The sequence below is a fragment of the Sylvia atricapilla genome, chromosome 5 (genome assembly GCF_009819655.1).
Source record: "Sylvia atricapilla isolate bSylAtr1 chromosome 5, bSylAtr1.pri, whole genome shotgun sequence".
Taxonomy (NCBI): Eukaryota; Metazoa; Chordata; class Aves; order Passeriformes; family Sylviidae; genus Sylvia; species Sylvia atricapilla.
Window position 1 is genome coordinate 16,695,077 of NC_089144.1, and position 144,179 is coordinate 16,839,255.

A 144,179-nucleotide genomic window follows, 5' to 3' on the forward strand; every position below is an offset into this window, starting at 1 on the left:
AAAACCACACTCACAGTAATTTGCAGGTACAAAAGAAAAAAATATTTTTGAAAAGGAAGAAAAAAGTCAAGGCCCTGGTGCATAACAGAGATCTGTGTCTGTCAGGTTCAAATGCATATTCAGAGTGTGAAAGGGCACAGAAGAGTGAAAGGAGAAGGCATGGGTGAGAAAAGAGAAGTTCCTCTAAGCAATTTAAAGCTGTGTCAGGAAAACAGGAAAGCAAGCTGAGGAGGTAAAAGACATTGTGGAAGGCTGTGTGATATTTAATGAACTCTTTGCCCTTGACATCTGCTACTGACCAAAGAGATGGGCACAAAACATTCCATAGCTGACCCCACAGAAATTAAATCACATTTGCTGCCTTTGTGAGGTTCTTTCATTCTAATAATAAAAGTAGCAAAATTCTACTCATCTGACCACTTTTGATTCATGGCAGTTCTGATGCTGGAATGCCCAGCTCCTGTGTGAGAGCCAAAGAATCTATGTAGTAGTCCAAGTCCATAAGCAGGGATGTGGGATCTGACACAGGTTTCTCAAACCAAAACCAAGGTGGGCCAATCTATGATAGTGTCATAGAATCATAGAATGGCCTGGGAGGCCTGGTGCTGTCATGTCCCCAGGTAGAGCACCTTGGGCAGTAGTGCTTCAGCTCATGGATCCCCCCAAGAAGCAGCTCTTGTGTTGCTGTACTTGTTACAGTATTGAGGGATAACTATGTCCTTTAACCCAGCACTTTCTAAACAGACAGACCTCAGTCATATCCCAACTCAGCTGCCTCTTCTCCAAACTGCAGCTGAGTTTCAGCCTTTTCTGCCTCTCTTTGTGAGGCAGCTGCTCCATCCCTTGACTTCAGCTGTCTTCCTCTGCACCTTCTCCAGCTCCACCAGGTCCCCACTCTGTTTGATACATCAAAGCTGAGATGAATTTTGCTGAGTTTGTCCTGCAGAGCCTTCCAACTCATGTGACAAAGGGACACTGTGCAAATTATGAGTCACACAACCCTGGCTGAAACAATTTGGAGACCAAGAATTATCTCTAACTCATAACATATTCCATAATTATTCCATAATTAATAAACATTTCCTCATTTGTTTGTTTTAATTTCTGCAATCTGTTCATGAATAGTTTGTGAATATAAATAGTACAAAATCCAGGGAACAAATTGTGCATGGAATTATCTGCTGAGCTCCCTTTGTCATGAGCTTCTTGCCCTAGTTTTAGTTAAATTTGCACTCTAACTTCTTGCACATTCCTTGTTTTTAATCACAACCTTGTAAGAATCTCCTGGAAATACCTTGCTTGCCTGTTCCTAACAAAACAGATCAACTTGCAGCTGGATTTAAGTACAGTTGATGAAAAAAGCATTTCATTGTTTCATCTAACTACCCCCTTCTCCTTGTTTCCTTCCACTGTGAACTCTCTAGTTAGCAGATTATTTCCTACAGCAGAAAAAAAGCCATCAGGCCTTTGGGAAGACTCCAGCTCTGCTCGGAAAGCTGTTGTGCTGATGGACCAAATGCTTCCAGCTCCACCCTTTTCCTCTGTCCTTTCTTGCCATCACTTCAGCACATTCCCATGGTCCCAGGCACCCAAGTGAATTTGCAGACCCAAGTCCTGTATCCTGTAGTCAGACACAGAGCTGTACCAGGGGATAACAATATCCAATAATTTAGGAACTGGCTGGAACTGTTGTGTCATATATAAAATATGACAATCTCCTAACCCATATGTACTATTTATTAATGATGGTTGAGATGGGACAAGATAAACTGGTGATATAGATATTCATGCTCTAGAGCTCTGAATGACCTAAAACGTCAGAAGCACAGAAATTTAGCCTAATTCCATAGATCTAAATAGCTCAGGATTCTTTTAATTGGGTTATGTGTTTAGTTTAAATGAGCATGAGATGGCTCTAAGTAGTCCCGGAATAATAAGATTAACAAAGGAGATGGATTGAAACCAGAACCAGAACCATTTGTCTAACACCTCCCAGTCAGGGACTTTTGATTATATCCCCATCATTCCCACTTTGGATTTTGCAAACAAAGATCTGGCATATGCTGTCATATGCAAACAGGGCCTCAGGTTCAGTGCTTGGACTGGTAAAATCATGTTTGTATGGAAGATGTGGCAGGTCCTAGGAGGGCTGGTGACACATGCTAAGCTTCAGCTTGCTCCCTCTGATCCCTTGATCTCAGCAGTCTCTGAAATGAAAAGTGCCACAGGGAACACTTTGGCCAGCCTTTTTCCATTCACTTAATTGCTAACAAAATGTGTGTCTCCACTCTGGATGCTGTGAGACCAGGACAATGACATCAGTGGACAAAACCAAGGGGCCATGAGTAAACACTACTGAGCTTCCTTCTCCAAAGTTCATTCTGTTAACACAGACATAAACTAGAAAAAAACACTGATTTTCCATTCTGTCTCTTTCTGGGAATGAACACATGGAAAAACACCACTCATCACAGGAGATGAATGAAATATCCCCCCACTGCCATTAAGTCCAGCGAATCCAGACAATGAGAGACACACAAGGAAGGACTTGGTGTTACAGGCAATGGAAATGCCATTTATCCAGGCTTTAAAGCATAGGAAGCTTCCATAAGGAAGAACAAACAGAATCACCAACATCACAGGGTCCACCCAGGATCACCCGAAGTCTGACACCAGTTTTGCAAGAAGAATTGGTATTTCCAAAAGATTTCTTTTCCCCCAGAAACAGGTTTTCAGACTAAATGGAAATATTTGTTAAAAGTTTTAAGAAGGCATGTGGGTTGTGGTAAATACATGAACAAATCCCGAAAAAAAAGTTTGATTTTAAACTGAAACAAAATTGTTTTCAATTTTTCGCTTAAGTATTTTGCAAGAAAGCCAGAAATTATGTCTGAACAGCTGTTTTTATCAGATCAGAGTCAGCTTGAGTATTGTATGTGTACCAATAAAGACAAATTTGCAGCTCAGTGTAACTCCTCTCAGAGGAGTTTATATAAACTCCTGCCAAAACTCACCCTGTAACTATGTCCATCTAAGTGGCGCACTTTCCCCTCATGATTTCTCCAGCAGCTCAAGGACATTTAGTCTGAGTAAAGAATAAATGTTTTCTGCAGGGCCATGATGGTGAGTGAATACACTGGGAAAACTCCACTCTTTTCTATAGCCAAGTTGTTCTTTCTCTCACTTCTAAAGCTGTATTTTTCTAAAGATTGATTTCTGATGTTTTCTAACCATTCTTTATTTCCACAGGACACTGAAGTGCATTATTTCACTTCTGTGCTTCCAGGAAAAGCCAGCAGGAAGCCCTTTGTTTCCCTTTCTTCCTCCTTTGTGCTAAGGGGATTTATTTAATACAGCTGGGAGGTCAGGCCCCCAGAGGTCTATTTGTACGTAATTCTACAACTGCCTTGCATTATAAAAGAATGCAAATGCAATATGTATTGACTCTATGGGTCACAGTGGCACATCTTGTTTGGGGAAATATTGAAGTTATCTGTAAGTACATAAATAAGAGAGTGCACTGAAGTATGCTGTATTTACAGGGTGCCTCTGCCTTAGTTAATAACACAGAAGAAACAGATGATCAAAACCAGAATATAAATGGCATAATTTTGAGGGAATTACAAGGAGATAATTCAGATTTAAATCCTTTGATAAAAGGGGACACAATTTAGAAAGATGAGTCCTGTAGCCATGTAAATGACAGCAGAGCTTTTTATTGAACCTATTTGTTTCAGTAATTGTTGTGGGGCAGCCCCCTCACCCCTCAGCCTTTCATCTATCTTTAAAAAACACTCTGTAGCTTTTTTTAAAGTGAAATTATTGTTTTGATGAATCCTGCTAGAAACTAAAGCAGGATTACAAAGCCAGAACTTCAATAAAGGGTACTGGGTACTCAGGGAGAGATGAAACTTCACTTTGACTAAATTGCAATTTAGACTACTTTTTCCAGTCAGCCAGGAATTGTGGACCTAACAAAAATTAACAATCTCTTGCTGATTTTGAGGGGGCTTAGGTTAAACAATACTGCTGAGATCTAACACCAGAGAAGCCTATAGAAGTTTGCCTCTATTGATCACAGGATAATGTTTCTTTGAAGTAGAATTGTACTAAGCAATAGTGATTAGCGTTTGCAAAAAAACTTACTAACTGGCGCACAATGAGATTGGTGAGCTTTGAAATTTCTTGCCCAAAGATACTGCCAGAGTCTCACTTGAATTCAAGGGGAGGCTGGACAGGTCCAAGGGAAAAAAAGATCAGTGGAGGGTTGTATCTAGAAATCTTCATCTATTTGCAGAAATTAGTAGAAATCTGCAGTCAGTTCAGGAGACTGTGAGTGGAGTACCATGTGTGTTTGCCCTTTTTTTGTATCTTGTCTAATACCCCTTGGGAATTTACTTTTGTAAATGGGTTGTGAAAGATTTTTAACCTGAACACTACAGTCACTCTTTACAGACTTTTTATGTCTTTATACTATGATTGATCAGGAGGAAGCACAAGAAAGGTTCCCAAGAGGATCCTGTGAGGCCTGTCCCAGGTCAGGCAGTGTTTCCTTGGGCTGGCAACATAGTCTGAGGAAGGATGATCTGTGTGTAGCCCCATCATGCCCTCAGATGAGCGCACCTCTTTCTGTTGTTTGACATCCCAATCCAGCTCAGCACAAATTAATGATCTAGCAAACAACTCACATAGATGGCAGCAGCAATGAGACAGATTGTTGATTTCCCACCAGAGATGTCAAAATTCACTCTGGATTTGGAGCTGAGTGAACAATAAACTTCTCTTAGACAAAAGGAAATGCTGTGCAATAAACATAATCTGAGATGTTAATGCATAATTAGAATAAGTCATTAATGTAATGTTGAGTCAAACTGCCATGTGTGGTTTGACAAAGGTTTGTAAACCCAAACCTTAGTGTGGGTTTACAGATTCCATTAATTTAATTCCTGAATGCACATTTCCCCTGAATGAAATAAATCCTGTTTCTTCCCATTTATCCTGGTGAAAATATAAAGCTATGAATAAGTCACCCATCTAATACTGTTCAAACATTATTTTTACATTTGCATAAAGTCATCATGCAATGTAAGGCTTTTTCCAGAGAAAGGGTTCTCACAAATGGTTCAAGACAGGCCAGAGCTCAGCCAGGACCTGCAAAGCTGGACTTGGGTGCTGTAGGGTATGTGTAAGACCACAGAAAGTGACAGCAGTTGTCTTAAGTTGCTCCAAGTTACTGGAACTTGGAGCAGATACTGATCCAACAGGAGCACTAACAGGCTCCTTTCCTCACCCTTTATTCAGTATAATAGGATGACTCCACTAATTAGATACTTTTGTTCATGGAGTTGTAAGATGGACTAACTCATCTCCATCAGCACTGATGTGCTGAAACTCATCCAGCAATCCAGAATGCAATTTATCTGCCTGACACAAAAAGATGTTAAGATATGCTTGTCCCTTTTCCATTTGGTCTCTCACATTCCTTGATCTCATAAATTAAATGTGTTTTCTGTATTTTGGCATGGCTGTGAAGTGTCTCCCAAGGACTTCTTGGGAGGCTGGGGACTCTAAAGTCACTTGCCCAAAAGCTTTCCTAGGCTTGTCACCTGAATTGTCATATATGTTGTTCTTGCAGCTAGAAATACTTACAAGTAGTTCTACTGACAGGCAGAACTTTCAAACTGATTTTTAGAACTGATTGTGGTGAGATAACAGTCAACATTAGTAGGAGGGTTGATATGTTTTTCCTTTGGAAACCACATGAAAATCAGGAGACTGACCTAAAAATGCTTAGCTTCACTCTTGAGTAGCCATGTTTACCTTATGTAGGAATAGTTCATTTCATTACATGTTCACTGGGGAAGCCACTTCTTGAATTGTACTCTCCAATAATTGAGGAGACATGCAGGATTAGATCAGGATTTATAATGAGGGGAGAGCAGCCCTGAGCCAGATGCTCTTAAGCAGAGCTATAATTTACTAGCAACCTTATCTAAGATATGGTCAGTCAATAAGAAAGCCTCAGAGGACTTCAGGGTAGCCACAGCGTCAATCAACCTGCTGATTTCTTCATAAGGAATACCAGCTGGTTACTAAGCCACAGGGGGCAGACAATAAAATTGAAGAGTTAGGGACAGAATAATGATTTATTTCAAGTGGGAAACCAGGAAAATAGTTTGAAACCTATTTCAGTTAATTGCTTGCTTTGCTGTCGTTACTCCATTACTATTTGTAGCAGAATTGGTGACAAGAGACTCAGCTGAAATTCTAAACTGATTAAGCTGAAATGGACCTATTGTGCTCACACTGTGCCTTCACTACCCATTGCTGAAGGCTCTGATACAGCATTCCCCATATTTTCTTTCTTGATTTACACAATACACTAATACACAACCCAGCTTCTCAGCCATGGCTGGAAGTGCAGACTATGCCTCTGCTTTCCCCTGGGATCCTATCCCATTTACTTTGTCTCTTCAGTTTCTTCCCACAGTTCTCCCCATGTGTTTAGAGGACCAAGGCAAGCACTCCCATGATGAATGACTCACTGAGAAAGAATCAGATAGGCTTTGAACTTATTTTAGCACAACTTCCCCAGGAAGAATGACCCCAGAAGTCCCAACTGCATGCAGGACTAGAGATAATCCAGGGAGAATTTTATGGTGTGACTGCCTAAGACAGGCCTCAGCCAGTTGGAGATGTGATGTGGTGATCACAGACCCAGTTCTGGGGTGGGTACACACTCCAGTGTGCAACCTGCCTGTTACTGGGACAGTGGGAACCTGGAGTCAGCCAGAACTGGAGTCACTCCTACCACTTCTCTAATTCAGCTGCCATCCTGTGGCTTTTTTTGTATTTATGGAAATTACGGAAAAAACAGAGCAGGTTGGCTATATTGAGGATTTCCAGGTGCTCAGCAACTGTTGTGGTATGATAAATTGGGCTAACCTGCCCACACAAGGGGATTTGCATACACACAAAACTATTTCAGCTTGGACCCACCAGTTCAGCAGAGCCTGCACAAAAGGTCTGAGATGCTGAGCTCACACAAGACTCTGCTTTGCACAGCACAACCCATAATGTTCATGGATTTCTGCATAGCAAATTCCACATAGAAATATAGGAAACTCAACACCTAGAGATTCAACTTTTGCTTTAGATATCAAAGGCCAGCAGGTGGTTTTTTTTTTCTTTTTTTTTACTTTATTTTTAGGAATGGTGATCTCTAATTCTCTTCTTAAGTTAAACTAGGGTTGGAAGTTGAAAATCTAGTTTTTCATTTCTAAATTATACATGCTTATATATTCTGGGCATGAATTTTCTTCCTAGTAGCTGATACTGTAAGAAATCAATAACCATGGTGTTTGCAGCATGCCCGTGGTTATTGATATCTTACAGTATGAGCTACTAGGAGGAAAATTAACTCTACCCCAGCCAAAACAAGGACAAGTCGTTAGGTTTCACCAGCACTTTGAGATCCTGTGATGGAAGATGCTGTAGAGTCTTGATCCATGTGCATGAACCTCTGCAAGTGTGTACATGGCCCACTGAAAGTCCCCAGAGTGCAATCACTGCTGCACAAAAGACAGAAATAAAGCTACTTGTCCCTTGCAATTTGCATGTCATTTATGGTTTAGAGCACAGAGAATATCTGCCCATCTTTCCTTTCATGGAGGAAAGAGCACTTGATTATTTCTTGTAGTGGCAAATGATATGAGATTGTCTGTTCCAATAGCTGTAGGGCCACCCCAAGTACAAGATGCTAACAGCCTGTCATGTTGGGTAAATAAACCAGCTTGGGAATGGAAAAATTTGCCCAGCCTGCACAATTAGTCCAGCTGCGTCCTGGCCAGAGGCAGGGCCAGACCTCCTCAGAGGTTTTGTCTCACGTTTTTCTGGGTCTCCAGCTATTACAGCTGTATTTCCACAGACTTTCCTGTGTCATGCCTGGGAAGACAGCTGGCCATGTCTTTGTAGGCCCAGTAAAAGCAAAATTCCTCATGATCTCTACAGGAGCATGAGCAATTTCCAAGCCTTCACCAGGCTTTGTTGCTCCATCTCATCTAAGAGGCAGGCAGAAGTACAGGCTCAGTCTAAACTAACTTGAGGGCTGTGGCAACTTTGGCAATTGCTTAATTAGCTGAATGAGGCTTTCTGTGTCAGACATGACTCTAGACAAGTCAAATGGGGAGGAATTCTGGTATCATTACTTGCAGCACCTCAAGGTTTTGGCACTACAGACAATGCCAGTGACATGTTGAGTCTGTTAAAATGTTCTGCATTATAACCCTGAGCCCACCTGCAAATGTATGTTTGAGGATCTGATTTCCCCAGAAAAGTGCCATGGAATGCTAGGCACTGTGTATCCATATTTTACATAGGATGTGAATCCTTTCCACAGATCCTGTGTCCTTCAGGATCAAACTGACACGTGGGCTCAGAGATCTTGGTGCCAGCTTACCTGTGCCACTGCCAGGGGTACAGTTTGTGTTACTAGAATGGTGTAAGATCACTATAATGACAGGAGAAGGCAAACAAAGGCACATAAAAATGGCAAGATTAGGGAAGAAGGTGGCCAGAAAACCACAATCCAAGCATATCTATAATTTTCTGACCTAATCTTATGAGACCTTGAGGTTCTAGAGGTCAATATCTAATTTTATCTGAAGATGGACCTCACTTAATGTCTTCTATCTGCAAGTTTAAATGGCGTCAGTAAGGAAGTCACAGTTATTTTCTCTGTTCCACTAGACCAGAACCTGAGGTAAAATGACTTATTTCAGGTTGCCCAGTGAGTCAGCAGTGGAGGCAATATAAGAAGATGGGTCTTAAGTCCTAGCAGAGGGAGTGCAGAACAGCTTTTCAGAGCCCAGACTACAGGCAGGGATAAAATTGGCTTTGAAAAAAGTGATCAAATGAAATTCTTCTTTTGGAAGGTAAATTAAATCCCCTTTTCTTCTGCAGCTTGAGGAATGAGCATGTTTTGGATCCAACCGTGTGATATTAATCACAATACGGAATATTTGAGCCAAAGGTCATCCACAGGGGGCCAACTATTAACATATGGGATTTATCTGTCTACTTCTTCCATAAAGATGCAGTGTGCTGGATAATTAAACTTCTGAGTGCCAGTGTGGAGTGTAGTCTGTTTTTTTCCACTGCTTTTTGTGATTCGATCCAGTACCATTTCCTTTCACTGTATACTCAGAAGGGGAGGAAGCAAAGGTGGCATCCTGATCTTCATTACTAATACACAGGAAAACTTGGAGGAAATCCCTTTTATGCCCCTGGCTTTGTGTAAAGAAAACCCTGCAAGCTCCGAAGTCATATTGTTCAGCTCCTATATATATGTTCATCTATGTGTATAGCAGATGTTTCTTCAAATACGTAACTGATGTTTCTGAAGAATTGTGGTATGGAAAAACATCCATAGCAACCTGCATTCCCATTGATTTACTTCTATTAAATTAAAAATCTAGAAAATAAATTACATTTAAAGTGGCTACAGGGGAATAAAGAAAACCACAGTCTCCCATGATTCAAGTCAGTGTTTGCAAAAGGGAGCAGGCAACAGGGAGGCATTTTGCCACTCTGAGTGAAGGAATTACACAAAGCTAAAGAAATTACGAGGAAGGCATCTAGCTGAAGCTGGTCCGGTGCTGCCTTGTGCAACCAGCAGAAGCACTTCCAAAGCAATTAGTCCAGTTCTAATACAGACATTTAGTGTAGAAGGCACAAATCCCTCTCTGAGGTACCTACCTCTTCCCCAGCCTTCATGCCCTGCTTAGACAAGACGTCTGCTTGCAGACAGCTAAAACTAAGCAAGGGGAATCCCACAGCAGCTGACTCCACTTGTGTCTGCCCCCATAAAATATTCCGCTTTGTTTCTGCTACAGTAAAACTGTTATTACTATTATTTAAGGTTATAATGTGGTAACACTCAAAGGCCAGGTACGGTGCAGGCATGGTGTAAAATGCAATTCCCTGCCTCACTAAGAGGGATTTAAATTAAAGGATGATTTTGCTTTTAATTCTGCAGTTTGACTAAAAAAAAAAAAAAAAAACAGCAACAGGCAATTAAAATACATAATACTTGATTCATGTGATATCAAAATGCCAAAGTACATATTACACATGTCCTGTGATGATCATATGATAGAATGTCTATGCACTTTTGGCTATAATATTACCAAGAAGGGAATTTTTTCATATTATTTCCAGTGAATCATTCTGTCTAAAGTGCAGCCAGTTTATTAATTTTTTTATTCCAATACACTGCTTTTCATTTAAAATAAAATGGTAATGTTTTACATTCATATATTGCTTTTCATCTAGAAAGATCCCTGAGGCCTTTTTGAGTGCTTTCTAGAGTTTCAGTACCCACAGTGCTGGGGGAGAAGGCTTGTCATGAGTAAAACACAGTTTGGGCCAAATTTCCTCATCATGTGAACCATGGACTGTAATTTTCATGTGGGCAAAAGGCATAAGGCACATATAATGTGTCTTAAAGAAGGAACAGGAATTCCAGATATCTGAGTGGCTCACTGATGGGAGACAATGCTGACCACTCATGTGTTCCTCTCTTAGGGGCTGCAGCTGAGCTGGACTGACTCATTCCCCTGCCAGGGGTCTGAGGTACCAGGCAGCTCTTGCACCAAAACCAGGCAATGTGATGAGTCAAGTTATCCCTTAAATTGCTCGTGAGATGTTTGACTCAGACCTATCATTTGACCACTGTCTGTTGTGAGGCACTGAGTGAGGAATTAAGACAATGGGATAACAGATTGATCTCAGCCTTTGCTGGTCTTCAGGTGTGTCCTTGGTGAGTCCTTTCAACTTTCTGCCCCTCACAAATCTTCCCCTTTCTTGCTTCCATCCAGCAATAGCTTTCAGGTCTGGATACAGCCATGGCAGCTTAGGGAATGCACAGCATTACAGTACTTTCACAAAACAGAAGATAATTCTGTATGTTTGTGGACTTTGCTAAATCTGCACCTGCCAACAATGCCCCATAACCACACACTGAAACTGGATGTAACTCTGGAACAAAACACCATGAAAAATGCCCGTGCTCCTTTGACAAGCCATGGCAAGAGACACAGAGGTTTTTTTGTAATTTTGCTTCAGAAAAGTGTTACATTCCATTTAAAGGTGTGGATGTGCAGGATCTGCTGGGAAGACCATACATATCCCAACAAAATAGCTGCCTGGGCCGAGGAAGGGTTGGGAAACACTGATGTAACGTGTCAGATTTCAGAGCAGGGACAACTGCCTGTGCAATGTCTAAGGCAACAGAGATAAAAAACTTGATCAGGGCTACTACAAAGTGTCTTTAGAATACAAATTGATAATGCCTGCATACAGAAATGATATGGAGAGGTCTGTAAGGTCAAGAATGCAAAAGACAGGGAATGCCAGCATTCTGCTGGCCTTGCAGTTAATTTTATTTCGTTGCTGTTTGCAATTTTCTGGCCATAAAGTATTTCCCCCTCCCATGCTTCAGATGGAGGGTTGCTCACAGACCAGGGAACTAATCAATATTTATACTGCCTCATTCATCCAGGCACATCATTTTACCACATTTATTTTAAAATAATCAATTTTTATGAGGTTTTCTCCATACAGTGTCCATGAGCACCACATACAGAACAACTATATCTCACAATTCTCCTGTGAAGGAAAGAATGCTGAGGAATGAGGCTGCCCATTGCCAGGGCTGACACTGGACATGGATTGGACATTGGACAATGATTGTCCAGATTGGCATGTCACAAGGGACTTTTGGAGGAGCATTAAGCATTTTTTTAACAATTCATGTGTTCACAGGACAGCTCCGATTATGTATGCAGGTGCTTAGCAGCGGGCTTGAATGGAACCAGATGTGACAATGGCCACTAGTGCCCAGGATTTCATCTATTTCCTAGGTTTCAACCCGGCTGCCGTTTATTCCTAGTGGAAGAACAGCCGCACACAAAGACCTGAACAGTCTTTTAGTACATACCAGCACTCCCGATTTCAGCCCTGCCTCATAGAAAACGTGTTTCTCCAACTCACATCCTGCCCTTCCCATCCTGGGGTAGAGGGTTATTTAGGATAAATTCGGTGGAAATAGCTCCATCTACTGAGCACCCAACACTCTTCCTGCCGGGACCTCTGGGGCTGGGGGTTTTGCAGGGGAAGGGTCTGTCCCCACAGCCCAAGGGATGCTGAACGCTTAGGTCCTCAAATTCCTGAGCTCCTCAGGTGAGGCTGAAGCTTCCCATCCATCCCTGGGATGACTCCAGCTCGCTGTGCTGTGATTCAAGTCTTCTGTTTTGAAGGAACGCAAAATAATCCCAGGGATAAATATACAAAAGAAATCTATTTAATCCCAGTGTGTACCCCGGTGTGTAAACATACATTTCATCCCCAAACGTCTTTGTTTGGGTTCATTCCCAAGTCTGTGCACGCTATGGCGTGTCCCAGATTCTTTCTCATGTCCCCATCGTGTAAGGCTCACTCGGAGAGACTCTGGGTGCACTGAACACGAGTTGGTGGCTGGCCGTGACCTCTTGGCCTCTATCCTGGATGGGGACCTTAATGCCTACAGAACGAACGGCGAGAACATCCACAGGGACAGGCCTCCGGGATTCGGGAAGGAAGCCCTCGGGAAAGTTAGAGGCAGGCACAGCTGGGAAATTCCTTTCCATGGGAGGAGAGGTGTCTCCCGCAGGTGAGCGGGGCCGCTCCGCGCACCCGCGGCCGCGGCAGGACTTGGGGAACCACCCGCGGCCGCCCCCCGCGCCTTGTCCCTCCCGGGGCGGGCCGGCTCAGGCCGCCACACAGGCCCGGATTTCCCCCCGTTCCCCTCGGGATTTCCCCGCAGCCATCCCCGCCACCCCGGATTTTTCCACGCCTGACAACAAAGGAGGCGGCGGGCGGCCGCGGCGGTGACTCAGCGCCGGGCCCGCCCCCGGCCCGCCCCGCCGCTCCCCTCAGGCGCGGCCGGGCCGGCTCCGCGCGTGTGGCGGGCGGGCGGACACTCCGGCGGCGCCGGGCGGGCAGCGCTGCTCTCCGTCCCTCCTGGGCTCCCCCTGCCCTCGTCCTCCCGCGCTGCCGGGCGGGCAGAGCCGCCCGCCGAGGTAGGTTCTGTGCCTGCTCCGCACACAAAGGCGCTGGCGCGGAGGGACGGGATATCCCAGCCGGGGGGGCTGAGGGACGGCGGCTCCCGGCTGGGGGGGCAGCCGCGCCTTCCTTCGTGAAAGGAAACACGGAGAGTTCGTGGTGCCTTTGCATAAATTCAAGGGGTGCAAGCAGAAGGGTGTGCGGGGCTCCGCCGGTGCTGCCGGTCCCGCCGCCCCCGTGGGTGTCCCCGGCTCGCCGGGGCCGTGGGGCCGGAGGGTGTTCGGCGTGTCTGTGGGGTGTTCGGCGTGTCTGTGGGGTGTTCGGCGTGTTCTTGGGGGCAGCTTTGATCCTTCGGTGGCCTTTGCAGTGGTGGGAGCACCCCCATAGTACAGCGGGGTCCGTGGGTGCAGGCTGGCAGGACTGGGGGAATGGATGGTGGTGGACGGGAAGCGGAGTTGGAAAAGCAAATAAAACCGATAAATATTTTATTTCCTATAGTTCTCTGTAAAATGAGCATTCAGAGCAGCTGAACTTCTGGAGTGGGCAGTGGATGTCTTTTTACAGGTCTTTAAAACAAGTAGAAGCTGGGAGCGGGACAAGCCCCGAGGAAGCTGCTTCTCCTGTGCTCCCACCGCTCCCGCCTGGTTCTGTCAGACTTTCCCTCAAGGAGCCCGGGAATTCACATTGTCCACGTTTTGCTGTGCATTGGGTTGAAAGGCTGCGAGGCTGGCCAGGGAGACTGCCCAGAGAAACGCGTTGTGGGGGTGCACAGGGGGAAGGGATGCGGTACGGGAGCTCTGTGTGCCTGAACTACTTGTTTGCTTCAGCCACTGGATTTTTTCATAGCTTAATGAGTTCTGGCATAAATCGATACTGTGCAAATGCGATGTACGGCCGTGGCTGGCATTGGAGCAGAGTCTGGCCCTGTAAGCCCAGGGCATGGTTGTGGGGAACTCGAGAGAACTGTAGAAACATGTGAACTTGTGGGATGTCGTTGAGAATTCACATGGTCAAACAAAAATGTAACAAAAGGAGGAAAAGATGCTTCTGTGTGAGCATGGTGTGGTCGCAGTGTATAGTTTGTGGTGGGAGTATTGTTGAATAACTCTGGCAGTGAAGCTGCTCAGCGCTGTGGTACATCTGTGTGTGCACTGAGTCCTGTAGCACCACTCAGGACATTCAACTTTCCTTGACTTGGCAGAGGAGTGTGGAAGGATGTTGCTGAAAACGAGGATGACTGCTTGGGGATCTGATAGGCAATTTAGGAGGCATTTAAACTGCCTTTAATTTCCTTGTGATGTTAATTTCCAGGACACTGGGAATCGGTTGCTTTATTGATGGATGTCTTCCTATGGACAGACAGTGTGTGCTCTGAATGTGATGGCTGCTTGTTTGGTGTCAGCGATATTTGCTTAGGGACAATAAACAATTGTTTGCTGAGCTTTATTTTAAAGAACCAGAAATTCCCCATATCTCCTGAAACAAAGCCTTTTTTGTCTTAATGCAACTGTGGGCCAATTTCATGCTTGGTGTAGTTCCACTGATGATGGTGGAGTTTTGCCAGGGATAGTTTTGGCAGGTGAAATGTCACTTCTGTGTCCATAATGCTCAAGAGTAATGCCACTATATTGTCTTCAGCACTTGAGTATTGTTAATTAAAATGGCATGCTGATGCTTCCCAAAACTTAGAAGTGGGAGAATCATCTCATCAGGTCCTCATGATACTTTCCTGCTTGCTTTCTCCTTTCTGCTTCAGGGCTCATATCCCTTAATTTTTTCTCTTCCTTCTTTTTCAGTCTTAGCATCTTTCTTCTCTCTTCAAAATTAGGAAGTTTCTCTGAAGTCCAGTTCACCTCCAAGCATTTAAAGGTTTTGAGCCTGTGTTGAGCCCTGCACGACTGGGTAAGTGAGGAGCTGCGTGGCAGCTGCAGTTGGGAGCTCGTTCTCACAGGAGCTCTCCTCCACAATCTGATTTGTGTGGTGGCTCTGGTCAGTGCATTTGCTGAAGTGGCAGATTGTTTGTCAGAGTCACGCAGTGGAACAGCCTGGCTTGAGAGACAGTGATAGACTGGGCTGGGGGTGGGGGAGCCTCTCAGTTTTTATACACTGCCCATACTCAGGGCATTGAGAAACTGGCCTTGAGAACACTACTTCATGACTTCAGGAAGGACTGGGAAATTACCTAAAAATTGGGGCAGAAGGAAAAATGGAGGAAGAGAGAAGGAAATAATCATGTTTGCTAGCTGTGGGAAGAAGAGTGGAACTGTTTAACCAGTAATTGGCTCTAACAGAACTTTGGCTCTATCAAAGTTTCAAAGAAAATATTTGATTGAATAAAGCTCTGTTATCTTTGTACGTGGTTAACAGTATTAAATACATATGGCCAACTCTTAATCTGTTCTGGGACTGTGGTAGTTGTAAACAGAGCCAGTTTCAGTGCTCAGCTTCTGCTGAACAGTTTTGTATCTGACAGCTCTGTGCTGTACAACTTTGGTCTATTTGCATCTCATAAGAACACAAAGCCAAGAGTGTCTGACACAGCTCAGGGCTGATACTGTTCTGACACAGTATGAAAGAGCAAGATACATGCAGGGTCTCACTGTGAAAGGGAAGAAAATGCTTGATGCTTCTTCCACTCAGTTCTTAGTCTAAAGTTTGTTCTGGTTTGGCCAGACCTGGCACGTTTTTAACTGTCAGTGAAGTATGGTTTGCAGCGCAACAGAATGTTGCAAAGAGCCTGCAACTCTTCTGCGTTTGCTTAAAAGGCATGTAGGTCAGGGTTTTGATGTTTCGTTTTGACACAAGGCAGTGGAAGGATTCAGATGTGGAAAGAGAATTGTTCACATGCTAACCTGAACATAGAGCTGCAGATTTGGTAGGAAAAATGTACTTTTAGAGGAAAGAGAAATTATCTGTTTAGAACTACAGTTATCAGTGGTATTTCAACTTCCCATGTCTTGCATGCTCTTATCAGGCTTATCTCTTTGAATGCTTCATTTTTATTAATCCCTCTAAAACCATGCTGAAGGGGAATACCATGTGTTCCCATTGTGGGGAAGACATATTTCCCTTTGCAGATGGGGAATAAAAGCACAAACAAGAAAATGAGTTGTCTGTGACCACACAGGAACTGTGTAGTGGTGGAAAAACTTGAACTCGTGTGTCCTGAGCTGTTGGCTAGTGTTGAAATGAAAATACTGCCCCTGCCAGCAGGAGTGGGAGAAGAGGCGCTGCCCAAAAGGCACAGTGTGAAAACTGGTTGGGTTACCTGGCTGTGAGGTACTCAGGGGTTGACTGCTCTTCCATCACAGCCATGCTGGTCCTTGTTAGACTGTGGAAAACAGAAGGGTTTTGTAGTGATAAATACTTAAACAAAGAGACTCAGCATACACAGGAAAGAAAAGAAAAATACTTGTCTATACCTGTCTTCAAATAATGAGTGCTGTTTTTACAGATGGGTCTTTGGGGAGGTCCTTCACGTCCCACTGTACAGTTGTGTGTGAGCAGGTGCCAGCAGAAGGGCAAAGGAGACTTTGCAGAGCCTCGTGGGTCATGGCAAGACCAGGACTGCAGCAGCTTTCCTTGACTGCAGCAGCTGAGTGATGTTCTTTGAGTGCAGACCCCCACCCTGAGAGACCAGGCTTGTGCTTTTTTTAAAAGTGTTTTCTGGAGGGGTGACTGCTCTTTGTTGTGATATGCACAGACAGTCACGTAGCTGCTCTTCTCACCTGATTGCTTTTCTGCTTTGCGTTTTTGGTTTGGAGGGCTGTGGGTGTTGCATGACAGCAGGGAGTGGCCCATGGCAGTTCTGTGGCAGAAATCTTGTGGGGCTGTAAGAGCAGGGAGCACTGGTGTATGCAAGAAAAGGAAGGATGTGGTCTTTTCTTCCCTTTTCTGTGTAACTCGAAGCACTGAAGCTTACCTGCTGCCTCTGTGCTCTGTCATTTTAGGAAAACTGAAATAATGTTTTTCCTTTCAGTGCTGTGTTTGGTGCTTGATGGTTATAATTGTGAAGTCAGTCCTGTTTGTAACTTCGGTTTCAAAACAACTTTTGTGCTGACAGGCTACTTCTTGTGCTTAGGCTGGTGCCGTAAGTTTTGTGTAATGAAGGGTGACACTCTGACAGGTGGGAGAACAGTGTTTCCAAGCTGTCTATAAAAGGATAAGTTGCAAAGATTTTGGAGCATTTGTGGACAGTGCTGTCTGCTGGTCTGTGTCACATTTTAAAATAACTTTTGAAATCAGTATTTTCTCCACTAGTTTGGCCTGGGTGTGTAGCTGAAAGGGCACTTTGGTGGTGACTTAGTGCACTTTGCTTGTAGCATAGGTTTAGCCTGCAGTGGAGTTTACCGAGTCTTTAGCAAGTCTTCAGCTTGCTTAGCTGGGACAAGGATCCTAGTTTTATGATGTCAACAGGGAGCACAAATGCAATAACCTTTGCCTTGTTTACCTTTATTTATCCTAGAAGCAAAACTCCTGGATTTGCTTACATTTTTAAAATATTTTTGACAACATGAAGGCAGAAGGTTGCCTTTTGTGCACATACATGCTCCTCATCAAGCAAGTAATAGTGCAGTCATTTAGGCAAATCCCTTTCATTTAGATGAGCTCAATTTCTTTATTTTTACATTTATACTGCATTTTTTGGCAGTATATATTCTTTCAGGACGAACTGTAAAACCTCTGTGCTGTTCTTTAGCAAATCTCAGCCATTTCCATTTACAGCCTCTCTGTGTGAGCTGCATTAGAGTCCTGTAGAGAGTTTGTGATGACAAAGCATGAAAAGTGCTGCTGCTGTGAGGGGTATTTTATTATCCTGAAGAACAATCTTGTTCCTCATTGTGGTAGGATGGATCTTGTGTTCTACCTTACACTGGGGAATTACTTATCTTTTTTGTAAGCTACAGAGCTGAAACACAAGAATGCTTCTGAAGGAGAAACTGCCCTCATGTTTGGCTTCATTTGAAGCAGTTGCTCTACTTTGTAGCATAGTATATTTTAGGCAGGAGAAACTCAGTCTTGAAAGTATTATTCTGTAGAAGGGAACTCACTTTGAGCTTCTTTTTGTTACTTGATTATTTGGAGTTCTCCTGTGCTCCTTGAAAGATGTCCAGTTCACCATGCTTGTGCCCACTGGCGCTAACTACCTCACCAGGTCAGCAGTGTCTGCCCTGACAGGGAGGCAAACTCTGCCCATCAAAGGCAAACTCTGCCCATCAAAGGCATTTCAGTGGTCATGGCATTCAGTGGGTTGGCGACAGGAGGATGATGATGGCAAATAATAGAACAATTCCTTTCATTCCTTGCCTGTTCACTGAGTGGGCATTTGTCAGACCTCATGTACATACACAGGCTTTTTCTTGTTCTGGTGCTAATAATAAACAGAGTTCACAGCTCCGAGTAGCCGGGATGATGTGATGAGAAGTGGGTCAAGACCATTCGTGTGTGCATAACTGCATTCCTAATCTAGGCCAGTGCCTGTGCTGGATGCTTCTAAACAAGCTGAAAAGATTCCAGGGAAGCTGGAGTTTATGCTGTCAGCTGGGTGAAGTGCACCTCTAGCTGACTGAAGCACTTAAGGACGGGGCTCAGAGTGAATAGTCTGGAGTAGCTTTGCGTGTTAGAAGGACCACAGAGGTACCGCTTTACTGTTTAGTACCTCTGAAGAGCAAGGAGTTTCAGTCAAAGTAAACAGTCTTCTTCCTGGCAGGATGACTTGCTGAGCAGCCCTTCGAACATGTGCACCGCTCTATTTCACTGAAATATGTCTCTGCTACCTCAGTTTCCTCTGCAGTGACACTGGGGACAAAGATGACTTGCTGAATGTCATATTGCATTGCTGCTATGTCCTTCATACTTGCTGCAGTGGTTTAGCTCCTTGGTGCCCTTCAAGGAAGAGTGGGTGCCTCACCTCACCCTGAGATGCAGTTTGGGGCTTGGCTGCTGGTAGAAGAAGAGAAAAAAAGCAGATTTTCATCTGAAACCACTGGGATTTGTTGAGTTTAATTTTGGTGAGAATAGGGAGGAGCAGTTTGATGGGTTATGATTTCTTTTATGGTTTATGCTTACGGGGTTTTTTCATCCTAGAGCTTTTGGGGTTACTTGTCCTTGAAGAAGATCTATGACTTACAAGGCAAGCTATAATACACTTGTTTAACTCTCGTAATACCTGGCACATCACTGCTGCTCCCTGAAAACAGCCTGTCAGAAATTAATACACATGTTTGGATGGGAATGAGGAAAAGCATAGGGAAAGAGTCATGGTAGTTTTACTATTTTCATTGTCTGGAAGGTGATGTTTTGGTATCTAAAAGTAAACAGATCTTTTCTTCCAAGCCTCAGGTACATTTGAGGCCATCCCTGTGTAACATGCAGAAGCAGACAAGTGCTGGGGGTTGTACCCAGTGTGTTAATGGTGTGACAGTGGGCTTTGCCACATGACCAGGTGACCTTTGGAAGGTGAGCGTGGTGAATGGTGAATTGTCCCACCATTCTCCTGTGTCCTTTGTCGTTGTGAGCAGTGCAGTGACACAGTACCTGATCAGAAGTGCTCAGGCACTGGTGTGTTTGCTCAGGTCTGGTGTGTTCTGGAACAGAGCCCTGGCTGTGCAAGGCTTGTCCTGTGAGTGGTTTGTTACCACAGATGGCAACTGTGGGAGCTGGTGACTCTCCAAAGGCAATGTTAGTCTGCCCATTTATCTCTATTTATCTGTTTGTTCTTTCAAGTACAGGAAGGCTGAGCAAGTCATAAACTTCTTTCACAAAATATGAGCAAACGTATTCTTCCTTTTTCAGAAAATACCTTGAAAGCAAGCTTTAGAATTCAAGAAAATTAATGTCCCTGAAGTGCAGAAAGCATTTATCTCTTGGTATGAATGTAAATCCTATTGAAAAGATTAAAAAATATATTTTTGTGAAATATAGCATCTAGAAAGCCAGCCTTGAAGCTTTTAATGAAGACTGGAGTTTGTGAATGTCTGTGCCTGTCAGTCTTAGGTGGAGGATTTAATTTTAAAAATCAAAGCAGCGTTACAGGTGCCATTGTATCAAAACTCTCTCTCAGGGAAGCTCCAATATGAGTTCTTGGGCCTGTCTTGCTTTGTCTGCAGTTAATGACTGATTCATCTGGGCAGAAAGAGGGAGAGGTTAGAGGCATCACCTGGCCATTTTATATGCCACATCCTTTTCCTAATTGGGCAAAAGTGCTGTACCTTCAAAGTTTCCCCTATAACTTACTGAGTTGGATTTTGGTTTGTTGGTTGGGTTTTTTTTTTTCCAGTATAGTATGTAAGCAAAATAAAATAAATTTCCTTGCTTGAGGACAAGTTAGCACATGAAGTTAGAAAATAAGTGTGCCAACTATTGTTTTATTTCCCAGTGGCCTAAGGGTCCTTCCCACTTATCACTGTTGTAAAGAGACAGTCTCTGCCCCGAAGAACTTACAGTTTAAGAAAGGAAGAGTATGTGAGTGGGTATTAGAGACACAAAAAGGTGAAGCTGGTTGGTGTGAGGGTTGAAGTGGAAAAATCTTTCTTGCAATGAATACAGCTTCTTTGATTGAGAGACAGATTTTTATGTAAACTTCCACTGTAGCATTATGTATCTGTATAAAGCTGCTACGTTGCTCAGATTTATTGCACTACAGGAAGAAATTGTAGCACTGTGAGCTACCCCAGAAGGGTTCTATATAATTTCCAGTTAGTTAGGGCCTGCTTTTTTCTCCACAGAAGCACTAAAAAAGCATCATCTCAACCTTGGTACCTATTTCCAGGTAACTAAGAGGATCAACAGATCCAAGACAACATGTTCCTTTAGTTAAATGTAATCCATTTGCCAGCTTCAGCCAAAAGTATTGCAGGGAGGAGAGACACAGGCCTATAGAATAAACCTAATTTTCAAACAAAGCAGGGCTTAATACAAGTCAGACTAGTGCTTTTTTTTCCTAGAAAATTTCCAAAACGGTGTCACTTTAATTGTGCAGTTTTAGAGCAGATGACTCTAAAATTGGGAGCCGGCTCAAAATGCAGTCAAGGGTCAGTCAGGTCACTGATACTGGGATACCTTTTTAAGGGAATTGGGAGAAGAACTTCAGAATTGGGGAGTATTTAAGTCCTGGGGAATTTCTTGGGTGCAGTGGCAGTGGTCCATATGGATCCCTAAGCAGCTAAATTTTCTGCTCAAATTGTAATTCCTATGTCTGTCTAGTCTCTTCCTAATCCACTGCCGTGATTTCCTGTGGCTAAGTAGTTCTTCCTTCTCCCAGAGCTGTCCCGGTGTTGCAGGCACGGGATGGCTGCAGGCAGCAGCTGCCAGGGAGAGGCTCTTATTTCTGTGCTGCTGAGGTCAAGGTGGGCTCAGTGTGTGATGTGCAACAGCTTTGCCCCAGAAGGATGCCCGGGTTTATGTTGCTGTGCCAATTAAGATCTTGGTGTCTGGTGTACAAAATTCTTAATTGCTGCAGCGTCCTCATATCAGTTTTCAGTAAAGTTGTTTTCCAAAGCATTTTAGTTTTCATTCCCCACCACACAATTATGAGAGAAAAAGGTGACTGGTCGCTGAAGAACAAGAGATATCACCTGTTTTACTCTCTTGTGGTTTATTTGTTTGGTGTTTTTTTGTTTTGTTTTGTTTTGTTTTTTGGTTTTTGTGTTTGTGGGGGTTTTTTTTGTAATGCCTATTCTGTGCACTGAAAGTCAAGAGTTTAGAAAGAGCTTTAAGTTAGAGGAGTCCTTTCAAAGACTTTACTCCTTCCAACACTGAAATTGAAGTAATGAATCAAATCGGGCATGGCATGCATTGATAAAGTGGTGCTTTGTTAAATGACTGCTCTAAGGGATCGTTTCAACCCCTTCCTCCCGTTTTAGTACTGGATCTTAATCTCTTTACTGCATGTAACATCAGCACTAGTAGAGTTAAGAATTAAAGTTTGAGCCTGTGGTATTTATTCCTGTTTTATCTCTAATGAGGAAGAAGCCTCAGCTGATTTCCTGCTCAGGTATTCACAAGGCATGAGGTTCATCTTTATCTTCAGAATATCATTTGGTTTAGGGTATTTTTCCCCCAATAGGAACCTGATTAATTGACTGGTAAAACAAGCACAGATGCAGTTAATTTATTTTGTAAATGCAGATATTTCATGTGTGAGGAAGTTGGGCAAAGATTGGATTTAGAAAGGCCCAGATTACAGACACCAGTCAACAAAACATTGAATATCACAAAAACTTAGTGCCGTAAATGCAATGACATAAAGAGCTCTTACTCCTCTGTATATTTCCTCATGAAGAGGAGTGGAAAAAATCTTACTGTAATATACAGTCACTCAGATTCCTAAGATTAAATGTCTTTGTAATCAATGCATTCTTTCTTTTAAATTTTTTTTAGACTGTCATAGTTAGGATGCCATGAACTCAGCTTGGGGTAGCATGGTTTCAACATGGGAGACTTTTGAAATGTACTGTAGGAAATGGTCTCCTTAGGAAGGAAAGGACAGGGAGTTCCACAAGCCATTTAAAAAAAATTGCAACCATTCCAGTTAATGTGAGTAAACTGGATAATTTTTTGCATAGAATTGTGTAAAATGATGTATTTGAAAAACTGTGTCAGGGTAAACACATCTTTCCAGTATCTATTTAAAGTACATAAATATTTATTATTGTCCTTCTTTTACAGATTAAGAAACAAAGGCTGAATTGACTTGCCTAAAGCTATAACTAATTAATGCGGGGATAGAATGTGAACTTGGGACTTTGAACCAAGAGAACAACAAACAAGATGAAACACTGCAAATGGAAGCATAATGAAAAGATAATATAAACTTTATATTTCAATCCTAAACTCACTACCCCAATATAGAAATCATCTTTCCATAAATGCCTTTAGGCAAGTAAGCAGCCTAAAAAGCTGCTTCTTTCTGAAAACAGAATCTGTTTAGACCAGATCATTTCTTTACTTGCCAATTTTGTGCATCTAGCATTAACCCCATTAAGTTCGTTGCTTCTGAGAAAATTCCTTAAAACAAACTGGAATTAAAAAAAAAATTCAAATAATTTGAGTTCAAATTAAGAGAACCAGGCAAATTTCCACTTGATCATGAAAAGCTACAGCAAAATCATGCTCGAAATTTCCTTTACTTATCTCCCAGGTCGATGGTTGGTGTGAGTCAGCCAGAGCACTTGTACTAAATGTGGGACTGGAGCTGACTCAGAGACAAGTGATTGGCATCATTTTATGGGATGTCACCAACTGCAGCTTCAATAAATGTCACTTTTTCCTCTGTCTTGGTCAAATGTTAATTTTCATTACAATTTTGACTAAACATAGCAGAATTTTTTGGTGGGTTTTTTTTTTTTAGGCTTTTGGTAAGTTCCCTGGATCACAAAGGCCACCCATGATTGTTATGTTTTTAATGAAAAGAACAGTGGATCTGCAAGGCCAGTTCTTATTTCTCTAAATTGCATTCCCTTGAGGTGGTTACACAGACATGGTCACTGCACCACTCCAGTGTTTGTGCACTTTGGAAGAACAAGATAGTCCTGTAACAGGGTTTGGGATTTCTCTCCTTTTCTGGACATTGTTTTGGCAGGAATTTTGGAAAGAATTCATTGCCGTATCTATTCATTGCAGTGGTTTTGGTTAATGCCTTTGTGTCACTGGTAGACACTGAGAGATGGGTAGTTTGGCACTTCTGTATAACTTTAAGCGATTTCAGACTTTTGTAATGATAATATTTTTTTCTAAACTTGCTGAGTTAAAAGCAGACCGAACATTTCCTAGTTTTCTGGGCTTTTAAATGTCTTGTGTACTGCATGTTATTTGAATTGCATTCCTTTGCCTGAGCTGCCTTGTTTGTTCTGGTGTTTGTGATTCATTTGAATGTGCACCAGCCAGCACTTGAATAATGGAAAACCTAAAGTAAATAAGAGATAGTGGCTGCTAGAGAATCAAAAGCTTCTACAGTGAGTCGTGGTGCTCTTTAGAACAATTTAAATATCTTTCTGTAAACAAACTGTTGAATGAAGAGTGGTTGAATGGAAGCTGAAAAGCTTGAATCATTCAAGTCTGAGACATTGAAAGTCTAGACTAAATTTAAGTGTTAGTACTTTGAAATTCTTAAAAGGGACTATAGGGCATTCTTTAACTTTGGGCTTTCTTTAACTTTGCCTAGGGTTTATAACTGAATGTAAGATTTGCAGGATTAAACTGGGTTTATTCTCTTTGCACCAGTTACAGTTTCCTCCCATATATGGCAGTTTTTTAAAGGTCAGTTGGGTTGGGGGTTTTTCCTTAAAGTGAAAGCTGCTTTAGATTTTAGATGCCAGTTGTGTAATTAACAACAGGAAGTTTGTAAAATGACTGGAAGGGGTTCTTCAAAGATTCTGAAATGTTAATCATGTTCATCACATTGATGGTATGATAGAAGAGGTATTGTATTTTAAACCAGAATAATTTTGGCTTTGGGGGCTTTTTTCGTTTGTGGTGTGGGTTTTTGTTTTGTTTTAGGTTGGATTTTATTTGGAGGGGGGTATTTTTTTTGTGTTGTGTGGTTTGTGTGTGTGTGTGTGTGTGTGTGTGTGTGTGTGTGTGTATGTTTGGTTTTGCTTTTTTTCCTTAAATGTGTCCCAGAAACCACAACTGTCTTACAGGACACCTACTTTCAGAAAAAATGAGGCAGGTAGGTACATTAGAGTTGATCCTTTCATCATGACTGATAAATTTTGAAAGAAAATCAGTCTGACTGTAAAGAACGTGAAATATGAGAAAACTAAAAAAATAAAGTATATCTATTTGTACCATATGTATTTCTGCTACATCCCAAAGCTGTACACTTTCCATCTGAGCTGCATGAGATAAGCCTGTGTGAATCTTCCGCACCATTGTCACAAACTTGACTTCTTCTGTGTTGCTTAACCATTGTCATACAGTTCACATGTGGTCAGTGTGAGGATCCTCCAGTTTTGCTTTCCATAAACCTTGGTTTTGGTTTTTCTGACAATTCATTTCCTGTTATTCAAATTCTTTGTTTGTTTGTTGTTGTTTTTAACATTCTGCCAAAGGCTGTTACTTGCAGTTGTTGTCTGGCAGCGCTGGACTGCAGCCTGTCAGAGCCTGGAGTCCTGGCACCTTTCATTGCTCAGCCACCAATTTGCTGGTGAGACCTCCATGAAGTTTAGGAGAATTTCATGGAGGCTTCAAACCTCTTAAAAATTTGACTGATACTAGCCCAAGTTACAGGGCAGGTTGTGTGTGCACACTTATTTTATCACACAAGAAATCTAAGAAGTTTGTTTAATGTAAATTCCTGACCTGGCCCTATATTTGCTTCTGATTTGTGGAACAATCTCCCTGAATGTGTTTTTGCAGCTTTGCTTGGTACCCAGGGAACTCTCTGTGGTGGCTCTGGTTTTGCTAGAGCCATACTGACTTCATTAAGATGTGGGCATCAGAATAGTATCCTGGAGTTTTCCTACCTCTTGTGGAAATGCTTTGCTACATGGTTGCTACCTCTTTAGAAAGGCTGTTGTGCAAGCAAACCGCACTGATCTCCTTCAGCATTATTTAACAGGCAGTTTGTGGGTAACGAGTGGAGAACAGTAGATAAAGATTTTGTTCTTGCTGACTTTCTGACCAGTGAACCACATGAAATTTGTAGAGCTGGAGGTGGGGAAAAAACCCAGTGCATTTCAGTCCCGTTCTTTGGTTACAGCTGTAAAGGGTAATGTGCATTTATCACTTCCTTCTAGAAGCTTTCTGTAACTATATGAGCTATTCCTGTAATTCAGTGACATGTGCATTACAAAGGCTTGAAAATTGGAATGGATCGGAAACTCCTGTTATTTCAAATTATGTAATTGTAAACTGGCTGCAGGCCTTTGGGTTGAAAGACTAAGCATTGATTTCAACATGCTGCTGGGTTGTATCACAGAGAGATAAAAGTGGATTTTACATGAAGTGGAAACTCAGGCACGCTAGTATGGAAGGCACTAAGCCCATGGTGAATATATGTTGGCTGCTCACAGATCATATCATAAAGCAATTTATTTGTATCAGTGGCCTGTCACATCATGTAGGATCAATCTTTGCTTAAATAGAGAATACTTATTAAGGAAAGCTACTGCAGACCTGAGCTTGCATTCTAGCTGTGATATCTCTGTGTGCCAATAACCACATGTTTTATCTGGTTTTCTTCCCAGTGCATGAACATGCCTAGTGAGTAACACATGAAAACCAAATATAACAAGGGTTGATACATTTGGCCAACTTACAGAGTGTAAGGATCTCATTATTTTTTCCTACTTCCTGCTTTGCTTTTTTATTTGAAATGTATCTATCTAATTTCTCATTAGCAACCTAAACAAGATTCTTTCCCATTTCATCTGCAAATTAGTCTTTCTGTCGGTATGGCTATGTTGAATGATGAATTTGGTTGTTTTTTATTTATTTTTCTGGTAGCTTTTTTAGTTGGCTCTTGAAGGAAGTGACATAGTTATTTTTTCATCCTTTTTTTTGTACATTGAGGAAGGTGAGGGTCACATTCCATAGGGGAGAAAAAATGAAGGATATCAGAAATGCACTAGTTACCACTATCAATAGGACTATCAATAAAACTTTAATTAACTAAATGCTCTGTCTGGCTTCTTGCCCATGTAATATATAAAAATCGGACAGATTCTCCTAAGTCATTATTACTGGTTATTAAAAATACTTATGTTTCCGTTTACAGTGAAGCCTGAAGAAGAATTGGCTGACAAGTCCCAATATGCAAAGAAAACTTGGTTATTCAGGTCATGCATTTCCCTACACTTGCATGTTTGCACTGGTGTGCTGAAGAGTTGCTTTATCAGTCCAATCTATATTTAAAATTGCCTTCATATATTCAAAGTATGAGTCCCATAACAGGATTCCTGTTGACATTCTTGTATGGTCTGCTCAGGGTTTGTAGCATCACAAAAAGGTTTGGGTTAGAAGGGACTTTAAAGATTATTTCATTGTAACCCCCTGCCTTGGGGAGGGACATCTCCCACTAGAGCAGGTTTGATCAGTGCTCCATCCAGTCTGCCCTTGAAACTTCCAGCACTGGCTGGATTTGCTGCAGTATGGTGGATGCCATCTGCAGAGCTCCTGGGAGAGGAGAGCTCCTGTTGAGCAAAGCCTGTGCCTTCCCTCCTCCTGTACCATTAACCTGGTTCCTCTTGATGCAATGTCTTGCTGCAAGTGCTGTTCAGCACTCAGGATTTAAACTGTCTGAGCAGGAATTGGGCAGCTGGGCTGCCATTGCAGGTGGTGACTCATCTTGCCTCCCCTACGAGGAATGAACCTCCCTGCTCCAAACTTCCTTGAGAATTTTAAGAACTCCCAACTTTTTCTGCTGGAGACCAGTAGCAGCCTGCTCACCTGTCCAGGAGGGATTGAACCAGTATCAGTTTTACCTGTGAGTGGATGGATGTCCTTTGGCTGCATTTACAGTCACACATAATGAGGAGGAAAACAACTCTGACTGCCTTGCTTTACTTTTTATTCCTGAATCTTCTGGTTTTTATCTCTAATCTTCAGGCTCAGACAATAAATGAGGTTTAACTGTGGATCCTAACACTGAGCTGATTAGGTGCAGATCTGTGGATCAAACATTAAGCTCTCAGAGGGGAGTCTTGCCATGCTGCCCAAGATGAAGTGATGTCTTGTTAGATCCCCATCATACAAACCACATGTCACTGTGTGTTTCCAGAGCCCAGCGGTCCCCTGGTGCCATCCTGTGTGTACCACAGGAGGGGAGGATGCAGGGTACCACACCATTTAAAGTGGAGCCCTGGCACCAGGTGGGAGGTGGGAGGAGCGCTGCAGATCTGGTGTCTCTCCCCAGTCACCCTTTTGTGGGTTGGTGCTGTGGGATTGTGAGCCCCTCTTTCCAATGAGTCACCTGCATCACCTTCTGCAGGAGCTGGTGGGACTGTGCCCAGGTTGCCCTTGGGCAGTGTAGGTCCTGGCAGACAGGGATGAACTCAGGCAGCATTTCCCACCACTGAGCCGCCCCACGACAGCTCCTTGGCTGCCCATTTCCCATAAATTGCAGGTGCTGTCAGAGAGTCTCCTGGCTCATTTCTTGGCAGTGTTGTTGCAAGAAAGCATTTTTAGTAGCTGCTTTTCACCATCAAAACTATTATTCTGCCATGAATCAGAGCTGACTTAAAAATCAGGTGAAGGATGGCTCCCTCAGCTGGGGTGTCTCTGCCAGACTCCAAAAGCAGTTGAGCTTTCTGCCCATGAGCTGTCCCGAGCTGCCTTACATCCATGTCCCAGAGCAGGGTTTGCCACAGCTGATAGCAGCCTGTCCTGACAGGCTGCAGAGGGTGGGGGAAAGGAAACACCCTCCTGAAATCCCATTCCCTACAAATGGAGAGCTCTGGTAACTATTATTATCTCTTGAGAGCCAGGACTTCCCCAGGGCTGCTCTGTGGGGCACAGGAAAACTCATAGTTTTCTTCCAGCCCATTTTTTTTATTCCCTGGTTCACCATTCACATGAATTTCCTTTTAAGTGGTGTTTACGTTTGCAGCTTTAAAGCTGTGGGAAAGGCTCTGTTGTGGCAGGCTGTAATACAGTGCAAGTAACTCTTTCAGAGCTGGCCTTGCATTGCCTCTTGCCCTCTCATCTGTCATCAGTTCCCTCCTGTGTTTTGTGAAGTTTTCCCTTCACTGCTGAGAGTGGCACAGCAAAAAGTGAGCTCACAGAGAGCTCCAATTACTGCTGAACCAGTTCAGGTCTGTTTAATGGAAACCTTCCTTCTTTCTCCAAAGCCTTTCACACTCCTTTTACTTGAGTCATAAAACTTCTTCTGTTTGAACTTAGTAAAAACAAACCTCAAACCCTTTCTGTTCTAGTTACAAAATACTTTGATTCCTTTCCCTGGTTTGTTTCGCATTATTTTCTGAGCTCCTGCTGGAATAGCGTCTTGGGGTAAAAAGACACTGCTTCTTAGATGAGCAATTTAAATTTTTCATCAAGGGAGATGTATAACCAAACTCTTTGTGAAATGAGTTAGCCATTCATTCTACTCCAGCTCCAAGTAGGAAGGGTGGATCATTTCAAAACCCAGGAGAATTCAGACATGATAGGGTAGGTATGTATACAATAGCACTTTATCAGCTGTGGGCATAAAGAAAATCTTCTGGCTGGTTCCAGCAAAAGTTGCTGTAAATGTATGACTTTGGGGGGCAGTGTGTGCATCTGAACTCCAGAGACCAGGGTGAATTTTTGTGTGTTACTCAGTAGTGGTGTGTATCAGCCCGTATTTACAAAATGGTGGTACATGTCTTTTCCATTTTTAATTTTTTTTTCCCTGAGGCAGAGATGTGCCAGGATCTATTGTTGACCTTAATTAAATTCCATCTCTTCTTCTGTATTCTAGTTTTACTTTTTGAGTTTCTGTGCTATTGGCTAATGTGTTAGTGATGCTTAATTTTAAGGGGATCCGAGTTGCACAGTCAATCATGTGAAGAAAAAATAAATTGTATTCACTTCTGAGTTTTTTCTCTGAACTCCTTAAGTTGCTTTTGGTTTTTTTGAGATGGGTGATACTAAGTTACTGTGGCAGGTGGTGGACAGCTTCTTAAAATTATCAGCTTGCCTTTATGCAGGAAAACCTTTGCTATCTTCTGCAGTCAGAATTTCAGCAAGCCCACTATCACTGCAGAGTCATTTGGGTGTGGGTTCTCTCCACTTGCTGTGTTTGATTTTCACAAGGATCTGTACGTATCTAAAAACATTTAATGAGAACTAGTAAGATATTTTAGCCCTGCAGACTTGTTTCTCTGTAAACATTCAGCCAACATTACTGAGATCAATGGTTTCCTGTGTTTTATTAGCACAGAATTTTCAGCTGGTCCTGTAATCTCATATTTCTTTTTATAACTATTTTATAAGGAGAAGGACCCAGTTACAGGTTTCTCTTTTGCAGTGCTCTAATGCTTGCTCTTATTGTAACGAGTCTGTCTTGGCTGTCCATCTGCTGTGCTTCCCAAGGCTTTGCCGTGTCTCACTGGCAGCTGCATTTGTGCCAAAAGCTCTGCAGTCACTTAGGCAGTGTTATCTTTTTGACCATCTTTGCCTCCTTGTATCCAGATATGTACACAGAAGTGCACAATCCAATGGTTGCTTGGTATTTTTGAGCCAGCGCAGGCTGAGATTACCAAGGTGGTTCCACCTCTCTATGTAGGACTGCTCTAGGCACTGAAACCTCCCAAGCCGGAGCTGTTCCCCTTCACATCCTGGGGACAGAGCAGGGCTGGTGCAGGGACGTGGAAAAGAGAGTGCAGTGGGAGAGTGGGTGGCAGCTGCTGCGGGGTGATTAGGACAGCTTGTGCTATCTGATATAGGGAGCCAGGTGGTTTCTGTTGTTGCCAGTAAGGGTGAGGATAAAAGGTGGGCACAAAAGAGAGGCTGTCCTGTACCTGCATCCATTGCAGGTAGCTCAGCTGTAGCAAGAAGACACTAGCTCTTGGGGTCTTGGGCCTCAAATATTTGTTTTCCGCTTCTCCAGACCAGAAAAATACATGTGAGCAGAGTCTGAAGGCTTTCTTCAAGACCTAAGGCTGAGGTGACTCTGATCCTGCTCTGAGTACCTGGTGAGTGGTAAAGCTGGGCCACTGTGGTCTTCTCTGCTCTGCTGCTGAACTGGTGGTGCCAGGAGGTGTATGAGAGCATCCACTATGTTTGTGCCTTTGTCTCCATGCAGGAATCCTGCCATTATTGTGGTACAGGAGAGAGGTCAGGGAAGGATTCTTTAGATTCTCAGTGGGGGTGATAAGACTTAAATGCTCACTGTGAATTCAGGATTGGCAAAATCTGTTGTGGGGCAGAATGGCTTGTCTTGTCCACGGTATGATAACTTCCAAGTATTTTGCTGAATGTATAAATGGGGTAGGTCTTTAGGATTCTGGAGGTCAAAACATTAATTTTAACTGGACTAGAAATACATAAAAGTAATGGTGAAAAATATTATTTGTAAATTAGTTTTAAATAAACGTGTAGCTTAGCCATAGTGAAATAATTCAGTCTAACAGCCTTCCTTGCCTGCCCTATTCTGAGCAGCTTCAGGCTTCCCTCTTTATTACTTCTTGACATTTACTGGTTAAGAGGTCAGAATCAGGGGGGTTTTTTTAGAAACAAGCAAAATGTCTCTCAGTAATCTTCCAAATTCAGAGGTATTTTCTTGATTTTTATTACAGTCAATGAATTCTGCAACTAGATATTTTCATTCAATAGTTATTCCAAAGCTGAGAAGGTGATGAAAAGTCAGGAATGTGATTAAGATAGAAAAAGACAGTTCTAATAGTTCTCAAATCTGGAATCAGGACCAAAAATAATCAATTTGTGAACTTGAGATAATAATTACTTTCATAAATTTCATCTATAAACAAGATGTCTGTTCCAATTTGTGCCCAGCCTGCTTCAGGGGATTTTAGCTAAGTAAATAAAATCAGTTTCGCTTTGATGCTTTTGCAGACTTACTCTGCCTTCACTTACCTCTCTTAATGCCATGTTGATAGGAATATCAGTTGAAAGTGTTTTCATTTAGAACATTAAAACTGAGTAATTTTCCATGTGTAATGAAGAATTTGGGTAAGTGTGTGTTATATGTGACTAATTAGTGGTGCAGTTTATCTGCTTCTTCAGCAAACAAAAGGCTCATGTTACAGCAACCCTTCTGCAGAGAACAGCAATCAGGATTTCTGCTTAAATGATTTTCATTTTTTAGCATCTGTTCACTTCTAGAATACAAATACAACACCAGTGTATTCTCCTCTGATACGTCCTGCTTGAATCCTTTTCAGCTGAAGAGAAAAATGGAGGCATGGCATTATTTTGAGCGTACATGTGCTTTGCTCTCAATTTAAAACGTGAAACTCACAGACTGCAAGTGCTCTATACGCAGACGTTGCCCCTGGCTGTGCAAGAAGGTATTTAGATGTGCAGATCATGAAGAAAATTTGTGGTCTTTTAAGAAAAGACTACACTGGGTAAAAACAAGTTTGAAAATTGGAGCTTGCTATGATTTTTTTTCTTGAATCTAATAGATGCCTGGGTAAAGGGAATTACTCAAAAGAAGAAAGTCATAAAACTGGTTCAAATTAGATTTCAAAGGTGAGGGTTGTGTTGGTCATTTAAAGCCTTGGATTTCTCACCACCACCAGAGTCAATAAATAGCAATCTAACACAACGTTCTGGCAAAGTACTGTCTCCTATGTAAAAGGCCTTTTGCAAGTTAAAACTGAGTGATTTGGGATCATATTTAGCATCTGTGGCTTGTGCTGGAGTAGTACATGGGAGGAGATGGGTGTTCTCACCAGTGTGGGATGTTTGGAGATCCCGCTGAAACGGAGCCATTATTTTATTTGTGCGTGTTTTGACTTGGCCTTCAACTCCAAGTTGGAGAATGTAGGTCAGCTGCACCAGTGAGGCTCTGGGTTCTGAAAGAAGATTGCCAGTCCTGTCCCAGTGCCTCTTTCCAGTACCCTTTGGGCTTCATTAAGAGTCTGCTTGCTGGCTCCCTTTGGCACAGGGACTATTAGCCATCTGACACTCGCTTGCCCAGGGGCAGCATGTTTGCTCAGTAATGGAGGAAATGGGTAACTGAGTACCTTACATCTTTCCAAAGCTGTTACAATTACCCTGCCACCACCATCGTTACTGTTAATTTCAATATTTGATATCAACAAAGTCATAATAGACTAAATAACGTTTTTCAATTCCAGCGGGATGTGATTGCTTCCAGGATGCCACCAGGCAGTATCTTAGAACATTTCTATCTGAATACAAAACCTGACTGATGGGAGAGGGAAGAAGAGGCTGCTAATGAGATTATGAAGTAAAATATTGGCAAACAACTTTCTCTCTGTTGACGATTAGAGAAGGAGGAGAAAAATTTATGAAAAATAAATAGAGACTTTTTTCATATTAATTATGGATATTTTACATATTAAATAATACAGAAGTTTTACATATTAAAATATGTAGTTTAAGCAAGGGGAATTAATTTCTTTGCTGAATCAGGTTTTATTGTTAAAGTCTGTGGAATAGGCTGCATTTGGGATAAATATTCAAAACATAATTATTGGGGGAATTTAAGCCAGAAGTTGGAAGGGGAAAAGGAGTGGGGTGAAGTAGGAAGCAAGTCTCTGTAAGGCTCTGAGACTAGTACTTGTGTATTCAATGGAGGGGTTTGCTTTGGTTTTGTTGGTTTTTTCAGTCAATAATGCACACCTTCTCTTCTGAGAAGTCAAGGATCTCTGACTGATAACTTAACCAGGGCTACCAAATGAAAACATATCTTCTGTAGCCCCCACCTTCTATTAGTTTGTTTCAACATCAGACGGCTTTCACTGAAGATAAGGGTTTTTTTATATTTTGCATGGTCCACAGTTCATTTTGGTTCTTGAATTCTTCATAGGGCTGTCTGCTGTGAAGCCATTTATTGCCTTGGTAAAGAGTGGGGGCTTTTTGCTTAGAAAACATTTGCATGATGGTGGTGCCTATTAAACATAAAATGCTTCTGAGATATCTACTGGAAAGAATATCCATGAATAAAAAATGAACCACTTAAATCTGTACTGTTACTTTTCATTCTCTGCTTTCTTTATCTTGCCTGTTGCTTTTATTCTCTTTATTAGCTTTTCATGATGGTGAAGTTTTCTTTTGAAAAGAGGCAATGTGGCCCTGTTATTCTCCATTGCTTTGTTTCATCTGCAGCTCACACAGGAATGTGATAGGGACATTGGGAGTTATAATTTCAGAGCTGTGCATGCAGGTAGTTTGTCTTTAAAACATTTTTTTTCTCCCCCTTGCTACTACTTGGGCTTTTTTGTCATATCATCTCTTCTATTTTACTGCTTTTTATTATTTCATTTTATGGTATCTTACATAGTCTGTGAACACAAAGTAAATTGATGGGTTCTGAATCCGAGGTTATTACAGCATTTTCCTGATTAGATGAGGTCCTTGCTCTCACTCATAAATCTTAAATAATCCAAAGCACTTTAGGTGGAAGTATAGTTTTAATAAAATTTACCCTGTGTTAAATTTCTGGAGATTTTTGTCTTTCTAACAGCAGTCCTCACTGGGGTTATTAATGTAGAGTTACTAACTTTCAGATGTTCACTAAGGCAAAGTTTCATTCACTTCTCTTCAATTTTCTTTTAGTATTTTAATAAAATAGCATCATGAGATTTTTGTCACATCTGGATTCGCCTCTTATGTGTGGAGGATAGAGGTGATTTACTGTCTTAATTTCGAAGTCCCAAATGTTATGCTAAGTAGAGTGGGCAGTGTCCATTGCAGCTGATAGACCTTCCCCAGAGGAAGGCAGGTTTGGTAATAACAGGAGTGAAGGTGGTAATGAGAGTCCCTGGGCTGGGGGAATGGGCAGGTGTTAGTGCTGGGCAAAGAACAGCAAAGTGAATAATGGCCACGTAGTGAGAGTGAACCTCCAGCACTGGCTTCTGTTCAGACTGATTTTGTTCCCCTATTCTTTTTGTGATCACAAACCTTGATTCTAATTTAGTGCATTCTCCTCCGTTGTTAGCATGGGGGTGGTCACAGCTGGTGGTGGCAATGAACCCGTGCACTGTACAGTCAGGGGAGGCTGCACTTCATTGCTGCTGTGCCCAGGCCCCTTTAATAAAGTTTGAGGGCATACAGCAGCAGTGTGTGCATTTTATGGTGATGACAGAGCCTCTTAGGCTTTTAATGCACTTTATTTCCAGTACCATGACAGGGTTTTCATGCAGCTTGATGTGTCTACGGTTTACCTCAGCATTTCAGTTGTAAGCCCCTGATTTCCAGGTATGGTGGTGTGCAGCAGCCTGGTTACAGAGGACTTAGTGGGAAAGGATTTTGTAAAGATTAAGAAAGGGAAAATTTTCAACCCCTTCTAAAGTTATGTAGAGTAAAAATATTAAAAGGGAAGAAAGCCTCTGTGTGTGATTAAAATGGTCTTCGATGGAGTTTGAGGTGTTTGGAATATGAGGCATGCCTGTAGTAGAGTGGGAACGTGGAGGGGGTTAAAGGTAGAGCGGGACAGCATTTTGCATTAGGTGAGGACTGTGGAGTTGTTGGCACTGACCTGGAGTAGTAAACACAAATGTTAGCAAGGCTCCTGCAGTGAGCAGGGGCTGGAGTGACTGTGAATACTGTTCTGCTGGAGTTCACCACCCCCATGTGCTGGGAGCTGTTCCAGCCACAGGATCTGCCTGCAGAGCTGTTTCCCTGCATCGCCATTTCCATTAGATGGGATTGCTGATGACCTCTGGCTCACTTTATTTGGCTTGATGGTGTCTTCTGTTTGCTGGGAATTGTCTCTTGTTTGGAAGGGAAACTCTTGGATCTCTACTGGTGGCATATTTGTGACTTGTAATAAACTTTTCTGTGACTGTGAACCATGTGCTTGACTAAGAGGAAATTAGTGGGACATCTGGCCTTTGTAAGGGTCAGACTTTCATTTTTGCTTTCTTGACTAGAGTTTCATGAATTCTAAGTTAATCTGAGTTGAGTGACCTTTTGACTAGGGTAAAGGCCTATCTTGCCTTTCTTTTTCTTTTCCCAGTTTAAAAAGGTTTCATGTCCTGGATCTGTGAAATTGTAATTCTACGTGGTGTGTAAGATGGTCATTCCTTGCTCATACACTCAGATCAAATGCACAATAGCTGGAGGCAGTTTGTGGATTTAATCAGTGGAAAAGGAAGACTTGAGTTAATCAGCTCTTAGTGAATGAAATCTTAATGGTTGTATCGACGGACTTCCAGTGCTGGCCTTGTGGACTGTTGTAGGAATTCAGCAGTGTGCAGTAATAATAATTTCCAAAATGAAAGTCTATTAAAAAACAGGTACTGTCTTTGCATTGCTTAAATTCTAAATCATCTGTGTTAATTTTTAATTTCATATTTTTAATGTAAATTAAATGAATAGTTGATTTAGAACTAATAAAGAAAATGATATGTCAGATTTTTAGAGTGAGAAGGGATTTGTGACACTAATGCTAAACAGGCTTACATGTTACTCAGCCTCCAACTTCAGTCTGCCAATCAGACTGTGTTTTTCACATATTTCCTTAATAGTTTGCACATTCAGGGAATGTTTTTTACAAGAAACACTGTAAAAATATCAAATAGAGGTGATTCATCAAGATCTGTTCTGATTATTTACAAAGGCCATATGTGTGACTATGAATGTGCATATGTATCTGTGTGTTTATGTGTATGTTTTAAACCAGCAGGCCTTACCCACACACAGAATATAATCACATCGTGGGTTTTTGGCCACATTTGTGGCCAAGAAATGGACTGTTAATTCTTCTTTTAAGTCCATTTGTGGACTTAAAAGGAAAACAAAGAGATGTAAGCAAGATAGACGTTTGGGATTATAAGGAATTCTAATACTCTCTGCCAGAGTTTTCATCTTTTTCCAATGATGTAAAATTCATGAGTCTTGTGTCACAGTTTAAGTAGAAAGGATTTGAAATTACTGCACATCTAGATGTGTAAGAATTGGTTAAATGCAGAAGGGCTTATTTTACAGAGCTCACTTGGGACTTTCATGGTCCACGTTGAGTTTCCTGTTCTACCTAATTCCTCAAGTAAGATGATTTCTGATTTGGATTTTGATTTTTTTTTCTTTATCTTCACCTTCTTACAAAATAAGGAAGCTTGATCTCAGCTCTCCAGAGTGCCATGAAGGTAAATTGGACTATGTTAGTGGATGAACACCATGTTTCTGCTTCTGACTTTAGCCCTGGGCTACCATGATAACAGGTCAGGTGGGGAAAAACACTTCCAGAAAGTGACACCTTTTGTGTATATATATATATTTCCATATTGCTACCAGCTATAACAAGGAAGTGTTATAAATTCAATTTATGAACCCCTGTTATGTGTGTGTAGGTTTGCAAGGGGAGCCCTTCTGCCAGCTGACTATCAGCACAGGTGCATGCTCCTATATACACAGTGCAAAGCACTGCAGAAAAGCTCTGGAAACTTGAAAAAACACTGGTGTCTAATGTGAAGTCTTGTGCAGATTTAAACCTATATTTGATTTGAATTTATTTAAATAACTGTGAGAACATGTGCCACCAAAGCCACTTTTCTCAAGACCTAATTGCTTTTAAGTCTTGAAGAACTCATTCTGTGCATACACGTCTGCAATTCTAAACAGCTTTAAGATAAATGTAGATTAATGAAATGTCTTGAGAGTACTTGCCTATACATGCACTTAACCTAAATGGATGAATAACTGATTATATGAATGTTTCATTATAGAGAGACAGAAGAGAGTCTAAAGTTTTTAATTGAAATTAAGAAGGCTGCGATTGACTTTCATATGCGTCCAAATTGTGTTCACGTGTCTCCTTGCTAGGAGTCTGCCACTCATTTACAGTCTGATCTCATCCTTCTCCAACAGGAGCAGATGGGGATTCTTGAACTTGGCCCAAATTCCTAGAAAGTCTCTGCACTGACATTTTGTAAAGGTGTGAGAGGAGCTGGGAATTTGGATGGCAGAGGGTGCAGTAACAGAGAATGGTACGAGGATGAAGCAGCAACACTTCCCTGCACATCATTCAACACTGTTGAATGTGTGTGGCAATGACTGTGAATATAGAATGTCTCAATGTGGCAGAATAAATGCTCCTCTCTTGCCATCTAGGTGACATTTGACATGGATATTCTTTGCTTGATTGTTATGCTCCCCGTCACTCCGCTCTCACTCCCCGCATTTAATTAGCTCAAAATTATTATTCTTAATGACATTCCCAAATTGGAACATCCTGATACTTGAGTCTTTCCCTCCCACCTCTCTTGTTCTTATTTGTATGGGAATTTTGGCTGTTTTGTGGATATTTTGAGGCCCATGCTGAAGATGGGTCTGAAAGCCACATGCAGATATTTCCTATTCCTCTTTCTCTGGCGCATGCCTGTCTATTTCCTTGTGGTCCTGGCGTTGCTGCTCCTCTCTGGGGGAACCTGGGAAGGAGGGCTCAAATCCCAGGGGATTTTAGACAAGAACTGGTTCTGCCACCCATTATTATTATCGAATGGAACAAGAAGAGATGAGTGTGTGTATTATTGGAAATGAAACAGAGGGGGGAAATTTGGGTTGTTATATTTAGTTACAATAACTTTAACATTTTCCACATGGAAATATGATTCTGCCTTTTTTTAACAGGCAATTCTCCCTTGCAAGTCAGGCTGGTAATCCCGTTTGCCCACAACTTTTCCGATTGAGTTCTTGTTTGCTTCTTCAGGGGTTGGAGTTTTTGTGAGCAATCTTACAAGCTGATTTTTCAAAATTTGGAGCGAAACATTTAAGGTAATAGTGAGTGCTTCTGGTGGAGTAACTTCTGAATATAAAATCCTTTTGCTTCTCTCAAAACATTAAATATTCACACCAGGAAAAGTCTGGAAGCGCTTCTTGAAAATGTGTGACTTCAGCCTCTGTGCCAGCAAGATTTGTGTTAGAATGAAATTGCCATATTGTGTCTGACTACAGTTGTCTCTACATTAATTAGGTGTCTACTTGCGTGGTAGGCTTTTCAAAGGAGAGCTGAGCACATCTTTTGTTCATTAGTAACATTTAATTAGTAGCATTATTTTAATACATGGAAAACCTGTGTCCCTGCATGCGTGTAAAATTGCACACTAAGCTGAATTACTGCTTTGCAAATAATTTTCAGTTCCTTAACTTAAATTTACTGCCCTTTTTCTTAAAGTTTCAGTTTTTCAGTTATTTGTTCCACTGTTCCAACACAAAAGTCAGATCCTGTTAATTAATGTATTTTAAGTCTCTGGGACTGGGTGACAGCATGTAACAGAAGATTGAAGCAGGAAAGGAAATTACTGGTGGTGAGTGATGAGATGGATGCTGCTTTTCAGTACCTAGCAAGAGAACTGGCAGATGTGTAGGCTGCAAACCCAGTATGTGTTTAACGCAGACTGTTGGAGTTATTATCTGTCATACCCAGCTCTGACAATCATGGGCCAATCTTCTGTGCATCTCACAGTGTAGGAACCCTTTGCTGTCTATCACTGCTTTCTTCCTTTTTTGTCTTCCACTGTGACAAAACAGCCAGCACTGAGAATGGGTCATGTCAACCACCCTGCTGATATGAAGGTACTGAGCCATCATCCTCAGAAATTCCACAGCAGCTTCCAGGCCCCTCTGGCAGCAGTGCTGTGCTGTGGTCTCCCCTTCAGGGTGCCCCATAAACCATGTGCAGTTTGTACCCAGGCCAAAAGGCACTCTGGTCCCTCAGGAAGCACGATGCCATTTGGCACTGCTGTGCAGCTGAAAGCCACACCAGAGAAAATGCAAGGAATAGTCTGCCTTTCAAGCTAAATATTCAAGCAGCTGCTTTTGAGCAGCAAGCCTGCCAGTTCTCTGGACGTAGTGGATAATAGTATCCCTTGCTGTTCAGTCTCCTCCTGTGCAAGGAACAGACCTCAGCTGACATTTCTCCTCAAGCTTTTTATCTCCATTTTCAGGCCCTGCACATGTGTTTGTGGTGTTGTTTTTAGCTGTATGATACAGTTCCTATAGTGAATCTTAATTTGCTTCTTGTCTGACAAAGGTCCTCTTGTCTGTTGTACAAGAAGCATATGCTGACATCCACTCAATTCATCAACTATTTGGCAGTGTAATTATATACAAAGTGTGGTTCAGACCATTCACCTGCTGAAAGATCTGGCCTATAGTATGTATTTTTCCCTGGGTTTTGATCTACTCAACACTTGGAAGATAATACAAATATGGTTGAGGCATAACCATCAGTATTCAAAATCTGCAATCTTTATTTCAGTCTTAACTATTAGTTTTATATTTAGTTTACTTTATCAAAGAAAAAAAAATTAGAACCCACACTTGCTAATGCACAGATTGTGTAAAGAATTTAGAAAGGCATCAAAAATTTCCAGTGCTAAATAAAACTTGACATTTTGGTGACTTTGAGGACTACTGAAAGCTTTCTGTCCCTCTTGGACGGACTGGGCCTTAAGGGATCTCTGGAATAAAGGAGGCTCCTTGGATCCTTATCTTGTTGCTTTCTTCAATGGTAAATTGAGACCTAATAAGAAGAAATCACCTGGTATTTTCTTGACCTCTCATGGAGCATAGGTTTTAGTAGCAGCTGGTGATTTGTTAGACTTTCCAAACTCAGCCCTGAAAGTCTCAGGGATGGCTGGCCATGAGCATTTTATCCAAGTTTCAGGTAATGTGGCAGCTAACAGTTGTGCAGTTGTTGTACACCCACTGCTGCCTGTGCTCTATGGGATTCAGCTTAAATGGCTTTGTATGCAAAAGTCCTGGATCCCACATGGTTTCACTTGCTTGTTGTGAGCCAGTTCTGCAGCAGGCATTGCTGCTGTCTGTCTATCTGGTTACCTCTAGAGGGAAGAACATTTGTGCTGTCTTTCACAGTGAATACACCTGGAGAGTTTCTCTGATCAGTGACCTGTTTTATTGTTCTCTGAGCTCTGCACATCTGCCAGACTTGGCTTTTTTCTCTCCCCACTAACACAGATGCAGAACAGGCGGATGTTTTTATGAAATGGATGTGACATCTATGTAGGTGGTTGAGAGCTGAGACTGAGTCAGAGTCTTCAGTGCTCTGCATCCATCTTAGCTGTTGTCACAGTCTGTATGTCGCAGCACATGGATTAGCAACAGGCAGCAATGGGAATGGTACTGGGGCAGCCTTCTGACCTCTGAAGGGGTTTGCCAACACACTTTTTATGTGATACAGATATTGAAGAGATCACTGTTACTGCAGCTTCTACATCCTTTTTTTCCCTGCATTGGAACTTTTTAAGGAGTAAGTGTCTGACATGCCAAATAAATCCAATAGATAGGGACGAGCTCTGAAATGAAATTAAAGGGGCAAGACTTCTGTAATCAATATACGGACACGTTGCCATTTTCCCTTTCTGTCAGCTGGGACAGAGCAACTGGATTCTCCCTGTACATGGGGAGCAGTTGTTTTTATAGCAGCTGCCAAAGTGGGACTGGTTGGGTCTTTGGGAGCGCATGAACTGGTGCAGGACACCTCCAGCTTAACTGGGACAAGTGTGCTTGTCGCCTTTCCTCAAACAACACGGGGAAGCGTGTTGGGGGACAGTGGGAAAGTCCTGTGCATGGGCAGCTGTGAGAGTTTAGCTCTGGGATGGAAATCTGCCAGTGCAGCTCCTGACCACAGTGGGTACAATGTGCATTCTGGGTCACTGGAGATACCCTGCCTGTCACTTGTACAGAAAGTGACAGAGCCACTACAGATACTTCTTGTTCAGTCCTTTCACCTTTTCTTGGTGAATATGCAATTTACTGGGGATTTTTACATCCAAATTGTTTAATTTAGTGATTCTCTGGTTTCTAAGAAAATGCTTTGCAGTTCTCCATCTCATTAATGCCTTTATTCAAAGTGGTGATCCAAGCAGCAGACTAATGATAGAATTTAACACTGTTGCTTTTGATTTGAGAACTGCATGAAGAATGGTGTCAAATTAAAATACTTAGTGTTTTGTGTGTTGCTCTTTGTAGTCTGAATCCTTTTTGTGACAAGTGGCATGAATTTTCTACAATTCTGTGACAAATCAAATGGCTATCTATTTCTAATTGCTACGGGTTAGGAATGTGATATGTGTGTAATGCAAGAGAGATTGATTAGACTCATTAATGACATGAAATGAAAATGTCAGAGTATAAAAATAAGCAACATAGTCATTGTGTTTTTTATTACACTTTTGCCTTGGGTTTTGCATGATTAAAAAAGAATCGTACACACAAAAAGGAATCTTACCCTGAAAAACAGAACATCTGAGAAGAAAAAAGCCCTCTCAATTATTGCAATAAACTGAGTCCCAGGAGATTGGGGAGTATTATTTGTTTGAATAATTGCATGAAAAAAATATATAGGGGAAAAATAGAAGCAATATATATTTTGGTTTAGAATCACAGTGAGAAAACTGGGTTGCATCTCAACATGAGCACATGATTATTTTCAGGACTGGCAGCAGCAGTGGAAACACTTCCAAACAGATCCTAGTGATTCCATGCCTGGAAGATGTGGAAGGAAATAAATGTTCTTATTAGTGAGTTATTGTCTTTAAATAAGCTGCAGTGCCTTGTTACAAGAACTGAGGCCTTGCTTTAATAATTTAAAACTTTTTTAAGAGTGGGATCTGATGTCCAGACCCTTCTCCCTTTACCTTACCACTGAAGTGTCATCAGTAGCTGTTAGTCCTGAATCCTTCCATGCTGCTGAGAGCCGTCCAAATACTATTTTTGCAAAATGGCTTATTGAAATGCTTTCCCTGCCAGCCTCTCCTTTCTTCCCCTCCTCAGACTCTTTATCTCTGAATTTGTGGCCCAGGAGGTTTGGAAGGCAGAGGAGCCACGAGCTCCCTGCTCCATGGGATTCCTGAGCCCGTGACTTTCTGGTGGGAAAACAGAGGGAAGGAGATGAGGCAGGGGAAATGCCCCTCTGCCATTGCAAGGGGATTTTATGACCAGCTTGTAAAAGCTGGGGAAGTAAAAACCAGACTTGGTCAGTGCAAGGCAGGAGAGAAGACCTCTCTGGGTGCCTCTCTGGGAACAGAGAGGAAGAGTGGCCTCTTCTGTATGGCAGTGGGAATACCTTCTGCCTCTCAGTGCCTGTACTCTCATGGAGATGATGGCCGCAATGAGAGCATTGCAGGTTTTCTCATGAGCTCTGTGGTCTCCTCCAGATGTGCTAAAATATCTCCTGCAATGGAGATTAAGAAAAGTCTGTTGAACAGATTTTTTAACTTCTGCTACGTTTGATTCCTGCTCGAAAGAAATCGTTCATCTACCTGTTTATGTGTCTGCTTTGTTAGCGAAGGCTCAGCTCTGCTCACATCGGAACTTAACCAGCCAGTTTCATGTTGTGTATATCCATTAGCATTAAATGTCAATGCCTGGGGCTTAAAATCAGATGAACAACTGGGTTTAAATCACATCTTGTTTTGGTTTAAAATCAAGAATGAAAAATTTTGGCACAAAAACTTCTTTGGCAGGAGGAGACTTCAAGGGTGTGTAGGTGTGCTACAGCTCGCCCTGGGGCAGGGAAGAGATGAGGGGCCTCTTGAAATTCCTTCCAGCCCGATTTTCCATGTTTCTACAAAAATGTGATTACAGTGGTTGCTGGCTGTGCAAATTGCTGTAAATAAATTGCTTTTGGCAACTTGAGTGTGTTTTATGGCTGTGTCTATCACTGTAGTTGATGCAGCCTTCCATGGGAGCAGCGTTACAGGTGCATCCGTGCGAGTCCACAGCATCGTGTGAGGCTTCCTGAGGCCATTGCTCTCTTAAGCACTTCTGCATATGTGGCTTTGGGGAGAGCTGCAGTATTAATATTGCCTACATTCCCTCAGGAATCAGATTAGCTGAGGAAGATAAATTGATTTTAGTTCATGCCAGCTGAGAGTAACCTGATGTTATTTGTAGTCGTATTTTGTCTGATTGTGTAAACTCAATGCAAAAATTTGAAATCTTGAATACATGGATCTGCTTTTCCATGTACACCTAATTTCTGAGCTCCTTAGTTCATGGTACACAACCTCAACTGCATGTATAAGGTTGCCTTTATTTAGGACTGTAGATACTTAGGTATTGAAAAGAAACCAAAATAAATAAACCCCAAAACCAATCAAAAATCCCCATGATCCCTCCCCACCCCAAAAAATCACCCAGTAAAGAAACAAAAAAATTGAAATATCAACCACAACAAAACTACCCCCCACAGAACCAGACAGGAAGAAGAATATCAGGTTGATCACCTGAAAACAGAGTATTCTGAAACACTGTCTTGACATTTTCCATCTATTTAATACTGGGAACTCTGTTGCAATTTATTTTTAAACAAGTGCTCTGGGAACACAAACGAAAATGTTTCAAGTATTTCCACACTGATTTATTTTAGTAGAATTTATTCTGAAACTCATTTTTGTTGAAAAACATTACTGGGCCAGATTTATCCCTGGAGTAATTGCCCTTGATTTTTAATAGCATTGCAGGAAGGGTAAATTTGGCTTGTGTTTAATTTATAACACAGGAAATATGTACAGCTACAGAACATCTTTACCCAGGGCATGGTGCACAAGGGGAAAACATGCATGTCTCTCTCAGTACTTTGTTAATTTAATTGTAACAACAGATGCAGCTTTTCATTTATTTGCCTGTCGTTACTGAGTTGCTAATCCAAGCGTACCCCAGCTCTGGGGGCCACAGTGTAAGAAGAACAGGGACCTGTTGGAGTGAACCCAGAGGCCCAAAGATGCTCTGAGGGCTGGAGCACCTCTGCTGTGAAGACAGCTCAGAGAGTTGGGGTTGTTGAGCCTTGAGAAGGGAAGGCTCTGGGGACACCTTAGAGCCCCTTCCAGTATCTCAAGTGGCTACAAGAGAGCTGGAGAGGGATATTAGACAAGATGGAATGGCTTTTAGACTGAAGGACGGCAAGTGTAGATTATGTATTAGGAAGAAATTCTTCACTGTGAGGGTGGTGAATTGCTGGAATAGGTTGCACAGAGAAGTGGTGGCTGTTTCCATCCCTGGAAGTGTTCAAAGTCAGACTAGACAGGGTTTTGAGCCGCCTAGCCTAGTGGAAGGTGTTCCTGCCTATGGCATCTATTTGGAACTAGATGATCTTTTACATTCCCTTCTAGTCCAAACCTCTGTATGACACTCAAAGTGTATGTCTGTTTTCCCCAGCTACAACACTGAGTGAAAAGCCTCAGATCTTGAAATGTTAAGCAGTTTTGCAACTTCCTCTCTGCCTCAATAATCTATTATTTTTGCTGATAGCACTTGGTTTTGAATCTTTGCGATGTCTTCCTTTCTGCTTATACCAACACCTGTTTCTTTCTGTGTTCAGAGAAAGAAAAAAACACAAGAGAGACTTTCTTCCTCTTTTTTCTTTTCCTTTCTTTTTTTTTTTTTTTTTTTTTTTTTTTTTTTTTATTCCTTCCTGTCCTCCCTTTTTAGGTTGCAACATGCTCAGAGTTAATTTAAAAATGGAACTCTCTAGGAGGTGCAGTTTAGGCACAATTATGTTCAGTGGCATTTGGTGTGTGTTCAAGAAAGTGCTTCCATTAAAGGCATTTCTTAAATTGGAAACCAGAGTAGTAAACTAGTGAGTGCTACTTGTGTTTGGTGGTCTGGAAATAACAAAAATATTTCTATGGGTATTTCCAGTGGTGAGGTTGAGATTGCTTTCAAACAGAAATTTGTGCCTCTTGCTTAACCAGGACACACAGAAATGAGATGTTTCCAGCTGTGTTACGGGTATGTGGCCACATCTGTGTCTGGGGAGAGCAGTAATTCTGCTCAAGGGCTTCCTTTACCTGTGTGGATGTCCTGGCTCCAGGAGAGGAGTGGCATCTCTCTCACTGTTGGACTGCTTCTGTGCACCAGTACAACCACCATCAAAACATGTTCATCCCATCCTCAGATAAATGTCATCAGTCAGAGAGTCATGGAAGGCCTTGAGTTGGAGGAGAGTATTAAAGTTAATTTAGTCCAACCACCCTGCAGTGGGTAGGGACGTCTTTCACTTGATTGTGTTGCTCAGAAGTCCTTCCAACCTGACTTTGAACACTTCCAGTGATGGGGCACCCAGAGCTTCTGTGGGCAACCTGTGCCAGTCTCACCACATTCATCATAAAACATTTCTTCCTTGGTGACCCTTCTCTCCATTCCTTCAAACAGTTTAGCTTCCAGGTGTGAAAGCCCTTCTCTCTGATTTTCCCCATCTTTGGGACTTCCCACAGTTGCTTAATGGTTTACTCACCTTCCTGTATAGGGAGGAAAGGTCTTTTTTCACTCCTGTGTAGCAGGTAGGAGGGGGTTGTTCTTCAATTCAGCTCTCCTGCTGTGGATCACAGGAGCTCATTGCTGTCATTATTTAGATCACTACTTCAGACCAACAACATTAACGGCACTTACAGTCATTCTGTTATCTGGATAATTAATCCATAAGGTATTGCACACAATGTGGTGAATAATACAGGAAGTGATTAAACTGAGTATTTTCTGTGGGTTTCCATCATACTGTATGTGAAGCTGGAAATAACATGCTGGAGATCATGTAAAAACCAGTGGCACATTGGATTTATTCATTGTTGCTGTAGTTCATGAAATTTGAGCTGCACTTTCTGACTCTTGATTTTTTGAAGGGACCTTGCCCTTTGCTTTAAAAAAGCAATTTGAGAATCTAAATTCTCTGGAGTTCTCATAACCAGAGGAGGAATGAGAGAGTGTCTGGAAACTGCTTGAGAGTGATGATATTTGACTTTAGTGCTGAACATAGCTACTTTGATTTGCCCTCTGGATAACCATGCTAATGCTATAAGGAGCTTGCTTTCCCATTTTAGCTGCAGCAGTTACCGGCCTAAAGGTAGGTGACATGAATGCTTCTATAAATATGTATGTTTTAATCAAGCCATTGTTTATAATTAGATAATAATCATAATGGTGTAAATAAGGGTTAGAGTGGGGTGTATAAAAGGTCATAGGCAAGCAAGACAAGTGGTTGATGTCTTTAGTTTTTAGCTGAGGTATTGGGTAAGATTTAGAGATGGCAGTTGCAGCTGAACAACGCTGATTCATCTGAATGTAAGGAAGGGTAGAATGAGGTGTGAGATATTGGATGAAATTCTTGTTGCCTTGGCCTTCTGTGTCTACCTTACTGATTTAATATACTGTCTCCTCCTGCTTCTTGAGTCACTTGTGGAAGTAATGAAGCTGTCTCATGGGAGGTTTTTGGAAAGGGATATTTAAAAGACACGTTCAGAGGTTTTTCTACTAAATGGATGTCAGTGCTTTCTAGCAATAGAAAAAAACCCTGGATGGGATAAAAAACTCTGAAATCCGCATAGATATCGTTTCCTGATAAAGAGTCTGTGCTGTAGCCTTTACAAACTTACCACCTTGGCTCTACTATAAAATTACAAATTTGTTACCTCCCTAGTAGTGAGAGTAGTACTTCAGAGGGTGAGCAGGCACATTTGCTGGAATGAATTTTAGTAAAGCTACTGTTACTGTGTGGGAAAGTTCATCCATTGATTTCAAACTTTTAATGTTCTTATTGTAATTTTTTTATCACTGTGTGAATTTAACTAAACATTGTTTTCCTGGAAGCACTGTGTTTTCAATGGTAGTTAATGTTTATGTTGAATGGAAGCCATAGGAAAACACTGAGCACAGTAGGGTGCAGAGCAAAATTAATTTGTAGACATACACTTCCTGAATCAAAACCTGCACCCCTACCCAGCCATGAGGACTTGCTGTTTATTCCACGAGGCCCTGAGGTGTACGTGTAGTTAAGTGTGTTGGTAAGAGGGAAATGGCTCTTGAAATGAGGGTGGTTCACCCAAAACTATGGGGTTGATGGTTTAGCTACAAATGAGTTGGTGCCGTGCTGGTGGGCTCTCATGGGGTGGCTGTCCCCCTGCTCAAAGGCACATAATATACTGTATCTCAGGCAGCCCAATTTGCAGCAAACAGGTTAATAGTGCTGGTAAGGTCAGGTTTGGGGATGAAGGTGGCAACCAACATGTTTTTTATCTGGGAAATCAACTGAACAGTTACTTAAAATGTAAGCGGGATGTTACCTTTTTGTGAAAGATAAGCTGACAGTGTCTCTCTCTAAGGACACAATGTTGGCTGAGCACAGTCAGTAAAATTTGCAAAAGTTCTACTATTTCCAAGTCCCAAAGGCCGTTGGCTTCCAGGAAGATAGAGTATATAAAATTGGAATAATGATTCAGTCGTCTTTGTAGACTTATGGAACACATTGATGTGAACAGTGAGGTTGCTCTAATTTTTGTTCCAATTGCCATTTGTAAAATAAATGCATACCATGGGGTCTAATGAAACTCGAATAGGATTGATATTTTGTCATTTCAGATTTACTGGGATTCTAATCTTTTCATACAAGTTGGTCTGTATGGTTCAAGGGATCCGAGTGTCTTCTCTAGCCAGTTGTTGTTTTGCTGGTACAGCTGTTCCCATTCTGGAGTAACTTTGCTTGATCCTGATGCAGATAGATCCCTGTGCTGCCTTTCACTAGTACATGGCACAGAAGCTGCAATCCCAGCTGACTGTGCCTGTCACTCCTGGGGGTTTTGCTTCCTTGCAGGGCTGTTTGTTCATGCAAGTACAGCACGAGCTGCTGTAGAATTTCTCCAGTATGAGGAGCTGGGACTGGCTGGAGCAGACTGTTGTCTGCTGGAAAGATGCTTAAGACACACACTGGGATGAGCAAACACTGTGTTCAGCCCATATTGACCCTCTTCATTTGCCAGTTGCAGTGTGCTGCCATTGGTGCCTGTGCTGTTGCTGCTCTCAGCAGTGCTGGAAAGGCACAGGCGAGAAAACAAGAAGTATTCATGACGAATCTGTGCAGGGGAAGGCTCCTGGATTACTTCTGATAGCCTAGCTTTCATAAACAAATGCCTTTCTAAACTGGAAGTGGATCGTATTGCTGCCTTTGTTATGTTTCTGTGCAGCTTTTCTGTTCTTTTGTGGAGATCATGGGACAATATCCTCTGTGCAGGCAGGCTGCTGGGTTCAGTGTATATGGTCAGAATCCTGTGTTTAACATCACATATCTCAATATGAAAAAAGTTATGGCTGGTTTGTTAACATTCACATTAAAGGATGACTGTTAACATTCTTAGATGAAATGGGACTTAATTGTAGCAAACATTTGCTTCAGTCTTAAACACTAATGGACGTGTTAAACTCACATTTGGGAAGTGGCTGAAGGTGCAGTATTTACACCCCGCTGAGCACCGAGGCTGTTGAGGAATACATGCTGTTTTAAAGAGGACAGATTTTGACAAATGGGCTCTGTCTTATTACGAACATGCTGAAAAAGAACGTGCTGTATTCACCAGTGGGATAGGAAAGCCCTCAGGCTCCCAGCTCTCATTCCGGCTTTTCAATGTGGATTTTTGTCTTGGAGTCGTTTCTGAGAACATATTTACTAGTGCAGCTTAAAAAAAGCATGTGTTTAATGTGCCTCTTTTTGTCGTTGAGATGATAAATCCACAGACAACAAACAAAAAAAATCACTGGGGACTTTGGTAACAACTTGGGAAGGAAGAAATTCATAAAAATAGGCTTGGGGTGAAAATAGTGTCAATCCGTTAGGCATGAGACTTCTAAATCCCTGGCATTTGTTTTGCAGCACCAAGAAGTTCACAGCCTGTGTTATTAACTCTAACATCTTTCTAAATTTTATTCTGTGTATCTCTCAATCAATAATATTGTACCTTATTTTAAACATCATCAGTTTAATTTTCTAAACTTCTTTCAGCAAATTACCTGTTAGGATTTTGTCTCTTGATTCTAAAGCAAGCATTTATTCAATCCTAAAAAAAGAGTGGTTGACATGAAATGGCTCCAAAATGTCTGACAAAGTGCTGCCTATAATAGAACAAAGCATAGTGTTGTAATTTATGATGTTTCTTATTTATTTGCTCATCCAAAAAAGCCTGTCTTGCTCTCTCTGCATTTGGTATCCAACATGTCCTGCGCTGACAACCACAGCTTGTTTCAGAGTAATTTAAGGCTCAGCAACTTGCTCAGCATCATCCATTTTTTTGGTAGAGCTGAGAATAGAGCCTCTCTCTTCTGTCATGGCTCAGTTCCTCACTGTAATTGTGGGGCAGCTTTCCTACTGACTGAGTGAGCCTCTGATGTGACCAAGTCCATTATAATGAACATTGCTGCTTCAAATTTTGATGAAGTCCCCTCATTCAGTAATTTTTTTGAAGTTATAAAATGAAATTCCTCAGTGAATCGTGGCAAAATATGATTGTCTAATTAAAAAAAGAAGCAGATGTTAATGTTCTACTTTTCAGTCTCCAGTTCTCCACTGCTTATTAAGCAAGCAGGTTGAGAAAGTGATTGTGTTGTTAGATGATAGACAATGTGGTTAATGTAGGAACTTGAGCAACTTGAGTGTTTGAAAGTGTTGTGGCAGTTTGATCTGCTTTACTCAGGTTTATGGGACTAGTAACAGATCCTAAGATTTACAGTAAAGGGGATTCCAACTCCTTTTATTTTTTTAAGAAACCGCTCATATTTGCAGATCACATCTACCACAGTGAGGTCCAAGCGCAGGAATTAGCAGTGCATGAGATGCCTACATAAATATCAATTCACCTTTCACCCTTAGTCATAAAGAAAGTTCTTCTAGTCAGTCCATAACATCTTTGTAGGTTAAGCAGTCACAGAGAAAACTAGTGATTAATTTAGTGATAGGAAGCATGAGAGGCTGTGCTTGTGTGATGTCACATGGCACAATGTGTCCTCTAGAGTGCTGACTATTCACCTGTGACCATTTGTTGGAGTGTTTCTGCTTGGAAAACAGAGGTATGCTTTTGTAAAAGTCTTCGAGGCTACATTGGCTCATTGGAATTTTAATTACAATTTTTTCTCTGTGTGTGTGTGTTTTGTTGTTGTTTTTTAATAGCCCATTTAGTTTTTGAAGGAGATCAGGGAAATGATGGCAGAAACACCTCTTGCCATTTCTTCCTTCCTTCTACAAATGTCTGGGGCAGTGAGATGATACCCTGCTGAGGACACTGCATTGTGACATTTTTAAGGAGTCTTTAAGGAGTCTTTAACATGCAGTTTATTGCCAACATAGAAGGTTTGCTTGCCTGAATTTTCCCCCTCTTTGGCTGCAGGCCTAGCAGGTGCTCCGAGTCCCCCAAGTTGTGTTTTCAGCAGCAGAACAAAGAGCAGGGCTGGCTTCAGGCGTGAAGAGATGCAGCTGGCAGTGGAGGTTATGATTGCCTATCAATAGGTATTCATCCTATTAATTAAGCTGCTGCTGTAAAACCCAGCTAGAGGACAGCTTTTTAGCCTGCCTGTTGTAAAAGTCAGCTGAGTCACCTGTGAAATGATGTTAATCAGAGGGCTGCAAGGCTTATGAGAAGGCTTTTTTTTTTCAAGCCCTCTTCTCTTGGGATTGGCAGCAGCCTTTTTCAGAGCCATGGCTGCCGGGCTGTCCCCTGTGATTGACAAATGGCACTCGATTCTCTGGAAGCTCTGTGCTGTTTTTGTGAACCTTGACTAGCAGGAGCCAAGCTGTGACCTCACACTGCTTTTGTTCCTCAGCTGTAAGCATGTTATGGTAAAGACTTTCAGCCCCTTTCTTGGCTCTACTGAAGTCTTGTTTTGCAGCCCTTAGGTTTCTGTTTTCTTTAAGGTTTTTCTTTTTGGGCATGAAAAAGCAAGAGTATGGACATTTAATTTTTCTTTATGAGACCAGTGTAAACTAGTGAGTGTATGACCTTTTGGGATGCAGGTGGTTTGTTTGATGGAGATCATTGTAGTGTCTCTTAGGACTACTGAGAGGTTTTTTTATTGTTCAAATTACATACTTCAGAGTTCTTGCATTTCAAGTTTAGGTCCAGTTCAGTTCCACTTCTGTTAGGACATAAAGCAAGTGAGCCACCTTCTCTAAAGCCCCGCAGAAGGATGTGAGGAGCAGAGTGGGGGGGTCCTACAAACTCCAGCTCACCCTCTTCACAAGTGCTGCTGAAGGAGGACAGCCTGAGACTTTCCTCCAGGTGGTCTCTCATGCAGAAAGGTAACAATTGCAGGAAATTCTTTTCCTGCCACCAGTTCACAAGCTCAACAAACAATCCCTTTGTTGAGGCATTGGGGTCACCCTTCTGGTTTCTTTCTCTTTTTTGCCAGCTAGTTAGAATTTGTAAAACAGTTCCTTTCTGGAGGGATTAGGGAGTGGTGGTCTGTTTCTCTCTTCCTGAACCTTTCCAAGTTTTTCTAAAAGGACAAAAAAAGAGAAAAAGTTGACAGAAAACTTCCTAGAAACAGTCCCATGTCACCAAACACAACCATCTTCCTTGTGTTTGTGCTGAGCTTGTGTGACTGCCTTTGTTTTAGGTATTGACATTCTGGGTGCTTCATTCCAGGGAGGCTGAGAAGCCAGAGGCAACTCAGTTGTGTGAGTAACACATCAATCCTGTTCAGATGGAGGCTTGTTTCTTTAGAGAGCAACGCCCTTCCGCCGGAGCAGCGAGGCTGCTCTGCTGCCCTTTCATGTGCAGCCTTCTGGCTGATACTCAGCCCGGCCCTGGTGCCACGGCTTCCTGATTTATGAGCTTGCACGAGAAGCTGCTGATTGTATCTGCTCATCAAGACCGGCAGTGAAAAGTCACCAGCTTTGACAGATGCGACTGACTGTCAACATTTTCCTCCATTTTTTTCTTCTGTAAGTTTCTGGGTTTCAGACCTCTCGTTCTTCCCATCAGACAGTGAGCAGATGATGTTCCTCTGCGTGCCCTGTGGCATGTTGTGTCCTTTGCAGGGCGCCTGTTGATCACTGTTGCATTTTAATAGTCATGTGTATCAGGCTTGGCTGTCCTGAGCCCACTTGTAGCTTCCAGGAGGCTTGTGCTGGCTGCCATACATTCCTACACCCACTCAATCCTTTTAAACCATTAGAGCATCGTGCTTTTGTTTAAGGTCATGAGTAGGGTGTGGAACGGCCTTTTAAAAAAAAAAATATTTACCTCACTCTTGGAAGATTTGTCATCAGTTTTAGTGGTGTCCTCATTTTTGCTTTTTCCTGCAGGTCTTATTTTCCTTCCTTTGTAGTGGTTTCTTTTTCCACGGAGTTGCAGTGCAGAGCCTCACACTGCAATTTATCTGTGCCAGCTGAGAGTGGATAAAACAGGTCTGGGCAAGGAAGGGTTTCTCTTTGTGGACACAGTGCAGGCTGGAATGTGGATGTAGTTGGCTGAGCCAAGACTAACTCCTTGAGGTGAAGGTTTTATTTCTTTCCTGTGATTAAGCTGGGAGTGTGTTAGTTTGGAGTAGCAACAGGTTTAAGGAAATGATTTCTTTTTGTTTCCTTTTGTCTGTTTCTAGGAAATCTCCCTGTGTTAAGAAATCAAAACAAGAGGATGGATTCTTGCTCTGAGCCATTTGTCACCAAAGAGAAGGAAAAAAAGCCAATTTTTGCTAGTGCTGATATTTTTTTTTCTTTCCTCCTAGGAAAAGGGTTTGTTCCTAGAAAATAAAAAGAACTTGAGTTGGCAGGTAATTGATACATATCTGCCCAATCTGAAGAAGTACTTAACTTTTACATAACTACCTATGAGTCTGTGTAGGAAGCTGCCAAGCTGCAGTGGACTGTGTGGTTTTCATTATGTCAGTGTATTTAAACTTGTTGCAAATGGCCTTCTTTTATGGGTGGTTAGAATTCCTTTTAAGTTGTCATTCAGAAAGCCCCGGAGGGGAGGGGAGCTGTGACAGCTCAGCAGATCGTGCTGTGCCCTGACTCCAGGCAGGATGCTGCTGTGCCCTGAGGAACAGCACGTGGCACTGAGCAAAATCTGCTTCAGCACCCCCACTGTGCTCCTTTGGCAAGACTTGGGAATTTACAGCGCTGGAGTAACTGAGGCAGCATGAGAAATATTTGGCTTTCTTGGTCTCATTTTTGATGCTGAAGCTACTGAATGCATAACTACCTGATTAATGCAGAGATTTTAATCTTCTGACCCCCCTTGCAAACACTTATTAATTGCACTCATAGATTTTAAATTTGTAGAAGTAGAAGGGATAATTATGATCCTGTAATTTGGTTTCTCCGTGCAGCTGAACACAAATCTTTTACTAAATCGATGGCTTTATCCCCCTCACTTTAAAAAAGTGTGCTCCTTATTTAAGGAATTTGTTTTCTAGCCTGTCAGACTTGTTGCTTATATGATTATTGGGCTGGTATTAATCTTCACTTCTTAAAAATCAAATGAACAGAGCTGTTAGAACAGCCTCAATACGTTCTCCCATTTACAGATGTTCCTCTTCCATTTGCTTTTTAACTTCCAAATTTCTTTTTAACAAAGAAAACTTTGTTCACTGTGCAGTTTGTTTGCTGTTGTATGTCATGTTTACAGGGTTGCCAAGTAACCTGCCTCTTCTCTTGCTCCAATTTTTTTCACATGTATCAAAGGTAATTTTAACCTTTTTAGCTTGTATCTGATATAAACTTCTGCCTGGTTGGATATTTGCTAGGACTCTTCATCATCATCATCATCATCATCATAGTCATCACAGCATCCAAAAGAGGATTCTTGTTCCAGGAGAATGACCTACACCCTTTGGTCCCGGACATTGTTTGGCCTCACTGGGACACACATTAGTCTCTAATCTTTCTCTCTAGATCATGTGAAGAAAATACAGAAAAACTGGAAAAGCAGCCACTATCAACATGTTTGTCTCTTCCCTAGAGGAGTCTTGCTGAAGTCCTGTGAATTAGATTTTAAGAGCATTCAAGCTTCACCAGTCTCCTTTTAGGTATCTCAAGTCAGATGCTTGGAATGTTTGCAGTCTCCCAGTTGATAAGGAGCTGCCAGCTGCTCTGGATTTCCTCCTCTCCCTCAGAAATACCTGTTTAATGTTCAACCTTTTCTATTTGAAGAATCACTATTCTCTAATGCTGATGTTTGCAGAAATGGAATGACTTAGGAGTAAGACTTCCTGCTGAAATTGTGGGGGATTTAGTATGTTTGCTCTTTCAGTTCAGCAGTTCTGTATATAAACATGGATTTGGGTCAGTCTTCCCCCTTCTCCTTCCCTGTTTTTCTGTCATGTTCCTATTTGCAGGAAGTCCTTTACCACTGGGTGCCACTGTTTGATAGTTCTTCACATTTGCTTCAGTGAAGCCCTGAAGAAACTCTCCTCTCACTCTTTGGACTTCTGAATTTAAATCAAGGCTCAGTTCTTATGCAGCATCCCATGTTTCAATGTAGTAAAATTTGATTCAAACAAAGTTGCCCTGATTTTTAATTTAGTGACCCACACTGATGGGTCTACAACACTGATGGTGCACTGTAGCTGCAGAGAGCATAAACTGATCTTATTTGCTTTTCTGCTCTTAAAATCTCTTTAAAAAATGTGTAATTCCAGAATGGCATATGAATCACTGTTGACCCGTGTATAAATAAATTGCTTGTTACCTTTGAGGATTAATCTAGCTGCAAACTGTGCTGCTGAGTGCCTTTCGTAAGAGGCATAATTTGAATTATCATCTCCTGAAAATCATGTTACTGCACTGTTATAATTACCCATGTAGTGTTTTGGTGAAAGTTATGTGTATATTCAGTTGTGTGACTTTGTCAGTCGTGATTTATTCCTCTCAAAGGACTGACATAGATGTGAGGACAGCGGGGGTGTGCACGACATGCTGTTTTTCTGCAGGGCAAAAGCACAATAAGTCACTTAGGGCCTTTTGGATGAGAGGTGTTCAAAACACTGAGTCTTCTCCTTGTCATCAGAATGGCTTTCCAAACCCTCAGCCCTGTCTTGGGATTTAGATGATCACAGAATCCTGAGCAAAATAAGTATGGAGAATATAAAGTCCTTAAGAAATATGTAGGGAATTTAGGAAAGACAAGTGATGTAAGATGCACAATGTGTGTTATCTGCTGTTAGTCCCAGACTGCACCGTAGTGTTACAGTGGGTGGATCACAAACCAGGATTTAGGGAATATGAGTGCCCTTCAAGTGTGCTGCTCTTCATCCTGTCTTTTCTACTGCCTGTATTAAAAATTAATGCTAAGTAGTTTGTTGCAGTAAAAGTGAAAATATGAGTTTTGCCTGTGTCTGACAAAGGGGTCCTTTCAGAAGGTCTCCATCTTTTCCTCTCTCAGTATTCTTAAAGCACCTTGTGTGCACACCTCTTCCTGCAGCAGGAGGGGAGAGGCACTTTCTCTCTTCTGCCTCTCATTGCACAGCTGCATTGACACCTCTTCAGCATTTCAACCCAACAAGAGAAGAAAGAAATGCAACTATTTAGAGCTGATCCTTTCAGCTGGTTTGAAAGCCAGTGGCAGAGAACTTCTTGTAGCTCTTGCAGACTGAGGAAAATTTCTTTAGGATTAATGCAGATTCCTGTCTTCTGGGTTTTTTAGTGGAAGATGTGAGGCCATTCTCAAGGCTGTTTGTGTCTTCTTGCATCTCTTTTCCAAGTAAACTACAGACCAAGAGGAAGGAGCCGTTCTGTCCTCACCAGCATTGCACTCCAGGCCTTTCCCTCTCTGGGGGTCAAGGCTGTTCCCTCCACACCCAAGACTTGACTGAACTTCAAAGCCCTGCAACAGAGACTGCCTGGTGCTGTTTAAATTGAATGGGAGCCATGAGCAGCTCTTTGCATTTGAATTGTAACCGTGTGGAGCACTGCCCCAGATCTTGCACGCTCTGCCTTCCTTTAGGTGTCAGTGCCAATGCAAACATCTTTAACATGACCCTCTTTCTTCTGGTTTCTCATTTAGTGGAAGTTTTATCTGTGCTTTGTTGATGTTACTCTCAGCAGTACTTAAGGGAAGAAAATGAGTGATAACTGCAGTTCCTTCAGATTTTGAGCGGGTTAGGTCATTTTAATATCATCTAAAGTGACAACAGGAACAAGCTTCAGAAGCCAGCAAGCTCTGCCTCTTTCCATATCCTTGACATCACTGAGATTGCTTTGGGCTGCCCAAATCAAGTGAGCCCTTGTTCCTGAGAGAATTCTCTGTCAGTCAGTCTTTGGCAGCCGTGGAACCAATGAAGACATGATACCTTGTGTCAGGGGTGTGCTGTGAGTTAAACTGTCCTGGCATGGGATGGACAGAACTTTGTCAGCCTTGGGATTGGATGTGAGATTTTGAAGTGCATGACAAGAAGCAGCGAGATTTGCCTTGCGGAGGCCATGGTGATTTCTAAGATGTTCTTCTCTTTTATGTGTGGAGCTGTAAACAAAATCTAGATGCCTGCTAAAGGGTTTAAAAGCTCCATGATGGTAATTATGAGGAACAGTAACGTAGTTAGTGACCTGGTGGCAAGATAGTACTCAGCGTGCAATCTCAGGTTCATGCTGCCCTGAACATATTTGATTTTGAGGCAGGTGAAGAGTAGTGACTCTTCTGATCTAAAAGCAAAGCTCTTGTCATGGGGAAGTGGCAGCCCTTTGGAACAAAGAACGAGGGGATGGGAGGAATTGCAGCCACCAGGACCTCTCTGGTCCTCCCCTCTCCCTCCACAGGCAGTCTAGCTGTGTTTTGCCATGGCCCAAACTCCATCCTTTCTTCAGCCACAAAAAACAGTGTAAGAGTCAAATTCCTTTGTTGGTGTCTGGCTTGAACATTGTGGTTGGGAAGAGTATTTTGTATTCTGTTTTCAGGAACTCTTACTTTGAATTAAAGGGTGAACTGTGGGAAGTTATTAATGATATCTATAATCAAGGATTAATCAAGTAAATCTCTCTAGTCGAGTGCCTTTTACTGCACTGAGAGCATACAGATAAAGACGATAGCTGTGTGAGCTTTCATGTGCAAACAGTGCTGAGGTGGTGCCTGCAAAGCACACTCTGCATTTAAGTAGCTCTTTTGCTTTCTTCCCAAGCTGGCTGATGTGAGGTGGTGCTTGGTCGTGTAACATCTGAGCAGAGACATGCTGAAGAATTTTTATTTCAATTCCTCTTGAAATTGGAAGGGAGAAAGTAAAACAAGTTGTTGTTTTTTGTTTTGGTTTTTTTTTCTCATGAAGAATGCCTTTGGGTTACTTGTAGCAAACTGCAAGTCTGCGCGGTACTTAAAAAAGCTAAAAATGTAAGTCTTAAAACAAAATGTTTGATGGTTTACAGTACAGCTTAGAACAGAAGTTGAAGCTTCTTCGAGAATAAAATCTTCAGGAGGTATTCAGTGTTTGAGCTAGTGCTCCTGTGGAAGATATTAGTTCAAGAATTTATTAAGGTAAAAAGGAAATCATGTGAATTTACTTTTAATGTAACTTTTGAATCTAGTATACTCTATTATTTTCATGTCCATTGGTATTTTTAGGCATTTATTTATCTGCTTTTTAAGAGGCCTCTACCTCTGCTTTCACAGGTGGAAATAATTGTGGGAATCATTTGAAGGGTGAAAATGCCATATATATGTGTAATAATATAAATATATGGGGTCTCACAGGAATTTTTATATTCAGATTCCATATGTAGAGGGAGATTTCTGGTATGAAGAATATCAGATAAAAAATAAATGGAATTCGCTGAATGCCTTATAAACATGAGAGGGTTTGAGGAGGTTTTTTTGTGACTGTCTTTCTCCTGTGGAAGCCGTGGGAGTCCTTTTGTACCAAAAACTCTGGCAGCTGCTAAATCCTTAACCTGGCATTGTGAAGATATCTGTTAAAAACACCGGTGTCTGTCTGTAGTTCTCTTTGTACACGTGTTTCCAGTGTTACTACCATTAAGGGACTTTTGGTGGAAAAAACCCTCTGTAGATTGAGTAAAGAATAAATAACATTGGAAGCAAAGGTATCTGCTGGACACATTCCCCCAAATGTGACTCATGCTTCTGGTATACTCTGGTTTGGTTGTATCTCTTCAGCAGGACCAACTTTTGAAGGGTCTTTTCTGTTTCCCCTTAATTTACTTGTGCTCCAAGGAAATTAAGTGAGAGTTGCAAGTGTGTGACCGCTTGGTCTTGGCTCTTCAAGACTGAGCTACTTTTTGATTACTCCAAGAGCATCTTTTTGTCTGGAAACATTAAACTTCTGTCTGGGACGATACTTGAAGTAATTTTTCTACAGAGGCATTTTGTCTAGTGAGATGTTGAAATTGCTTTGCAGTTGTTTGAGGAGTTAAAATTCCTCTTCCATGGAGGATCCCCAGTTTATTCTTTCTCTCTGTGGATCAAAATCCAGGTATACTGGAGTTGTGGACAAAGACTGTGTGAGTTATTCAGGCACTACAAGGTAGATAAATGCTTTTGTGCTGCTTGTGCAGCAGCAGCTAATTCAGCAAATGCACTGGGAAAGCACCTGCCAAATTAGTGGGTGTATTAAACTTGAGCCAAGCTCAGCTAAAACATCCCCTGAATCTAAATCTCCTTTATTTGGAGCAAGGTAGTGAGGAACCACAGCAATGGGATGTGCATTCTCAGTCGATCATGTAACAGCAGATGGTTAAAAGGAGCCTCTCGGATGCTCTTCAGGCAGCATATTCCTGCTAAGTGATTATTTGGATTATTAATGTCCCACTGTAGCACCTAGTGATGATCTGAAAGCAGCTTTATGGGCTGTGACTTTTGTGGTGATGAGCACTAGAGACTCATGGAATTAATAATGTTTTAATTGTTATTGCTTGAACATTGATTAAACTTGTTTAAGGACTTTTAAGGGATTCTGTCATCAAGCTTGACTGGTTTAATGGTGTGAGCCTGAACCTCAGAAGGAAACTCGGGATAAACTGCTCTGTTCCTGTCTGCCCTTTGTGTGGTGAATCATTTGTGCCTCAGTTTCCTTTTCATGTGACACTTGCTTTTGTAAATGTTAGCTTTGACAGGGTGTGGGGAGAGATCACCTTATCTTAATTGTTTGCATATAATATGACACAGTGGCTGTGCAGGACTTTGTTGGTGGCCACCAGCCAGGCTGAGGTTTGCAGAGGGTGTGAGAGAATTCACTGAGTGGGAACTGGGCGCCCTGTGTCGCTGGCTCTGTTTGGAAATTCTAGTTGAAGTCATTTGCAGCTTAATCATACATGGAAAGACTCTTTTCTTCCCAGGGGAGTTTTTATTCATTCATGTTTGCTGCTAGTAGAGTTCATGTTACAGTAGGAAACCACAATTCCTGACCTCTGAGTTGAATACATGTTTTAAAAATAGTGATGGGACAGAAGAAAGAAGAATAAATAAACTTCACTTTAAGGGCTTGCTCAAACCAAATCGATGGGCTGCAAAATACAGCACCACACTTTGAGAAATGATTGTATCAAAATTGTTTTTCAGGGGCTTGTGTCAAGAAAATTGTACATTATTTATGGCAATTGTAGAGTAATTCTGTGTTTTTCATCTCCACCTAAGCAAACAAGAATTATCTTGAAGGAGCAGCAGGTTATTTTTGGATTTACTTTAACAGAGAACTGTTGATGCCAAAAGGCTTCTAGAAGACTCACAAGCCTATCTGTGCAACAGAACTGATAGAGGAGTAAAGCAAAACAAATATTTGCAGAGAAGGTTTATTTTGGGTGGAGGTTAGATATGTAATATTAAAGTTATTTTAGGTGTAATAAGCCTGATGTGAACACTGAGAAAGAATGAAATGTTATGTCCTTATGTAAGAAAAGAACTGCAGCTGGTTTATTCACTGTCTGTGCTAAAGAGAATAGACCTCCACAAATGTTTCATTAACAGCATGGTTCTTTGTGGTGTGTGTTGAGGGGGTTTGGGGGCTCTTCAGCAGAGTGCATGGCTGGAGCATGAGAGGCAACAGGCTGGAGCTGACAAGAGGTTCATGGAGGTGTAAGGAAGAACCACTGTGAAGAAAGGAAAGATGGGCCATCCACAGAGGCTCTGCAGCCTTGGGGATCTTCAGGGTCTTACTGGGAAATGTCCTGAGCAGCCTGCTCTGTTCTCATAGCTGTTCCTGCTCTCAGGAGGAAGTTAAATTAGAAGTCTTCCAAGCTTCTTCTGACCTGTTTTCCAGTGATCCCATATATTTGACATGTGTGGTGATAGCTGGTTGCTTGATGGAAGTAAGGAGGACTCTGAAGAGGTGACAGAAGTATTCTTACTGCATGATCAGTGTCAGTAAGATTTCTGACATGTACAGCAATGTATTTTCATGGTTTCAAACTGTGGACAATTTTAATAGTAGTTTCAGAGGTCCCTTTAAGACCTGACACCCCCACAGAATTAAAAAATTCTTCATATGAACTTGCCTTGAAGAACTGATGAAGGAGCCACCCGAGAGCAGCTCACACTAATGAGCTGTTTCTCATTGAAGTTGCTCGACAGAAATTTGGTGTGTGACATGTAGCACCACTAAAACACAATTCACATCATCCATTCTAAAAGAGAAGCTGAAAGATCTTTGCCAGGTCTACTGGCCGCATTCAAATCCGGAGTATCCTTCTTGCATCTGCTGAAAACTTCCATCATGTTCTGCTTCCTCATGTGAAAGCAGCTGCAGCTCAGTGATGGTGGTACTGTTCAGTTTTAATCTACTAAAGTATTAAGTGAAAATCTTTCTGCTGTATCAAGTGGATTTGATCAGACCTGAGCAACAGTGTGAGATTCCTACTGAAAGAAAATAGTTCAGGGATTAAACTGTGGCTGAACATAGGTTTTGTAGCCCATGGGGTGAGAAAGAAGAGGGAAGGGCTGGTAACAGTGGGATCTGAGTTAAAGCACATATTCAGCTTTTACAGGAAACAGCACAGCAAATCCCAGTGATTCTCTGATTTGTCCCGTAGCCCCATGAGTACAGTGTGCAGCGTTCAGCTGTTCTGCCAGTCAGGAGAATGGAAGCCTCTCGCCTTTTCTTTCATGTCCCACTGATTCATCTCTGCAAACCCACATGCTGTGAGATTATTTTTTGGGATCTGTCTGAGGGGCCAACATTTCATCAAACTGACAACTGCAAATTCTGCGTGCAGGTTTTCACAACAGTGAAGAGAGATAGAATTTCTCTGATGTTTTTCATTTCGGTTTTGTTTTGGATGCTGGACATCTTGTGATTGGTGCTTTTTAATGGAAAGGGGTATGAATGGTCACATATGAATAATTTGAAAGCCATCATTTACTTGTCAGCTGTTGATTCAAAATGTTGTGGTTTGATGTGTAGATAAGTTTCCTGTAGCAGGATAGGAAAGTGCCACTTTTCCAAACAAAATAAATCATGAATTCATTGCCTTCAGGTCAGTGGGTTTTTGTGGATTTTTCACTAGGTCAAATACGGCCTGTAAGGAACAACCTCATCTGACTTTTTTCTTTTCTACTTTTCCACTCAGAATTCAGTTCCCCATCACAACAATTGCAGACCTGGCGATTTCCACATGGAAGCTTTTGCTTGATACAGTTCAGGGCTTGCTTATCCACAGAGCTGTTTTCCCCACAGCTGACATGTCACTGACAGCACAAAACGAGACTCTGCTTTTGATGCGCATTCACAGTATTTAATACAGTCAGTGTTTTAAATGTCTTTAGGGTCTCAGTTCTATTGATCCAAAAATGTTTCATCTGTATAGGCTTATTAAAATCAATAAGGGTCTTCACACACTTAAACTAAATTATTTGCGAAGTTCTCCTCAAAACGGGGGACACTCTTGTCTCCAAGTTGCTAGATGAAGGCTTTTGGAGATGCCATTGTTATAATATTGCTGCCTATTTAAAAAAATGCTATTGATGTTTGCTCTGAGAGCCTTTACTTTCTACAGACAAAACTAATCCAGCAAAAGCATGACTGTTGCCAATGTAATATGCTGCCTTTGTGGTTTAGGACATCTTTAAAAGCCTTTCAGTGTAGATTCACTGCAGTTGTTCCTGTTTTACAGGAAAAGAAGATACTGTGAACAAGGACACTGAACCCAAAGATCCATTTCTCATTCCAAGAAAGATTATGGCTGAACCAGACTACATAGATGATGACAATCCTGAATTAATTAGACCTCAAAAATTAATTAATCCTGTGAAGTCATCCCGGAATCATCAAGATCTCCATAGAGAGCTGCTTATGAATCAGAAAAGGTAAGAGTCTAAAAATCACTTGTGCCACCCTCCCACCTCAAACACACAGCTTGAGTTTTAGTTTCATCAAAAGGACGTTGTCCCCAAAACCCAGCAGGCACTGTTTAATTCATATCTTGTAAATTGAAAGACTCTGATTCTTAACTGTGGCATTTATTTCTGTTTGAATTTCAGTGCCAAAGCTTGCCTTAGAAGGCTTTTCATTTCGTTTTTGTAAATACTCAGAGGGTCAGTTTTGAGAGGAAGCAGTTCAGTCCTCCTCTATTGCATTTCCTATGCGTTACCTGGGCACTGCGATGTGTCTTGTACTCTTAATGTTATCAAGTATTTGACAAAATTTTGCTAATAACAGTGAGATGGTAAAATCTGTGGGCTTTCACCATTCCCAGGGCACTGGGTCCATGAGGCCACTTTTAAATCTGAGAAATCATGTAGTTTACTTCACATGAAAGTGTTCTCTACTTATTTGATCTCGCAGTGCAGTGTGATAGCCTGGTGCCTGCTCTGCTGCTGCACAAGTGTTTCTTTGTATGTTTTGCAAATGCTGCCTGCTCCTCTCTGGGATGGGATGCACAGCTGTTGCTCTATATATTGCTTTTAGAGATGTAAACAACCATGTCTTCATTTCATCAACTTCAGAGACACAGGCACCTGGCCCAGAAATAGCTGAAGTTCTGTTATTAAATCTCTTCAGCAACAGAGAAGTCATTTAGAAAACACATTAAGAAAATAGCCACCGGACCACCTGGTGGAGGAAAAGGCACTAAGCCTGTTGATGCTCCTTTGTTTAAACCAACAGAAACCAGCTATGATATCAGTTGGTGATTTGGTGCATTGAAGAAACACAAAATGGACTTTTCAAAGGCAGGGTGTGGGGATCTATAAAATAGAAGGGGAAAAACAGTATTTCAGAGTGGATTTGAGCAGAAAGCTGGTGGTATCAGCCATTCTGACTTTTTGAGACCCAGGACCATGATAAAGAAGAGTAAAAAGCTATGACTTTGGCTACTCCAGCACGACTAGATTCTGCAGGAAGAGTTACATTATGGCAGGTTTTCTCTCTCTTTTTTCTTAATCCTTTGACATTGTAGTATTTTGAGGCAAGAAGGGGTCTTTTTATGTGTAATAGCAAAATCCTCACAAATGCTGGGCTTAGAGACCTAATTCTAAATGAATTGCATACACAATATAGCATTTCTCTAGTGATGAAGAAGGAGAGATATTTTACAGAATTCCAACTGAATTGGAAGAAACTGGCCTAAATAGGTGTTTGTCCTATTTTTCGTTAATGGGATTAAACATCAAAGTCAGTTCCTGGCACCGAGAAGTTTATAGTCATTGAAAGAAAAATAGTTGAAGTTTCCTGATGATCTTAATCTAGAGGATGTGGAGGCTGCAATAAATTAAGGCTATTTTTTTTCCTTTTAAGTTTATGAAAGCATAAAGCACTTTAAAATAGTATGGGGTTCTTTTCTTTTTGGAAACTATCCTATTACACAGAAAAGTTGTGCAGACCTCAATACCCTCTCTTCTCTTACTGTAGCTTTGATTAGCTGCAGCTGTTAATTTTAGATTCTTATTTATTGGTGCAGAAATAGATACTTTGAGGATTTTCACCAGCAGAAAAAATGGTATTTTTTAGAGAAGGGTTAGTCTTCTGTGCTTTGTGTCACTGTACTAGCTCTGATAGGAGGCTTTTCAGTAATGTAGACATTAGGCTCTGTTCTGCTTTGTTACAGCAGACTGTCAAATATGTGGAGGACTTTCAGTGCTCTTACAGAAGTCTGCTGAACATGCTGCTTATTTTGTTGCAAAGATTCAGTGTAGACAACAGCAGCTTCGCTTTTTGGACCCATCAGTTTTAAACAGCCAGAAGATATTAGTACTGGTCCAGTCATTCTGCATCCCCATTGTGAGCAGTGTCTGTTGGGTCTAGAACTGGTGTAGTTATTTAATTGCAGAAAGAGTAGTGGTTCTGGGGAGAAAAGTATTCAGGTGGTGCTACCTCAAGGCACTGGTCACTTAAATTGTTTTCACTTATTAGGAGTCAACCTCAGCTCTGCAGAATATGAGTCCTTTCCAGAGGTTTTAGCCCTATCAGCTCTCACTTGTGTTGTAACACACTGTGCTTCCTCTATATCAAAGCCTTAGGCATTGTAATTTAAGCAGAAGAGTCACCGGGAGGCGATACAAGACCCCAGTTAATCCAGTATCCACCAGTTTGTTGCTTGTCTTTTCTACATAAGAGTGGAAACAGGATTGACTCTATAGTTCTGTTACAGATCTGCCAGCCCCACCTGATTGGACTGAGGGGTTGTATTTACTTGTAGCTTCTGCAGGTTCCCTTTGTTACTGTACATCTGAACCAGTCTGTGCCTCTGCTTTGTTGTGGTGCAACCTCTGAGAGAATAGCAGCAACAGTAATGTTACTTAGCAGCTGCTTTCTGGTTTGTGGCTGTTCTGACTGCTGATTGCCAGTGTGGAAGCTTCCACTGATTCTGCTCTTACCAATCCAGTAGTTGTAGTAGTAGTAATAGTAGTAGTAAAAAATGACTCCAGTTTTTCCTGCCTGGCTTCAGTTTTATGTGCTAAAATGTAATTAAAATAGCATGAAACATAAAATATGAACAGAGTCTTGTAGCTTCTGTTGCACTCAGGCCATGAGATCTATTATGAGAAATAGGGAACAGCATTTGGTGTTGCTAAATATTTGATTTTGCTGTCAGGGTATGTACAGGGATAGAGTGTTGCATAATATATGGAGTCATTCCTAGATACCACCATAAAATGGCATTTTAATGTTTTATTGGACATGCTGTCAGATATGCATATTAATGAATAATTAGGCAACCACAGATGTATAGCAAGTAGGAAGGGTAAAAATATGCTTTCTGAAAGCTTATTCAGATTATCGAGTTTCTTAAAGTGGAAATAAAAAATGGTTGATGTTAAACTTAACGCTGAATGCTTTCATATAGTCGTCTTCACAGGAAAGACAACAGTAACAAAGACAAATTTCAGATCTCTCTGCTCTGCCTTAAGTGATGCTAATACCTGAATAACAGGGAGAGCTTTGAATCTTAAATTTTGGAACCATTACAGCATTACAGAGATAAAAGAAATGGCTGAAGTCACAAAAATAAGTAGGAGTGAGTATCCATGTGTGTGCCTGTATAAATAACGTCATGCATCTTCCCAAGGAATGAGCTTTCTCATTCCGGAGTAGCTGGCTTGGAAAGCAATTTGTGCTGAACAGGCTCAAAGCATCCAGTTCATGTAGCACCTAAAGGCTTGTCAGAGGGAGAATCCTCCAGGCTTTGTCTGGTCTCCAAGGTGATGACAACTTTTTTATTCTGGATTTTTGTTGTCTTAGGTTCTTTGTGATGTTTATTGTAGCCTGGGAGCTCTCAGTGGAAATAACTTCGCAGCCAGGCATCACTAAAGCTGTCACATTTTCAAGGAAAGGAGAGAATCCATGATTTCCAGGAGCAGTGTGACAGACCGCTTTTTACTTTTGTTCATGCAGACTTCTGTGGGCAGAATAGCCTGCACAGGACTGTCTGAATGCAGTTGTTCCAAGTTACCAGGCACCAAGCAAATTCTTCTTGTCCAAAATTTGTTTCTAGCTCTCATAGTGCCTTGATCTGCGATGGTTTTTTCAGTCCATTCTTTTGGAATCAAGAGAATACAGTGAAAACTAAAGATGAAAGTTAGTGAAGTATACAGGAGAAATACTAGCATGCACATTAAAGAGAATTATCTTTAGTGATTATATGGCTTAAATTCTAGCTTAGAGTACTGGTTAGAAATCAGGCAAGTGTCTGCATGGTTTTTTTCTTTTAATTATTTATTTACATCCCAATGTATCTAAATAGGCAAGTACTTGATTTTAGTAAAGCTGCCTGCAATTCTGTGGGAATTCCTGCTAACTGAAACTGATCTCCTTTTTCTTCACCCCATGTAATTTGAAGGGGTCTTGCCCCTCAGAACAAGCCAGAGCTACAGAAGGTGATGGAGAAAAGGAAACGAGATCAAGTTATTAAACAGCAAAAAGAAGAGGAAGCACAAAAGAAGAAGTCGGACCTGGAAATAGAGCTACTGAAACGGCAGCAGAAACTGGAGCAGGTAAGATGAGGAATAACAGACATTTACACATCTGCGTCTGAGCTACTCACCTGAGGCTCCCTTTGTAGACAGAAAAGAAGCAGCAGCCAATTTTCAGCATATTTCCCCTAGTTAAATTCAGATATCTCTTAGGATAAGCAAAATCACACTCTTTAATTACCTGTTGTCACTTACTGTATAGGAAGTGTATACAGGGTCTGCCTTTGGTCAAATGAATCCTGCACCAGCCAGCAGGAATGTGTGTGGAGCACTGATGCTATTTAACCATTGAAACTGTAGTGATTTAGTCAATTTTTGTAGTCTGTGATCCACTAAGCATGGCTGTTAGGCTGTAGAACATCAAAATTACATTTAATGAATTAAAATCAATTGATTCTCCTGGGTTATGTAAGAAACTAGATAACTTTTAAAAGATCTTTTGTAGTCTTAAAAGATGTGAGCCCACTGGTGTTTTCAAGTGCAAGAAAAAGTCCTCAGGCCTTGTGCATGGAGATGATGTGGAGCTGGATTTCCTTATGGTGAAGCTTTTTGCCAGGCACAGGGGCAGCCAAATGTCTCTGTGCCTCTGGAAGCACTTTGTGTGCCTGAGAGGAAATATCTCTGCAGTGAAACAGCTCATCATAGAAGTCACTGTGCATCAAGCAATGCATTTATTTTAAAATAAATTAATGCTATAAATAAATGCTTTAGAACAGTACCTCCTGTGTTTCTGAAAAGAAATCAATTAAGCCAAATAATTACTGTTAAGATTACATATAATCCAATCATTATAGGTTTTAGGGTTTTATTATAGATTGAGGTTTTTTGTTTTAATTAGATTTAGAAATATTTTTGGAGAAAGCTATTGTATTTTTAAGTGTATCATCCTGTCATTTTTCCTATCTCTCTTAAGGGCCCAGCTTTGAATGGTTCAGCTTGTGGGAAGATTTGCTTTGAAACTGAGCCATCCCACATAGATTATAGAGACTAGATAATTCTGTTACAAGAGGAAAAGCCTGCCCATTGCAAACAGTGCTGTGACTTTGTAAACATCATAGGAATGGCATTAATTGACAACATGACTCATGGAGGGACCTTGTTGTGATTTATAGAAAGGCACATCCCTTGTCAGTGAACCAGAGACAAAGGAGAGATTATTTAGGTGAGCTGTATGTGTTCCCCATTAATCAGGGAGACCTTGGTTTGTTTAAGAATTAAAAAAAAAAAAAACCCAAACCTCCTTTCAGGCACTTTTGTTAGTTTACTAAAGGATTTTTTCTCCATTTCTGCCAACTCATCTGCCTTCCCTAAGGGGTCACTAAGCCATCCATATCCTGTGCCATGTGCAAACCTGTGCTGGATGGACACTGCATAGCCTTGCCACACAGAGCATTTCCTCACATGGAAATTTCAAGTGTCTGCATGGGCAGGAGCTCCAACTTGGTTAAAGGACTCAGTGAATGGGCTCTCAAAAATGAATGGCTAGGGGCCAACAAAGATTTTTTGGTTTTTTATTGGGTTTTTGTGATAGACAAACCAGATACTCTTTAAGAGGCTCAAGTTAGATACAGAACTTTATACCTAAACATTTAGAAATCAGTTCTGTAAGTGTGCTCGGTAGTAGCTGTTCACGTGTTCTCCCACGAGGCACATTCGTCCTTGTTCTGTTGTAAAGCCAGAGAAGGGAATTACTGTTGTTTCTTTAATGAAGATGTCCAAGAATTCCTTAAAAAGTGCTTCATCTTGTTCTTGTACTGGGCTTCCAGAGTTTTTGTCTGTCTGGCAAAGGTAGAGATCTGGAACAAGCTAGAGCCAAGGATTTGAAAAGATTTATTGTTTATGAGAACAGATACTCCCAAAGAAAGGCAATTTTATCTTTTCCATGAGACAAAGAAAGGAAGCAATTTAAAGAGTTTGGCATGGCCGGTTATTGAAACCTTTACGTTTTTGTCTTGTATTTCAACGATGTGTTTTCTATGCTTCTTTTTTTTTTTTTTAACATTTGATTCTCTTTTAAGCTGGAGCTGGAGAAGCAGAAGATACAGGAAGAGCAAGAAAACGCACCTGAATTTGTCAAAGTCAAGGGCAACTTGAGGAGGACGGTCCAGGAAACAACAGAAGCACCAGACTCCTAGAGCCAGCCCCTGCTTAGACTTCCAGCTTTCCTGCAGAGAGAGGCTTTTGCAAGCTGTCTCACATTTGCCCCTCAAGAGGGAATATAGCAGCATCCAGCTGACACTCACTGAAGATGAGATTTTTAATTCCTGGGATGTGTGGATTAAAAAGACAGTATTGTAAACAGATCGACTTGCCAAATACAGTCCTGAGATCAATGGATAAGGAGTGTCTCTGTCAGTTCAGTGTCATGGACCAGGCTGACATGCTTTCTCAGAGATTTTAACCAGGGATACTAGAGAAACTCCTTCAGTGTTGCACTGCTTTAACTCTTGTGATCCTCGTTTAGTGGAGATACACAGATTATATTTTGCTTTAAAACAGAACAAAAATCCTCCTGTGATATCAAGCTTTGCTGTGCAGGTAGATCTCATCCACCTAGACCTACAGCTTGTGCATATCTCACAATAGTTTGTGTTTAGTTGGAATTTTTATTAAATCTAGGAGGATATGAGGTGTGCTGATTACTGCTGCCCATCCCCACTAGGATAGGTAGCTGTGAGCAAGATGAGAATGCTTAAAATTCACCAGCAGTGAAAAGTTAAGCAGCCTTAAAGCTCTTTTCTTGCTGTTTGGCATGTAGAATTTGGGCTATGAAAGAGTGAAAATCTGATGATCCTTTCACAGGGAGACTCCAGAGGCTGATTTATCTGTCTGTAAACTTACACTGTTGTGTAAAGGCCTGTGAAGTGCAACCTGTGAATTTACCTCTCAAAGCAAAATGATCTGTCCTCTACTTTTCATGTTTTGAAATCCTACTTACTTTGGTGTTGTGGCCTTTCTCCTCCAAGGACTTGCTGAACAGAGTACAGTGGTAACACATCACTTGGTAGTGTTTGAACTCATTTGCTGGAACTGATCTGCCATCAGTTCCTATTCTCTGTTTGCAGACACTTGTTGCAGTTTCTGCAGTAGAGAAGTGTTTGAACCAGACCAAACCAATTGCAGGAATCTACTGAAATGGATTTTTTTCCCTAAAGTGAGGCATAACATGAAATTCATTTTATCCCAGCCTTCATTCATCCTCAAGAAAGAAGGGAAGTGTGTTACCACTGAGACTTTGGGTCCAATTCTGTCATCTTCTGCCTTTCCACAAGTTGCCCCTGTGACTTGCCATTACATAAAATACTGCTCAGCTTGCACAGGGATGACAGAATCTGATCCTTCATGCTTATGACTACTAGTTATCCAGGAAAGCCTGGGATGAGGAGTGGGGAACAGATTGCTCATGTTAGGATTATAGAATTGGATTCTTACCTAGTGTGACTGGGTGCAGATATATCTTCACAATCTGGGGAGAAATCCTCATCTTCCTTGGTGGGGATAGTCCTGGCTCTAACTGAAACTGTGTTCATACATACCTGCTGAGGATCTAATCCCTAGCCTTTGCCTTAGGATGCTAAACACAATAATTTCTACTTTGTAATTACATTGGACATAACTGTTTGAGAACACTTTTTTATTAATATCAGCAGTGGCATGTTTGTATTGTAAAGGTGTGGTGGAGGGTTGTTGGTTTGGTTTTTATAGTTCCTTTTGCCTTTCCTGTAAGTATTGGACATTTTAAATACAATTTCAGATTAGCACTTGGGACAAAACACTCACAATTAGAAATGTTTCCTAGATACAGACTTCAATTTGTTAAGATACAGGCATTTTTTGTCAGGACATAATCAGATTGAGGGTAAATTGAATTGTGATAAGCATATTGCCATTGATTTAGACTTGCAGTGTGACTCGCGTCTAGAAGATTAAATGTGAAGATGGTCTAACAGACTGTTCAGATGATGGACATACAAAAGACAGAGGCCAAATGTAAGATTCTTCCATGTATTATCTCAACAAAGGAACACCCTGAATGCTGCAGGTTCTTCCCTCTCTCCTTCCGTTCTCTTGGCAGGAGAGGATCTTCTCTGGCAACACATCATTCCAACACTTGCACTGATTTTGTTTCATGTTGTTGAGACAGCTCTATGTCTGAGCCTTCCACACCCTGCTCATGCTTCATCTTAGCTGTTCCCAACCTACCAAACATCCTGCCTCTTGGTTTCAGCTCCACATTAACCTTCTGCTCAGTCTGGAAAAGTCTGGAAGTGAGTGAGGAAATCTTCCTCTGGCTTGAGCAGACCATTTCGTGTTAGCCACTTGCCCTTGGTGATCATGGCAATGTTACCACATATGCACAGTGAAACAAAATCAGTGGAACTGGGAGTGGTGGGGGACAAAGACCCTGGTTTTAGCTTCAGTGGGTGTGTTGGATTGAGCCCTCAAGGCTAAAGGCAGTCTGCTTTCTCCCCAGGTTAGCTTGTGATTGAGGGTAGAGTTTCTCTTTCTGAAACACAGGAGGCCAGAAAACTCCCTTGTACATACAGCATGAAGTTGTTTTTTGATTTTCATTGGAATTAACTCTCTGTGTGAACAGAACATCAACGTGTGTGTTAGAACACCTTTGAATCCTGCTAATCCTTTAGTCTAGGAACTCCAGCCACCTTCATATCAATTTTGACAGGCAAAAGCTTGTATTTGAAGTCAGGATTGGGCAACCCTTTAATGGGTGGCCAGTTAGTCACACCACAAGTGTCCTGTGCAGCTACTCAAGTAAGAACCTGCTTGGCAGTGAGCATAAGCAATTCCTGCTCTGCTCTTCAGCTATATGGGTTTTGAAGCAATCCAGCGAATACTTCAGTGATCTGAAAATTGCTCACTTACCACTTTGTACTTTTTTAAGAACTCTTGCTTTTGATAGTATAGTAGTAAATTTTTTAGCATTTTGTGGCTTTAACATTCTGTTAATATCTGCACTTGTTTGAGTGTACATATATAAATATATATAAATATAAAAAGGGAGCCTTAATGGATTTGTTTTCATAATTTAATATTTTTTGTATTTGCTCTTGTATAATTGTTTTTAACTAAAGGTATTACGAGAATGAGGGTGGAATATTTAGAACCAAAGTTATGCTTAATAAAATCTACTACATGCTTGGTGTATGTGGTGGTGTCTGTCGTATCCTGCCAAAAACAAAACCTTGGGGGCTGCACTGACATATCCAGATTGTTTAAAATTCTGCAGTGTGGGGAGAAGTATCAAGATCATAATGACTTCTTGGTTCCTTAAAACCCTGCATCCCTGTCTGTATGTGCAGAAGTTGACAGAAAGAGTTTGCTGTGTCTCTAAGCCAGTATTATCCTTCAGATATGTTTGATGCAGAAAGTTTTTAACAGGACTGTGCAGCTGTTCAGGTAATCCAAGGTGAGGAAGAGCATAAGGGAAAACTTCTGATGGAAGTCAAGTAATTGTGGAAATCATTATCAATCCTTGGAATTAATCAGAGTTGCAATAGCTCCATTTCAAATGGGAGTGAGAAGAGAGTAACAAGCCTGGTTCTCTGTTCAACGCTCCTTTTAATTTAGACAATGCTCCAGCCTGTGGGTTTAGTAGGAAAGACCTGGGCATGAGAAAGAAGGTGCAGGCACAAATAAATTGCTGGGTTAGGGTCGGACAGCTCAGTGCCAAAGAGCAAAATCCAGTTGATAGGGAAGGTAGCAGGGGATGGACAGGGCTGGAAGAGGCATGTGCCATCAGTTCTGCACAAGGATCCTCAGCTCACCCTGGTCAGCTGGGCAGGTGACAGTAGAGGGGGAGCTGGAGAGGAGCATGGGGCGAAATGAAGTGGGGGAGGAGGAGAGCAGTGAATTCAGAACAGATGTCAGGAAATGCTTTTTTCCATCAGAAACTGCTCAGCATGTGGAATGGGTCCTGGCAGTACTGCTGATGCAATGACTCTGGACCCGCTCCAGAAGCTCTCAGATGCGGGGGAGGTGAAAAAGAACAGAGTTAATAAGGGGTGAGTTTCTGTGGCCTGTTGGAGATACTGCCCTGTGCTCTCCTACCTCAAGTGTAGCCAAATGTGTTTTGAATTATCCTTTGATATTTCACTCCAGCTACAGAAAGAAAATGGTGAGGGCATGTGATCTGCTTTTGTAGTATGTCCAGAAGAAAAGATGATCCTCCTTTTGTCTGCTCTTTTGGATTGTGTTGAGCTAATAGGTTTTGTCATGTGGCTTTGCAAGCACCAGTCCACTGGGGGCTTTGCCTGTGCTCCTCTGGCCATAGGCAGATGGGTTGTGTCATGCCATAGCTATGTGGAAAGAAGTACCTCTAGGTCCCTTTGCTGCTCTTACAGGGTCCGTGGATAGTATCTGTAACCTGCAGTGCCTGGTGGCACTGTGGTGACCAGTTGCATTTAAGAAAATAACTGGAGACCAAAGAACTGCTGTGCAGTTTCCATAGGCTCAGAACTGGTGTTTACAGGGGGAAGAACGGGAGGGCAAGTTGGGTTCTCAAGGCTTTGCAATGGAAAGAACACAAACACTTGATGAGATCTGGAGGAGATCTGGATCCCTCCCCCTGCCAGTTTAAACCGTTCATGCTGTTTGGAATCTTTCATCTGTCAGAGTAAAGGTTTGTGGTGCTGTTGTCAATATTAAGGATGATTGTCCTCAGTGGAAGTGGTGGAAACTGTGGCCAGAGGAAGTGTTTGGTGTGGTAAATACAGCACAGATGTCCTGACTGGTGCTCGTATTCCACAGCTCATGTTTTGGCATTGCTTCAGACCTAGGTGAGGGCTGCACTGGGTCCCTCCCATGGCCTGCAGTGCCTCTCTGAGGTTAGCAGGGGCTGCTTCTGTCCTCTGGGCTGGTTTTGCCGAACCTCAAGTACATGCCTTTGAGCTAATCATCCACTGTTCACTGCTGCCAGAGCAATCAGCCCTGTTGGAGTGTAGTGCCTTCCTTTGGCTGTGGAGGAGCTCACAACACCTGACTCGGAGGGAACACTGTCTGCTTGTAAGGATTCTGAAGCCGGGCAGTTCAAATACCACCTCCAAACCACCCGCTATTTTCCATGGAGTTTTGCACCCCAGGGTAGATGAGGCACCTGGATGCCTTTAGTGAATTTGGCCCTTCATGTCTGTGGGGTTCATAATGTGGTAAAGAGCCCATCTCTGCTCTGTGCTCAGCAGCTTTGGTGCTTGCTGCCATGAAGTCAGGCCAGGTGTTTGGAGGGGACGTGTGGCCTCTGCAGGGGGCTGCAGAGAAGGGCCCTGCCCCAGGCCAAACACTGACCAACAGGAGAGGAGGTGGAAGGAGGAGGTTGTGAAGCACCTGAGAGGAGGCTCCAACAACCAGAATCACCTACTGCTATAGTAGCCACAGTACTTAATTATCTGAGTAATCATTTTCAGAATTAACTTCCATTATGCACCCATCTAATCTCTCAGGTGGATAGCATGAGCAATTTAGCACAGATTGAAGCTGGCACATGGAAACTTCAGCCTGATTAGATGGGAAGGAGAAACATGTTTCTTTGCCCCTCTTCAGCTACTTGGAAACAAATCTTTAATAATGCAATCGAAATGCCAAGTCTACTTTATTGTGCTCAAAAATTAAAGAGTGCCCAGAAAGCCTAAGCCCCTTAGTGGGGTTCATTTAAGGTATTTATTCCTTGATATAGAAAGGCAAAGAGAGCTGCCTGTGGAGGCAGGACATGGCAACCCAGCCCATCTGAAATGGTTTCCCTGAAGGGGAATGGTTTCCCATGTGTCCATCTGGTTGTTTGTCCTTTAATTCTTCCCTTGGTGAATGAAGCCTAAAAGATTCTCTGATGGAAAGCTGATCAGGATTTTGCTTTCATCAGTAGCAGCAGAAAAAAAAGAGACCCTTCAAACTGACATTGTTGAACCTGGAAAGTCCTTCATCACTGTGGTTGTGGGTCATAAGGGGTGATTTTCTCTAATGTGCAGTTTGAGCTCTTGTCTTCATCCAGCTTTGTTTTGGTGCTAATCCTTTCAGTGAATTGTGCTCCATACAATTTCAGGGAACCACCTTCATGAGCTGAGCTCAGCAACAAAGTGGATTTGGGGAATTTGCTAAACCCAGTGGGTCCCATACATTACAACCTCTGCTTTGTTGCGGAAATTTTACTCTCATTTCTAGTACAGATAGAATTAACTTCTTAAATTCCAAGGAGTGAATTCTCTTCAAAGAGAGATTTTGTATTTTTTATCATTTTCTTGTTGCAAGGGATCTTCTTTTGCTTTATACCAAGATTTCCATTCCCTATGTGTTAGGAAATCGTTATGATAACCAGACAAGAGGAGCTGCAAACTACCTTCAGGCCCCTCTGCAGTTAGACCCACTCAGTCCTGATGGTAGAAAGCAGGGGTTGCTGTCTGGGGAGGAAAAAGGAGCTGCTAAAAGGAGGAACAGACAGTGGCAAGGCAAGTGCCTGACTGATGAAGGTTTCCACCTTGTACCCAAGGTTAAACAGCAGCTCTGAGGATGATGCACTCAGCCTGTATCTGTGTTCACCTCTAATGTACCGTGTGCCTTTTTATTTCCCCTGAAGCCTCATTGTGTTTTTGATTCCTTTCCTATTGTTTCCTTTTACCCCAAGCTCTTCCTGCCTATTCAGGCCTCCTTGCCTTTGGATTATTTCCCAGGGCTGGTTTGTAATGAATTCAATTAGCAAAGAATCTTTGGGATGGATCCTGAAATGGGTGTTTGAGGCTGACTACTGCAGTGTGGAGGGAAACCCAGCCCAAGCCCTTGGTTTGTGGGGAATGGAGATGGGAAAATACTGGGTATGCAGGGACCAGGAACAGGTGGAAATAAAAATTCTGAGTGGCTGTCTGACAGAGCATAAATGAGAAACCAATATAGACATCTCAAAGGTTTTCTCTCAGAGCCCTGCTTAAAAAGGACCACGATGAGAAAAACCGTATGGGGGTGAAAAGAAGAGTGGCAAAAGTTTGTTCCTTGATTCCTTCTCTACTGCCCCTGACCTTGTGAGACCCCCACCTGGAATGTTGCATCCATCTCTGAAGTCCCCAGCACAAGGAGGACATGGAGCTCCTGCAGTGGCAGCCGAGAAGGCCACAAAGATGATCTGAGGGCAGGAGCATTCTCTCCTAGGAAGACAAGCTGAGAGAGCTGAGTTTGTTTGGCCTGGAGAAGAAAAGGCTCTGAGGAAACCTCATTGTGGCCTTCCAGTACCTAAACGGGTCTTACAAAATTGAGGAGGAGCAACTTTTTATGTGGGCAGATGGTCACAGGACAAGGGGGAATGGTTTTAAACTAAAAAAGGAGAGATTTAGATTAGATGTTAGGAAGAAGTCCTTAACTCACAGGGTGATGGCTCACTAGAACAGGTTGCCCAGAGAAGCTGTGGATGCCCCATCCCTGAAAGTGTTCGAGGCCAGGTTGGAAGGAGCCCTGAGCAGCCTGGTCTAGTGAGTGACATCCCTGCCTGCGGCAGGGGTTGGAACTAAGTGATCATTAAATTCTCTTCCAACTCAAGCCATTGTGCGATTAACAGGAAGACTAAAATACACGGAAGCAATGCGTGGGCAAACTCAACTTGCTCTCCTCTGGGCAGGGGACCTCTTGGCAGGATTTGCCGAGCCGGCGTTTCCTCACCGGGTCCTTGCGCAGCGGCCGGGATGCGGCGGGGATGCTCCTGCCGCTGCTGCCCTCTCCTGGGCAAAGCGGGAGCCAGGGCTTGCCTTTCCTTCCCCCTCCGAACCTTTCTTCTAAAAGCACTGAGCTGTCGAGACTGAACGACTGCTGCTTTCTAGGAGAAATGCGTTCTTATTTCGTGAATTTTCTATGCAAATGTCATTAACGCTTCCGCTAAGACATGGCTGATTCGCTGCGTTTGAAAGCCTTGGCTGAGTGTGTCTCAAGACCTCGGTAAGTCAGGAGCTGGAGTCGCAGGCGGGTGTTTGGTGTCCTGTGTTAAAGCACGATGGTTCTCCTTGGAGAGATCTGTGATGGCCATTGTGGAGTCTCCGGGGTTATCCACCAGCAGATCCCTGCAGAGATCCAAGGTGTTCTCAGGACAGGTTGGAGATGAGATAAGCCCAAATGTGCCAGGGTTGTGTTTGGAACAGCTTTCTCCAATAGCTGCTCCTTTGCCTTTCGTGGTGGCAGCCACCACTGTTGCAGTTTGGGGTCATTTCAGAGGATTTGGCTCCTGCTGCAATTCCATCAGCAAGCACAACCCTGTGTTATCTCCCCTCTGCCCCCTTCCACCACCAGCAGTGGTGTTCATACTGCTGTCACCCCAGGGCACTGAGGTGCCCTCCATGGCCTGGCAGCCCTTCCCAGCAGGAGAGACACCTCAGCCAGACCCTCCCTCTGCCCCAGGGAAGGAGTGCAATGGGACCATCAAAATGCAGTTGGGGAGAATCCTCCATTCCTACAAATCCCACTCCTCTGCCTGCATTTGCCATCCTGGTTTCCATACCTACAACTTCCCTCTCTACCCATTCAAACTCTCTCCTTTGCTTTCTAAAAATGTCCCCCATTCTCAGCTCCATCCTCTCGCTGGCAGCAGACTCCTCCTGTTGCTATAACAACGAGCAGCAGCCCAGCCAAATCAGCCAGACCCTGCCACATTTCCCTGCCTGCATCCAAATCATCTCCCTAGGTGTGAACACACTCTCTTCTTCCTCAAGTCTTTGCCATCTGCCTGCAAGAGGGAGATTGTTCCCTCTGGGGGGCTGCTGGCCCTCTGCACCCTCCATGTTCCTCCTTTCCCCTCTGTGCATGCTCTGCAGCCCTCCAGCTGGGTGCATACACGAGATCTGGACCACCCTGACTGTCCCACACACCCTCTGAGATAGAACACCACTCTTTTGGCCCATAAACCCCATGCAGATTAAGTTATGAATGGAAATGGGGAGAATTGCTTGAAATACAGTGGAAAAGATGTCTCCAGGGCTGTGTCCTGGCCTGGTCTGAAAGCTGGAAAGTGTATTTACACAAAGGTGCAGGGGAAAGAATTTTCTTCTGAAGTAGAGTCTCAGGGTGTCTCTGCCCTGTGGCCTAAACCACACATCCAGCCCAGGGAATACCCACTGGTGCTGTGCAAAGCCTCCCTGTTAGGAAGGCTCTCTGCAAGAGTGCTGTGGGCAGAGCTTGCTGATCCTGCAGAGAGCAGGGAAACAAGCCCTGCCACCTTGAGGGCCCTACTAGCAGACCTTCATGGTGGCTTTTCCACCCTGGATCATAATCTCCACTAAAAGCTGCTTTCTCCAAGCCTTTCTGGGCTGGCAGCAGCAGACTGGGAGATGTATGTGGAAAGGGTGAGCTCCTCTCTGGCAGAGAGAGCATGGCACAAGGCTCCTCATCCTGAGCTGCACCTCTGCTACCCTTTCCTTGGGCAAACTGCTGCCCCAGGGCTCACCACAAGGATTTCTAACCTCCCTGCTGAAAAAAAGCCAAACAACCTAGAACAGCCTCCTGGGATAATGCCAGACTGGAGGGACATCAGGAGCCACACCTGGAGTGCTGTGCCCAGTTCTGGGTCCCTCAGTTCAGGAAGGACACTGAGGTGCTGGAACATGTCCAGAGAAGGGCAGTGGAGCTGAGGAAGGGTCTGCAGCACAAGTCTGATGAGGAGCAGCTGAGGGAATGGAGGATGAAGAAAAGGAGGCTCAGGGACAGATCCTATCACTACAACTCTCAGGAAGGAGGTTATAACCAGGTGGGAGTCAGGCTCTTCTTCCAGGTGTAGAACAGGAGGAAATGGCCTCAAGTTGCACCAGGGGAGGCTGAGATCAGGTATCAAGAAAAATTTCTTCCCTAGAAGGGTTCCCCCACATTGCAACAAACTGCCCAGGGAAGTGTTTGAGTCACCATCCCTGGAGGCATTGAAAGGACATGTAGATGTGTCTTGGGAACATGGTTTACTGGTGGACTCATCAGTGCTGGGTTCAGTGACGTTGAAGGTCCTTTCCAACCTGAATGATCCTATATCCTCTGCCATCTTCTCACCTCAGGACAGCTCGAGCTGTTTCTTTACCTGTGACCTTTTGCATTTTCCATTCCTAGCCTGGAGGCCAGGGGAAATCTGGGGGTTTCACAAAATGTATTAAATAGTGCAGCCTCCTCTAGTGAGTGGGCTGGTGAGGCTCAGAAGCTGTTCTCCTCCACCATTTTTTGTTTGACAAGCAAGGTACATGGCCAAAGAGACCTGCTGAGAGTTTGTTTCCTAAAAGTACCTTTGTGTGCATTTTTAAATTCTCCAGCCCCTTAGCATTTGTATCCCACCCTCACTAACTGGAGTGAAATCACTTCAAACCCAGCAAATTGGAAAACTCTTTAGAATACTTATGGCAATTTCTGCTCCTTTTAGCAGTGAACTGTTTTTGCACTCTTGGCTGCAGCTGGAATTAAATATCCTCTACTGTTAATTTTGGGGAGTTTTGTGGCCTCAACTGCAATATAAATTTACTTCTTTATATATGGAGCTTTGTATTAAAAACCTGTTCTTTCAGTTCATCTTGGACTTCTGGGTTCAAAAGCTCCCTTGCTCCAAAGCTACTGATCTCTTCTTTTTTAAAATGACTTTTAGGTGCAAAATGTTTTTGGCTGGGTGTCCAGATGGACTTTTCACACAACCTGGTTTTGATAATTGGGAAAAGGCTCCAGACAAATCTGAGCTGCTACTGCCACTCTTCCATCAGGAGGAAACATATGTTCTTCCTGTGACCCCAGGGGACAGTGCCCCTTTGTGCTGAGCTCTCCATCCTCCAAGGCAGCAGTGAGGATCTCTTTAACGAAGCTGGTAAATGTTATGGGTTCTCTTACCAAAGAGAGGGAGTCTCCCATAAGTGGAGACTCCCAGCTGCCCTTTTTTTGCCTGCACTCTGTGCAGGCTCAGCTGAAACCTCCACAGGCTGTGCAATCCCAACATCAGCCAGTGGGCCCAGATGCTCTTGTCCTCCTTGCCTGAGGAACCTGCTGCTTCCCAGCCCAATATCCACCTCCAGTGGTGCTGGCCTGCCTTCCTCAGCACAGGGATGCTCCAGAGACAGGGACAAGAGCAGCTGGCCCAGTGACATATCATGCCCACAGAAAGTAGGCCTTGACCCAAGTTGACTTATCCAGTGAAACGGAAGAAATTCCAGTAGCAAATCACCTTGGTACTGGAGATCCTGCATCCTGTTTTCTCCAGGGAAAGCATCATTCTTTCACTGACCCATCCAAATAGGAATGTGGGAGGGATCCTGGCTTTCCACTGCCATTTCAAGGGCATTTCAACCCTGCCAGGCTGCATTAAGTTGTGGTTTTCTCAGTCCATGAATTTTTCCATTCTCAGCTTTTAAGTCATCCTGGTACATAGGGGTGTGCATAGAGGAGCTTGAGAGGGAATTAAGGCTCGGTAGCTTGATGTCTTTTTGATCCTTTTGCTGCAAGATTTCAGACCTGAGAAATGCTTCTGAAAAGCTGTTTTTATAGGCCCTTGTCAACAAGTTTATGCCAAAGAAGTTCTCCAAAATTTGTTCTCACCTTGAGTTGGATTTGTGCAACCAAGCATTCAGGAAAAGATAATGGCTTTTTTATCAGCAGTTATTCTAATTCCTAAAGATTTCAGTCCTATCTGCTGCATTTCATTCTGGCTGAGTTTGTAATTGGGTTTTTTTTGCCAGTGAGTTAATATGCAGCCATGATGACATCCCTAAACTTAAGCTAATATAAAATTGAAGATATTTGGAATAGCTAAGCTTCCAAATAAGAGGAAATAATCTCAGAAAATGCCTGCATAGTTTAATGATGCTATTCAGTAAAGACTTTTTTTTATGTGCAGCTCCCTCAAAGCAGCTGTCTTCATAAAGGCCAGTATTCAGCCAAGGAAGTTTCAAAAATCACTCATTGTCTTCAAAATACCATGATTATCTCAAATCTGGGAAGGAGGGGACTAGGACACACGTTTGATCCTTATTCCAGCCACGACTGACCGATTATTGTGTTTCACTTCTTTTGAGGTTGGGATTATCTCATGGAAAGAGCACCAAAGGCAGTTCAGAAATATCTCAGCTGATATTTAAGTTCAGAGATGTTTGCATTGCAGGCATGTGAATGTCAGAGTTTTCCAGGAGGTGCTGGCAGTGGTGCTGGAGATGTTTGCAGAGGGTGCTCTGCACACGAGGAGCTCCAGGACTCTGCTTTGTGTTTAAATGTGACTGGAGCCCACAGCAGAGTGAGCAGAGTTTGTGCAGTGTGAGGTTTTGTGTCTGTGCCAGGGGGAAACTGCCTCAGGATAACTCATTAAGCAAAACAAAGTAGAGGCAGCTGTTTGGGTCATCTCATCTGTGTAGTTTGTTCTTTTCCTTTGTGCTAAAAAAAGCTTTAATGAGTGGCTTTGGGTCGTGAAGGGCCACTTTAATAGTTTCTTCTGTAAAAAATTAAGTGTTCCTTTTTATGTGTTTTAACATGCTTTTTCTTTTTTTCGTAAGGAGGGTTGAGGAAACATGGTGTTGAGCCTCATTCAAAGTTGTTACTGCTCTTGAAAATCTACAAATGTCACATTCCCTGAAGTTCATTGTTTTCATCACATATCACTGTAGCAGAAAATATCATGACCTGTGTGTTTAATTATTTTTAAATTTAGCTTTCAAGCCACTTAGTTGTGCAGTTCTATTTTCTCTCAATTAGATATGTTCAGATTTGTCACATCCCTCTCCTCAGATATTTTCTGTGTTGGTTACCTGGAGCATCAGTGACTGTGAATGCAGAGATGCACAGGCCATCCCCAAATCATTCATGTGGGCTTCTGTGTCATCCCTAATTGCTCTTACAGTGGAGAGAGGAAGCCTGATCCTTGAATGGGGAACAAAAAGCCAGGAAGCTCCTGGGTTTTATTCTTGGAGCACTTTCTAGCTCCCTGTGTGGTCCTGGCCTCCTCCTCAAGGCTCCAATTCAGCCACTCACTGCAGCTTTTTGCTCCTGGTGAGACCCTGAACATCCCACTGAGCTCAGTAGGGACTCAACAGAATAAATGCTTTTGTGCTTGGGTCTGAAATTCCTGGTACCAAGTGTTCTGGTGTCGATGTGTTGTGCATGTCACGTACCCAGAATGGAAAGAAATGAAGGTGCATGAAAAATGGGAGTGAGTATCTGGGTTTCTCACTGCTCTTTGTAAGCTTAGAAGGTGAAAATTAATGGGGTGCAATTAAAACAAAACTGCAGCGTGTGAACACAAGTCCAGAGCGCCAATTAACCCGACATCTTGTGTGTGGAGTGAGAGGATATGGACTGACATGCCATTTTGGTGATGTATTGTCCATAGATTTAGACCTGTGGAGTTGACATCTGTTCTTTCACCCTGTGTTAAAAACCAGAGACTCTGATGCTCTGTGGAGTGGGTGCTCCAGGGAGTGGGCAGCAAAAAGAAGATTACACAGTGAGACACAGATCCCAGGGATGGGGATGATGCTCCTGGGATCCTTCCTAAGCATGAGCAAAGAATGTGTGTTCCTCAAGCAAAAAAATCCTCAGGCTTGTTCTGGCACCCTGAGTTTTCCCTCTGCCTTGTCTTTGCCTGGGCAGAATAATGAGCTGCCTTCAGGTATGATTTAAAGCTGGTCATGGTGATTTAGGGATGGAAATACCTTTACTTTTTAACATGATTTGTCTGCCTCTAAGTGCCACTTTGAAAATATATTCCCTGCTGATTAAAATTAATGAGGGAGTCTAGAAGGAGGGAAATAGTGTTCAATATTCTCTGCTTTCTGAATTTTGGAAGGTTGCCTGGGAATATTTCTAAATTTTGGAAGCTTTCTGAGAAAAATCTGTAAAACTGAAAAGCACGAGGAGAGTTCAGCTGACACGGGTTATTTTTGTGCCTAGCTAATGAAAATCAAATAAATACACTTGCTCTCAAGCTGTGTTTCCTCTCTGGAAAATCAAACCATAACATGACACTGGCTGAGGTGCAAATCTCTGTCCCCATGTCTTTTTGGAGGGTCAAGAGCAAGACTTTTTCTGGCAACCCCAATCTTATTTGTCTGTCCTGAGGGCCTCATCTTATCCCATCTGTTAGCCTGAGTTGGTAGCACAATCCAGGTTGGAAGGGACCTCTGGATGTCAATGATGCACCCTAAAGGAGTTGGGGCCAGCTTAGGGGAAGTCACTCACAGCCTCCTGCAGCTGAGTTTTTATTATGTCAATGATCTAGGTCCATCCTACTGCAGGATATTCTGTGATTCCATGATCTCCAAGGAGGAGATTTCAGTGCCTCCCAGACCAGTCTGTTCTAGTGCCTCATCACAGTCCTTATCCTTCAGCTGGGTGCCTCTCTTGTTTTTCTGGGTTCTTCCTTTGGGCATGCTTAGGCAAGGGTATCAACACATTTTAGTTGCCTGAACACTGGTGTCTGGTCCCACAAGTGCCAGTGGGGAATGTCACCTCAGGTAAACTCCTTCCCAGAGTTGCTTGGGGAGTAGAAATGGGGACAGCTGGAATTACATGGCAGCCCAAGCGAAGAAAATGTTCCTGGTGGAGACCTCCATGCTGTCTGTGGAGCCCAACCTTTCCAAGCCCAGCAAGGATCAAACCTCTTTCCTCTGCCTGCTGAGCTGTGCTGCCCAAGGCTACAGGTAAAGCTGAGCTGGGCCCATCCCTGGAGAGCTGGACAAGGGGTCCAGGGGAGGGGAAGGAAGGGGAGGAAGGTGCTGCCAGTCCATTATGGTGTAATCTGGCAGAGCTGCTGTAGTGGTGTTGCATTAATTTTGGCTTTTGAACCAGTTGAAACTCTGGTCCATTATGAGAGGAATATTGTATAATTACTGGAGCTACAGCCTGAGGAGGACGGTACAGTCAAAATCTCTTTGTACCGAGTTCTAAAGATTTAATACATATAAAACATCTTATGTCAGTATTATAATAATACAGATATTTAATGTATAATGTTAAATTTATGATATGACCAAAGGGTTTCTCCTCTGATAGGTGACATCCTCAGCTGTACAAAGGGCGGATGGTGTGGAGCATGATGAATAGTCAAATGAGCTGCAGGGGACAACCACAGTCAGGCAAGCCATAAATTTAAGCTCTTTGTTCTCTGCTGAGACCAACCTACAGTGTTTATATAAAAATATGACATAGGTGCATATTCTACCTGAAAAGGAGGGGTTGACAACACTAAGATTTCCCTGCACAGAGCCTCTGTTTTCCCTGCCAGAGGTACATTGCAATAGACACAAACATTAGCATTTTCTGCTTCACAAGGCAACTGCTGGATGGGGAATTTTTCATCCAATAGTGTGGAAATAAAAAAATGTTTGACAGAGGCAGAGCCTGAATGGCATGTATGAATAATCAAAGGCACCAGCCTGCATCTGGGGTTTACAAAATGCTGTAGCACACTGAAGATTCTTTTCTAAACAACCTCCTTGAAGTTTGAATTCCTGAGCTTCCAGACTTCTCAAGGCCCAAAGGCACTAAGGAAAAAAAAGGATGCACAAACAGAATTTTAAATAAAGCTCTCTCCAGAGAGGAAACTAAAAAAGAATGAGACTTTTCTCCTGTAAAGGAGAAAAAGAGCTGAACACACAGGTCCTTTGTTGCATTAGACCCTTGAACTTCTCTACATGGTGCTATCATTTCCAGTGGCTTTGTCTTGGGGTTGCTAACACCAGGAAAAAAACAGTGCAGGATTTTATCAGCTTCATTTTGAGGGAGAGTTCCAGGAACTAGGAATCCCACCTAAACTGTAACTGATTTATTTTTGTGAAGCAGCAAAACAGAGTCTGGAGGAAGGACTCCCTGTGGAGTCAGTCAATGGAGCAACTCCCTCTGCTCTGGCACAGCCAGCAGCAGACCAGCCCAAAGAGCTGGTGGTCTGTCTGAACTCACAGGCTATTGAAGACTTTGAAATGCTCTGAATGTTGGTCACCAAAGCTCTTTCTTCTTGCCTAATTATGTAAATCTCAGTCCTGATGTGAATAGACAAGCTGCAATTTATCAGTGACCTGGGTCTTGGCTTTTAATTCCTAAAAAAATCCCTGGAACATGAGCATGCATCCAACATCACCACCCAGGACACTGAACTTCGGGAAAGATTGCCTGTGTCTGTCTTCAGAGAGATGCAATTGAGTGAGGGTCCTCAGTTGGGTTTGAGCCCTGGAAATCCTTGAGGGATTTGGATACTTCATGAAGATTCTTTAATTAGGAGCAGATATGTAGTAACTTGTTTCACACATCTGGCACCTGCTGCTCATGGCAGGCTGGAGATTTAAAGGACAAGCTCGTTGTGGTCAAGAGACTTCAGCAGAAGTGCTGCAGACACATGAGGGTAATCCTGCCCCACTGACCTGCGTGGGATGGAGCTCTTTGCAAGAGACACTCCTGACTACATGCAAATTTTGAGTAAGGAAAATAGAAGTCCAAGAAGTCTGTAAAGGAAAAAAACTTGTTCACAACATGAAGTTACAGGTAAACAGCTGGTGCCTAAGTGAATTTTGCAGAGAAACTGGCTGGTTTCAGCACATTAAGGCATTGAACAACCATTGAAATGTGGTTTGTTTTATTTTTTTTTTTCTGAGCTCCTGGCTCAGCAGATGAATGGGGAAAAAAATGAGAAAAAATGAAGCGAAGAAAAAGCTGCTGCCATCTCAAAGTACTCTGGGTTTAAATATCTCCTTGTGCATCGCCACATAAGCATTTTGATCCCTGACAAATAAAAAAGCATATCCCCTTGGGAAAGAATGTAAGGAATTGTTTTCCAGGAAAACCCTTTTAGGGATGATTTGCATGCTGGAGAGGGGAAGTAATCTCAGTTGTGCAATTCCTAAGGTATTGCAAAAATGTCTTGAGATGTACCTGTGCACTAATGACTCCCAGGACTACAAAGCAGAGTGGAAGAAATAAGGGATAAGCTTAAGAATGTTCCTTTGGGAAATGCATTGCCCTGTGATGAGCAAGAGGCCTTTAACCCTTTGAAAATGTCTCTAACATATTGGAGATGTAAAAAATGTTCCCTGCACAGCAATTCTCATGTGACAGCTAACAAAAAACAAAAAACAAAAAACAAAACAAAACAAAACAAAACAACAACAAAAAAAAAGTCATATTGCATCCACATTGTACAGAACACTGGTTTAATGGTTTAATTGTTGCTGAATAGAATTTCCTTCTGGCCTGGAATTAACAATTACTTAAATAAGAGGATCCCACTGTTCATACTGTTTTATACCTCTCTTCCTGCCTCCCATGTCCAAGAGGGGAAGAAAGAATGGGTTGCTGCCCTTCAGCTGCCCTGACATGGGATTCAGTCCTGCCAAGCTGTTGCGGAGTGTCTTAGGGTACAGCAGGCACCAGCAACCAGCCCTTCCTAATCTAATTCTCCTGCCAGAAGTAGCAAAATCAAGGATCTAAAACTGCTGTTTTCAAACATTCAAAAAATATCAAATGGTAATAAAAAAATTCATGAAACGAGCCTTAAAATTTTCCTTGAAAAACACTCAGTGGGATAGTTTCATTTTCTGCCTATAATTTGTCTACAGCTTCAGGGACCAGACACTGAAAATTATGGATAAGCTGTCTATGCAGTAATGTATGGTCAGGAGGCAAAACTATTAACAAATATGCCAAATCTTTCTGAATACCAAAGGATTTACCAGTTATTTACATTTAGCCCTCAGTTTTGTAGAGCTGTTGGTGACAAATAGGGAGAAGTGTCTCTGGAGAGCCTTTCTCCATGGTGCTGTGTTCCTGGGGATCTCCTGATAATTCACACTTTTCTTCTCCATGGTGGTATCTGAACAGCTTCTTGTTGAGCCTAAAGCACATGAGTAATATCTGTCAACACTGATTACAGCTTTACTGCTGCTGAGACACTGTAATGTCAATTCTTCTTACATTTAGCTTCTCAATAGCCCCACTCTGAATTCAGATGTTTGCTGTAATTTAATAAAATACTCTTACAAATATATTTGTGTCAAACAGAAGTGTCCTCAGTGGTAAGTAATAAAACACTTAATTCAGCTGCAGAAGCATGAAGTGTAATATTTCCTGTAATCATTTCCTTTTCTGTCTAGCAAAATGACCTTAGAATCTCTCAGAATGTGTTGAGCGCCAGCGTTGAAGCAGTTCTGATTTGCTGTTCATCATCTAATAAGTATGTTTTTTCTTCTCTGGTCTCCAGCCTGAAAGGAGAAGATATAAAAGAGTAAGTATTGAGCTTATCACAGCACTGTGATCTCAGCTACACATTGCTCAGTTTGTTTTAAGCAATTTAACACTTTTTTTGTTTTGATTTTTTTTTAAATGCTCACAAATTCGGAGAGACAACTTTAAAAAATTGCTTTCATTTGAAGACAATATATTCTGCTTTGATTTTTAATTCAGTGAGGAAACAAATATAATCTTATGGAATTAGAGCAAGAACCTCTTTCCTCCTCTTTCACTGCTTTTCCTCCTCCTTATTTTTTTCTTTTATGACAGATCACTGCAGAGTATCTATTAACTACCTGGACTCCAGATCCTGGAGGAACACTTTCACCCTACAGCTCATAGGAAGGACTGGAAGGGTTTTGGGTGGATTCCCCCTGAGCTTGGGATTGGTAGCAAATTGGAGATTCTTCCTTTTTTTGATATTTCCCCCCTGGGGCCTTTAAGCAAGAGAAAGTTTTCAATTAGGAGCTGCAAACAGCAAACCCATGAGGGTGCAGAGAAGTGCAGCACGGAAAGGTGTGAGCATCCACTGCTCCAGCCTGGTATCATTAATGACTGCTACCAAGGGAAGGGGCTGTACCAGGTCCTCTCATGTTTTATTTCTTTGTCTGCTGCATAGAAACTTCTTTCCTTTCTGTGCTGTGGCAGATTCTCTCCCAGATCCTCATTTATTTACACAGCCATTGAAAATACATATATTTAAAAAGCAAAAACCGAGCGTAAGGAATAAAAAAGAAACGGAGGAAAAGAAAAAAACCCAGAGGGAGGCACTGAAGCTCAACTTCAAAGCCATTCCTTCCCTGCTGCCTCCTGTGACTCCACGTTTCTCAGTTATGGAACACCAGGGCTGCATTTAACTCCTGCCACCAGCACAGCGTGACCTGCCCGCGTTTATTGGGGATGAAAGAGGAACCTGCCCCTCAAGGGAGCACCCAGAGCAGGTGGAGGGGACCCAGCCTGGCCATGGCATTGTGACACAGGCTCCTGGCCCAGGCCAGGCTCAGACATCTGCTGCCCTTCCCAAGCTCAGCTCCCAGTGCAGATGGGACTCACCGGGAGGCAGCGGGACCTGGGAGGGATCAGCTGCTCCTCAGTGGGCTCCTGCTCCTGCCACCAGCGTGCTGGAGCTGTCAGGATGTAGTGAAGCAGATCAGAGGATTTCAGACAAGCTGGAAAGAAGATTAAAAAAAAAAGAGCTGCAGTGGGAAATCAACCTCTCTGCTGCTCTTTCTGGCTATAGCACATTGGGCATTAGTCACAAAAGTTGGTGGAGGTTGAAGGAGATGGCAAAGTTCTTCATTTCTACAAAAGGTGTGTTCTGTGGTTTTGATCTCCTTCATTTTGCTGAAGGTTGTTCCTAGGGGTCAGAATTTGTTTAGGCTCTGCACTCAGACAAGTTTGAGACTGGCTATAAGAGAACAGGATGTGACCTGGGCATCTGGGGACACTTAGAAAAGCACCACAGCTTTGAGAAGGAGGAATCTAATTCTGAAACTGATGTTGGCATTTCTGGAGTTAACAGTGACTCTCCTGGATAACAGGTCTACTTGCCAAAGCAGAATCTGAGGTGCCTGAAAATTGGGGCAGAAAATCCCGAGGCTGTTGAGCCCAAACAAGGTTAAACTGTGTCACTGTGCTTCCTGTAGGCAACCAATCTACAAGATAAAGGACAGGGTCAGATTTCTTCCCCTGACTTTGCCTATTGCCAGATTTACAGCATCAAATAATTGCAGCATCTAATTCTAAATCCCAGTGATTATGTTAAGATTATGTTAAGATTATGTTAAGATGTAGTAAGAGGCGCAGACAGGTTTTTGAGTCATAGAGAGGACTAATAGCCAGCAATTAGATCATTCTCTCGAGTGTGAAAGAGGCAGGTGCTGGTCCCTCCTCTGCTTCGCCTGAAATTTGCATTGAGCTCAGGCTCCTGCCCCCAGGGACCCGCCTTCCTCCTGGGCATTCAGAGATGTCCTAAACTGCGTCTGTCTTCGCTGGCATTTATCCACTTTCTATGGTAATTGAGATGATGGAAGAAGAGGAAATAAATGAGAAAGCTTGGGAGGAGCAGCAAATGTAAAGCATTATACAAACACTGTACTTGTTTTTAAAAAAGTGTAAAACGATTTAAAGGTCCAAAACTTAACATTATGCCCTCGTTTATTACTAAAGAGAATTCAGGGCTAAATTTTACAATTACATAGCCTGTTTTGTTGCCAATTCTTCAAAAACAATTATGCAGATCGTCACTTTGTGATGAATGGGTTGGCAGCATAAGACCAGCTAGAGCTTTAAGGCTGAGCTTTTATTCAGGCCACTGTCCTCTGACAGATACAGAGGTCCAGGATAAAAGCCGATTTTATGGCTTGCTCTTTGGGATTTTGGTGGCTAGGAAGAGTGGCCAGCAAGGACGGCAGCATATTTACCTTGATATAGCTTTAGAGATTTTATCTTAGCTATATGTTGTGTGTCATAGAAAAACTTCAGGTGAGATTTCAGTTTTCTTCTCTCATTTTCACCTGCTCCCATGAGATTTGGAGAGGTGTCAGTCCCCTGCAGGTAGGGCACTTTGTCTTAAATTAGAACAATTCCTCAATATTCAACAGAGTCTGGTGTAATTTCAGTCACAGCATCCAAGTGGGATTTGATCCATGCAGACTCTGTGGATCTGTTCATTACTCTGCCCTGATTAAGCAGACACATCAGTGCATCTCCATTCTCAGTCACAGACTCCTTGGAGTTCACTCTTCAGGAGCATTAATTACTCCAGAGCTTCATTCTGGGAAGCCCCTTTCCCCTGCCCTCCAAATGGTGTTTCCTCCTCACAGGGCCCAGGAATGACTGGAAAAACCCTCACACCCCTGTGCTCAGAGCACAGCTCTGGGGAGGGACCCGTGTTCCTCTGCTGCCTCTCCCCGACTGCTTGTGCAGGGAGCACATCTGGGGGACCACTGCACAGACAGGGACAGCCAGCAACAGCCCCCTCAGACACCTGCAACACATCACATGAAAATGAAATGCATGTTTAATTGCTGTTGAGGCTTGTGAAATAATTTGTCTTCTCTGAATCTGACCACATTTTATTTCTTTTTTAAACAGCGAGGCTGATGTAGAACTACCCCCAGATGTCTGCTGCTGACAGCTACTCAGATAAACCTTTTTGGTCATGCAAAGATGAGTTTTGTATGAAATATGACAATACTTGGTCACTGCAGTATTTTTTTTCAGTAAAAAACTGGTGAAGGGTAAAGAGCATGTGGCTCATGTTCCTGCATGCACAGAGACATGCCCAGCCACCTACCCCATGTGTCCCTTTTGGAAACAGCCTGGCAGGAAATTTGATGCAGATTGCTTTTTGTATATATATATATATATATTTAAGTTTAATTTGAAACATCAAGTTAGACTTTAAAAAGTCCAATTTGAAACATCACTGTGTATGGTTAAGAAAGGAAAGCTTAAGGTGCAGATTATCTGTAATCTGTAGTAACACAGATTCTCTGGAAAATCAGTTTCCTTCCAATTGGAAGGCTGCAAAGTGTTTGGATGCAGCTGGATCCATATCTGCAAACAGGTATGAAATGCAGAGTCCAGGATGGTCCTGGAGCAGCTGCTCTTTGGCTGCTCACATCTACCCTGAATCACAAAATATCAGGTACTTTCAACAGAATTCCAAACACTGGATCAAAAAGTGCAAGGAGAGAGCAAGAGGAAGGAAGAGTTTTATCAGCTTTCTGCAGCTGTATTTATAACTGGAATTTTTGCATACACTGATGTTCAAGTAACCCTTTTTGAATCTTGTTTTGCAATTGCCAAGAAAAACTAAAAATAATAATTTTTTTTTCACTTTACCTTTACAATAAAAATGGTGGAGAGAGGGAAGGTCATCTTAAACAACGAGAAATGCAAAGTATTTTTAAATTTAAAAGCTTTTGCCTCTTTGTATTTTATGGGACAAAATTATCTTCAAATCCACATCATGGAAGAAATTCTCAATGTTTTCCAGCTCGTGCAGACGGGTGACTGTGCTGGTGACCACGGGGGTCACTGCTGACACAGAGTCACTGCCCCCAGCCCGACAGCTGAAGTTCCCAGCCTTGCATTCCTCTTTAAAATGAGCTGCTGTTTGAGTTGGAAACAAAAGCCATGAAAGTTTTGTCCTGCTCAACAACGAGGTGAGCTATTCATTATTTGGCAGAATTTAAAACTTAGCCCTCACCTTTTTCACCAGCTCCTGAGCTGCTGAATTTGACATTTTCCCAGTAGGAAACAGGTTGTCCAGGCTGGATTACAGAAGACTTCCCTGGCTCTGACCTGCTGTCTGCAGCCTCATGGCCCCAGAGCTGGGGCCAGGGCTTGAGAAAAGGTGCAGGGTCAAACAGAAGGGAGGTAAGGAACCATCCTCTGCAGACACTCCTCTCCCAGAACTGATGCTGCCTGCTTCAAGTCAGTCTCTGACCATCAAAGCAGGAGCAGTGTTCTGCTGTAGCTAAGAGTAATCCTTTGTAAATGGATTTCCACTGGAAATAAACTTCACAGCTGGAAGTGGAAGCAGGACGAAAACCATTGTCTTTTTTTTGTAGCACCAGGCTGTTCTGGAGATAAGAGGAAAAAGACCTGCACTCCCTTGAGCCCAGAGGTGTTGTCTCTCTCTGGCAGAAACAGTCCTCTCTCTTGTGTCAAAGTAACTGTAGGATTTTCCAGTGGGCCCTGTGATGCTGCACAAACCTACCTCTGTGCATCACCCTGGTGCCGGTTACCCCAGGGCCACCCCTGTGATCAGCCATTCAGACACTCCCTGAGAAAGGAGACTCACCGGGCCGGGAGGGAGAGGGAAAAGCCCTAATTGACAGGAGTAGAAAAACCCAATTACAGAGATGAAAGAGGCAGCCCAGGCATATGTTTCTCGGCTTTGGATCATCAGAGCTGCCAGTTCTCATTATTTTCCAGCCAGGCTCACTCTCTCCCAAGAAGGGGCTGTGGCAGTGTACGGCCCTTTGTGCCTGCCTGACTCACCTGAGCCCGGTGAGCCAAGCACCTGGTGGCAAAACAGCATCATTCCTGTGGAGGGGGGAAAAAGAAAATGGACTGGAGTTAGATCAAAGAAAGGAGGAGGAAACAGGGAGACGAGGGAGGGGAGAAGAAAAAGCATATCCCTGGAGAACAAACTAATCAAACCGGTGGCATTAAATAAAACAAAGCATCTCCCATTAATAATTGAGGAAGCACGCCCGCGCGCTGCGTGCGCCGTGGGTATCTCATCTGTCTGCAGGATGGAGGGAGCAAAAAGGAGAGAAGCAGGTCTGAAAGGCATCATTTCCCTGTGTCTCTAATGAGCACTGCTGCTTGCCTTTTTTCCCCCCACACACCTCCTTCCCTCATTAAGCTCCCTTTTCCCCTCACCTATTTGTCACCTGCAAATGCCTTGCTCTTAGGAGGACACTGGTGTGGTGTCAGGTCTGAAGGAGGCAGCAGAGCTGCTTTGTCCTCGTGTCATTGTCAGGGCTGTCCCCTGATTAGGGCGCTTCTCCAGAGGAGAGGGAGGGGTCAGTGTGTGGCATCTTTGTGACCCCAGACAGTATCCAAGCGTCTGATACACACAGAGACTTATTTTCTTGAGATGGAGAGACACAAGGATGGATGTGTGAATATCTGGCTCCCACACACTGCACATGAAATAAAGATTTGGAACATTAATTTGTAAGAAATTGGTTCCTTAAAATTAGGAGAGGGCAGGGTTGGTGGTATAACCCAGCCTGATCTTTTTCACAAGAGCAGATCTAGTTATTTCTCGTGTGAATGGCTATCATTTCCATGCAGAGAGATGAGTGAGGCTCATGGTACCCTGCCTTGCTGGCTGCAGCCACGGGTGATTGCAAAGGTACAAATGGGGTTTAATCCAGTGGCTAAAGGGGCCAAAATACAGCCCTTCAGAGCTGTATCCCCTGTGTCGCTGCTGTGAAGGGTGTAATGATAGATGGTGGCACATATGTCCCTCTTTCCAGTATGCCCCCTGAGGAAACTGCAGCTCTGTTTAGTCTGTCTATAAACATCCCCATCTGTAGGGACAAAAAAGATCTGAAAAAAGCCTGCTTCCAATCATGTTCCTGTTTGGGTTTCCAGAGTGTGCAAGCTGATGTGCTGCTCCAAGCCTCCTGCCTGGTCAAAAGAGAGGAATAGGAAACTCCTGACATCCAGCCAAGAGGACTCATCCTGGCCCATGGGCTGAGCCCACCTCTCCCTCCACAGCACAGGGAGCCCAGGGCCACCCAGATGGCCACAGCTGCAGGAACACAGGCCCTGGTGAAGAACAAAGCTGAGAAGGGAGCTGAGGCTTCTGACTCCTCCCAGTGCTGCTGCCCAGACTGTGCTGCTGGGCAAGGAGACAGGGCTGTGCCCTGGTGTCTCTCCAGCTTCCTTTCCAAAGCCATTTCTCCAGGCAGTGGCCATTGCCCTTCCCAACCAACAAAGGAGAGGCCACACACCAGGAGCAGCTTCAGACAGGGAGGACATGGGAGACAGACACCCTGTGGACTCACACTGCTCTGGGCAGGATAAAGGAGATATTGTGAAATGGCTTGTTGAGAGGCAGGACTTTGGGGAATGTTTCTACAAGCAGTTAAAGAAACCCCTAAACCACCAGCCATATGGATGGGGATCCAGTAGCCCTTCTTGGGGGCTGGAAATTGAGTTATTCCTATTTTGTTTTACATAAACAGAATCAAAACTGGACATGTGCATTGATTCCAAAGGACACAGAGCAATTTTCAAGATTGTAAGGTGTACCAAAGTGGCATTGAGAAACCCAGCAAGGATCAGAGCTTTGCTTTGGTAAGTTGAAACTCTTCTTCCAAAAACATGTAGTCTAAAGCTTCAACTTCATTAGCCATTTGCCTTCAAGCCTTGGTGAGATTTGGAACTGAATCCCCCAGCAGCAGCCCCCATGCAGGATTTGCATTGGTTTTCATTCTGGGTTTGGTGGGCATAGGTTGGGTTCCTTTTGGAGGACACACAAGCTCTGCCACCACCACTGAACCAGTATTCTGTCTAGAACCAGAAAGGAACCTGCAATTTGCACAGGCTCATCTTCAGTGAGCCCAAATTCCTGGTTTACTGTCCTTCTGAAGAGTATGTGGATGGAGGACAGCCAAAGGAAGTTTTCAGTTTCAAGGAATTCCAATAGCAAATTGCTGAACTACCTGCAGCAGTGTGTAACCTATCACTGGTTACAGAGTGATATCAGCAGAGAAATTCTGTTAAAAATCAGTTCTCCATTAAAAAAGGACTCGAGGGGATCCAGAGAACTATTAGTTGGACTGAAATAGCTATTTGCTATACCAGTGCAAATATGTTTGCTTGCTAGTGTGTCTGATGAGTGCATTTGACTTCTACACCAGGAAAACCATTTAAAGCTACAATTTAAAATAATCAGTGAACACAAATACAGAAATGTCAAGGGAATAGGCATGACTATTGTAGAGAGAAGTCATTCACCACAGGTGTGTCAGAGCTCTTTTGGTGTGTTTAGGGTACTGAGTGAATAACTGAGTGCTCTTAGCTGGAAGAGAGGTGTCTGTGGGGCCAGAGGGGTGAGCAAAGCTGTAGTGTCCCTGTGGAAAAAGAAGGTGCCTGAGGCACAGCTGTTTTCTCTATGGGGGAAGAACATTGCACCAAAAAACACCTGAAGGTTCCAGGCTTTTGAAAGCAAGCTGAAGGACACATGAAAAACCACTGCAGTAAGAGTGAGCAGCAGCAAAATGCACTGAAGGCACTAAGCTGCTTTTTCACACAGTACAGATTTAAATTATCTTGCCACGGGATGATCTTGAAAATTTCCAAGGGTTCAAAGAGATATTAGCCAAGTTGATGGAAGAAAAACTCCTTAAAAACTGTGTAATACAAAAACATTGAGGAAGCCTTTAAGTTTCATATTTCTGGGTCTGGGGAAAGTACTCAGGAGTGTCTTAGAATCCTCTCAGTGTCCTACCCTTGTCCTCTTCCATGGAAAACTCAGGCACTCTCATTTGGCCTTGACTCCTGCATCCACCTTATGCTTCTATTGCACAGTGCTCAGGGGTCACCTTAAGTGAATAAGAAGAATATCTCAGATGAGCAATGGAAATAAATATTCTCAAAACACCACCAAAACTGTGGCAGTTGCAAAAGTTATTTGGGAATCCAAAGTTAAACTGAGTTTGAAAACAAGCTGGATGGATCCATGGCAAATACATCCATCCTGGACTATTAAACATGATGCCCCAGAGGCATTGAGAGGCTTGGAAGTGACTGTGCTGCTGGTGCTTTGGAGCCCTGTGGAGGTAAGGAACACTCTGTTTCTTATCTCCTGTCTTAATATCCAGCATTATCTGTTGTAAAAATATACATCCATTTCAGCAGACCACATTAAAGAATGTTATCTTAGCCCTCATTGCTGCAGGGGCCCACGGAGACTTTTATCAGCTCCAAGGTTTTATCACTCAGAGGAACCAAATGATGCACTGGCACAGGTACAGCTCCCTGGGCATTACTGACTCCCTGAATGTGGTAAACCTGGTGTAAGTGGAAGCCTGAGCCTTCAGTTTAAGCTGAACTGCCAAGCTAAGTCATCTCTCCAACTGGTACAGGTCCAGCCTCCATCCAGCTTGCCTTTGAAACACAGTGCACAGCCTTCTCCAGGGAGGAGGGACCCCATCACAAAGGAAATTTTGTTCAAACTGAGCCTAAAACACTGACAACACTTCTTCTCTGAGCAAGCCAAAGACATTTCTTCAAGCTGCACAAAAATCTGTAAACACTAGACAGCAAGATCTAAACCAGATAGCAAAGGAAGCCTATCTTAAAAATACTTCAGATTTATGAAGATGCTACTGCATTATAAAGCCAGTATATTCCACATTTCTATAAAGAGATTTTACCCAGGCAATCACATTTAACTCCAGCTTCCATCCCTGCAGCTCCCTAATCTGTAAGGGCGTGTTGATAACATACAGGGTTTTCAGTAGAAAATTCACTAGGTTCTAAGAAAAAGTCATTTTATTTCCATGGAAAGCACAGAGCAAATTTGCTTTAAACCTTTATTTCCTCATAAAAATTGATAGAGAAAAAGTCCATGGTCTTCCTGGGGTTCAGCTCTGTAGAAAGAGGTGATATGGAAATAGAACTGAATGGAAACATGATTTTATTGTGTTCCTATTTGCAGCACTGCAAACCTCATTACTATAGCAAAATAATACATTTTTCTAATCAAAAGAAGGATTATATGAACTACTGGCACTGAGAGGAAATTAATTACATGTTTAAGCGCTATATTTGATATTTAAAAGGCTTGGTAGGGAAGGTAAAGAGTTCTCTTTTCTTATGAGTGACATTTCTCAAAAGGATGCTGGGAGTCCTATGAGAGTAAAATACCTTCAGTTTATATGGCAAGTGTCAGAAGTGTATGTCTCACTCCTGATCCATTTTTGATCCCACAATATATTCCTAATACGTCAGACATGCTAAGAAGTTGCTGAAGAAACATGTTGATGGAAGAAATACAAGTTGAATTCCTGTAGAGCCCCTTCAGAATATCAATGAGCGACTGATCCATCAGAAATATACACAAAGACCTGATGCATTGAAAAAACCCCTGTTGCTGCAAGTTGTACGATTAACAAAGCTGTCAGATGCTTGTTGTTCTCTCTCTCTGCCTTTCTAAATTCATAGTTTAAAACATAGATTTCCACTGTCATCTGCCCTTAAAAGTCAATGCAATAATTTTATGCACTCCAGAAGTGTTTTCACTCCGAGGAGCTCAAAGCACTTTACAGGTAATACCCTGCATGAAATCCATAAACTGGCTCTGAAATGGAGGACAACTTCAGACTGAATCCAAAGACACCCAGCAGTTCTTGCAGAGCTGGGCTCCTGTTTTCTCCTCCCTTCCCTGGGAACAGGGAGAAATCACGGAGATCAGCAAAGAGGACAAGACATGGCACAGTTGTACTGATGCCTTGGGAAGTCTGACCTGGAACAGAGACTGGACAGAGTTGGAGAATAAAGTGGATATTTATTGAAAGGCCTTTAGGATGCACCTTGGGCAGGACAAGAGCCTTACCAGGGCTACACCCAAGGTGGACTGAGAATGGCCACAAAAAAATGGACAACTGGTCACAAGGTCTAACACTTTTATAGGTTTTGGTCCATTTGCATATTGGGGTTTAATTGTCCAATTACAGCTTCAGTTCTCATCCTTCTTGTTTCTCTCTTCAGTCCACTGTTGTTTGTGCTTTTGGGCCTGAAAGCTGTCCTTGATCTCCAGCAGGAAAGGATTTCTTTTGTCTCCCTGCTCTGTGAAGAGCTGACTGACACTTAATATGGGGCTCAGAACTGCACCCCTGGGCAGCACAGAATCTGAAAAACATGAAAGCTCAGACTTAAGGCATCATCATCTCTGTCTGAGGAGTGACATTCTGCAGTAGGTGAAGGTAATTCACAAAGGAAGAAAGTGACCAGGGTTTTCCTTCCCTAGTTCGCTTCTCTACATGCATATAAAGAAATCTTGAAGTACTTTTGTCGTGCTTGTCATAAAAAAAAATGCCTTTTATTTTTTGCAACTTCATGTATTAAGAAAGTACTTTGATTTTGGAGAGTGACTCAGCGATCTCTGATGCATATTATAAACTTTTTTCAACGTTTATTAAAAAAGTAGGGATACAATGTCATTCCATCAAAGGCTTATTCTGAGTAATTTCCCCCTGAGGTGTATAAAAGATAATTAATGGAATCACACATCAAAACAAGGCAGAAATCCTGAGCCTGGTGGCAATACTTGTGTTCAGTGTATTGATAGTTTTAAAAAACCTAAAAATCTTCTCTCCTCCTAGGCATTTAATTTACTCATTCTTTCATGCCAATTTTCCAGTATTTGAAAGACTTTTTAATAAAATGCAAGTTTTAAGAGTATAATTTTTAGTTAAAAAAGACAGGACTTTATTCTAAACTCTTTAACTGTGGTTGGAAAAGGGCTCTTTGGCCTTTTTTTAATTAATTCTCCTGGGAATGTCTATGGACTTCCCCAGTTTCAGCACTGATCAAGAACATCTAATGGGCCATTGTTTCTGTGCAGCCTCCAACTCAACACAAGTCAGGGCAAATCCCAGTTTTTCTAAAGTCCTTTTGGTTTCCAGACCCAGAATCTGAACTCCCATACTGTAACATCTATACCCTTACAGAAACATCAAAGAGGCCCAAGAAATATGAGGATTTAAAAAAATAAAAGAAAAAAGAAAAAAGAAAAAAGAAGAAAAAAAAAAAAAAAAAAAGACAAGGAGTTTAGACTGTATCTCCCTGATTTGGCTTTTGTGCATAAACTCACTGCACTGAGCTTCCTCCTTTGATCTGGAGAAGTGTGGAAACTCATTTTTCTTTAACTGATCAGAAGTTCTCACTCAGGGTCAAGTGTTTTAAACCTCACTGGAAAAATATTGCAAATACCTGTAACTCCAAAATTTTAATTCAAAGCAAACGGTTGGTACAAAAAGCAGAGATTCTTATCAGCAGGCCTGGTCAATATTATCTCACATCTCATTTGTGGAGCAGATTCTTGTCCAGGTGGAGCTGTGATGATGAGGTTGATGCCAGCCCTGAGGAGCTGTGCCTGGGTGGATGCTCAGGGTCAGTCCAAATTTAAGATTTAACACTTCTGTCAGGGGGAAGTCTCCCTCTGGTGAGCTTCCCAAAGAGCTCTGCTTTAAGATAGGTTCTGAACTGTGCTGATACTGATCTTGTACACAGACAATGGGAAGACTTCCCATGCATCCACGGAATGATGAATAAAAGAGAGAAATGAGGAATTAAAGCAGAATACAACAGACAATAGGAGATGTTCTCGTGCTGTATATGTTTGACTACTTCTGTCTCACCTGTTATGAGGTCATTAAGTCTTCAGTTTGGGATTGCATCTGTTGGCAACAGAACAAATAGATCCCATTTTTTTACAGTGAAGCCTTAAGCTGCTGCAACCCCTGGAGATGTTGCAATATAACCAGGAGTATTAAAAGAAAGATTAATGTGAGGGAATTTGAACAGTAATGGAGGTAAGAAAACGCCAAGCAGAGTTTCACAGGTGAAGTCTGAAAGGAGTTAAGGAAATGAATCTTTCTTACTGTTGTTATTATTCATTTATATTGAGCCATAAGTGCACGTGTCAAATCTGTGAAGCAGAAGTCAGAAGAATCAATGTTTTCTTATTGCATTTATGTATTTTTGTCAAAGCTTCATAAATTGCTGCCATTTTTGGAATCAGGTTTTGAACTTCATGCCAAATCCAGCTGTTGTTCTTTTTCTAATAGAAAGCATTGCTGCCATTTATTGTTAGGCATAAAATTGAGAAACTAACCATAAAAGGATGCTCAGTAGTGTAACTCTGACAAATCCATCTCAATGAAGGCTGTTATCTAGGGATATATAAATATTGAATGGGGAGATGCTTGTTTCCTTTCAGCACATTCTCCTGGATAATCCATTTGGTGTCACAATATCAAAAGCTTTATTTTATATATTAAAGAGATTTGTTTCTCTGGTCCCTCCTCATTCTGCCTGTGCTTCGCTTTCCCATCAAACTGGTTGAATTTCAATTGCAGGTGCCAAGGGCAGGAGAGAGGGTTATTAAAATACACCAGGCTGGGCAGGTCTCTCCCAACCTGACATTTGTGTGTGAGAGCTGCCACTGTTTAAAGCTGATTTCCTAATTATTGCTGGGCTCCTGGAACAAGGAGACAGGACAATTCACCATGGAGGGGCAGCAGTAACTACAGTGAGTGGGACCTGTGTAAAAGGAGAATGAATGTCAGGAGATGTAAGAAAATTATTAACTCACACCCTTGGAACACCAGCAGACCATATACATCTGAGCAGCCATCTGCATTTGAGCACTCCCCTGTATGGGAAAGCACGTATTTAGATTAAATATGTCAGACTTCCTCAGGGGATGAAGAGATTATGTGAAGAGGGGATGAGGGAGACTACTGTGCTATAAATAGCAGGCTCCTTGAATATGCCAAGGGACAACTGACTGGTTTATCATCCAGACACAGGAGAGAGCTGCACAGTCCTGCTGTTGATACCCAGTGATCCTGTGTGAGGCTCTGGCTTCAGATGGTTGCCAAATAAAGAAGTATTACAGGAAGAGAGAGAAAAATTTCAAATCTTCGAATGAGATTATGGGGCACCACTGCTCATCAGAGCAAACTCTGTCTTCAGCTTCTGAGTCAAGGCGTCTCCCTGCCCTGCGCTCCTACAAGCAGTGCCAAACATCCACTTGATGGCTTTTGGTGCTGATACTTTCCTGCTCAATTCCAAAATCCCTTTCAGCCTCACAGTCTGCTGTGCCAATAGGAAAGTATCATTTTGAAGGTCAGAAATATCGCCTTTATTTATGTGTATAGAATTAACCCTGGAATGTGTTTTTTAACTTCAAAACACAGGAGTTTAGGAGAGCATTTTGGTGTTCAGCATTGGCCCTTGCACAAACACAGTACTGGGAAGGAATCCACAGCAGAAACATACATGAGGGAGAGAATGAAAATGAATTAAATCAGAAAATGGCCGCTTCATGTTTCATAATTCTTGCAAAAAAGACTTCAGAGGCCTTCCGTGAGTGTCATTCCAGATGACTCAATTAACCCTTATAGATGGATGGGGAAAAAGAAGAGGGGAGGCCTACAGAAGAGTGATCTGGGAGTCTTATTTCTGGGTCTTCAGCTGACAATTTCTGTCAACAACATATTCCATTTCCCTCTTCTGTGTCTTCTCCTGCAATTTGTGTAACCCAGTTTGCAAACTATTTTGGCTGAGCTCTTTGAGATAGCTTAGTTTTCTCCTGCAGGGAAGTGCAGCACAAAGAAAGTGGCACCCCTGACTGTGTGGAGCCTTTGGAAATTATTACACCTTTGGGATATTAATGATTAACTGCATAGGCTATAAGTTTTAAGGAGATGCCATTTTGCAAATGTTTAAACAGATGCACCAAGAATATTTTTATACTTTTACTGTTTGACCATCTGTAAAGCCAGGTGTCCAAATTACATGCCTTGAGAAGACTAAAATAGACACATATATAGCTAATACAGTCAGAAGATGATGAAATAACTTAAACTACCTCTCAAGCACACAATTGTATGGTGTGACATCTGGGCTGGCTGCAGGAACCTTGAATTTCTACACCAAGGAAAGCATTTATTACTGAACTGGAGAGGGCCAAATAGAGGGGCAGGTTAGGACGTGGAGAGGCAAAGAGAGCTGCTCTTGGTTAACTTGGAAGAGAAAAGCAAGGCAGTAACAGCAGCTTTCTGACACATGGAGACGCTGCTATGGAAACTGAGGCCAGACCCCTCTCAGAGGTGCAGTGACCACATGGTCGGTGGGAGAAAGCTCCTGGGGACTTTCAAAACTCAATCCATGTGATGCTGATTTCTTATACACAGATGGTTCTGGCTGCCAGAATAACTAAGTACCTTAAAAATGCCTATTATGCCTCACAGCTCCTGGAGGGATGTGGCAGAGTTATTATTTCATTAGAAAAATGAGGGACTTGTGTCAACCTTTTCCCATAAAAGGGAAATTAATTTTAACCCCCTTTAGCCTTTAGATAGGAGTCTGTTTGATTTGCAACTGCAGCAGTGGGTCCATGCAAGCCTTCCCTACACAAAATCACTCCTTCAACCAGAACTGAGAGTAGAAAGTCCTTTGGGGCAAGAGAAGTACCTGAGCTGTTTTTTCATCCCTTTGATACCGGACAAAAATTTTAAAGTGGGAAATGATTGACTTATTAATGGAGTTGCCTAATTAACTGCTCCCAATTATCAGAAGAAGCAGCTGTGGCTACTGGTTCTGTCCTCTGACATTGGGAAGTGAATTCCAGTTTATTTTATTGAGCTACTTTTGAAAGGATCTTCCAAGTTTATACCAAATTCTACACATTTCCCCAGTCTATGCAGAATTATTGGGATATTAAAACATTACTATTGGTATTAGTTATGGGGGGATTATCCATCCTCCAGAGCTTCTATGAACCTGGTGACATGGTGCACCTAATTTATGAGTGGGCTGTTAGGACAGCAGGGTTTGGTTGGGTTTTTGCTACCTGCCAGAAGCATCAAGAGATGATTTCTTCCGGGCATGTATTTTGAGAACTGCCTATTTAAATTTGGCAGACTTGAATCACTGCAGCCCTAGATCTACCACAGTGTAATTAACTCTAGTTTTGGTCTGTTTGTTCCTCTTCATTATGGGAACCAGCCATTTCCCTGTGATAGTACCAAGGAAATTGTAATTGTGTAAGACAGAGAAAATGGGTAGTCATCATATGTGGGTGTCTCTTAGTACAGAATTTTAGCCCACACCATCTAAAAACATTCATGGATTTCCTTTTTTTTTTTTTTTTTCCTGATGACATTAAGAAAATCCCCATTGGAATGTCTCCCTAGCAGGAGATACAGACAGCACTGATGTGGTTCACCCCTTGCATGTAACTCCAAATCATATAGAGATGACTTTCTAAAGCATTTATTTCTATTTATATGAATCAGGCCATTCTCAGGAAGTTCTGAGATGAGAAGAGCAAGGATAGACAGCAACTCAGATGAGTGGAGACCCCAGATATTGTCCTTCCACAGCAAGATCCCCATGGCTTGCTGTCCATCCAGCTCCCAGAGAAACTGCACAGGCTACAGGATACCCTGTGATTTGTGCCCAAGGCCAGGCTGGATGGGGCTTTAAGCAACCTGGTCTAGTGGAAGATATCCCTGCACATGGCAGGGGGGTTGGAACTACATGATTTTTAAGGTCTCTTCCAACCCAAACCATTCTGTGATTCTCTTTACGCCCCATCACTGTGAGGACAGTTCTTGGTAACCTCATGTGAGAGCTCACCTCAGTCTCATGCATTATGTGTATTTTCCTTTCATTCTCATTCTGTCAGCCTACACTTGCTGATAATAATGAGTATAGTAATTCCACCAGGGAAATTTACTGAACTGAGAGAAACACAACTAAATTAAGATTTCATTTTAGAAGACATCTAATAGAAAAAAAAATAAAGCGGAAAGAAAAGGACTGATAGAAAAATAACATTTTAATTTATGCTAGTGCCATTAAAATCCTAGACAGCCTAATTTCCATCTCTCTTTGCATACCCTCAGTATGCCAATGTGTGTATTTCTGAGATAATTATGTCCATGGGATGACCCAGGGATAATAGATTCACGTAACTTCAGAGCAAAATAGCTGAGCTCTTTGAAGTTGCAGGAAGGTTTTGCAATGGGCAGGCCATCCATTGGCCAAAAAAACAAAGCTACTGGGTAGTTCTAGACCTCTGCCCATAAGAAGGTGGTTCATGAGCTCTCACAGAGCTTGGGGTTTAGGGAGTGGCCAACAGTAAAATTCAGTCACCCAGTGGAGTGGTGGCGTTTATGTTCAGCTGATGTTGCCCTCAAGAACTGTCCCTTTCTTTGGAAAACTTGGAAATTTTAGCTTCTGTTGTCCAGCAATTCAGACAAAGCTGGAGTGAATCCATCACATTGGGCTATTTTCCCTTCCTGCTGTGCCTTGCCACTCTCCTCCAAGCCATGGGTGGGCTGAGAGGGTGATTCAGCAGCTGCAGAGGAAGGAAGGACAGCCAGCTGGTCAGACACACATCAGCCCTTCTCACCAGTTATCAGGTGAAACCCAGCTGCAAGGTTTTGCTACGGGAGGTAGTTTGGCTTTTGCTAGAGTAATTTAATAGGAGATTCCTGACTTCCTATGCATTATGTTGTCCAGGGAGCTAAGTCTGTGCCATGAGCATTGAGGCAATTCCCCAGGGCCAGGGTCACTTTGGCCTCCATCATAATTTGAGATTTACAAGTTCCCTTGTGGTTTAGAGAGCTCAGTGTGGTGAGATTTGCATTACTCTCGGGCAAAATCCAGCTCTCAATTAACAGTTGTGCTGTGGAATTGGAGGAGACATATAGGATAAATGCCTGGGGTAGGAATTTGGCCAAGTGACTTAATGACCCCATTTAAACCAGCCTATTCTTTTTCCTGAGCACTGGAACTGTTTGACAGGGAGTCTCTGAGTTGCAGATCAAGCCTGGCTGTCAGCAGAGAGCCCTTTAGCTGGGGTAGCATTTGTACATCAGAACCCATTTTGTGGCGATGTCTGCACAGCATCCTCAGATACAGCATCCCTGCAGCCCCTTCCAGCTCAGGGATGTTTTACTGTCCCACACAGGCAAAAGGACAAGCACAGAGTCAGCCCGTGCTCGGGCTCACCCAGCCTCCCAAGAGTACTAAACATCACAAGATGAAATCAAATCCCAAACCAGATTTTGAAGGCTTCATCTCCAAACCCAGACTTGTGGAGGTGCCAGTGGCCTTGGCATAAAACTGAGCTCCCCCAGTCTGCTGATCCTCCCTGAAATTGTGTTGTGCAATGCAGCCTGAATTGACATCTGCACACTGATCCATAGATGCTCTTAGAAAAGGAAGTGCAGTTCTGCTCTGCAGATATAGGGCATGACTCATCCACTAATTAGAAAGGACACTGAGAGTGTGTGAAATTTTATTGTGCTGCAGAGTTCCATTTGTGAGTCAGGCATGATCAGCAGACCATGAGACTGAACAGCTTGGGAACATGTAACAATTAATAATGAAATACAGCTGCATTCATTTGTAATTTGTAGTCTCTTATTATCTAGCAGGGGCAGAGGTTTTGTAAATACACGATAGAAATCTTGTGCAAAAGGCATTTTCAGCAATATCAACTTTCAACTACTGGCAGTATTTTGGCTTATGAATGTTTTTAAGGGCTGAACTCTTTCTGCAGGGAAGCATCATCCTGGAGATGAGAATTCTGTTCATAATCCTGTTCTTAATCTATTTCTCCATCTTCTCTAGAAGGTGATTCCTATGAAATGAACATGAAACATCTTGGGAGAATAAGAATGTTTCCATGGTTGTGCAGGAAGGGTACCAGGTGAAAGGCAAGGTAAGATCAGGGGTGCCAGGCTCTGTTTGTGCCAAGGGCACTGCAAATACAGTTCAGTTTTTAAATTCCGTGACTGAGAGTTACTATTTGAGTACCAGAATTCCTTCCCCTTCTCTTTTTTCTTCTCTTCTCCTTGCCCTTTCCTCTTTATCTTCCTCATTCTCTTCCTGTGTTTGTTTCACTGACTCCAGTTCATATTGGTAGAAGTTGTATGCAAAGAAAGAGAAAAATAAATGGTGTTTCTTATTAACATGCATGGAAAAGCTCTTCCACTTACCAGAGCAGGCAAGCTTAACCCCGAGCCCAGGAGTTAATAAATGGCAGAATGAGGATAAGTTGGTTAATCCAAACCCTGCCCCTTTTCACATATGCACTCTATCTTTTTAAAAAATGTGCTTTCAGTGTGCAGTGTAGCAGTTTTGAATTTCTTCACATCTTCTTCATTCATTGAATGAAATTCAGTGTATTTATACCTCGGCTAAAAATTAAATCCACAATTCCCTTTCACTGGAAATAGGGAACTTTTCCTTATAGCCTTTGTGGAGCTTCTCAGAATGATGCTTGAACATCTTGCAAACAGTGCTTCTTCTACCCAAAAACAATCCTCTGAGTTTGACAAATATAATTTCTACTATACTAGCAGGTGATTGGGATGCAGAAGGGATAAAGAAGACTCGCTGAAAGTCAAAAATTTTTGATAGATGAGAATCAAACCTGCTTTGCCTTCTTCTTGAATCTGGCTTTAGTCATTAGACATCGCACAGCAGAGCTCAGATCACTCATCCCACAGCCTGATCCTGTTGCCCTGAGAGAAAACCTGCATGGGCCAGGAAGCCTAGGAAAGTGGAGAGACAGAGATCAAAGAGCCAAACGTTTTCCTTGTATGATTCCAGAGGTTTTGGTTTCCCTCCATCAACAGTATACGGGCACTTAACAGCCGAACTGGTACCTAAAATCCAGGTGCAATGTAGATGCCTGCATTAGATAACATGGATTCCACCCTTTGCTGAAAAGACAGACTGAAAGCTTCTGTTCTGGGTCACTAATTTTACCCCATGTTCCATGTTTGACTTTGAGGAAAGTGGATCAGAATAATTGCACTTGATTAATGACATTTACTAAATGCCATTGAGATCTGCTCCCTGCTGAGAGAGTTCCAGGAGGAAATTAACCTTCCATTAGGTCTGGATTGCCCTCTGGATGCGTTTCTCTTTCTGGTAACTACAAAGTGAGCAAAGTGGCTGATGTAGTGGAGCTCTCATCTCAGATAAGAAGAAAAACTCTAAAAACTACCAGGATGGAAAAAAACAGACAAAATGTTTACACATCGTGGGTTCAAAAACCTTGCCAGCTTCCACACTGCAATCCCACTCTGGCCAGAATGCTTTTGCTCCATGAAATCACCTGTCAGACAGAAAGATTGCTTATGAGCTCTTTGTAAAAAGGATCTGTCCACAATCACACAGGTTATGTGTGGGACTCACCTTTCATTTCCCAGTGCATGGGGTTACTCAATCCACAGAGCAGCCTGCTGAGGAAGTCAGGTTTGGTCACACCTTTACACAGTGCCAAGGAAATTGTGTCTCTCCTTGGCCAACACATCCATGCCTGTGTTGTGGAGTTTAGACTTCCTTGCTCCCATTTTAGCTTTTGTGACTTTGGTGGTGGTGGTGTAACAGTCTGAAACTGGGACGAGGTGAAGGGAAACAAAGGGTTTAATTAGTCATGTTAGCAAAGCTGTGCTAAGAAAATAGGTCAGTTGCTTCCCTCATTTATACCTTTGTAGGCTCTTGACTCCAATGGACCAGCACTGATTTTTCAGCAGCAAAGTCTCAGGACTGCTGTCTATCTGACATGCTGCTCCCACTGTCAATGTGAAGTCTGCCTTTGCAATGGTTTACCTCTCTTGAAAAGATTTGAAAAAGGATGTGTGAAGTCAATAAAGAATGGGCCATTTTTTCACTGCACATTTCCTATTTTAGTACCAAAAGGAAAAAAAAAAATTACTGTGCAGACCATAGGAAATTCTACGGCCATTGAAAAGATAAAGTCTTGCCTTAAAGCAGGTATTATTGTTTTTTTCAGGGTAATGAGACCTCTCCGTGAGCACCAATAAAACCTGCAATATGTGAACCTAACTCTCTTTGTACCTGTAACAAAAACCATGTATGTCTTAAAAGCTTACGTGGACATAAAAAAAAAATCTAGTATAGAAGCCACATGAAAGTCAAGATAACCTCCTGAGAAATGTAACATGAAGTAGCAAACGGAGGGCAACATTTCACAATATAATATATAGATCATAGGGAGGATGTAATGAAACACATAGATTTTATGGTGAAATTGCATTCTTTACTGATACATGTGTTATGTGGATGGGGTATTAAAGAAAATAGATGCACTTTTCCAGCAATCGAACACAACACTCCACAGCACACCGAGTAGGGAAACATGACATCAGTGAACTAAAACTACAGGGTTGTGGGAGCAAAACCAATTTCAGCTCGTATGGGTGGATGCAGGGTAACTGCAGCTTCCCCAAGCCAACTCCCCTGCCTCTACCACAGGGTAAAAAGCCTATCATATTTTTGCTGCAAAAGACAGAGCTGGGAAACCTGGGGGAAAATTACAGGTGGAAGCCAAGAGAATGGCTTGAGCTGGGATAATCAGAGGCGTAGGCAAGACTTGGTAATTACAGCTCATGCTCTGGATTCACTTTCTGAGAGCTGATCCCTGCTGCTGGGTTAACATATGTGCATTAGCATTGTTTAACATTAATATGTTTGTGCTTTTGTAAGAGCCCCTGGTGAGCTCAGGCCAGGATGTGGGCTCGATGTAGGGCTGCTCTTCCAGCAGAAGGTGTGAGGCCAGGGCTCTCTTTTCAGGGTAATTTAGCCTGTCACATGATGCTGAAAAACTGGGTCAATTAGTGCCTGCTGAGAAGTGTGCTGCCATTGAAACACTGGCAAACACCCACAGCTTTTCCATTTACTAATGTTTGCAGTGTTCCCACCTTTTCTCTTTTCTTGACTAGAAATGCAATGTAGTTCCAGCTTTAGCTTGAGGGGTAGGTCACATCTCCTAAAGTAAAGAGCAATCAAAGATTCAGTTTGGGGAACTAAGCTGGGTTTTGCTGTGCCTATCCATTAGTGGGTGGAGTGGGAGCTTCAGACAAAGTTTATTAGAGAAGCTCTCCTGTTGAGTGGTGAGGTGTGGAAAGGTCCCCCTTGGCTTTCTAAATGCCTCATGAAACTCTCTGGGTGTGCCTGGATCCAAGCTGAGCCCCCGGTTTAGCCAACCTTATAAATCTAACATATTTAAAGAGGTGCAATCAACATTTTGTACAACTTTGTCCCTCAGGATTAAGGATGGCAAACCAGATAGATTTATAGAAAAATGAATGATTTCTTATGATAAATGATCAGATAAAAATATCTGAAGTAGGATTATTTGTTACACAGAAGAGAAGCTAAAAGCTACTAGTGTAGTATAGTGTATGTATCAAAGCAATTGTATTAAAGCAAGCAAAAAACCCCAATTATTAAGTAGAGATTGATGTTACCCATACCAACAACTGTGGGCAAATCTCTTTCACTCAGCTTTGAGCAGAACCATGAGGGGTGTCCCCACCCAATGGAGAATCTCCCCACACACTCCAAGATGGGTATGTTAGAAGAACCTGCTGGTTAAATGTGGGACTGGATTTTAATACTTTTAAGCGTTTTACTGTCAGTCATATGTCACCAGGTGAGCTGTGTCAGCTCAGCTTTTTTAGATAAGGAAATTTTACCTAATCTGCCACATTTTGCCTCACAATCAGGATGTTTAACTTGGGGGTAGATGAGTCACACTGGTTTTAGCATAATTCAACACCAAGAGCAGCATGATTCCCCTTCAGTTCACCACTGAGAGCTTTTCAAAATAGGGCATTTTCTGAGTTCTCCTAACCCATTCCAGGCAGAGCATCCTGTCTTTGCTGTATCTTTGCCAATAGAAACGAGAACTTGTGTCCTCAACCTGCCAACACCTTTCTTGAAGAATCCATGGAGGAATAGGATAAAACCTCTCCTGTAGGTAGTTGGAGAGTTAGCAGTGAAGAAGCCTGAGGCAAAGGGGTGTCTTCACTGTTCCAGAATTAGCCACAGTCCTAAGTCATCCTGCAGCAGATGTGCTCTCTTGGAGCCCTGAATTGAGGTTTTGGCAGCTGAAGCCTGAAAATATTTTTATTCCCTAATGCCAGAAAATGTTGGTGTCTCGTCCTATGGAAGGCTCTTTAAAAACACAGAAAATAGCCACAAACACAACAGTAGCTAGAAATTATGCCAGTGAAAGATTTCCAGCTATTAGTGACCTGCAGGGAATAGAGAGCAAATTTTCAAGAGAGACTTGCTCAAGAGCCCAGTCCATTCTCTCTCTCTCTGTGGAATCTCTGTGTACAGCAGCCACCCAGAGTGCTTTTAAAAAAGAGCTTTATCCTCTCATTGTGCCTACTGTCACTGCGTGTCTGCTCCTAATGAGAAGCTGGACATCACATTGCAGATGGCTTTCAATGGTTCTGGAGTGGTACTGCAGAAAATAATAGAAATACTGCATGGATCTGATCATGAAAAGATTTTAATTCTCCTCCCGCCCATCTCTACTAAAATCTTTGAAGGTCAAAGTCCTCTGCTTGGTTAAACTGTGGAAGGGAATTTGGTTCTTCATCTGAAGTCCTTCCTAAGGTCAGCATAATGATCCCTCTTGGCAGAGGGTCATGGGCAGGGGAAGGATGAAGCAGCCCTCAGCTTTCTGGAGGGCAGTGATGAGAAGTGGAATTAGGTCTGTCCATAAGTCAGGCAATAAACCCCCATTAGTGAAATGATGACAACCTATTAGGGCTATTCAGATGTGTCCCTTTGGAGCCATAGAGAGCTGTTTAGAAAAGATTAAAGCTTGCTACAAAGGCTGTAAATGAGAATTATCGGCACATGAGGACTCCAGCCCAAGTCCCCTGTCTGCAGCACTTCATGAAGCCACAGGCAGCACTGGGAAGCAGGTTCCCTGCTCCAAGAAAGGCAAATCCTGATGCCTTGTATTTCCTATCTCTGACAAGTGCCTGGTCATCCAAGGGCAGGACAGGCTGTGGGACAAGCACACATCTGCAGAGAACCACTGCAGGCGTGAGACTTGTCAGGGCTGCGAAAGCAGATAAAAGGGATCACAATTCCTGCCTTGTGGCAGCAGGGAGATTGCAAAGAGCAGTCACTGTGTTCTTTATCACTGCTGGCTTTACTAATCCCATCTCCACTGCTGTAAGCATCAGCAAGAGAAACACCAAGCACTGGTACAACCGCGTGCTGGTTTTGGTTTGGTCCAGGTGTGTATATGCTGATTCCGTACAGATTGTGTGATACCAGCCAAAAACTGCAAGCTAATAGACCAAAAGATTGGAAGAAGAATATTTTTGGCCTAAATAACCTACCAAAGAAGTCCAGAATTCTAGGCAGAATTGAGACTTTTCTGCTCAGTGGTTTTTCCAAAGTGTCTTCCTTCATTTGATGCAGCAAAACTGATAGTAATTCCTGGGGAGCTGGAGCCAGCAGAGTAGCTGCACCACATCCTCAGCAAGGCACTTGATTGTTTTTACTGCTTTCATCCAACCATGCAACTCCATTTCTCACTGTGACTCAAATAGCATTCTGTCGATCTGCTAGGGCTAGAAAATTCATAATGCACTGGAGTTCAGGGAAAAATTCTTCCTTTGAGAAACAAACTACTTCCACCTGATTAAGTTTTGTAGGTTTTTAACTGACATAGGCAGCAAAAGATTACTGGAGAAATCTACCAAAGTGTGAAAACAGCAAGGAACTTTATTATAATATCAGTAATATTTTAAAGAAAAGAACTTTGAGCAAAGTAAAGGAAGAGACTCACAAACTTTATGCCCCCAGCTGATTTTGGCATTTATAAATCTGCTTGTGCATAAAACCACTGATCTGTGTGAGACTTGGTGGGAGTGGGATAGTGCTATGATTTATAATTATGACCAAATGAATATGAATTGATGAACTTAGAGTGCTCTGTAGATATTTTGAAGCAGAGTTCAGATGGACAGCTGGAGTCCTTCTAACTGTGCTTATTCTATCTCAAATTAATATGCCATGTTGAACAAAGAGGATCCTGTAAGTCACTTCCCAGCTGCCTCTCTCAACAGTTTGATTATGACTCTGAAATTTTGCAAAGGTCACCACTGATTTTTATTATTTATTGAGATTTTGGATAACTTCCTCCCATCTAACTCAGAGAAGCACAAACAGCTCGAGGCTGTCAGGTGATGACGTGAGGACATACCTATCATATTGCAAAAGCAAGCCATGTCTGCATTAATTTCCTTTTCCAGCATGATCAATAGCTATGAGGTTTATTGACTTCACACTGCACCCAGCCTGACAATAAAGTATATATCACACTACAGACCCATCATCACATCTCCCCTTATCTTTGTCATCAGACAGCCCCTGTCTGAATCACCTCAGCAATAGGGTTGGAAATAAAAGGACAGAGTTTTAAGGTAAGAAACAATAACATTCTTTTTTAATTTCAGCTGAAAACAAGCCTTTATTTAACCCTTCCTTTTTCTCGGTACAAAGTGTTTTGTAAGGCAGTCATTTCCCTTCACCTGCACTTGAACTCCTGAAATTTTATCTTCTGGTTAGGAACAGGAAATCATACTCAATATCACCTCGACTGCAACCCTTGCTGCAGTTCATCAGCTGTGATCTGAATGAAAAAAATCCAGTGTCTCCATTTGCTTGGGCACTGAAAAAGCAAAGGATCAAGGAGTGTTAACAAAATCTCAGCTTGGCAATTAGCATATCTGTCTGAAAAAGGAAAGTTATGGAATGATTGTCAGTGCTCAGCACCTCTTATATGTTTCACATGAAACAAAACCTGGGAGCACCCCTGACCTGTCAGCCCCAGGCTGTCCTTCTGCAGAGTGTTGCTCCTGGTTGGCCTTGAGTGCTGCTCTCTGCCCCAGAGACTGACATCCTTTGCTCACTCTGCAGGAGGGTGGAGTTCACATTGCTCTGACCCTGTCTTTGGGGTCATTTCATGAAAGACACGGGTTTTCTCTGGCACACACACTTATTGGAAGCCTTCTACAGCCCAGGCTGGCCATGCAGTGAAAGACAGGAAGGTAGATATCACATGACGTGTTTCAAAAAGCAAAATGGTGATTTGCTCAGTTCTTGAGAGAAATAGAGACCTGCTCAGCTCAAGAAACTGTGCTAATCTGGATTCAGATCTGAAGATTTCTGCTGGCAACCCTGAAAGAACTTCTTTGCTCACTATTTGCATTGTCCACCCATAGCGAGCTTTTTGCTCCAGTTGCCTCCTCTTTTTGAAATAGAATCCCATTCCACCAAACATTGCAGAGAGAACTGCAGTGCCCCATAACTGCACCTGCAATGCAGCTTCTGCAATGTCTGACAACTGAATTAGAAGCTGAAATATCTCCAAATTAATACTCTCTTAACAAACACATTACTTATATCTATTCGTTGTATGAATTTCTAGAGGATCCATGATCACGAAAGCAAAGGGTCATTTCTGAACCAACATAGAGGAGAAGTAGGTCTGCATTTGGTTTCTAGAGGCCCATGTGAGATAAGGCCAAGACAACCACGCTGTAGGACAGGCAGACCCCAGTGAAGCCTTGGTTAGAGCTCAGTTTGGTAAAGCATTGAGCCATCTGGCCTCTGTCCAGGAAAGCACTTTAATGCACGTTTAATATTAAGCTTGCAAGTAATGCTGTTGACTGCAATGGACATTTGGAAAAAGGAGCCTCCTTTGACAGAGGTCCTTTTATTGCTCCCTTCAGATGTTTCCAGACTGTATTTCCAGGGGTTTGCCAAAAACTCAGTAGTTTTTACGAAGGATGTGGACAAAGGTGACCACTGAACACACCTTCTAAAATGCACCCTATTCTTTTGCCACACTCAAGAGACTAAAATACAGCCACGTGCAATACAGCTTTTTCTTCTAATCACAGTCCTTAAAAATATTCTTGTTTTCCTACTGTTTCCAAGGCCAAGGTCTAAGTTCAGTGAATGTGCACAGAGCATTATGAAATCCACAGGCAGCTCCTTTTCCATGAGATTTTCCACTCCACTCCATCAAATTACTTCTTTCTGTATAGCAGAAACTGAACAAGGAAACTGAATTTTAGCATGGGTAATTTCAGAAAGACTTCTCTCTTCTCATTAGCAAAATACATGAGAGAGATGCATCTTCTGGTGCAGACTGTAGTGGAGTTTAATCAGTTTCAGCCGAGCCACATCAATGCATATCCCAGCACAGTGACTCCAGACTCCATTTAGTAGCTGCATATGTAAATGTATGCTTATAAAGATCATGTTTCTTGAGGGGCTCATGTGCCCATTTATTCACGTCTCCTTTATATCACAGGAGCAGAGATATGTGTTATACTGACATAATGAGGACAGTAAAAAATCACCACTGACTTCTAAATATTGTGTTGGTATTTTTTGTTTTACAGATAAAATTTTTTTTTGGTGATATTTCATGGATCTTCCTCATCCACACATTTCTCCCAGAAGTGATAAGAAGCCTTATAAAATTTTATTAAGTATTTCCATGTGAAGGTTAAACTTGGCAGTGTAGCTAAGGAACTGCACTTCACCGTAGTGTATGAATAGGGTTGTCCTCCTGTCTTCTTGTATTCCAGAAAATTGCCACGCAATGTAAAAACGTAAACTTAAAAAAAAAAAAAAAAAGGTTTTATTTGATTAGTGCTGCAAAAATTTGTATTCACAAAAGCTATGATTCACTAAGAGTGTGCACACATCTGAACAAGCCAGGTCACTCCTGAACAGCTAGGATACCTCATTCAAAATCTCTCCATTCAGTGTTGTTATTTTAGGGAAAACAACCAAACAGAAGAATATGGGTGTGAATGGGTAATTCCTCCCATTGATTTCTGCAAATAATAACAGATTCAAATTGCCATGGAGAAGTGTATTTTTTGTTCCTCACCTCCTGCTTAGAAGAAAGGGAACCTAACTGTATTCAATTATTGTATAGCAGTTCTACATGTGACAAAGACTTGACTCTATTTTTGAGGCAGGAATAATTACATTAGCAATATTGTTACCATGGTGTCACCACTGCTTCGGAAATTTATTATACTGTAGTAAATAAAATTCAGGCTCCACAATAGCTTCTACAGACAAGTTTAATAAAAATTCCACCTCATTATGAATATATGTATAAAACATCTGTAACTCTCATGGCTTAGAGTAGAGTGTCATATGATGTTAGTATAGGAGCAGCAGAAATAGGTATGAGTGAAAAAAAAGAGTAGGAAAAAAACAGTGATTTTCCATGGTCCAAATCTTCTGCTATTCCTTTTGGAACTGAGACCTGTTTATTCTTTCCCAGTCATCTCCCTTCATCTGCTGTGGATGTCTCTTCCTCAGCAACAGGAGACTTTCTCTATATCATTTTGTCACCCTTAACAGTTAAGTCTCAGCCCTTGTCCCAAATTCTCATTTCTTCCAGGCTGCAGGAGGTGAGGGATTGTAATGATAGAGGTGGGACCTCACTGATGAGGAAGGCTTGAGCCTTTTTCTGCAGAAAAGATTTCTGCAGTGGTTTCTTTGTGATGGAAAGCTGCACAATGGTTAATATTTTAGCAATTTAGTCCCCATTAGAGGATTTGTTTCATATCAGTAAAATACCACCTGTTACAAATTGCTTCATGCTTTTGAAATAATTTAGCTGTTTTTTCTGCCCTTCAGTAAGGAAGGAAACTGTTGCAATAGAAAGGTTTTCTTTCTTACAAATATGCAAGCATAAATCAATGCCAAGGTGCAGCCTCTGCAGGATTATTGCTGAAATGGGACCCTGCAGGCCATCTAGGTAATGGTATTGTGTTAAGCAACAAAGAAGAGCAATGTTTTAAAGAAGAAACAACCAAAAACAGGCAATGAAATTTCATGAAAATGATGGTTTTGAAGATCACTTTTTTAGAGCAGACCTGTAAGGAGATTCACTGCCCAGACTGCAATGCTGTTAACTGCCAGGTGTGTTTGTCACAGATGAGTGATTCAGGGTCACTCAAAGAATCACCACCAAAGGTATTGGAAAAATGTTTTTTATATAAATTTATTGAAGTGTGACTTCACAAGGTTTGATGGCAAGGTTCACAGTGTTAGTTACTATACAGATAGAACATACAAAGGAAAACTGAGTTGGGATCAATTTAGGGTGATTTATATAGAGACCAGAAGTACAAAAGGGTGAGTTAGACCTTCCTGTTGAGCCACGAGGTTCACAGTGGCCCCTTCTTCTTTCCAAAACTCCTGATGGAGCTTAGATTGAATCTCATTGTTCAGACTTGGACAATGGTTTACGTCAAAAGGAATTCACTACATAGATTTCATTAACACTGATTGGGCATGCTATCAGCAGCTTTCTGAGAGTGTGTTGTGAATAAGAGGTCTCTTCACCTTGGGAAAGGAAGGATCCCTCAGGCTCAGGTAAAGAATATCAAACTTTGAGAGACATCCCAGCTGAAGAGTCACCAGTGTGCAGTCCAATTGAAACTGAGATGGAGCTTGAACTGGACTTATCCAGAGACAAGTTGTTGAGAAGAGGTCTTTCTGCTTCAAAGGACAACTCTGAGGGGTGTTCCAGCTCAAGGGGAGATCACCACCACAGCGACACTGCCAGGAAGGGAAATCTCAGAGAAGGCTCTCTCAGGCTCTCATATTTATGGGATAAAATGGTTGACTCATAGTCAGACTGCATACTCTGGGGAGGGTATGAGACTCCTTGTACCCACAACCTTCTTTTTTCCCCTGACAAATGAGTCTAGGAAAAATCCCTGCTGTTTGTGTGTCAAATGCATGATCAGTGTTCCAAGCTCATGTGCATTGATCCTCACTGGGTCCCTTTGCCCCTTTGTGGGTTTCCTGGAGGAGTTTTTGACCTGAATGTTACTCACAGAATCATAGAATCTTAGAGCTTGCTGAGTTGGAAAGGATCCATTCAGATCATCGAGTCCAACTCCTGGCCCTGTGCCTGACACCCCAAAAATCACAACATATGTCTGAAAAGGCTGAGGCCTTTACCTCCTGTGGAGACTGTCAAACTTCTGCTGCTTTGGTTGCGGGGGTCCAGTGCCTCCATCACAGTGTTAACACTGTGAACAGATTTCTAAAGAAATGGGAATAGTTATATTTATATAAATTATTTTGGTAGTGGAAACGATGAATTTAGATGCAAAGTTAATTAGCATCCTTGGTACAAAGATTTCTTGAGAAAGAGTCAAGGGGGAAGAATTTCCCCTGTGTTTTTATCATTTGATGCCTTAAGAGAAGCTTTTAAAAATGGAGGTCGGAGTTTTTGTGTACAGCATTTCTTTCACTCTTTTTGCATCTTTCTGAATGCATTTTCAACTATGTAGCTTATAAGCCTGTACCCCTGTAACTGGGAAAAAATTCAGAGAAAGTTAGGTCAGAGTAAGTTAATACTTCTAATAAATAAGCAAACTTAAACAAAACAAGACCTAACTCCTCAATTCCCAAATGCCAAAGATATTTAATTAATGTGAGCCTTGCTTTCGTGCTGATAACTCCTAATGAATATGAATGTCTCTGAGTAATCCAGGAAAGGATTTCTGAGAATTTTGTTTGCACCTGAGGCACTGTTGGAGGGAGCCCAGCATGGCAGCAGTGAGCTGAGGTACAACACACGGGAGCTGCTGAGAAGAGATGGATTTTGATTATTTTGATTTCTCTCTTTCAGCCACAGAAGGTGAAGGTCCCTCTCAGGGAGTTCTTGCACAGCCATGTCCCACCAAATCCTCAAACTCCCAGTGGGTCCCTCTGGCTCATCCCATGGGATGGAGCTGTGGCAGCCTGGAGACCAGACACCAGGGATGCTCTGCCAGGAGTGGGAACCAGTTTAGCAAAAATAAAGTGATGATACAGCTGTGAGAGGGGCAGTGCAGTGTTTCTCTTGGTTTCTAGAGTGAGAAGACTCAGTTTTCAGAGTGCTTTGGCTAAATGAGTGGAATCACTCACTGAAAGCAGTGTCTTAAACATTCACTGCCCTGGTGGGAGGACTTAGGGAATGAGAGAAAAACAAACCTCAAGGAGGGCTTACTTAGTTTGGTATTTAAGCATGGATCAAACCTTGCTTTTGTTGCCTTTCCTCTTTCCATGTTCTATCATGTTTTTTTTTTTTTTTTTTAAAGGAAGTCTCAGGAGGACACTTCCACAAACCCAGACTCTGATTGTAATTTTTTTAAAAAAAGTTCTATCCTTCAATAGCTGCAAATAAATGCCCTAATTTCTTCTAGAAATGGGTATCTTCACACATCTAATATTATGTGCAGGGTCTGACCCAAAAACCACCCATATATATGTCTCTCTCCCACTTTCAGCAGACATTTGGTCAAAGGAAATGTCCCAATATCTCCCTGCAACCTCAGAGTAATGGGGGCTTTAATTAGGATCGCTTTCATTAAGATAATTCCTTTTATATTCCTCATTGAGCTGAAACACCATCCAATCAATAACAATTTTATTTTACAAATCTCCACTACTTCATAGAGAACACATTTTCAGCAAAAATTTTCAATATCCTCTCCCAGAGGGTAGATTTTCAATAGAATATGTATAATCAGTTTGTAGGCTTTTAGCAATTGTGACTGTTTCTCAAAGGACATGCAAGATTTGAAGCTATTATGGGAAGGTTTGAAACCAGCAGCAATTGCAAGAATGACTTGTTGGGGTTTATTTCTTCCCCTCCTGGAACAGATGGGCACAGCACAGAGCCAGCATTTAGCTGGGGCTGTTTGGATCCACTCTCACACACCTGCCTGCAGGGGTTTGCTCTGCCCTCAGTGCCCAGGCAATTCAGCACATCTATATCCTGCCATGGAAGGTATAAAAATACCTCTGCCAGCTGTCACAGCTGCCAACCTCACTATGCAAGCTGGTCCTTGCCTGCTCCCAACTCCAGCCCGTGGCTCTCAGTGTTTGGCAAACTTGAGCCTTCGCCACTCACATCTCCTTTTACCTCCCACTTTTCAGCTCATATTAATGGCCCTGAGCACTTCACATGTTCTTCACCCAGCATTTTGCTTGAGGTGTCTTCTCACTTAAAATCCTAACTTATGTGGGGGGTTCCTGTGGCCTAAGCTGAGACGTCTGCAAAAATGATGACTAACCCTGAGCCAGCTGGCTCAGCTGTCAGCACTTTTTTTCTGCTGCAGTCTTCCTTCCTACCACTGTTTGGCAACCTGGAAAAATCTGGAGTGAGTCAGCTTGCAAGACATACTTATTGGCTGCCTAATTAATTTTATTCGGCAAGACGGGGTGAATTCTTCCTTTCAAATTCCTATAACTCCCCATTGACTGTCAAGGGGACCAACTTGCATTTTTTTTTAATTGAGAGGCCCAAAGCCCACCCCAAAGGCCCAACAGCAGATTGGGTATGTGCTCCAGCACCAGGAGGGAATAGAGGTGTGTGTCTGTGTATGAAATTGCCGAGAGGACACTGCTGTGACAGAAAGAGACACCCCAGGCAGTGGAAGAAAGGTCACAACTCAAGACTATTGAACCCAAAGCTTGTAAAGAAATTTCCTTCTCTCTGGAAGGAAACATTCCACTTACAAGGAAAAATGGTCTTTAATGACGTTATTCTTTCTCCTATGCTATCCTACCACGTAAGTGTGCCTTCTCAGGTCAGTGTTTTCCCTGCTTGTCAGATGGTAGCAGAAGGGAGGAAGAGTTTTGGGCTGCAAGGCAGGAATGACGGGGCTGAGGTTGAGCAGGGACAGCCTTGTCCTGAGTTTGCCCACCATCAGAAGCCCCTGGCAGTTTTTTAGCTCAGACATTGTTACACTGGAAAATAAACAGTTGTGTTTGTCCAGGCTGATAGCAGGCATTTGCCCACAGCAAATGCATCTATATGCAAAAGGCCCTCTTGGTGGATGTGCTTGGAGAAAATCTGGATAATGAGATGCTTATTGCTTCTCTGTCAATTCTCCACCAGGCAGCAGTTTAAATCTTTGCCCCCTATTTGTGTGCTGTATTTGGTCCATAATGTACTTATTTTCAAGTGTCATTTTTAATTTAATGCATGAGAGAACTTATTACCCCTGGCAGAGTTAAATAGTTAAACCAGGTTCTGTCAATTCCTCCCGATCTGTTGACAAGTGGAATAATATTGCACTGTGATTAGTTTATATGAAGACTTGTGGACAAGCTGAAGCCCTGGGAGTCATGCAGGGATTTCTGCTCTGCATGCAGCAGGCAAAAGAGGCATCTGGGTGCTTTTCTTGTATCCTCCTATGGCAGAAAGTGGCAGCTTGAACTTAGACAGGTTTGGGCCCCTGAGTATCCCAAAGTCTGAGTTTGCCTAATTACTGATATTCCCAAGTGCAAAACTTAACTTGATGATAGTATTCAGTATTACTGAAGGTGCAGGTGTGGATCTCGGTGTGAGCTGTGGATAATGCCAGTAAAAGAATCTTCCATGGGGAGTGCTACAACTTTTATTTTCCTCATCTGCATCTTCCATGAGCTGAATGAGACACCCTGAAATAACTTTGAGTGTGCCTCTTCTCCTTTTTTTTTTGCCTTGCATGAGGAGTGTTGTGGGCTGCCCTTCTTTGCTGGTAGGCAGCCAGAGAGTTGGAGGCAGCTGCTAGTTTTGCTCAGCTGCTGAAAGCTGTGACACACAATGTCCTGCCTGGTGGAGACTCCTGGCTGACTTTTATTTTGCTCCTCCTACTGAGAAATTAAAGGTCCCTCTGACGGAAGAAGCTGGTCGCTCTTTATTGCATACAGGGAAACAACACTTAATGCTGCTGTGAAGAATCCTTAAACAGGAAATATTTAAGTGGGAAAACCACTTCCCTCAAAAAGACCCCAGTGCTTTGGATCACCCTGAAGAAAAACTATCATGAAATGCTTTTATGCAGACCTACACTCACGGAACAAGATGATATTTTCTTTATTGCAAAGGATATTTGGGAAAAAGCATCACAGCTGCTGTTTGGGTGGAGAAAAACAATGAGTAGCAGTTCTTATGTCAGATTTTTCACCAGTAGATCTTATAAGAAATCCACATCACTGGCTCCATTTCACAGGAGGAGAAATTGAGGCACAGAGCGGGAAAACAACCTGTTCCTCTCTCACTCAGAGACCAGTGGCTCTGGCAGAAATGGAGCTCAGGTCTTCTGAAACCCAAAGAGCTGACAGCTGAGAATCCTGATCTCCATATATACTCCAACTTAATGTTTTCATTGACTTTTTTTGTTTGTTTATTTGAAGTGAGGAAATATTTATTTCCCAAGAGTGAAGCTCTTTTGCTTCCCACATAGCAATTGTGATGGCAGATGATGCCTGAGAGCATAGCATCATCTCAGGGGGATCTTTATTCTGGTTTGCCTCAGCCTTGGCATATTTGCTGGCCTTACCATCACAGTTATTTGCAGTGGTCATTCCTGGAATGGAGATGTGGAGAAGGGAGAAATGTCCAAGTCCCTCAGACACGACCTGGGGGAAATCAGCCCTTCAATTGTCTCTTACTTCAGTGCAATGCTCATGGCAAAGATTTTGTCTTCCTTCCTGGGAAGGTGACCCTACCTGGTGTGTCTTTCTGCATGGTGAGGAGATGGAAAACTGCCAGCCCTTCCCTCTGGAATGCAGGATGGAGCTGTAGCACTGTGTTCTCACTGACAGCCTGCCTGGCAGCCTGGTCATACTGAGTCATCTCACAAAACCTGTGCCCTTGTGAAAAGCAGCATCAGGACCTGCTGTGAGGGACCCAGGGAACAGGAGAATAATTCCCCACAGACACAACCAGGCTTGGGTGTTTCTGCAGGCAATGAATTTGTTCTGGTGGCCTCACTCTGCTCAGCAGTGAACCCTGAGCTATAAAGAACGAAATGACATGGAAAATGGCCTTGCATTCCCAAGAATAGCTCTGCAACAGGCAGCCTGCCAGCTTTGTGAAGAAGAATTCCCACATCAGGTGAGACTCTTGTTGGGTTCCTATTATTGAGGTGCAATATTTTTAGTAGGAGACTGATTTGAAAAGGGGAATTACTTTGAACTTTCCTGGTTTAGTTCTACCAATTTTAAATACAGTAGATTTCAAAGGTCTCTGTAATAAAAAGTGTGGCACAGCAAGAGTCACTACATAGTGAAAGCAGTAATTGATGATGGTTGAAGCTGTCACATTTGCTAGAAGCACTGATCAGCCAGTCAAGAGAAGCAAAATAAATTTCACCAAGACCATCATATTTCATTGGATGTGACTGGAGTGAGCAAGTTTGCAGCAGCACAGCCACTGTGGGCTGACACAGGAGGCCCTGAGTTGCATTACAGTGGTGCAGTGACTGACGGAAGTTCTTGCACCCACATCTGTAAAACTGCAGGCTGAGGCTGTGGGGATGCAGGGCACAGAGCAGTATTTCAGCCTTGCTCCTCAGCAGGGTTTCCTGCCTGCTGTTTATGCTCTTCTTGCAACTTCAGGTGATCATCTTCCTCCAGGGGATCACAAGGATCATCTTCCTTCCTTGTGGTCACAGCCCATGTCCCTTGGGAGCAATGTCTCGTGTTGGAAACACAGCTTCTGTTGAGCCCCACAGCCATTTGCTTGCCTTGCCAGGCTCAGTCAGGACACCCTCCTCATTTCCACTGCCCCTGTTCTGATACAGGGATTATTGACCACTCCCACAGTCCTAAAAGAATATTTGTAGTCAGGCACCTTTGTCACTGCATTTAAATGTTGATAATATGTTTGTTATTATGCAGGTGAATACAAAAATAAGGTTCAGAACATGGATATACTCATACAGAGATGAGGGAGGGGAAGTTTTCCCTCCCAGAGTCCAGGACTGTCAAGGATGTGATATCTGCACTAGCAATGAAGGCTGTGCTGGCATCTCCAAACAAGTGCTCTTGTTGTTACTAAAGACACATCAGTCTTTTCCTTCTGAAGACATTAGAAATAAATATCTTTAAACAGGAAGGAGTAAATCTGGCCAGGTGCTCCTGAGGGCTCTAAAGAGGAAATTATCTATAAAATGTGGTGTCATCTACCAGGAGCAGGTTCTCTGAAGGATGAAGCTCAGACTGGGGACCTGACAAAGGGTGTGTTGGGATGGTTTGTGCAGTCAGGATGCTGTGGGAGAGAGGCAGAGAGACCAGGCAGAATTAACCTCCCTATGACCAGATTGTTGAAGTATGTTCTTTCATTTCTTTAATCTCTGTCTTTTGTGAGAATTGATAATTATAACTGGGTTTATTGATTTTTTTTTTAGGTGCATAAAAAAACATATTTCTTTTCACTTTATGTGAATAAAAGTCAAAGGAGATTTCTGGTTGCATGTGAAGTGACAAGACTTCCCTTGTACACAGCACCTCTGTGGTCAGGAAAAGGAAGAAGTGTCTTCTCATAACCAGAGATGTCCAGAAGAGCCTTTGAGCTGGGGAAAGAGACTGGAGTGTTCCTGTGATATCTCCTACAACAGACTTTCCAAAATCATGTGCAAGTCTGTATTTTTACAGTCCTTCTGGTACAGTCCTTCTGCAGGACTTTGCAGGACTTCTAAAACGTTACTCAAAGACATTACTTCTGAGGATCCTGTTGGAAGTCTCTTGCTAAAGCTGTGACCCCAGGTCCCACCCCAGACTGAAGAGCACCAGCTGGAGGCACATACCTGGCTGTGAGATTTGTCACAACCCTGTGCTGCAGGTCACCAGAATCTGAGTCTGTGTCAGCTTGGCTGGATCCTCTACATGCAGAGAATTGGGGAAATAGATAGCAATAAACAGCAATCCCAGGTACCTTACTGCTTTCCCCACATCTCTGTGGGAGCTGCAGTGTTTTGGGGTGCCCTGAGTAACAATTGAGCCATTGCTGCCCATCTGTAGGTGTTTTAAGCTTTGCAGGAGGGAAGGAAGACAGCCCCTCTATGTCCTCTTCAGGAACTGCTTTGTTCTCCTTCTCTACTGCATTTGCACATAACTGATGCTGCTGAGCATCCCTGTGGAGCAAATAAGAGATTCAGCCCATAGATACTACATACTTGATGTACAAGAATGATTTATGGGATCAGAAATTAATTAGATTGCAATGATAGGGTGTAAGTGCTGTGTCACTCCTAATAATTGGGTGATTAAAGTCAGTTAAAAATAAAGCTACGGTGATAAAACACAGTGGAGCTGAAGATGGTTGTCTCCCACAGCTATCAGGGACAGAGAACTTGATTTTGCAGAAGAGAAGGTTTAGTCACAAAACAGAATACTGTGGAGGTGACCCAGGGGAGGAGATAAACCCTGGACAATGTGCCCATCCCAGCTGAATGTGTGGGGCATGTAGGAGATGGATGCACATGGGAGCAGCTGTGCCTATTAGCTGCTCTTGTGCAGGAGGTTGGTACAAGATGCATTTACTCACAGAGGCCTTTGCACCAACCTGAACAGGGCATTTCTCATGCTTCAGGAGTTGCAAGGTTGGTGTATACGGCCAGACATTTTGAAAGAGATCTTGGAACTGCACTGCACACCTGTACCAAGTGTATCTACCTGCTTTTCACCCTTCATGTGTCCTAAAGCAGTGAAGTATGAATGTTAGGAGTGTCTTTACCAAAATACTGATTCTGTATGGCTCTTTTGGTTGTGGGATGAAGCCACTGCACATTATTGGTCCTTCTTCATACCACACATAAGAACATGTGGTCTATACACAAACTAAGACCTATTCTTTACATATTTTCATTTCTATTTGCTGGGTAAGAAGTCCTGCCCCGAGTGTAAAGGCACATTTGGCCCTGTGCTGTTGTGTAAATGTCAGCCTGGTAGAGAGGAGCCAGAATGGCGTCAGGGACACGTAAGAAACAAGTGAAACTGGAGAAATGTGAACCTGTTGTTTTTGAAGCCTAGTGAGTAGGAGTCTGATCCTCCAACTCCAGTATTAGTTAATGGGATCTGAATGCTTGACTCCCACACACAGCTCTGAAAATTTACTCCATCTGCTCCATCGCTTGTTATCTTGCCTTTTTTCTTTTTTTTTCTATAGCAAAAAAGACAGAGCCCTCTCTTTGCCTGAGATAAGATTTGAGAACTGTAACAGTTTGAGTACAAATGTTAATCTTACCAAAGCCAGTTTTCATACCAATTGGGAATTTGGTTTCTTTTCTAGAGGCATTGGACCTACCTTTAAAAATAGATCTGTGTGGCAAATGGATGCTCAAGTTCACAGATATAAGATAGCAGTAATGGCCAGATTAAAACCTTATACTGCACTGATTTTATCACCCAACTAAAAAATGGATAGCGATCATCTGCAGGGTCAAAGGGTTACATTTTATTGATCTCCTAGAGTTCATTTTGTTTTTCTTTGTGTTGCTGTTATTACTTCTCTGGCACACACAAACACCTAGGTTGTTGTAACTCCTTCTAACCATGCAGGAGTCAGCTGAGCTCAGAGTGACCTACTGGTGCAACTGATTTCAAAGGGAGCTTCTCGATAAAACAACAGTCAAAATCTATTTTGTTTTTTTGGCTAAAATCTCTTTTCACCCTTTGTTCTTTCAATGGCTCTTTTCACTCTTTTGAAAAAGTGTTGTCAAATTTTCTTTTATGTATTTCTATCTGATTTTTCTTTGTCTTCTCCTTTCTGATTTTTTTTTTTTGCTTTCTTTTGTTCTTGCAAGGGTTTTTTGTTGGTCTTATTAAATGGCTCTAATAGCAACAGCAATGACATGACCTCCCCCATTTTACTTCTAGCATTTTACAGTCTCTGATAAAACAAACCAGAAAATTTTACCCAAGCTATTGATTTCCACAGAGTATCCTTGAAAAGCTGTAGAAATTATATTCCTCTCTTTACAACTCAATAAGGGAAACTCAGGCACTCTTGTACTAAAGAAAAACATGACATCTTAAGCTAAGCTAAAGCCCTAAACTAAGCTTTGTATTAATTAGCAAAGCAATAAAGACATTCTGGCTCATTATTTGTGAAAAGGCACACAGCACTTACCCTGATGCAGCAATCACTCAGCCATTGGTAATATTGAGGCTATAGATTGCTTCCTTGATGTATTCCCAGAACATGAAACAAATACATCACATTATTGTTTAACAAACATCACTGCCTAATCTGAGCTATACAGGCTTTTATTTATGCCATTTGCAGTAAACATAGCATTAAATATGATGTTTGGATAAAAACTTCCCTAAGAACACTTGACTCATAAAGGAAGCTAAGAGCCCTAAATTGATTGTAAGTTAATCTGACATTTTAAAGGAAATTGTCATTATCTAATTCACCAGGAGCTGTTCTGATTGACTGTAAAAAAACTGTTTTCATTTTGCTTAGATCCAGCACTGTAAAAGGTCACATACTTCTAAGCAGACCTCCTCAAATTACTCAAAACACTTGGAAAGATTTGCATTAGCAGAATTTGTATATTTAATAGCATTTTAATGAAGACAGTCAGTGTTCTTTGTCTCTGAAGAAAGGAAGGAAGGAAAGGCAAACTCCGATGCTGAAGTTCCATCACCTGTTTCTGTGTGTGTCACTCATGAGGCCTAGCCTATAACTGACTTTTTTGATTTCCTGTTTGATTAAATTTAGAAGTAGAAAGAGCATTTTAGGTCAACATAAGAAGAAAGAAATCTTTTCATATTAATTATTTTTTTTTTCAAATAAAATTCAACAATATTTTTTTTTTCCAAAAACACATACCTCTTTATTTATCCTATCAGGGTAGAGTGGAAATTCACTTGTTCTTAGCTTGAAACAAGGTCCCTGTTTGGTCCAGTAGAGGAAAGTTCTCTATTCATTGACTTCCCCTGTCTCTTGTTAAGCTCTGGTGTATCCTGGTGTTTGGACAGAGCTGCACCTGTGCTTGTCAAGGTGTGTCCCAGGTGAGACTGATCCACAGGAAGATCCTTTGAAGATTTCAAATGAAGGAATAAGGCGGGGGGGGGGGGGGGGGGGGGGGGGGGGGGGTGCGGAGAGACCTAACTGGGGTGGTTTGTGGAAAAGAAGGAAGAGTCCTTATGAGAGATATCAGAGGAGTGTCCACCATCTTGCTGGCCTTGGAAAACGGCTTTGTCTTGGTGTATGTTCTCAATATTACCCTTGTATGGAAAATATAATGCCCTGAAGGAAGTAGCTGAGTGTGTTACAGAATATTAGCATTTCCCTGCCCAGGAGAGAGGAGATACAGGCTTTTAGGATGAATTTCAGCTGCTTGATTTCTGATTTCCAGACGCTGAGCTTGGCTCTTCCTTCCCAAGGACATCCAATTTGTCATGGCCAGTTAAACCCACCAGCCAAAGAAACTGTAATTAAGCCCCTTGAACTTGGTGTGTGGGCTTCTGGTTGTTTGTTTTTCGGGATTTCAAGCAGGTTATAAAAATAAGCCTGTTACACCTTGATGGGACTCCCATGACATCTTGACTCTTTGATTGCTCCTGCAAGGAGCCATAAGGAGTTCAAGGAGGAGAAGACCAAATGTAGCCATCCATGATTTGTGCACTGTCCGCACAGATCAACAAGCAGCGCTGGCCAAGAGTGACTGTCACTAAACCCAGGCTGGGTAACCAGGACACATCTGCCCCGAGGGGCTGGAGAAATGCTCTGGTCAAGGGGCTTTTGGTGGGTCGGGATGTTAACCGTGACTCTGGATTTAGCCTGATGGTCTCGTATGGACCAGGAGGAGAGTGGGGTCCTCAGGGATATGTGGAACACAAGTGCAGTGGTGTCAATCTCCACTGAGAAGATGAGCACCAACATTTCTGATCACCGAGTCCTGAGCCACAGCACAGATGTGATACAGGTTAGCAGGTGGTTAGAGTGTAATAAACCCCCTGTAAATGTATCCACCTCTGAGCGTCCAGTCCTTGCAGAGAAGTGGCTAAAATTAATTAGCAATACGGCTCTTCAGAGGTGTTCTGTAAAGCAACACGTTTAATAAAGAAAAATAACAAAATAACAAATGTTACAGATAACAAAGGATAAGCCACGCAGGTGTCTGAGTGAACCTTGGACACCTTGCTAAAACACTCCAAAAAGCCCTTTACTTCCTTAGTTCTCCTTCCTAAATAGTCAATGTTCTAGGAGGGACAATTTGGCTTGCAGGCAATAGAGAGAGACACAGGGTTTGAAGAATGGTGAAAAGGTCCAATAGATGCTTATCTCTTGGCCCTAAGCCAATTACTGCCAGCAGGGTATGGAAAAATCTAGGTGAACTTCCTAAAATGTCTAGAGGTAAACTGAAACTCTTTCCCTATTTGGAAACACCTGCTGAGGGTGTGGGAAATGCATTCCAATAGAGATCCTTGGAGAGACTGTGTTGGAGTACTACTCCTTAGGATCTCAAGGTAATGCAATGATAAATATTCCTGTTCTCTTCTAAAAACCCCATGTATTAGTCATGCAAATGGAGTGTCATTCCCTGGTGACATACACCCGAGCTAACACTAATTTTTTTTTAAGCTTTGACTCTGTTTTGTTAATGACCACTCTAAAGGCGTTGCTCTCCCACTCTCCTACCTGTGCCACTCCACGCTCTGCTGAGGACACTGGGGACATGAGAGCTGTCAAGTTGTGATAACAGGGCAAAATTCATGGTCTGAATATTCCATCTCAGCACGGTCTCTGCATTTCTGAGCACTTAGATGTTGTAGCCCTAGGACTGTGCAATGTCATGCAGACAGCATTGCCCTCAGCTCAAGCATGTACTTCACTGAGTGGCAACATCTTGTGGAAATTAACAGGCATTTGCTTTATCCAAGGGAAGGCACTCCAAGTAAAATGCACATCTCAGAGCTAGCAGCTATCTGTGTGTACCTAGAAGAGCTGGAATTTATTTCCTCAGTGAGAATCTGATCTAAATCCTCCTTAATTTCAGTAGGCAAATGTATTGAGCTCAGCAGACTTTAATTTAGACACCCAGTGTAGCTGAAAATGCAGAGTAAAATATTATTTCACATGTATTTGCTTTGGAAGGAGTGAAGTGTGTTTTTTCAGCTGCCTATGTAAGTGAAATGGCATGTTTAAACTGCTGGTGCAAGGCAGACAGGATTTATACATCTGTGTCTGATGAGGGGGGGAAGAAAGTGCATTAAATCTGGAAAATTAAGGAAACAAAAATGCAACAGAATGAGACTATAAAGCATAAAAGTTATATGTATGTGTGGAGCCAAGTGTGCCATCAGCAGATCTCAAGTTTTTGATTTAGGAGGATTCAGGGCAGCTCTCCCATCTCCACCCTGTTGCTGGTTAAATGTTTTATTGAAACTCAGTGGGGGGTACCACAAAGAATGCACTCTAATAATGTACAAGATGTCTTCTGAAGAAAAGCCTCTGCTGTACCTCACAGACTAAATACTTGGTTTGAGCTACTTCTCTGGAATGATGAAGACTGGAGATGAACTTGCTATTCTGCTGATCTTGAAATCCAGAAGAGTCCCCTGGAATTCCACCTGTGAGGTGATGCACAGAGGCTCTGCAGGGCAGAGGGAGGTGTCTGTGAGTGGCTTAGCAGACAAGTCAACTGGGTTATCACTGAGTCATAAGAGTTTGAACTCACTCCCTTAGTCCACTGTGGGCATCAATCTGTGGTGTCCCACATTGTTTGGGGCTGTTCCAGCCTTCTGATGCTTGAATAAGGCAATTTTCTTTTGTGTATTTCTCATCTGTACCTCCCTCCATTTTCTGGGTTTCTAAAAGGGCCCAGCCTCAGCCCATCATGGCATTTTGGATTGCAGACTCATTTTATCACTTCAGGTTGGCTGGATGCCAAAATCTCTGAGGAGAAGGAGATAGAGATTTTGGAGCGAGCTTAAATACATCTTGTCCCTTGTGCTTATGTGATTTGAGATGTGGAGCCCTCTGGGGTCATCACAGCTCACACCTAATAGCTGCCACCTCTCTGGCCTGTGCCTGAGCTAGGGGCACTGACTGAGGGCTGAGAGATAGTGAAAACTGACATTTGCAAACTGACACATGTAACAGTTTCTCCAAGAGTTTCAACTTGATCTCCTAAAAAGGAGATTAATTTCTTTAGGTCTGGTACCACACTCACAACCAACAGATGAGAAATGGTGAGGAATAGGTCTGCACACAGACCTGTGTCACTGCCTTCACACCCACAGATCTGAAGGGGTGGTGACTCTGTGGACTCACCTGTCAACTGCTGTGGTCTAGAACAACGTTTAAATACATTTAGCTCTTCCTTTCCCCAAAATATGAAAGCTACTGTGCATAACATGCTCTATGGTGACCCCTGATTCCTAGGTGTAGAGCCTTATCTCTCTACATCACTAGTCAGAGACATCAGACATCCAAAAGTCTCTGGCTGATGGGGCAACTTCTCAATACCCCACCAATTTTGGTTCCTGGCAAGTGGGAAAAAATAGGAAAATAGAAGAAACCCACATCTGTAGAAAACTGGACATGTAATGTCCCGATATGGGCCTGGAGACCCAGGTCCTGGGTGCCCAAAGATGTTGTAGAGACAACCTGATTAGGTCAAGTGGAGAATAAAAGTGTCTTTCAAAATTGAGTTAGATGGGCAACCATAAAAGACTGGACTTAGGATTCATAAAACCAATATTCATTATGAAGTCGCTTTACTGTGAAATCACTGTTGGCTCTTTAATACTGTTAAACATAAAATACAGTAACTATTCTGCAAACTAATTGCCAAGAAAGAAGAGGCAATCCATCTTGGCATTTGTTTATATGCAATGAAGTTTTATAATCTAATTTGCAGATTACCAGCCATGATATTTAAGGCAATTAATGGGCTGAGCTGAATTGCTCACTCTCTTATGTGAGGTTTTCACAGAACATATTTCTGGACTAAGGAAGGGTACTTAAAATTCTGCACTCACTTCTGTTTATTAATGGCCGTGCTCCTCTGGAACTGTAGATGTTACCCTGCGAACACAGTTCTGTTTTTATTACTGGTCCTATAAATTAGTAACTTGTAGCAGTAATTCAGAAATGAATAAAACTAATTTTCCTTTTTATTTCAAAATTTACTTCTGTTGAATATGTCATTGTTACCCTGACTACATTATGAAACAGCAACTGAATGATAAACCCTTAACGCTCCGATAACTCCCTCTGGCAAGCACCAATATACTGACTGCTGTAAATATTCTACATGCAAAAAACCTTTGCATCTTACTGCTGTGAGTGTAATTGTTTTTCCATCTTAAACCACTGTTTCTTCCATCTCATTGTGGATTGTCAGCTCCTCAGTGTGAGCAATGCATCTTACTTAGGTCATGCCACAGCAGTCGCTGCTGAAATAGCTGTGGTAGTTTGGGAGGTCACAGTGCTGTGCTGGAAGCCAGGTGAACAGGTTGTGAAAGTATTCATCACTTTCCTTCCCCTTCTGAGCCCACACTTTGCTCAGAAGGGAAGGATCATCCCAGGTCTGGTAAGGTATATGCACAATGTCTAACACCACAGGGTCAGCTACATCTCTGATGGAAATCCAAGATGCAGCTGTGGTACAAACAAACAGTTTTGACAGATCAAGAGTAGATGTTATATTTTTAGCCTGTGCTATTTTTATTCCTCAGCCCAAGGGGGATGACAAACCTCTTTGCATATCCCATCCTTGCCGCTCTTAGTATGGTTTTCTTGTTTTTCTAAGGGAACCTTCCCCATAATCACTTCTGTCTCCTTCTGGGTTTGTCTCAAGTGGTGGCTGAAGGAAATAGTAAACAAATGGAAGCACCCTGAGTAGTCAGCAGCCCCCAGGACCTGGGCCTGTGGTTTGCATGCACCCTCAAAGGCACGCACAGCACTGCAGTGGTGCTTCCTGATCTCACAGCATGTACAACCAGCAACGCTGGCAATTGAGGGCAGCTCCCAGTGCTAATGTTCAAGCTGAGATTTGCTGACAATGTTAAAATGGTCATTTAGGATTCTGCAGTAGCCAATGGAGAGAGCCTAGACTCTCCAGAGAATACTCATCCCATTTGAAGATTAATAGGGTGTGTCACCTACCCTCTGGAGCTGCGTGTGTCAGTCCATTGACTGATGAGGAAGCTCTAATGGGTTATCTTTGGCTGGATGTCTTTACTCATAAATTGTTTTTATTAGGTTGGGTGACTCCTGGTCTGAGGACAGAAGCTAAGAATAGACAGCTCTCAGTGACACTTGCATTCAGGTACATATTATTTGATTTAACTTGTCTGACTGTCTGGCCTAAAGCAATGTGCAGCAGAAGTCACTTAACATCCAGCCAAACAACACCAGAATGAAGCCCACACTGTGCAGAAGCTGCTCTGAGGCTGAAAGGCAGAGGCTAAGTGAGAACAAAGAGGTTTCCCAGGGTGGGCCTGAGGAAATGGACATAGAGCTCCTTGTTGCATCACAGACTGTTCCTGAGGATGAAGGCAACACTTACAGTGCTGCCCTGAAAGGTGCCACAGGGCTCGAGTTCAATGTGTACAGCTTTCAAACCCTCACTTTCCAGGCATTGAAAACTGCTCCACTTGATGTGCTGAGGTTTTTACTAAAGAAGTTTCACAAGGTCAACCACACCTTTCATACCTAAGGACAGTGCGTGGGGCAGAGACAGGAATTCCCAGACCCTCCATTATCCCTAGTCACTTATGGTACAGAAGTCCTGTCTCCCTGTTTGTATCATGATTTTTTTAAAATCAGACTTGGGTAGCCATGAAGATGGCTGCAATATATTACACTGAAAGTGTATTTAAGAGCTGATTGAGTGCATAATGAGATGCACTGAGTATAAAAAGGATTTGAATGCTCACGTCTTTCCCAGAGAAAGACGAAATCTGTAGAAATATGAGGCATAGTGTAGCAAAGGGGTCAGGTCTCATCTGGAATAATGTAGATGCTGTTGGTCAGTGCTGTTCAGGGAAGATAAATCCTAGCTGCTGTGGGTAGCAAAGGGTTTCTAATGGAAAGAGACAGTCCTTTCCTCAACAGACAGCTGGAAAATTCATAGAGGGCAAAACAAAAGCTCAGAAATTTGGTTATCTCAAATGCATCCAGAGGTCATTAGGAGCTAGAGCTACTTCATCGAAATATATTGTCAGCATGAAGATTAAGCACTAGTAATCAATACATGTAGATTGGAAGTTAAAAATGTACAGTAAAACAAAATCTGAAAAGTTTTGTAGCACAGCTACACAGAGCTTGACTGTAGAACTAGCCTTGTAGATGAGAGATCACTGGCCCCAGGGTCTTTTAAATGAATATAATATAAATATATCTTATATTTAAATACTATACTATAAAGAAAAAGACTGAATTGGTTGAAAAGTGCTGCTTAATTTCACTAAATTCACTTGCACAGGTGCACATGAGATCAAGTAGCACAAGTAGAGCCCAACAGATCACACAACAGCACTGAGGAGTTTCCAGAAAACAAATCTAACTGCAGCAGTGATGCACATTTGCAGACTCCACATCCTCTATTGGGAGTCTGTTCAGCTGGACTATGATATCTGAGTCTGCTGAGGCCATAATCTTGTAAATGTCAAATTAATATTAAACAATCATAATATGAAACCCAGACCTTTTAAATTGAGTAAGATGGTTATTGAATGTTAATTACTGTGCCGCTATTAAGTCATACTTCGAGTTACGACATGTTTATTTTTCTAGTTATTAACCTTCAGGGTTTTTTAAATTAGGATTGTCCCGGTGCACCATTAGTGTTAAGTTCTCACATGCTAAATTAAAGAGAATATAAGCTGGAAGAACACAAGAGTCAGCTTTCTGAATAGTTTAATGTTAGGCTTTTCTTTAAACTACATCTTTTCTTGCCAGAGGATTAAATGCTACAGGCTGTTTCATGAAGTTGAGGGAGTTTGGAGTTTCTCTGGGAACTGGACTCCTCTCCTGGCTTGCTGGGTATGGGGTGTGATAACTGGGTGGGGATGTGTTGGGGAATGGGTGATGGGGGATGCCACATCTGGTTCAACCTTCCCTGTTTAGGACAGAAGCAGCTCATGTCCAAGGATGCCCAGTCGTGCTGAGCTCAGAACAGAAGTGTGGCACTGATGGATGGGAGATGCAGGAGGTGCTGCTCCCTCTGGCCAGAGCTCAGCAGGAAGTACCAGGAGTTCAGCTGCCAAGTATCAGGTGCGAGCTACCAGGATTCCTGAAATCCTGCACAGGCTGAAGGGGAAAGCTGGAACACAGGAGTCTTTCTCATGTTGAGAGGCAGAAGAAAGTAGGCCAACCTCATCTAAAAGCTGAGAGAAGCAGCAGCACTGTGACAGATGGCGCTGTGCAAGGGCAATTGGTCAGCTCAGGGTTCACTCACTGCTGCTGATGGGAAGCCACCCCACTTCCCACTCATATTTCTCATATGTGAACATGGTCTGCTGCTGTAAACCAGAATCCTTACTACTGGCTTACCTCTCTGGGCACACCATACCTACCTGAGTTCTCACACCTACAAGAGCTTTTCCTAGCTTTTTGAGGTTTCTTGAAAGTGGGAGTTTTCTTGAAAGGCTGGGCATTGCCTCGTGGTTGCATAGAGGTGACAAGAAGCTTCAATTCTCTTCCCATCCCAGGCAACTTCTGCAAGGGGACTCTGGTCTGGTATTCTTGTTTTGCCAGGTATCACCCTCACACCTGCGCAATTTTTTTTCAAGGATTTTAGTACTCAGTGATAGTCGCCATCATGAAGAAGTGTCTTCAGAGACCCCAAGAAATGCCTCTGCCTCTAGGTATGGTGGTATATCAGGAAAGTTTTGTGCAGTCCCACTCTTGTCCATACAAGAGATGATATTTCCAGGAGTCTTCCTATTCCAAAGCAGTGTCTGTCACAGCTAATTAGTGTTCAGACATAAGTCATCTGGAGAGTGAGACTGCTTAGCAATGAGCAGCCTGTGGGTTGCTTGCACAGCTCTACAGACAAATGATTCAGAGAGGTTCAATCAGGGAAGCTTTCAGCACTTGGATGGAGCCAGAGCCTCTGGTTTATATCACTCATGAGCAGCACTATTTTCTTAGTGAACAGTTGCCAGAAAAAGCAAGGCAAGGGAAGTGTGCCAATCAGCAAATTAGAGATGAGTTTCAAATCAATCCTTCTCCTAGCCAGTATCATATTCTAGGTGTCCATCTAACCTGGGTAGATTTCCAACAATATTTTCTGTAAGGCCTTCTCAGTGAGGGAAGAAAGAAAATATTTTTTCAAACACTTGATTGGGAACCCTTCATGAAATTCACTCTAAAGAGAGAGTGGCAGTGGAGGAGGAGGCCGACCAGAGACCTTTCCCCTCAGATATCTACACGTGGTGGCTTCATTTGGCAATCTGCTCGCTCCAGGAATGACATTTCTCTTCCCATTTGGTATTTCTTTGGCAGCCTGGAGAGTCATCCTCATCACTCCATTTATAATTATCAAAAGCTTCTAAGGGAGTTTTCAGAAGGAATGGTCCCAGCCTCGCTGGGAACTGTTTTGAGGCATGACAAGTGACTTTCAGAGCAATTGAATTGATGCAAGGGAGCATAGGAAGGTGAGGATAAAAGCAAATTCAGTAAATTCCTTCCAGATCTTTTTTAAAGCCAAGTGAATAATTCACAATGAATAATTTACTTGTTGGCATCAGGCTTTTATCTTCTTTGGGGACATGCTACAAGCAGAATGTAGGTCCTCACGTTTGTCTGTTTGAATTAAATGAGTGTTTTTTTGTGTAATTCTCTATAGCTTGGTTACTTTCTTGCAGATCGTTGCATGAAGTGGTTCCTCCTTTGTGGATAAACGCAGAAGCACTTCTGCCATGGCCATTCATCATGCAAATTTGATATCTGTGACTAACATATACTTGAAAATAATCATTGAAGTTCCAGTAAATAGTTTAGATGCATGAGGAACACATGAATGGGTAAAGGAAATACAATAGACTCAGACAGCTTTTCATACTCTTACACTATATCTTCTTTTCACACCACTGGAAGCTCATAGCTCTTTAAATTTAAGGTTAAATATTTACAAGCATAGCATGAACTTTGACATATCTCAAGTTTCAGTGCTTGTTGGGCTCTCCGTTGATTTCTTGGATTTGTAATTGCCTTGTAAATGGGTGTGATTCTGGTCATTGCTTATGATGGTATCCTCAATGATAATGTGCTATTTTCATGTCAAAACAGTGGCAAGACGTGCTTTATTAAATTGAGGTAAGGGATTTAACTCCTCTTGATAAAATATTTTTTTCTGTATATGCCTTTGCTGAAACAAGTGGCCTCCTTGCACTTGTCATATAACTAGACAACGTTTCACTCAAACACACATCTGTGATGCAAGAAGGCAAATCAAAATTCATAACGGGATTTTGTGCTCTCACAAATGTCACAGCTGACTGGAGGGACAACTTTGACTTTGAGTGGTTAAACAAATATGGCAGCAGTACTTGAGAAATTTACTTCCACTGAAAAATAGAGCTCCTCTTTGCTCATCAAAAGAAAGAAGAAAAAAACCCAAGAAGTAATAAGAAATACAAGTTCTGTACCAGATGAAATCAAGTCTTGCAATTAACTCTGGACTCTGTCTTGCCTTTAGTCATACTTTTAGTAACACCTTCTTCTCGGTCTCCTGTTGAGGACAGCAGGTGCCTTTCAGTTTCTGGATATCCATGATCAGGCAGCATAATGTGCTTCTGGCAGAGGCTTTTTCTGCCACATTGCATTACAAGAACCTCAAATTACATGCCCAGCAACCACCAGCTCTAACAAAGGTGGCTCACCATGATATTGCATATCTATGCTTATTTATCCCTGTCAAAGTTCTACCAGTGATAACACTAGAATTGGAGGATGTGTCTATATATAAACCGGTCTGCAAGTGCTTTGTGTCTTCTTCCTGCCATCAATTTTCTTATTAATCCACAGTTTGCTGTAATATTTTTCCTTTGAGTGACTGTAAGCAGTTACTTTGTTGACCAGTTGTAGGAGCTATTTATCTTAAAATAAAGGGGGAGAAAAAGAAGATATCTAATCAATTCTTCTGCTAAGAATCATGGAGCAGAGAAACACAGAATCAGTGAGGTTGGAAAAGACCTCTGAGATCATCAAGTCCAACCTATGACTGAACACCACCTTGTCAACCAGACCTTGGCACTGAGTGCCACATCCAGATTTCTTTAAACACTTTCAGGGATAGTGACTCCACCACCTCCCTATTCCCATGTCTAATCACCCTTGCTGTGAAGAAATTCTTCCTAGGACTCAATATAAACTTCCTCTGCTGCACCTTGAGGCCATGTCTTATCCTTTCTCTGGCTGGCCAGGAGCAGAGCCCAACCTTCACCCGGCTACAATCTCCTGTCAGGGAGTTGTAGAGAGTGAGAAGGTCAGCCCAAGCCTCCTTTTGTCCAGATTAAACACCCCCAGCTCCCTCAGCTGATCCTCATAAGACTTGTGCTCCAAACCCTTCCCAAGCTCCATCGCCATTCTCTGACGCCTCTCCAGCACTTCAGTGTCCTTCCTGAGTTGAGGGACTCAGAACTGAGCACAGCACTCGAAGTGTGGCCTCAATGTCATAATTTTAGGCCTTGAAATGAAACCACAAGTCTGTAGTTTTACCTGTCTACCCAACAAGTTCCTTTAAATTTTTTTTCTTCTTGTCTCTTGACAGCCTGCAGTGAACAATGATCTATGGTTTTCCTCTTATGCTAAAAAATTTATTCATGTAAATAGTAGAAAATGGCTAGGTAGCTGTAGGTAAATTTGCAGATATACCTGGAAGCCATAGATCATATACTTGTATGCAGATGGCTCCCTACAGATGATCATTACTCTGAGACTTGCAGAGCTCAGGAAAAACGTAGAATTTTCTCAAGGACACCACAAGTCATAACTAGCTTCTGGTATCTGATGAATTTTACCCTGCTCAACTCTGGAGTGAATTCAGCAGCTAGAGATGGAAGAACCATCTACATTTCCAGATTCTTCATTTTAGTTGAATCCAAAAATGTAGGAATAGGCTGTTTCCTTAAAATCTCTTGGCAAAGGAGAAACCTTGTCAAACTTGAGAGCTACTGAACGCGTCATTTCCGCAGTCCCCTCCTCACAGAACTTCAGATTGGGTTAGTGTAGGGGAAATGTAATAGCCTTGGGATATTTGTCATGGTGCTGTTGAAATAGATTTTGTTACATATTTTATTATCTGACGCCTTGAGACATTTTGAGATGTATTTTAAAACTTACCTTAATCTTTTATTATGCATATTTTCCCCTTTCAAGAGACATTTAAGTAGCTTGTTTCGCCGCTCCTTGCAACAGCAAACAAGCTCTTTGTCTTCAGGGATGAAGACAAATCTCTTAGGAGGGTGGGAGCAGATCACATCGTGTGACAGCTCATAGCTTCAGATGGTTGTGAGGAAAGCGTGACCCACTGCAGACAGCCACAATGGGCCCTGTGATTAAAAAATGCCTTGAAACTGTCTCAGCTTTTTGGTGGGTTGAAGCAACTGGCTGAAGGACAGAGCTCCTGATGCTCGAGTACCTTTGTGAATTTAAGGAAGTTGTGCCCCTGTTCTCTCTCAGTGGAGATGACTTACACACAAGGAGTGGTGACAAGCATAGCTGCTGGCACATGTGTGATCACAGGAGCTGCAGTCACTACAGGAAAAAAAGTCAGGTCTCAGAAAGAAATCAGTAAATGCCACCTCCAGGTGTAGGACAAAGGACTTTCCTTGAGTGTTGATGTCTGTGACCCAAAATCAAGGAGAGAGGATCCCGTAAAATGCCTTTTAGTGTGTCCATGACTGAGTTTAGACTGCCTCTTGAGAGGCGACCCCTTTGTGCTTGAGTGGCTTCCCCCTCCAACACCTCTTGGTGGAAAATGTGCTGGGAGAGGGAAGCCCTTGCCATCACCACCCAGCCTTGGTGATGCAGATTGTGGGGAGGGGAGTGGATTTCACTGATCTGTGGATTTAAATGAAACAAACCAAGTTTCCCTACCTGTCACTGCACCATAGGAATGGGGAGGTATGACTATGCCACAGATGTCCTGGATGACCTTCTGAGGGCAATGCCTGCAATCCCCCAGGTCCCTGTGTTCCCTTTGCTAAAACGTAGTGAAAGGTGATCAAGAGAGTTTGGGCAAACAAGTGCTCCAGAGCTGACGTGCCAGAGCTGACCTGCCAGATGTAACTTCCAGAACACAAGGAAGGATTTCTGCTCTCTTCATGGAGACAGTAATTTGATTCTCTTCTCTATCCTGGTGCCAATTTCTATAAAAGTTGCAGGAATGACATGTGTCAGAGAATTCAACTCTGGCTGAATTTGTCTGAAACTTTTAATTGGGTTCCAAAATCATCGTGGGGGGAGGGAGGGGAGTGTGCACGTGGGAGTTGGAAGATGAACAGACATTGTCATTAGATGGAGCCTAACGTTTTAGGAAATGAAGCCAAAATTCTGCTTTTTCAGAGGGGTGATTATGAGTGTTGACACACTGAAATCCAGGCGGCTTTCTGAGCCCCACAGAACAGGGGTCTGACAGGTCTGTCAGGGCACACCTGCTTTAGAGGACCGGCCTTCCTACCAGCATGCTCTGTTTATTTTTAAAGGCTTTCAAGAGCCATCTTCCATTTACACCTAACATTTAAACAAGGGGCTTATTTTCAGGGCTGATTTGTCTGCGCGCCTTAAGCGGCCCCATTTTCCCGATTAGCCGTCTGCGGCCCCCCGGAGCCGCGGGAGCCCGGCGGGGGATGGCAGCACGGATCTCCTTGGGAAGGCAGGGCAGGGAGGGGAGGGAAGGGAATGGAGGGAAGGGGGGTGCCTGCCTGCCGTCTCCAGGCGGTACAGGCAGCGTGATCAGAGCGCTAACACAACCGCCTGTGTAATTACATGTTTCTGGGAAGTGTGTTAGCTCCATGGGGAGCTGAGTCCATTTGGAGGGGAGGAGGAGGAGGAGGAAGAGGCTTTCTTTGAGGGGGGGCTTGAGGTGAAAAGGGTCAGTGAGTAACCCGGCTCTCGCTCGAATGTGATAAAGGTAATTGTTGCTCTCAAGTGAGCACCGGGTGCTTCCTGGCTGTGGCTGCTCTCATTGCTCATGTCTGTGTTCTGCAGGCGTCTGCCCTCCCGAGCAGGCGAAGCAAGGCTTTGCGAGGAGAGGAGAGGTTTCACTGACCCTGTTGGAAGCGGTACGTGGCGATATTTGACGTTATCTGCGCTAGCATCACCAGGGCAGGGAGGAAGATGCAGAGTCAGGGGCACGGCACTCCTGTGCTACCTAGGATTTATCTAGGTGGAGTGAGGACCATGGCAATTAAGAGCAATTAATTACAGTCCGCGAGCTGGGGCAGGGGGAGGATGGCTTGGACCTAACCTGTCATGTAGGTGTTTGATACATGTCCTATGCTGCTGCTGCTGCTTTCTGTGGTGGCGTGCGCCTGAGCTTTAAATATCCTGCAGTTCCCGATATCTTGTTTCTCCAGCCGGCTCTCTGTTTCATTTTCCTCTTCTCTCTAGTGTAAAATTTGGCCTAGCTTAAGCTTCTTTCCCTGGCTGTGAAGGTTATTTCCTTCCCTCCTCTCCTCCCCACCCCCTCATCCATCCTCTCCTCCTCTTGCAAATGCTCTCCGACCCTGATTTGGGGTTTCTCTCCCTGCAGTTAGCTGTGGGCTCTGTGGATGCTTTGCTGTGACGGAGGGCCAGGGCTGACCAAGTCGTGGGGAGGATTTGTATGTGGCAAGAGAGGAGATGGCTGTGCAGCGTGCTCCCGAATCTGCTCTGAGCTTGCTGATGGTAAGTGCTTGCTGAAATCCATTTGGAAAAGGGGGGTGGGCGAGGGGAGCTGCACCGCATGGATTCAGGGCTCCAAATCCACAGGAGGATTTTGTGCGAGCCGGTGCTTGGCTTTTACAGGTCCCAGGGAACTTTGCAAAAGGCTCATCTGGGGCTTGCACGGAGACATTCCTCCCACGGTGGGTTTTAGCACATCTGGACCAATGCTCGAGGCAGGATTTTGAAGTCACCTTTCCGGCAGAGCTGGCACTTGCCATCAGGGTTTATCCCGAGCAGCAGATTTCATTTTGCTCATTAAATCTGTGTCTTGAATTCTCATGTCCCCCTGCCCTTGCTGATTGTGAGACAACTTAAAAGATGAGAGGGAGAGCTTGATTTCTCTGCTGGTTGGGAGGCATGTTACCAGACTCAGCTGTGGTATCACTTGGGGTATGGTCCTCTAATGCAGTGAATTCGACTTGCTGCAGAGTGTGTCAGATCTCCTACTGACTGCAGACCACAGGGTAATGACTGGTATTTATCTGAGCTATTTGCTACAACATGTTGAGCCACTGACCTACTTCTGAAAGTTCTGCATATTTATAATATTTTAAAGAAGATTATTTAGCAGAACACGTGGCTGACTCTAGAAACATGCCAGTGTCCTGCTGCAATTAAAATAAACCCTTTTGGTGGGGTATTAAAGAGTTGCTTAGCTTTACTGATTTTATTTTTTTTCCTCTCTGGTACTTCTGTTGCCATTTTCTGTGCAGCAGCATCAGAGATGGTTTTAGTGTAAGATCTCTGCTGGATGTTTTTCTGCCTAAATGTCACTGTAACATTTCCACTGGAGAGTTGTTCTAAGTGTCATGTGTTTGTGTGCACATGTGCGTGAGAATGCATAGATTCATAGGCATTATATACATATTTATATAATTATTGTCATTACTACTGATCTGTCTTCTGATTACATTAGGAAATGGTCTCTAGCACTCAGAGACATGATGAGTTTAGTAAAGGGAATGCTGCAGGATAAGAGCCCTGCTGTGCCTAAGGTTGTTAACAAAGGTCAAGTTGAGAAAAGCAAATTTTATGTCCATTACTCAAAATGCTAAACATGCTATTAAACCTCCGCATGGTTTGTTTTATATTTGTCAGTGACTGACTTGCTGTGCAAGCCCATTTTATTTCCTCTAGCTTACCTCTGGCCTTCCTGACTTTCTAAGCGACCTCTTTCTAATTTCTCTTTGAAAAACAAATTGATGAGTGTCCGTAACCCCTGTGTCATTGTTTGGGCTCTGTGTGCTTTTAGTTTCAGTACCCTCTGAATTCTCCAGTAAAACCTCTCTTTCCTCAATCTCTTTACTCCTTGAACAGACCTTGTCAAACTTCAGTGCAGTGCCAAGCTGTCAGCACATTTTCTCTTCTAAATTGTGGCTTTCTGTGGCTACATGGCCTTGCTCTGGTTGTTATTTTTAGCTGTGTTGGGTGTTTCTGCAGCTCTGGTCTGTATCCAGGGCTCTTTGGGTCTTTTCACCTTGGGCACAGACCCACGTGGGTTGGGTTGGGGGTCCACAGCCAGATGGGTTCCTGCCTTTGACCCTGCGGATGGCTGGGGGGTGCTAGGGGTGGAGATGTATTTCTGGGTTGAGAATGGATTCATCTAACAATGGGCTCTGCTCCAGAACGGTCTGGTACTAGAGGTGGGTTATAGGTCTGGAGAAGGTGATTTGCTATGGAAAATGCTCCACTTCGCAAGCTGCTTCTTTTGCCTTGGGTTTTTCTTGGGTCGTGGATGAGCTTAGTTAGTTAACTACAGAAACATCATCCTTTCCCCTCTGCTCTGCCTTGGCTTTGATTGCATGCCTGAGCAGGCTACCCTTGAATCAATAATAAATTCTTGCATAATTCATCCCACAATTAGCAGCTATAATGGCATCTCTTCTAAAACTGCCACCCTCCAGAGATTCAAAGATTAGATGTCTTTGGGAAGTCCACAGAAGTAGATTTTAATACTTCAATGAGAATTCTCCAGTGAGAGAATTTTCTTTTAACAGTGAGAAGTATTTCAGTACTGCATTTCCCCTGCAATAGGATGCAGAATGTGCATCCAACCATCCACTTTTCATGAGACATAATCAGCAGCAGCATTTGGCAGTGCTGCATCATAGTCTGAAAATATCTCCTTCTCAATGGGGTACCTCAGAGCACTTTGTGCTGCAAATAAAGAAACCAAGGTACAAAGCCATTAATTGCCTTTCCTGGAATTTAATACGCTGAGTGTTCCAACTCAGGAGTTTGCTGATCCCAAAATTGTTTTTGGTCGATGAGCAAAATATGGACATCTCTGGGCTGTGGGGTTTCTTTCCTATAGAAGGACCATTCATAGGACATGGATATCTAGCACCAGCATGCACCAACAGAGAGCTGCTCACAGGACCAAGTGGCATTTCAGTGTGCCAGCTGTGCTGACAGCTCATGACTTACTTGTGTCCAGTAAATGCTGCCCAGGACATGGTGTTGGCATGGCCCAGAGCACCTCCCAGCTGCACATCTTGTGCAGCCATTATCTCATTACACCTGCAGTCTTGGCTGGACAGATCCCACCTCTCTTTCACAAAAAAACCAAAACAAAACAACAAATCAAACAAACAAACAACCAAAAAAAGGTGCTATATAATTAATTAACCTAAATTGAATTTCTTTTATTTATCTTGTTTTCTAGCCAGTTCAATACTCTGGTATGTTTTTTACCCCTTGTTTATAGTGATTATTTCTTCTTTTTTTTTTCTCCCAGACCAGGGAAAAGGCTCAATGAAGGAGAATTTCTGTCTTAAGCATATATTTTCCTAAAATAAAGATAATGTTTTCATACAAAGACTGCAGCCTGCAAATATAACTGCAACTTGTCCACTCTGGTAAAAATCTTGTACTACAAATGACTCTGGAATGTGCCTGGTCTGCAGGACTCCTGCCTCTACCTTGCTTCAGAAATCACAGGAGATGAGGGATGTTGCCTGGTTCAGCATGAAGGAAATTGGGCAGAACTGTGCCCAAAGTGACTCTGCCTGTAGTATTATCAAATTATTAAAACAGAGCTTCCTCAGCTTCTGGGAATCAAGAGAGAGGAGCATCTAAGCATGAAATAGGAAATACCATGTCTTGTTAGGTCTGATAACACCTGCTGTGTTAAGATCATTAATACTGATGGGAGTGATACCAATAGGTTTTTATGCCTTATTAGAATATTGTAAAATTTTAAAGCTGCAGACATATTGATTACACATATTTTAACAGCACAATAAGTTACAATACCTGGTGTCTCCTGAGACAGCACTACTGCATCTTATGAAAATACATCTTAGGGACTTGACTTTCAAACTATTCTAGGTCATAACACTAGCACTAATTAATCTGTGTTAAGTGACTACAGAGGTTCCAATGAGTAGCATATATAGCTCGATGTTTACCAATTAATCTAAAATGATCTTAAAATGGTAGGGAAGAGAAGCACAGTTCTCTGTTTGTAGTAAAGCTGCAGCTTCTGGCTTCAGCTAGCTGTTTTCACCCTCTCCATTAAGATGAAGTTTTTCCCTATTTATAATCCAGCTTTACTCTTTCTGATCTGTATATACAAATACTTTCCTTGAAGAAATAACAATATAACATTAGAAAATAGATACACTTGTAAATTCATGGTAACTGCTTGGTGTTTGGAGGAGCATCATTAATTTCAGGGCTCTGTGTGATGCTTTATGTGCTGAAATTCATCATTTTGGGTCTGAGTTACATCCAAGCTGAGGCTGGAATAGAAGTGCATGTGAGATTTCCTAAGTTACCTTCATTACATGGGACTTAGTTGCCTCTATAGGTCAAGGAGAAAAAGGCCAGCAGGGAATTTGGAGCCTTAGCTCAGCCTGTGGTGTTCACAATGCCCAGGGTGAACGGGGAGAGATTGGGGGGCCAGTGCAGTATTGAGGCTGCTGACCTTGGTGTTTCCTTGTTCTACTGGGAGGCAGACACCTGCACCAGAAAGATGTGAAAACTTCTCCGTTTCTAAACTGTGTCAGAAATAACTGGCATTTGAGTGTCATTGTCCACTGAAAATCCCAGATTTCTGATGTGATTCCAGTCCTCCTCTTAAAGAGAGGGCTCTCCTGAATCATCCTTCCATCCCTCAAGCAAAGCTACACTGGAGTCCTCAAAACAATGTGAATCTCCTTGATCTGATAATTTTTCTGGAGTGTAGGAATGAACTCTGCAGATTTGCTCTTAAAACACACTCCAAGATTTGACTGTATCCTTACTAAACCCTGTGAGGGCCATGGCCTGCTTGGTTGGCTTCTGAGGTGTTGGACTTGACAACATTCCAGATATTCCATAAATTATTTCATATG

At 42.6% G+C, this 144,179-nt stretch overlaps 1 protein-coding gene and 1 long non-coding RNA gene across 8 annotated transcripts; both read left to right on the forward strand.

Moving 5' to 3' along the window:
• Window positions 1–12,989: 12,989 nt before the first annotated feature.
• FAM107B (family with sequence similarity 107 member B) lies at window positions 12,990–71,966 on the forward strand. Of its 6 annotated transcripts, none has more exons than XM_066318789.1 (5): window positions 13,009–13,118; window positions 14,898–15,003; window positions 62,504–62,696; window positions 66,668–66,821; window positions 68,819–71,966. In XM_066318789.1, the coding sequence occupies exons 3-5, from the start codon at window positions 62,569–62,571 to the stop codon at window positions 68,933–68,935; spliced, it is 399 nt and encodes a 132-aa protein (XP_066174886.1). In that variant the 5' UTR covers window positions 13,009–13,118; window positions 14,898–15,003; window positions 62,504–62,568; the 3' UTR covers window positions 68,936–71,966. The 6 variants fall into 6 exon arrangements, with proteins under 6 accessions (XP_066174887.1, XP_066174886.1, XP_066174882.1 ...); XM_066318785.1 differs by lacking the exons at window positions 13,009–13,118; window positions 14,898–15,003 and adding exons at window positions 30,460–30,516; window positions 30,635–30,719; XM_066318786.1 differs by lacking the exons at window positions 13,009–13,118; window positions 14,898–15,003 and adding exons at window positions 30,535–30,719; window positions 38,387–38,451.
• Window positions 71,967–138,947: 66,981 nt separating this feature from the next.
• LOC136361987 (uncharacterized) lies at window positions 138,948–140,927 on the forward strand. 2 transcript variants are annotated; one of them, XR_010743710.1, is made up of 3 exons: window positions 138,948–139,199; window positions 139,670–139,803; window positions 139,924–140,927. It is a non-coding gene; the product is annotated as an uncharacterized lncRNA (long non-coding RNA). The 2 variants fall into 2 exon arrangements; XR_010743711.1 differs by having other exon boundaries at window positions 138,948–139,048.
• The last annotated feature ends 3,252 nt before the right edge of the window (window positions 140,928–144,179 follow it).

Excerpts from the sequence above, each read along its gene's own strand:
- FAM107B (XM_066318790.1), top strand. The coding sequence starts at position 62,569 with ATGGCTGAACCAGACTACATAGATGATGACAATCCTGAATTAATTAGA. Across the intron at positions 62,697-66,667 it reads CTGCTTATGAATCAGAAAAG|GGGTCTTGCCCCTCAGAACA; the intron begins GTAAGAGTCTAA and ends TGTAATTTGAAG. Across the intron at positions 66,822-68,818 it reads GGCAGCAGAAACTGGAGCAG|CTGGAGCTGGAGAAGCAGAA; the intron begins GTAAGATGAGGA and ends TTCTCTTTTAAG.